The sequence below is a fragment of the Oryzias latipes genome, chromosome 16 (genome assembly GCF_053564925.1).
Source record: "Oryzias latipes strain Hd-rR chromosome 16, Olatipes_Hd-rR_3.1".
NCBI classification, from domain to species: domain Eukaryota; kingdom Metazoa; phylum Chordata; class Actinopteri; order Beloniformes; family Adrianichthyidae; genus Oryzias; species Oryzias latipes.
The window spans coordinates 2,427,948-2,572,126 of NC_136252.1; the positions used below are offsets into that span (position 1 = coordinate 2,427,948).

A 144,179-nucleotide genomic window follows, 5' to 3' on the forward strand; every position below is an offset into this window, starting at 1 on the left:
ACCAATTTTTTTAAGATAAAAAAATGTCCTTACCATCAGGTCTCAATCTTCTGGGAGTGTTTCTTTTACTCTAAATAAACTGTGCTATTTTTGCAGAAATTACAAGCAACTTTATCTGTTATGTCATGTTTTTACTGTAATTGCTTTTCGCTGTTGTAGCAGGCATGAACATCCTTCCTGTTCTTTTTGGCAGTGGGGGGAAACTGCAGTACCCTCTGACAAACCCATCTATGGATAGAAAATTCACAATGCAGCTCCTTTTTTAAATTAATTGATCTGATGTATAGAAAATGTTAGAGATATAGAAGTCATAGATGCTTGTCCTGAACTTCTTCAGGACTTCAGCCAGAAAAAAAGTGATCAACAAATGCCCAAATTTCAGTCTTTGATTAGACTTATGTGTTTGGGGTTTTTTCGTTGTTCTTTTCTTGGCTGTGGGAGGAAATTGCAAAACCATGAACAGGAAGAACATGCAAACGTCAACATGCAGCCCATTTTTTAGAGAAGTTTGACAAATTTGATGGTTTTTTTTAATAATCTGTGCATAATTTTTCCTGGTCTTCCAGGTCATCAGAAGGTGAAATGACAACATGTCCCAACATAGAAAGAAATTGAACTAAAAAAAGAGAATGAAAAAGAATGTGGAATCTGTGGGACACAAAAAGAACAATCTTTTATAAAAGAAACAAAAGGGGAAAAAAAAAAGGTCAGAAAGTGTTTATTTGCCAAATTTTTGCACAGTGCTTCACATCAAAGGTAAAACACAGCACACTATTCAAATTCCATAAGTTTATCTCAGATACATTCCACAACATTAAAATACTGTCTGACTTCTTGCTTCTTTTGTTATCAGACGCGGTTATGTTTTCAACATACCGGACATTTTTCAACGGAAGTCTTCGTCATCAGATCGTAGTGTGTGTTGTAGTTGATTGTCACTGAGGCAGAGTCACCTGTCAAACTTCGACTATGCCACCCTTATCCCTTGTGCTATCCTAGGCACTTTAACATTGGGAGTTGGGTCATTTAGACCCACTAGACAGTGCTCTGAACCTTTTTTCTTCAATTATTTGTGATCTTCACTGGTGTCCATGGATTACATGAAATCTTTCCACCTTTATCCACCTTTTTTTTTAAATGGTTTATTTCAAGCAATCAAATAAGAATACACAAAAAACAATACAATCATCAGTTATACATTCGTACAATAACTGATCAAACTTTGGATAATTAGAAATATTAATAAATATTGCTTGAAAGGGAGTGGAAGGAAGTGAACTTATATAATCCCACCCCGTTATACTGTAACCATTTTATTACATGATTTATCAATATCCGGTTCTTAGCTTTTATCAGACAGAATTAAGAATCTTGAAATATCAATAAAGCACATGACAAAAATGATTTGCTTAAATTATTTTGTAAAAAAAAAAAAACTTTTAGAAATCAACATGGCAATGAAGTATCCAAAATATATGCAGATCATGTTACTCATTGAGTAACAAGTCATTGATATGATAACAATCTAATACTATATCAGTATAATAGACATTACACTGTTTCAGGAATTTTCATAGCAAAATTTGATCAAGAATCAAAATTTAAAAATATGTGCAAAATTATGCTACATTAGGAAAAATCATGAATCAACTTTTTTTTTTTTGGAGCAAGTGAAGTAATATTAAAAGTCAATTTAACCATTTTCAATAATTGATTAATCATTTGTTTTATTACTTTTTTGTATTTTTTATTTATTTACCTTTGTCATGGTAGGGAGAACACGTCAATGGTCATCTTGACCCCATAGGATAGCACAAGGGTTAACACTAAAGGCCCGTACACACCGGGACGAATATTCGCCAGGCGTTATTCGCCAGCGTTTTTCGCCACGTTTATTTGTGTTCACACCCAGGTGATTTTCACTGACGATGAGCCGAGCGAACATGCAATTTCATTCCCTGACATTAGATGGCGCTTAATGTAAAACAGAAATACTCCTGTACACAAGGTGGCGCTGCGCAACTTTACGCTTCTTAACGTCGCTTTTCACTCAGAAGAAGAGAGCAAGTATTTACGCGCTTGTCAGAATAATACAAAGAAAACATGAATATTTCAAGCACCAGTAGCTCCAACTGGTTCTTGGTTCGGGGATATTTTAGAATGTCCGTCATTACTTCTTCGCGGCAGTGTAGAGACTACTTGGCGTCTATCTTCTTCGGTGGTATATGTGCTCAGAAAGGCAGTTTTGTGTTTGAGCACCCCCAAGTTGTGTTTTACTGTAACTTCAGAAACTCCAGACACGTGTGCAAAAGCGCCATTCTCATTGGTCATATAGTTTGACGCTGCGCGTCAAACCAAAAAAACGAACCCGAGGCGTTTTTTAAAAATGGACGCTTTGACGCGTGGCGTTTTTTCGCGTCGGTGTGCACACTCACATTGGTGCCCTTTGTTTAGTCACGAGGCGTTAAACATCGGCGAATATCGCGGGCGAAATTCGTCCCGGTGTGTTCTGGCCTTAAGGGAGCCATTTGGGGCAGTTTCTCACTGGCTAAAACCAATCAGTAGTAACAAAGAAAAGACCCAGTTGCTGGAACCCAGAAAGATCCCACACATAGGTATGGATTAAGTCACTGATTTATTGTCCAGGCTGAAAGTAATGTGTAGTAGTGTTCTCGTGGCTGATGGAGGAACGACACTCAGAGATGGATGAGCGCGAGTCCCGGAGGAAGAGGCGGTGGGAACAGAGGTCCAGTCGGTAAGTTGTGCCTACCCTTTTCTGCAGTGACGCTTGGACGAGTTTGGAGATCCGGCGGTATTAGACATGAGGGTTGATGGAGCGGCTGGTCTGGAATTTAAGGCGTAACCAGATGGTGATGAGTGAACCCAGGTCGGCACTCGTGGCGAATAATCCTGTAGACAAGGAGGTAGACGTGAGTACTTGAGACAATAAAGGTCAAGCCATAACTAGTCATAAACGAGCATGAAACCAGGAACTGCACAATAGAGGGGCAACAAACTGGCGATGGTTGCTGGAGAAGGCTCATCTTAAATAGCAGGAGGACTGATGAGGTGAGTACCGACAGCTGGGTCCAATCTTGGGAGAAAGAGCAGAGAAGGGAGGGGAAGGAGAGGACTACCTATGTACTTATGGCGTTTCATCTCTGCCATAAACTGAAAGGGTGTAAAGACAACTGAGCAGGTGTAGTCAGGAACTGAGTAAGGAACCTTACAACTGCGCAGGTGCAATTCTAACCGAGCGACCCCACATTTTACAACTGCATGCCTGCAATCCCAACTGAGCCGTGATCTCACGTGGTCAATTCTCCTTTGCGCCCTCATCAGGATTTGCGCTCAGTGTCAGGGGGCTTTTTTGTCACTTGGGGGGCGGTATTCAGGGGTGAAATTTGCATGTCTAATCCGGCGAGGCAGCGGGACGGGACTTTCATTTTTCAGAGCGGGCCAGCCACCCCCTGGTCTAAAGAAATGAAAGTCCCGCCCCACTGCCTCGCCAGATTAGACATGCAAATTTTGGCCAATCAGATCAACCAGAAAGGTTACTGCCCCCAAGTGACAAACACACCCCCTAACACTAAGCCCAAATCCTGTTGAGGGTGCAAAGAAGAATTGACCACGCGGGATCACGGCTCAGTTAGGATTGCAGGCATGCAGTTGTAAAATGTGGGGTCGCTCGGTAAGAATGTTGTAAGGTTCCTCACTCAGTTCCTGAATACGCCCGCTCAGTTGTCTTTACGCCCTTTCACTTTATGGCAGCCATGAAACGCCATATGTACCACTTAACTGTTGTATTCATGTTTATGAGTCCACTAAGACTTTCATTTATGAAATGTAGCTTTGAAATATTTACAACAAATGTATAGGTTTGTATCAGGCACTAATTGCAGAGAATACAACAGAGACGACACAGATATTTTTAAATTCATTTCAGAAATATAAAAACGCATTGATTAAAAAATAAAGAAAAATTAAGAAAAATGTAAGAGGAAAATAACAATGTACTTACTGAAAATCATAAATAGAGATTTTTGCAGATATTTATAAATTGCAGACTTGGGCCACATTTGATTCATTAAACATGATTGTTACCTAAGGTCAAGTAGAGTTTGATTTATTGCTTGAAATGGAGTAGGGAGAAGTTAACTGATTCTGAGTTATTGAATTTTTTTTTTACTTCTTCTACTTTTGACATCCTACACAAGTTCTTTTCAAAATAAAATCCACCCTGTAACAAATAAGATCCTCCTGCTGCAGCAAATGTACTTGAATTAAAAATGCAAAGAAAGCCAAGTCAAAACTGACATTTTCTATCATTTAGTCTTTTCGTACACTGTCATCATTTTTGTCCTTTTACTATTAATAATAAAATTTATAAAATTGGTATAGAATCCAAAAATTATGTATGTGCTTTAACCTTTTCTAATAATATTCAACCCTTACATTAGACTCAATCTGTCACCATTTTACTGTTTAGTTATCTGGCATGTAAAAATTCTAAAAACAAATGACATAAATAACTTAACTAACTAAAACAATTGAACTAAAACTACAATCTCATTTTTTATTCAAATTGTCAGCATTTTTCTTTAAAGCCAAAGATCCACAATGGAGGGATGAAAGAGCCAAATATGTCTGGTTGCACACCTGAGTAAGTAATAGTGATGCCACAATTCTCTGTTTAAAACTGGATGTATCTACATTTATACCCTATGTTGCACCATTGAACCAAATGGTGGGGAAGAGGGAAACGTTGCATCACTACAGCATACCAGTATGTTTACGCTGATTGTCAAAGATGTGCTGTACTAGATTGAAGGATTTATGAAATATTGTTTTATGACATGTCACCAGGCTTAGTATGAGCCAGTTGAAATGTTTTGGTTTTTTTTTGCTACTTGCTTGGTAGCTAATTAAAAAAGGGATTTTTCTAAATTAATTAGTTTTTTGTTGGTTTTGTAATACACAAATCATACATCGGACCGTGACCGAAAACTGAGGTTTGAACTGAATCGTGGGGAAAGTGAATCATTGCAACCCTCCCAAAAAATTATCATTATTTTATTTACTTGTTAATTTTTTGACAACATTTATTTATATTTTTAATATGTAAATTGTGTCCCTCTCTTCTGATTAACAAAGAGCTGTGAAAGCAGTGGCCGGTAGGTGGCAGCAGTGGTCCTTAACGCTGGTTGCACCACGCGCGCAAACTGCACAGGAAGAAGAAGATCAGCGACACCCGCCGGGCCTTCAACAACTAGCAGGCGACGGTCTCCTGCAGACTAAAACAGGATACTTACTGCATTCGAGAAAGTATCGGAGATTCCGGTAAGTCCTAAATAGACTCAGCAACTGGCTCATGTTTGGTACTCTATAATGTTTGCGTCGCAAAAGCGTAACACCGTTTCCCCTGCAGTAGCGAAGCTCCGGCTAACAACAGCTAGCTTAGCCACCGTGTATGAAATTATATCACAAAGAAAAACAGTTTCGTGCTAATTCTCTGTGAACAGTTTGATGTGTGTTTGCTGCTATGGTCGTCTCTTTCGGTCATTGTCCCATCACGTTTCCGTGCTCTTATTTCACAGCAAGATCATTCGAAAAGTATGTGTGGAACAAGTACATAGTGTATCTTTTTCGACTATCAAATCTGCAGGAAGTCTGTTTTCGCCCCCAGAAACCCTTTATTTTTTGATTGTTCAGAAGTGCATGCTTTGTGGGATCAGGAGGATGAAGGAGGAGAGGATAATTGATGAGCCTTTTCCATAGTCTGACTTTTAAAGTGTTTTGTAAATACATAATAATGCAACAAATGGTCATTGTGAAGACTTTCCGGTTATTATTTGGGTAAATGATCAGGTAAACATTGGAACTGGACAACTGCTGCCAAAACATGCCTCTTATCGCTCATCTTTCTTTTTATGCCTTATATTTGTATTTATTGCGTTGTAAACATATAATTACGAATGAAAATAATGATTGCCACTGTAAGTGTGGCAAATGCAAGTGTTTGTGGAAATGTTGATTTTTTTTTTTGTGTGGATTATATACGTTCATCCTTACAGTTGAAGTAATGAGGAACATTTAAGCTTTTATTATGAATAGAAATATTCGTGTCCGCTTTCATAATTATTATCAATGTCATTAATCATTTTGACCAGGACTGACTTAAAAAGAGATCACGATTAAATAAGTGTATAAGAATAAAACATTTAATTTCAGTGCCCTTTATTATGAAAACGTGACGGAGCCCCAGATTGTTACAATTAAGAAAATTATAGAAAATTTGTGAGTAATAAATAAACTTTGAAACACATATGATTGCGACTTTCTTAGACCTACATGATTATGGAGTCCCAAACTTTTCATAATTAATTAAATAATCATGACCTTGTGGAATCACACAATCAACAATAACTCTCTGATAAATATATAAAAGATCATGAAATTTTGAAAAACCTTCTGCTGAAAAAGCTCATTATGAAATAAACATAAAATGCTGTTTTAAAATATTGAACAGGTTTTTAAAGCAAAATGAAAAATATTTAATAATAAAATGGCTAATTTAAAATCTGTTTGCAGGTTTTTCTCAATTTCATGATCTTTTTATATATTTATGAGATATTTAATAATTGATTGTGTGATTGCACAAGGTAAAATTTATTTATTTAATTAAGAACAGTTTGGGACTCCATAAATGATGGGCTGTTAAGTGAAATGGGATCAACTTAAAGTGAATGAAAAGGATGGTAGGGGTAGGGGGGTTACACCTAAAAGTACACATTGTAAATTTGAAGGAATAAAATACATTTTAAGCTTAAAAGAAGTATGGAAAATATGAGAGGAAAATGGAGTGAAAGAGACTATCGACAAAAGAAATGTTGTTTGTTTGCTGCTTTTGTATTGTCAACTTATGTTTTTACAATTCAAAATTTTCATTTTTGGTGCTGAGCCCAACTTTAAACACCAGGGGCCTCATTTCTAAAGGTTGCGTACGCACAAAAGAAGGCGTACGCCACTCTCTACGCAATAGTTGAGATTTATAAAAAGCAAACTTGACGGGAAAATGTGCGGTCCTTCACGCAAGCTCTGACCCAGGCGTACGCACAAAAACGGGTGAAATGAGAAACGGCGACGCCGTCGGCAGATGGAAGAAACACGTGAAAGTGAAAATGACAATACTGCCTCTCTTAAATAACATGAAGACTTCACAAAGCAAGTCTCACAATTAACAGCTACACCAACACCCGTTTGATCGATCAGCAGTGAAACAAACAAAAAAGTCAAACGAAAATTACAACAGAAATTCAAATGAACAATTATTTGCAAAAAGAAAAGTGAAATATGTTCTGCAATATTGGCATGTTGTGCAATTCATCCTCATAAATAATATATTTAACAGAACGAAATAATGTAGAAAACTGATATTCCCGTCAGTGTGTCCGTCTGGCGGAGCAGATATAGGTGCAATCAGACGGACAGGTGGATAGATAGAGAGAGATGCATTAATTGTCCACTGGGGAAAGTTGTTTTCATAGTAAAACATTTCTTCATAAGGTACGGAATTATGGTATTCATGCATATGCCTTTAGTTTGTTTTATTTTTGATAAAACAATGTATGGCGTAGGTCTCAACCATTCAGAAAGCAACAAGAAATTACATTTGCGCTGAACAATTTCCCATTTCCACGTCGATTATTACCGACATCTGTAGCTTGTCAGATGCAATTAAATGGAGGGAAATAAAATGCCCCATCACAATGCGTAATGACGCACAATGGCTGATCTTGCGCTCTTAGAAGATGTGGCAAATGGAAGAATTCGGAGTGAACGCATCTTTAGACAGCAAGGAGACTTGCTGGCAAACGAGGACGAGTGGCTTATGAGCCGGTTCTGACTTCCTCTGCGGGCTTTTGGGGGGGTGTCACCCGGTGCATCTGGCGCGTCGGTGTCCCCCTGCGCCTCAGTCACCACTCCACTTAAAAGGGATTCCCCAATTATTGCCGCCAGTCTCTCATCAGGAGGGGTCAGCTCCGGTGTCTGCCACGGGTAAGTGTGTGTGTGTGTGTGTGTGTGTGTGTGTGGGGGGGGGGGGGGGGGGGGGTTCAGCGCTAGACTTTTTTTGCCTTGACTTTGATGTCCGACCTTTTCTTTTTTCGGCCACGGTCCGAGGTTGTGAGGCTGCAGCATTTTCGGCGTCTGCCGCCATCTGCCACTCACGTGCCTTTTTGGCATTGGAAATGCCCACACTGTGCCCTCCAAACAACATATTTCTCCTCTTTTCCACCTCGCCTACGATAAATTCTACTTCACATTGAGTGAAGTTACTATTTTTTCATTTCCTCTCGGTGTGTGCCATGATTTCGCAATCAATGAATATTCATTTGTGGGCGTTTCACGGACTATTTATGGGCAACTATGGGCGTGTCATGAGGCCGCAAAAGCTGCGCAGCATTTAGAATTGGTTGTGATTTATTAAGGGAAAGATGCGTAGGATGTGTGTGCGCACGGTTTTATAAATCTGAATATTTCTGTGCGTACGCACGTCCTATGTTTCATCCGTACGCCACTTCTGACGCAAATCCTACGCAAAGTTTTATAAATGAGGCCCCAGAACATGATTGACATCAGGGGATGGCGGTTACGATTACTTATACCATGGTCTGGGTCAATACTCGATTCTGATTGGCTGCTGGGTGTGCATTAAAAAGTGATATTCCACAGGATAACTGCACGGTGAAAAAAGAAGTTCCGGTCACCTAGCTTAGATGTTTTGTTTCGCTGCGCCGCCTTCTTTAAAACAACCTTTTGCTTCATTATCAGGACAAAAACAAGCGGTAAGAGGTGAACTTTCACTCTGAACTGATGCTTTATTCAACTCATCGGAAAGATCAGCATATATATATATATATATCGCTTTATATCACCGAATCTTGACTGCAGCGGTAGTGCGGCGTGACGCAGACTATTTGTTACGTAACAAATAGTCCGCTTTTTGTGAGAAAAGCGATGCAAATCAGGAAAAAAACAAGAATTAAGGACTAAAACCTGGTTAATATGTATTGCTTTTGTAAGTGACCATGGTATAAGCAGGTTAATGGCCTTTGAAGTGTGCATTATTATTTTTTAACGCACGGTTCAGGCTTCCACTGCGTTTCTCCATTTCACAACCTTTGATTATTTTAGATTTTATAAATGGATCTGTGTAAATTCAAAAAAACATGTTCTTTATGACAAAGTAAAAAAACAACAGTAAAAACACACAATCCCCCCCTTTTTTTCTTTTTTAGTGCAAGGGTAGCATTCTTTTATTTTTGCTTTATGTTTATGCCTCATTGTGCCTAGCAGCTTCTATGGATGAGACCATAGATATTTATATGAAATGGATGGAGCATCTCTGACGTCACCCATTGACTTCTACAGTCCCCTATGTTGGCTAAGGCTTGAATTGTCAGCTCACCGACGCAGCCATATTGGCCGGAGTTAACTCCAACTAACTCTGACGGTTCAAATATGGGGAAAGGGGCAGAACCGAATGAAGCCGTTTTTCCCCTTTTTGTCCACGGTTTATGCTGGTCCACACATCTCCATGCTAATGCTTACCAGCTTTGGCTAAAGTCTCCAGCTCCCCAACGCAGCGGTGGACTAATATTTGCATCAAGAATCTTCAAAGGTAAGTACTTGGTGTTTTACACTGAATACGTAAAGCTTTTAAATGGAGTTTTCACCAATAATTTCCACAATTGATTCGATTCACAATTGTTTAAAATTTAGTTTTTGATCCACTCAATTCATTTCAATTCAATTTTTATTTTACACGGCTTACACATTTAGACATATTTGTATAAAAATACAATAATTATCTATATATGTTTTAAAGATATTTATATTAATCTGGGAAAGTTCACGCGCTGTAAAATGTATTGGTGAAATAATAAACCAATAAGATTGTTAACACCATACAGTAGGGCCGCACAATATGAGGAAAACTTGCAATATGAGTGATCAATATTGCGAAAACGATATAATTTGCGGTATATAAACAAATAGCGAAATAACCAAAAACAGTTTAATAATTATACTCCAACGGACCCTCATCAACATAGGAGGGAAAATCTAACATAAAAGGGCTCCATCTGATTGGTCAACAACGTTAAAGGGTCTTTCCGATTGGTCAAATTATGAAGGAATTTATTTGATTCGTTAAATAAATCAAGCTGCCATAAGATTGTTTTAGCACATTTAAGATTACCATGAATTGCAAATGTTGCTGTCTTTTGAGATATGCATATTGCACAGCTTGATCTTGTGATAACGATAAATTTGCGGTATATTGTGCAGGCCTACCATACAGCGTTACACAATCTCTTAAAACGAGAAGCTCCAACAAAAATGTGCAGATCATTATGTTCTGCCTCTCCTGGAGGGTGTTTCAGTTTGGCCTCTAGGTGGAGCTCACGCTACAGCTCTGCTCTTTCTTTCAGAAAAGGGATACTGTGCTTTAGACCACAAATGGTCACTTAAAGAAAAATTATTTTCCTGTAAAGAGTTTTGACAATCCCTGCCTGTGATTATATAAAGATGTTCATTTAGTCAGAAATGTATATTTAGGTCGACCGAGCGTTAGCATTAGCATACCTAATGGAAATTCCATTATACGTTATCATCAAGCTAGCAGACCTTGGCTTTACTGCTGTGAAGCTTTAGGTCACTAGAAAAGGCAAGTCATTGAAGATCATTCTCTACATTTATGGATTGATTATTGATTTATCATGCTTGAATCAGTTCAGATCAATTCATCAATTTTATCAAGCCATCCTTACTTTTAAAGTACAGCTGTGCAAGGGACGTTTTGATAACAAATCCATATTTTCAGGTATTACGTGTTTAGCATGACCAACCTCTACCCTGAACAAGTTTGAATATGTCATTTCTGAGTTCTTAATATGTTGCATCAAATTATAATATCTTATTGTAACCCTTATATACACATTTTTTAACAACAGTAATCTACGAAAACGTCATTTTTTCTCTCTCATGTTAAATCAAACTGTTGGCATATGACCATACATAATGTTGTGATTACAATGTTAGACGTTTTTCTTTTTCCCCCTAAGTTGAGTTGAACATATTGTCATTAATCTCTTTAGACCCGAGCTCCTGTTTGAGCTGACCCTCCACACAAACAGTCACAGGGCCCAGTTAAGCAGAATGAACTACTGTGGTAATAGAACCCTAAATGTGATGTCCATGCATGTGGATGCCGGTCTGAAGAGCTTAAACATGACTGGTGCTGTTCTGCTGCTGACAAAGTAAAAACTGTGATGTTCTTTGAAGAACAAAAAAAAGACTCTGTCAATAAATATGTACATATGGATCTGGAGCAGAAGCAAGATAAAAGATTTTCCATTGTGTATTTTAAAATGTCTTTGCAAAAATACCACGTGTAAAAACATTTAAATAAAATCTACTTTCTTTTTCTTACATTTACAGTTTGGATTATTGGTGATGGTCAAGTCTGTCGGGCATCAGAAAGCTCAATAAAACCATCACAGGGACTTGGGCGTGACGGCCATCCACATCTGCTGGGTCCAACGGCGGTGCACAGGATGAAAGAGGATGTCCAGAGGCTGCATGATGCTGATCCCAGCACTGTGTTTACTCGACATGAATGTAAAACAATTCAATCACCCCTTTGCTTTGTGGCAGACAGCCATCATGTCAGGTGATTGTTTAAAAAAATCCCTATGCTTTCCATAAATCAGGGGATTAAATGTACTGAGTTGTTAGTGGTTAATGCTTTTGATATTTTGAATAATTGATCCGGTTTCAAAAATAAATACATGTTGTACAGACCTGACTTTGACCCATAGTTCCATTTGTTTTACTTGCATATTGAAACATCAGTGTGAATAAACAGAACAGTCACTCAAATGTTAAGCTTTCCTTTTTATGAATCACACACGTCACAAATCTTATGATTAAACATTTTTCTACCGTAAAAATGGAAATGTTGGATTGTTTTGGATTATAATCCCACTGTCCATGCCAAGACACAGGCCTAGAGAGGAACATGGAGACAAACACGTAAAATTAAAATCACAAGACAATAAAAATGTATAACTTTTAAAAAAAGGAAATGCTTAAAATAAAGGTTCATGTCGCAGTGGATTCTGGAAGTTTTATGCATGTCTTTGTTTTTACTTTAAAGGGCCTTTGCATTGTAAAATAAAATTTTTGCACTTTAAAGTTCAATTCAAGTCAGTTATATTCATATAGCCCAATATTACAACACAACTGTTTCAAAAGGCAGGGGAGGCAAATTTACTAGTAGCACATGTGCGACTGGATGTAATATTCAGTCGCACACTCTCAAATTTTGGTCGCAAAATGCGACCATTTGGTCGCAGTCTGGGGCCCTGTGGACCGGAAACCCCAATGTCAAATTAGAGAGCAAAGATCCTGTTGGACTTTCAGAGACAGATGGACAGGATGGTAATGGCGAACCATTGTAGTGGTGGATAAAGAACAGAGAAAAGCTATGTGGTGGATGTGGCAGTGCCAAGTGATGGGAACATCAGGTAGAAGGAACATGAGAAACTGGAGAAATACCAGGGACTCAGAAGAACTGGAGAAAGCATGGAAAGTGAAGGTGACAGTGGTGCCTGTGGTAATTGGAGCACTCGGGGCTGTAACCCCCAAGCTTGAGGAGTGGTACAGATACCTGGAAAGACCTCAGACCTCTCAGCCCAGAAAAGCGCAGTGCTAGTAACAGCTAAGATACTGCAGGACCCTCAAGCTCCCAGGCTTCTGGTAGAGGACCTGGGGCCTCATTTATAAAACTTTGCGTAGGATTTGCGTCAGAAGTGGCGTACGGATGAAACATAGGAAGTGTGTACGCACAGAAATATTCAGATTTATAAAACCGGGCCCGCGCACATCCTACAGAGTTTTCCTTTAATAAATCACAATCAATTCTAAATGTAGCACAGATTTTGCGGCTTCATAACACGCCCATAGTTGCCCATAAATAGTCTGTGAAACACCCACAAGTTAATATTCATTGATTGCGAATTCATGGCAAACACAGAGAGGAAATCAAAAAATTCTAACTTCAATCAATGTGAAGTAGAAGTTATCTTTGGCGAGGTGGAAAAGAGGAGAAAAATGTTGTTTGGAGGGCACAGTGTGGGCATTACTAATGCCAAAAAGGCACTTGAGTGGCAAACGGTGGCAGACGCCGTAAATGCTGTAGCCTCACAACTTCGGACCGTGGACGAAATAAAAAAGAAATGGTCGGACATCAAAGTCGAGGCAAAAAAACGTCTAGCGCTCCATCGCCAGATTGTGTCTACCACAGGTGGGGGAAAGGGGACACCGGAGCTGACCCCTCTTGATTAGAGACTGGCGGCAATTATTGGGGAATCCCTGTTAAGTGGAGTGGTGACTGAGGCGGAGGGGGACACCGACGCGCCAGATGCACCGGGTGAAACAGGCACGGCGTGGTTCCTCCGAGTGCTCCTCTGTAACGCCGGGCCCAAAAGCCCGCAGAGGTCCAACAGGACGGTTGGAGGAAGTCGGAACCGGCTCATAAGCCAATCGTCCTCATTTGCCAGCAAGTCTTCTTGCTGTCTAAAGATGCGTTCACTCCGAATTCTTCCATTTGCCACATCTTCTAAGAGCGCAAGATCAGCCATTCTGCGTCATTACGAATTGTGATGGGGCATTTTATTTCCATCTATTTAATTGCATCTGACAAGCTACAGATGTCGGTAATAATCGACGTGGAAATGGGAAATTGTTCAGCGTTTGCAAAACTGCAAAACTGAAGATTTCAGAGTGGCCTTTTCTTGTGGCCAGTCTAAGGCACACCGGTGCAATAATCATGCTGTCTAATCAGCATCTTGATATGGCACACCTGTGAGGTGGGATGGATTGTCTTGGCAAAGGAGAAGTGCTCACTATCACAGATTTAGACAGATTTGTGAACAATATTTCAGAGAACTGGTTTCACATTGAGTTCATACCATAAAAAATGGGAGCAATAACAAAAGTGTTGCGTTTATATTTTTGGTCAGTGTATATTAGGCCTGCACAATATACCACAAATTTATCGTAATCGCAATTTCCAGCTCTGCAATGTGCACATCGCAGAAGACGGAAAAAATCGCAATAAATAGTAAACCTTAAATGTGCTAAAACAATCATATGGCAGCTTGAAGTATTTAACGAATCAAATAAATGCCTTTATGCATTTGACCAATCGGATGTACGCCTTCAAGTTGTTGACCAATTGGATGGAGGCCTATTATGTTAGATGTTTGTCACCTATGTCGATGAGGGTCATTTGGAGTATAATTTTTAAACTGTTGCAATGAAATGGGAATTATCGCTGCAATGTTTTGAGTTGCTCCGGATGTTGCTGTACCAGGCACAATGAAACGGCCTTTGCTTTTTACAACTCTGCTACAGAACATGAGTAGAGTTACTGAACTGGAAAGATCCCTGTTCCCCTTCGAATGTCCACTGGCTCCGTGAAGAGCTTTACAATCTTAAACTTGAGAAGCTGTGGTTCTCACTTAAAGGCTCAATCAAATCATTTCAGGCTACCTGGAATCCCTTTCTACAGTCAAAACCGTGGTCTTGCCATCTGATTACAACTAAACTATTTTTCTACTAATTTTTCCTCCTAAATTCATAATTTTACTACAAATTGCGAGTTTATTATTATTATTTTTTTCCATTTTATTTTCATTTATTTTGCTTTGACCTGTCTGTTGCTCCCAAACCACCGCCTGGCCCTGCAGTTGTCCAAAGGAGACAAATAAATGAGAGCACTAGGGCACAGTTTGTAGAAATGATAAACCCTGAAAACGTCTCTGGTGCCAATGTTGATGAAATGCTGAATTTTGTTACTTCTAGCATCTTGAATGTTCTGGATGCCATTGCCCCTATGAAAGTTAAATTGAGAAAACATAGACAGAAAGCTCCCTGGAGGAATGATGATCTAGTCAGGGCACAGAAACAACAGTGCCGCAGAGCCGAGCGAAAGTGGCGCAAGTCAAAACTCGAGGTTCATTATGGAATATATAAGGCGGAGTTGTAAGTTTACAACCAGATCTTATGCAGAACAAGGGAAAGGTACTTCTCTGAAATAATTGGAAGTTGCAGCAGCAACTCTCGTATCCTGTTCACAACAGTTAACAGATTAACTAACCCTCCAACCCAGCTACCAATAGAACTGGTTTGTACACCCAAATGTAATGAGTTTGCTGTATTTTTCAATGACAAGGTTCAGGCCATTAAAAAAGCCATCAACTCCACAACACATATAACTATCCAACGGCCACCTACTCACTCTAAGCTGTCTCACTTTGTACCTGTCACTGACCAAATTGTCCAAGAGACCATCACCCGTCTGAGCTCGTCTACATGCTGCCTTGATGTCTTACCCACTAGATTTCTAAAGTCTGTCTTGAACAGTGTGTTGCCATCAATTACTCAAATAGTTAACATGTCTCTTCAATCTGGAATATTTCCAGAGGCCTTAAAAACTGCAGTCATTAAACCCCTCCTGAAAAAGAGCGGTCTTGATCCCACTGTACTGAATAATTACAGACCTATCTCTAATCTGCTATTTTTAGGAAAAGTCCTTGAAAAAGTTGTCTACCAACAGCTCACTGACTTTCTCTTATTAAACAATTCGTTTGATGTTTTCCAGTCAGGTTTTAGACCCCATCATAGCACAGAAACTGCTCTTATCAAGGTAACCAATGACATCTGCCTGAACACTGATGATGGAAAAGTCTCTGTCTTAATCCTGCTAGACCTGAGTGCTGCCTTTGATACTGTTGATCATGGGATCCTTTTGCACAGACTCCAAGACTGGGTTGGCATCTCTGGATCTGCCCTAAGTTGGCTCAAGTCTTATCTGGAAGACAGGAAATATTTTGTTGAAATTGGGAGTTGTGTCTCAGACTACATGGGCTTGAATTGTGGTGTGCCCCAGGGATCGATCCTGGGACCCCTTCTGTTCAACCTCTACATGCTGCCACTAGGGCAGTTAATACGCAGTAATAACATTTCTTATCACAACTATGCAGATGATACTCAGATCTATGTGTCACTGACAACAGGTGAATATGGGCCGGTGGATTCACTCAGCCACTGCCTCCAACAGATCAGTGCGTGGATGCAGAACAACTTTCTCCAGCTAAACTCAGACAAGACCGAAGTTATTGTTTTTGGCCCACAGAAACAAAGAGAAATTGTCAGCAGCTACCTTCATTCTCTGTCTCTTAAACCCTCAAATCAAGTCAGAAATCTAGGGGTAATCATGGTCTCTGACCTGAACTTTAACAGCCATATCAAGTCAGTAACATCAGCGGCATTTTACCACCTGAAAAACATTGCCAAAATCAAAAACATAATCTCAAAGCGAGACCTGGAGATACTTATTCATGCATTTGTCTCCAGTAGGTTAGACTACTGTAACGGCCTGCTCACCGGCCTCTCCAAACGAGCTGTAAAACAGCTTCAGTACATCCAGAATGCTGCTGCTCGAGTCCTGACGAAAACCAGGAAGTATGATCACATTAGTCCTGTGCTCAGGTCTCAGAACTGGCTCCCTGTACCTCAAAGAATAGACTTCAAAGCAGCTCTGCTTGTGTACAAGTCTCTCCATGGCCGAGCACCAAAGTACATCTCTGACATGTCAGTGCCATATGAACCATCTCGTACTCTGAGGACCTCAGGCGCCGGCCTCCTGTTGATACCCAGAGTCAGAACTAAACAAGGGGAATCAGCGTTTCAATATTCTGCAGCTAAAATCTGGAACAGCCTCCCTGAAGTCGTAAGACAGGCCTCTTCTGTGCTCATGTTCAAATCTAGACTTAAAACATTTCTGTTTAGCCGTGTATATGACTGAAAGGTCCTATCTGCACTTTTCTTTCCTTCCTTTCTTTTTAAATCTTTTTTTTCTTTTTTTTCTTTTTTCTTTCTGACGCTCCTCCCGCACCATGCCGCGTGCGGGAGGAGCTACCAGCTAATGTTTTTATCCTGATAGCCACATGTGGAGTGGTGTCTGTGATTATCTCACTTACAATGCATGGATGCACAATGCACACGGAGAATGTTAAAAGATCAGGTTTATTTAGTTTGAATAGTTTTAAATAATATCAATGTTTCCATGTTTGAGTTCATGAGATCATCCCAGAGAGAGTCTTTGCTTCAGCTCCTGCAGTCAAACTACGTCTTTAATTACGTGTAAATCAGAGCGCGCAGCAAGTGTGTGTGTGAGCGCAAGTAATAGTAAAAAAAGGTTTCCTCCAAAGTACAGTTCTTTTATTAACTCGCTGTGGAGGGTCAGAACGGGGACGTGAACCCCAAATCAAATCCCGGATATCCGCTGCGTTTTCTGACCTTGGTCAGAAATGTCATTGCAGGAAAGGTTCAACATTTTCCCCGAGAGGGAAAAATAAAGCCAGAGGACCTGATTTATAATCATTGTCTCAATGAAAATAGAAAAATATCATAAGGTTCAGGAGGCCCGAGCAGGCTTGTTCCGCTTTCCCCAGCCAGTCTGGCCGCCAGCTCGCCTCCCGTGACGTCAGACTGGATCTGTGAGCACAGACAGCAGAGCTGTTAGCTGCAGAGACGAGCTCTGAGTGAATGGCGTGAGAACGAGGAGTGTTTCAAGGGGGGCTTTGAGACGTGGACGACGGGAGATCCTCTGTGGTTTGGTCCACACAAACCCTCAAACTAAAAAAACAGAGTCGTCCATGTTTGCATCTTCTGCAGCAGACGGATAGTTTGTCTCTATTTGATCTCTAATGTCAGCAAAGCCGTGCAGATATCGCTGAAATGTGTAATCTCTCTGACCGGCACACCGCTGAGCGGGTATCGAGGAATATCAGTCGATTTCCATGGATAAGCCAATGAGCGTTTAGATCCTGCCCACTTTCACTGATTGACAGATAGACTCATTCTGCTGAAAAAGCTCTTCATGAAATAAATATGTCATTCTGAAAAACAGCAACATGAAATAAAACAAAGCTACTTTGGAAAATATTGATTTTGAAAAACTAGGTTCTGATAAAAGACATAGAATTATAATAATATTCAACATGATTAAAAATGAATATTTTAAAATGCTCTTTCAAAATAATGAACAGGTTTTTAAAGTAAAATGAATATATTGAATGATATTATGGCTAATTTAAAATCAGTGTGCAGGTTTTTCACAATTTCATGATCTTTTTATATATTTATGAGAGATTTCTTGGTTGATAGTGTATTTGCATGAGGTCCTATTTATTTATTTAATTAAATTTTTATTTATTTAATTATGAACAGTATAGGAATCCATAGTGGTGACATTCTTGGATTGTTTTCCTCATCCATAATTGTAAACACTTTGCACTGGAATGTCTGTTATTTGAAAATGTTCAATAAACAAAGCTGAAAAGAAATGTACAAAAAGAAATCACTTCGCCCCGCAGTTGTCATGAATTAAATATGCAGCCATCAATGACATAAAAAGTTGAAGCACCTGGCATTAAAGGGGTTTATTTACGACGGAGTTTTAGGGCCACGGTGAGGAAAAAAAATTCTGGCCAACATGACGAGATTAAAGTCGTCATGTCGACTTTAATCTCGTCATGACGAGAAAAAACTCGACACAAAGTTTCGAGAAAAAACTCGTCGTGTCGAGATAAAAGTCGAAATAAAGTTTCGAGATTAAAGTCGCAATGTTGCGCGCGAGCAGTGAAGCTGAGTCTTTCAGGAGTATTCAATGTTATGGCTGTTAGTGAGCTAGTGGCTTTGTATTTAAGAGTTTACGACAGAGTTTTATGGCCACCAGAAAAAAGTAATTTTATTAGGAGATAAAAACTCGTAAATTTACAGGAAAAAATTCATAGATTAAAAAGGAGAAAACCCCGAAGTTATCTGTTTATCGGAGCCTAGCTTGAAGATGAAAGATGTAGAGCCTTTTGTGAAGCTTTATTTTCGGATTATAGGTTTAAAACAAAGAGATGCTGAACCTTTTGGCGACTCAAAATCAGATTATTGTTAGTGGAGCCGTCTTTCCGGGTATTTGTAAAATAAGGAGCTCAGAGAAACGTTTGGGTGTAGTGGACCGCTGCAGCCTTTATTCTCCTTTTCATTCACAAACCCTGAAGTTCATCTGTCACATTACGTCATGAACCTGTCATCCGATCACCAATGCGGAAGTAAACAGTGTTACATACGCCCCCTCCTGCAGATGAAGCGACCCGTTTGATCATTAAAAAACAAAGATGAATGAAAATAGTCTATTATATTAGCATTACAACGTTGAAAAAGGCAAAAAGTGCTTCTCCTCCTCAGACGGAAGCATCACACAAACATAGAGATCTTGTCTTTGGTGGAGGAAGAAAGGATTCAAGTAAACAGCTGCAGGGACACCCGATGCCGGCTTCATCATCGGGCTGCAGAGTATGGAGGCAGAGATCCTGCAAACCAACCATCAATAAATAAAACTTTAATAACTTGTAAATCAAACAAATGAGCTTCCAGACATTTGGAACGTTATCAATAAACATTCAGCTCACCTGTTCAACTACGTTTAGTCGGTCTGATCTGCTGCTGCACGGCGTTCACCTGCTGCTCTGCATTCTCACTTCCACAATAATCTCGTAAATTTACGAGTTTTTTTCTCTCGCGCGCAACATTGCGACTTTAATCTCGAAACTTTATTTCGACTTTTATCTCGACAAGACGAGTTTTTTCTCGAAACTTTGTGTCGAGTTTTTTCTCGTCATGACGAGATTAAAGTCGACATGACGACTTTAATCTCGCCACGTTGGCCAGAATTTTTTTTCCTCACCGTGGCCCTAAAACTCCGTCGTATTTATTTGAGGGGGGAACATTACTATTTTAAGATGGGGGTCGATGCAAAAATGCTCTCTAAGCACCAGCCCCTCTGGTCAGTTGCGGTACTGCAACGTTTTGTTACTTCCTGGTTGGCGTCACCACCGTTTTGATGAGACCCACATTCAGGATCTTTGCTAAGTCTGCGTGATGAGCTGTATCTGTAATGTGGTAACAGGGTTTGTCTTGGGAAAAGCTGAATTTGTTCTGCATCATCGGTCCCACCCACAACACATCGGCAGATTTCCAATGAGCTTCTCAAAAACTATGTCCTAGAAGACAAAACTATTTTTTATGGGTTAAAAACGGTATAATTATAATTAAAAGACCATTGGGAACCCTTTTAAAGTCGACCAAAAGATGATCAGAGTGGGACTTAAAACTGAATTATCTTCTTGTTTTTTAACCCTTGTGCTATCCTAGGCACTTTAACGTTGGGAGTTGGGTCATCTAGACCCACTAGACAGTGCGCTGAACCTTTTTTCTTTAATGATTTGTGATCTTCACTGGTGTCCATGGATTACATGAAATCTTTCCACCTTTATCCACCTTTGTCATGGTAGGGAGAACACTTCAATGGAAGGGTGGGGTCATCTAAGATAGCACAAGGGTTAATAGGGACAGTGCAGGCATTCTTAAAATGGTGTTTTCTGTGTTTGAATGACTTGTTTTGTTTGATTACTCTTTTATTTTTGTGTATTTCTTCATCCAGGTTGTAGGATAGCATGGAGGAGCAACAAAACTGGCAGCAATCTGGACCAGTGATGAGTGAGCCGGCTGTCTTCCACATAAGGATCAATGTCGACTGTACCTGGATAGTTCAAGTCGCACTTCAAGGTTAAAGAGGGATGCCATAAGCCCACAGACACAATCAGTTCATCATGGAGAAGCAGAAAGCTGTGAATAATATTTCTGCAGCTCATTTCAGTGAGGAACAATGTAGCTTCATCTGCACTGAATGTGGGGGTGGCTTCAGTCAGTATGCCAGTGTGTTAGCCCACATGACCAGTCACGGGCCTTTGGATTCATTTTCCTTTGATGGTTCATCTGACGGATTAGAAATCCCTCGGGAGTACGTGCTTCAGGAAAATGGCACATTGACTGTTGTGAACGGACTTTCGCAGTCGCACTGTTTTAACTCTTTACAGTCGTCTGTGAAACCAGCTTCTTCTGGAGTGTTGCCGTCCCAGTTCTCAAACTCTGCTAAACCAGCGTCTCCAAGTTCCCGGCTGCAGCCCTCCCCTCACAAAGACCTTTTCAAAACAGACTTGAACCCTGACAAGTCTCTTCAGGTCCATCACCGCTGCGAAATTTGTAGCCGATCATTCACCAGCCTCCAGAGTCTGCATCGCCATCAGCAGTATCGAAACACAGAAAGAGGCTACAAGTGCACTTTGTGCTGCAAGATCTTTGAAGATAGACTCCGGCTGAAGAAACATCTTGAGGAACACAGCAAAGAGAGGTTTCACTGCTGTGGTCAGTGTGGTAAACGCTTCTTGAAGGTGGATGCCCTTAGTGCTCATAAAAAAGAGAAGCACTCTTCGCCCAAAGCGTCATTCAAAGCAGAGAACAAACTGGAGAAGAAGTTGGAGAAAACATATACTTGCAAGAAGTGTAAACTGAGTTTCTTCTGGATGTCAGATTTCCAGACCCACTCAGTCTACCTTTGCAGGGGAAAAGAACTGGATGCTGGTTTTGCATCCGAAGTCGAATTGGATTGTGTCGATGCTGATCAAACGGAACCTGTGAACTGCCACATCAATGGTGCAACCATCAACGTCAAGAGTGGGAGCGGTGAGATGGACACCGAGTCAGACTTCAGGCCCTACAGGTGCGGTTTATGCGGGGATCGTTTTGAAAAATTAACAGCTTTAAAGGAGCATCACATCACACATCAAACTCAGGAAGAAATAGATAAACTAAATCAAGAATCCCAAAGACCTTTTAGGCGAAAGATCCCACCCAAAGGCAGGCGTAGAACTAGTAACCCTAATGGAAAGCTGCACCCCTGTAAGCACTGTCACCGTGTCTTCAATCATTCCAGTAGTTTATCTCGCCACATGAGATATCACAAAGGTACCATGCACACTTGCGTATTTTGTGGTAGACACTTTCCACAGCGCTGCGATCTGAGAAGACATTTAGCCATGTACCACAAAGCTGATTTGGACAAGAAACCAAACTTGAAACACTTGCTTGCAGCTCCTCACAACGGGTCTTCTGTAGAATCTCTCGATAGCGACAAACACAAAGGCGTGGTCGATGATGTATCAGATGGCGAGCAGACTTCAAGTGAGCAGAATCCAAAGGAGAAGCAGTCGGGGAAAACAGGGAGAGTCAACTACAAGTGTCAGGAGTGTGGAAAGAAGTTCGGGCTTTTGTGCGTGTACCAACGCCACTTGCGCTATCACAAGAAGGAGCCCAATAAATGTCCTCAGTGTCCAGCGCAGTTTAGGAACTCTTCATCCCTTGAGCTTCATCTTCAGAATCACCCAAGCACCGAAGAGCCAGATGATGGACAGACGTCTGGAAATGTTCTGGCTGACCAGGAAAAGAATAACATTGACGATGTAGAAGATGATGGGAGTAAGCATAAACGGAAACAAATGGAGAATTCCTCCGAAGACCTTTATGAGTGCACAGAGTGCACACAGACTTTTTCCTGCTTGGACTCTTTTCTCCAGCACCAATCATCTCATTCCTCTGAAAACAATGCATGACTTACCAGACTGCTTTAACAGGATTGTTTTGTACTCAACAGTTTCAAAAAGCTGCAGCTATCAGATATCAGATCTAGCAAAGGTATTCCCTATATGAACCCACAGGTTGTGGCCTTCCTAAAGCGCGAGGTCTCACTAATTATTTCAAAATAAAATTGGAGGGGGGTAAAAAGTGTGGCTCTTCATTGTTATTTGCTATTGTTTGTTTCATTGGTGCATTTTTATGCATTTTTGTGTTTTATTTGCAAACGTGAACTCAGTACTTTTACTTGTAATCATTTTTAGGGTATAGTGTTGTTACAAAGCAGATGAGCTGCATCATTAAAACACGAAAAGGTTTTTTGAAAGCTTTTATTTTTTTGGAGGAAAGACTGACATGAGTTGTACTTTCCTTTCATGACAAAGAATTCTGAAACCTGCAAGATCAGAATGTGTTGACATTGTGAACGTGTTGTTTGTTGTGTTTAATATAAAGCGGATAGATTAAGGAATGCCAATAGAAAGCTGTTGAATTTTAAATGTGACATTGAATGGGCTGATTGGGAATTATGGTCCAGAATTACAGTTATTCAATTTGTGGTCCATCACCATGACACAACATCTACACAAAAGTCTAAACTTTCTTTTTGTAGTCATTAGCATGTCATGTATTTGAAGTAAGAAATGTCTGTTAATTAAACTTGATTACTTTTGTGAAAACGAGAAGCAAAGAATCACTTTGATTTAACATATTAGGAATTAAAAATGTCCCTATTCATGACACTACACCAACCAAGCTTTGATACAATTTATGGAAACGTAATCATTGCCGTTGACTTTCTTGTGGCTTAGACCCTTCGATTCCTGCTATTATGCTTTTAGCAGTGTGTGAAAGAGTCTTCTTGTTTTTGTACTGGTATAAAAGAATGCTCAAATAAAAATGACATTTCCTTTCCTAACCTCTCAGGGCTCAGGCGAATCAACTTTACCTTTATGGTAGTTTTTTTTCTATTTTTGCCATTAAAGAAGTGGGTTTGACCTCTGGGTTAGAATGACTACAGGTATGTTTTGATGAAGGGAGCAGTAGAACCAGGATATTTACTTTTCTGTCCTTGAATTCAATGGGTGAATGTTAACAGCAAAACCGTATTTTTCTGTTTTAAAATTACATTTCTGAGTTTCTTTGTTCAAATCATGAATCGGAAGCAGACGGAAAAAAAAATCCTGTTAGAATTGGAGCTTGTTCGTGAGGGAAAATACGATGGGTGAACCCAAACTCTCAGCAGTGAGGAGAGGAGTGATGTCAGTTTATTAGCATTTCAATGAGGGAAATATGCATTTAAACCCTATGGACGTTTTTTTGAGTCCTAATTCAAATAATTATGCAATTATGAATTGACAATTCAATTTGCAATTCAGGCTTGCAATGTAAAAATACATTTTGAAATTTAGAATTAAGATTTAGAATTCAATATGAATATTTGAAAACAAAATTAATTATTAAATAAAAAATCAATAGCATTTTAAATTGTCATGGATTCTGATGTCATGATTCAAATGAAAATGCATTTTGGAATTTACAATTTTATTTTTAAAAATGACATTTCAAAAGATGGTTGGCTTTAAATTGATTTCAAATTATCTTAAAATCTAATGTATTGTAAAGTAACAGGCTGTTTTTGTGTCAAAATTCAAATTAAAATCATCGGTAAAACAGCGCCCCCTGGTGTAATACATTTTCATTTGCATAGCATTGCGCTTTACGAAAATTCAAATCGAAATGCAAACTGTCAGACTCTAATCAGGTCGGGGCCTTCCACCTCCACTTCTTACTTCAGATCTGTTTATGGGTCAGAGTGTAAATCCTAAATCAGTGAATGGAAGAGTGTTCCTCCTCAGCTCCAAACACGTTAGTAGAAACCAAAGATTTTATTAAGTCTTTAATATTTTTAGTCGGTCAACCAAAGGAAGTGGAGGCAGGACTTAGCAAATTTGGGTGGTAGGCCCTGCCCTGATGAGAGTCTGACAGTTTGCATTTCACTTTGAATTTTGACATAATATGGAAGCGAATGTGTAGCATAATTAAAAATGAAAAAAAAAAAGTCAAAACCAGAAATGCTTTTTCATTTTCAAAATGAAGCTGTATTTTTTGACTCAAAATTAAAATGAAAAAGTAATCCGTCAAAAGTCTTTTTCATTTTTTTCAACACTGCTTATTCTGTCATTTAATTAAAATGATAAAGAAAATGGTATTTGACGTTTCATTTTCAAAAGGTTCTCTGGTAAATGTGTAGCATAATTCATTTAGAAATGTCTAATTTGACAATTATAATGGATTAACAGAAATGATTTTTCATTTTCACAATGAAGCTGCATCAAATGACTCAAAATTAAAATGAAAAATCAATACTTCAAAATGCTTTTTCATTTTCTACTTAAAAAACGATTATTCTGTGTCATAATTAAATGAAAATGCAAAGGGAGTATTGCATTTTCATTTCATAACATCAACCCTGCGAACATTGTCGCATTATTCAATTCGAATAAGCACTTCCAGAGAGGAGGCGGGTCGATGACGTCAGTGCTTTCTCTATGTGTCCGGCTGCTAAGAGACACAGACATGCTAGCAGCAGTGTAGCTTTGTGTTAGCGCCAGAGAAGAGGGCTTTGTGATGGTTGTGAACTTCTGATGAATTTACACAGCTTCTCAGGACGACGTAGCAGCATTTCTGCCTTCTGCGGTCCTCCTTCAGACGCACCGCGGTTCGTTGAACCCCCCAATAAGCTTTTTTTCTTCGGACCGGTAGCTGCCTTCACATAGCGGAGCACAAAGCCCCGCAACGCGAATCTCCCGATCGCCGAAGGCGGAAATGCTGCTACGATCTGAGAAACCATCATATGAATTTGTGTTTCCAGTGGTGTCCAGAACAAAATAAAGGATGATGTAATTCCCACATATTTACATCCAAGGTGGTCATTGCCCGTTCAGAGTTTTTAGTACCTACACGGCTAATGTATTTAGCACATATTAGCTTAATGCTAACCCGTCTTTTGGTCCTCCTTGCAGCGAAGAAAAGCACTGACCGCACGGATTTAAAAAAAAAAATGAGCGAGCAGGCCCTTAATAATGATCACAATAGTAAAGCACATTTAGAAGATAGTCTCCTGCAGCGTCGCGCCGAATGCGTGTTGGTACAACCAGCAAACATTTAGCATGGCGAAATCTGCTATCTGTTGATTGGGCTCCAGCTGTCATCGAACAGCAAAATCAGATTCGCTGCTACGTCGTCCTGAGAAGCTGTGTAAAATCATCAAAAGTTCACAACCATCACAAAGTCCTCTCCTCTGCCGCTGACACAAAGCTACACTGCTGCTAGCATGTCTGTGTCTGTTAGCAGCCGGACACATGGAGATAGCAGTGACATCATCGACCCGCCTCCCCTCTGGAAATGCTTATTCGAATTGAATAATGTGACACTATTAGCAGGGTGGATGTTAAAATGAAAATGCAATCCCTTCTTTGCATTTTTGTTTTAATTATGACACAGAATAAGCTGTTTTAAAGTAGAAATGAAAAACCAGTTTGAAGGATTGATTTTTCATTTTAATTTTGAGTCATTTGATGGAGCTTCATTTTGAAAATGAAAAGCATTTCTGGTTTTGACTTTTATTTTAAATTATGCTACAGAATCGCTTCCATAATATAAGAGGTGATGCTATGCAAATGAAAATGCATGACATCAGGGGCACTATTTTGCATTTCTATTGGAATTTGGACACAGAAGCAGCCTGGTATTTTACAATCCAATGGATTGTCTGGAGATGGTTTGGCCCCTCCTGAGCTTGATATGCTGCTTCTTCAGCCACTCCTTGGTTGCTGGCTCTTTGTTTTGGATCATTATCCTGTTGGAAGACCCATCCACGATCCGTTTGAAGCCTCTTGGTGGAGTACAGGAGCCTCTCAGAATTTGACGGTACATGGCTCCAGTGCAGAAAATCGCCTCCAAAGTATGTTTCCTCCTCCATGCTTGGCAGTGGAAGTGCTGCATATGACCCACAGAACACCACTCCTCCATGCGTACAGTGGGAACGGTGTTCTGTGGGTCCTATGCAAGCATTTCTCTTCTTCCAAACATGACAGGTTGAGTTAGTGTTGAAGAGCTGACCTGGTCAGCCTGAATCTGACTGACACAGTCACAGTGGAAGCGTGGGGGGTGTTGTTGATGCACATTACAAACGTGGTCCCTGGATGTCACGTCTACACATCTAGAGCCCGACCAATGATTAACATGAAAAGACTCTCAAAGCATCAGCTGCTGCTTTCAGAAAACAGAGAAAAGTGGAGAAAATAGGGCTCAAAGTAGAGAAGTGTGGTTAATATTCAAAGATGCATAACTACTGTTTTACTGTTCAGAAGGTAGGAGTGTAGGGAAGTTGAAATAATGTACACTGTAGCTAGCCTCTGTGTGTAACTTTGTAACTGCAGACAGCGAGTGTGCTGCCATGTTTACATAGCCTAGAATAGATTATGTATCTAATTACAACTGTATAACTATTTATGTCGTAGTTGCAGCTATTTTTAATACTATTCTCATTGTAATATACTCTATGATATGATGTACACTACATCTGTCACACATTATAAAGAAAATAAATAATGCAAAATAAAAAACGACAAGAAATTATAAAAAAAGTACTCAGGTACTTCAGTAAATGCGTTTGATCCTCCCCATCTTTTTTAGGCCACCAGATGGCAGCATGTTCTTCCAGAAGCAGAGAACCACAGGTCCTTGTTGCACCTCGAACTATTCTCTTTTGACTGGAGTTTACAAAAGTTAAAAAAGAGGTCATTCTTCATCATGTCATGTCTGACCCAATTTACTGTTGATGTCGATGTATTGTAAACAGCAATTAATTACATTGTATTTTAGATAAAGTTTTTATTTAAAAACAAGATAAAAGCACATGATAACACTTTAAATGATCAAGTATTATTTTCCTAATTTAAAGTTCACATTTCAGGCAGCAAAAAAACCTATTATGGTAAAAATAAAATATGTTGCACAACTGCAATAGGAAAACTTTACAAGATTGAAAAAGTTAACTCTGAGTACATGGTCTGCTAAAAACAATAAAACAATGATATGTTTAAAACTGTATTATACTAAGAAGACAAATCAACAAGAAAAAGGCAAAAATTAGTACCAACATCCAAGTAATGTTCAAATCGGATGGATTTTTTTTTGATGGGAATGAACTCTAAAGTTCATACAATTGAATAGCCTGTTTATATATTTTAACCCAACAAAGACTTTAATATTTTTTTAAGAAACAATCAAAGTCAATGAAGACACACTGCAGATCTCCTTTATTCTGACAGCTGAACCTTTAGATTTTAGGAGCCGTTGAGCTTCTGTGGGTTCATGAGAGCGGCCCATCTTCATTGTAGACAGTCTCCAACACTTTTGGGAGGGATTTATAGATTTTTTTCTTGAAATCTTGACCCATAAACACATAGAGCAGAGGGTTCAGGCAGCTGTTGAGAAAAGCCAGGCTTGTTGCAATTGGGTATCCAATGTTTATGATATGTCCTAATGTTTCATCAAGACTGTCTGTCATTTCATCCACTATGACAATGACCCCCAAGAGATGATAGGGAGTCCAGCACAGGAAGAAGGCGATGATGATGGCAGCAATTATCTTAAAGGCGTGTCTTGATTGGCTGGCCAGGGTGCGTTTTTTTTTCAGATGATAGATAATGACAGCATAACAGGTGACAATTATAATGAAGGGGATGCTGAATCCAAGGAGGAAGGGAGTTATTGTCATAACCTGTCTCCAAATTAAGTCAACCTTATCTAAACACATTATACCATCAGATTCAAGTTCCAAGGTGTCAAAGAATACCATAGTGGGAACGCCGAGAACCAGAGCCAGCATCCAAACACTCAGACTCACAAAGGAAGCTTTGCGTACATTTCTGTGGTTCTGAGCCCAAACAGGTCGCACCACAGACACACATCTGTCCACACTGATCACCATCAGGAGAAAGACGCTGGCAAACATGTTCAACATCAGTGATGTGTAGGTGATTTTACACATAAATGCACCAAAAGGCCAGTTGAAGTTTAAAGCCACGTAAATGATGTGAAAGGGAAGAAATATCAGCAGGAGGAAGTCAGCCACAGCAAGATTAAGAAACCAAACTGTGTTAACAGTTTTTTTCATCTTGAAGCCAGTCACCCAGATAACCAGAGCGTTCCCAATCACACCCAGGAAAGATACCAGGCTGCAAACGACCAGAGACATGATGTGGAGAGCCCGTTTCAGCTCGGCAAACTTATCAAAGCCGTCATATTCTGAGAAATCAATCGTATCAGTGGAAGGAAACAGTGTCACATTTATCTCCATGGCCGTCTTGAGACCTGCATTCAAAGAAAAGGAAGAAAAGAGTCTGTCAGAAACAACCATCGTACTTGTTTAAACATGTTCTGCAGTGGCCAGAGATGTGGATCCAAAAAGCATTGAACAGTTTTCAGAACTGGTACATATTGGCAAGAAAGGAAAAAAGTTCTATATTCTAGCATCCAACACATCCAAAAAAGTTTAACAAATACCTTGAATAAAACATCCAGACAAATATAAAAATGGTGGAATTGTTAAAAATGGTTGATCCTTCAGACTTTCCGCTTCTCTAACCCATGTGGAAGAGGTCATCAGATAAGAAACTCTCATATTCCCTTAAAGACTGTATCGTCTCAGGAAGTTCGCCCACCATTTTTTATCAACCCCATCATGTCTAACTCCTTTCTGGGCGCACAACTTGAAAAATGTGAATGTTTGGGCGCACAACTTGAAAAATGAAGACACTTACAATTTCAGTTAACTTTTCTCATCTTTTGCATGTACATTTTCCAATTAAATGTTATTAATTTTATTTTGAAGTACTTCCTGACTGCTCTGTGACTGTTACAAAAGTAGATATTTAGAAACGTTAAGGGCACATGAAGCAGCTGTCTCCATTTATGCCTGACCAATTAGTTTTTTAACTCAATTTTGTTAACCAATGCAGTCAGATTATTTTACAAATTCATTTAAAAAAAAGATATTTGCAAACAAATTTTTGGGAAAAATGCGGTTTTAGAAATCTTGCCAATATAATATAAAATATTTTGTATTTATTTTTTAAACTTGAACACAAATATTAAATATATTTTCTTGCAGCATTTAAAATTTTATTTATTTTGTTTGATAAAGAAACAGATTCAACTTACCTTTTTTTGAAAAACTCTTAGAGTGAGTTAAACTCTCCTGACTTCACCTCCAAAGACTTAAAGTTGCAGGGTTTTTTGGGCAAATGATCATCTAACTTATATGGGCGGATACGGAAAGTTCTTAAATTACCAAAAAAAGAAAAAAAATTTGACTTGGCTCCTCCTGTTAAATCTTGTTTTTAATCTGATAAGTTCTTTCCCCTGATGGGCCTGTTTGTTGCCGTCGCATGTATCTCCTTCAGAATTGATAAAATTATTGCATTGAAGCCATTTTCAGCAGAAAAACAACGACAAAACATTTGAAAACTGCAAATATAATTCAGCGGACAGGCAAGATTTTAACATTCATATCTTGTTTTTGATTTAGCATTCTTTTTGCAAAGAATTGCTACTTGTAAGAATTGATACTTGTAAAGCACTGTTCTACCTTCCTCAAAGGCCCGAAGCGCTTTAATACAGTGTTCGAGAGGTGCAAGACATGTTTACATTTAAGACACAACCAGCAACCGCCCTTTGCAACGGCAGCCGTGTCTCTTGGGTGCTGACTGACTTCCTGGGCCCGGCGGCCCTTTCTCCACGCAGGGAGAGGGATCCCTGAGTTCTCTGGCAAGACCATGAGCCGAGGATCACATCACATCTGAGCCTCGGGTTGTCCGTAACCCTGTGGTGTGGTTATAATACTCCTTCTGGACCCCCACCTCTTTGGGGCGTCTTCCTCCTGGGTAGGGGTCGCCGGCACCTGCCTCGCTCTCTCCTGGACCAACTATGGGCTGGGTGGTTGGCTGCCTGAAACGTTGGGTGGGTCTCCCTTGAGGGGCCCTGGCCCGTGCCTGGGGTCGGGGGATGTTCAGAACTCCTGGGTGGTGGTGGGCGGCTCGTCTGGGGCTGCAGGTGCTCTCCGGGGGCAGGGCCCTGCGTTGGGCCCTCTGGCGCGGGCCCAGCCAGGGTGCGCTCCTGGCCGGGCTGGGGCTTGCACTCTCTGTCCGGTCTAAAGGCATAATGACATAATGGATGCGTGTGTGAACAATAATTGCATTGTGTACATGTTGACATGTTTGTATCTGAACTTTTTTGGAGCCAACAGATATGTTTATAACATTTGAGTGTGTGTGTGGACAGGCCCCTTTTAGATTTGTATTATTTCTAAACCTGACGGTAATGATTAAAGACATCCAGCAACTTGTTGCTTCATACTGCTTCATGGTCTAACCCCCCCCCCCCCCCCCTTCTATAATCACTCCCCTCCCCTCTCTAACATCCCTCTTTCCTCTTCCCTCCTTTTTTTCCCATCCGGTCCAACAAAAAATTGTTAATAAAATAACAGGGTTATGTTTTTGTTGGGGCGACAGTGGCTCAGGTGGTTGAGCGGGTCGTCCAATGACCGAAGGGTTGGCGGCTCGATCCCCGCTCCCACCAGCCAAAATGTCGTTGTGTCCTTGGGCAAGACACTTCACCCTCCTTGCCTCCAGTGTGGTTCCACTGGTGTGTGCATGTGCGTGAATGATCCCGGTGATGGTCAAAGGGGCCGAAGGTGCGAAATGGCAGCCACGCCTCTGTCAGTCTGCCCCAGGGCAGCTGTGGCTACAACCGTAGCTTACCATCACCAAGTATGAATGAGGAGTGAATGAATAATGGACACAATGTAAGCGCTTTGGGTGTCTTGAAAAGCGCAGATAAATCCAATCCATTATTATTATTATTATTATTTTCCCTGCCAGCATCTTACATTTTCTAGCCATTGGTAGGACTTCTTGACATCAGCTACTTCAGTTATGGTAGTACATGCCATGCAGGTCCTTGTCCTCCCATGAGGATCTGTCCTCCAGCACTGCATCCTTTACTCTCTATTGCCTGAGACATTCACCGAGCTTACTATCTTTTGGGGCCTTGAGCTTGATATGTTCATGCTCAAGTCAGTGTTTATGTCAGGGGTCGGCAACCCATGGCTCCGGAGCCACATGTGGCTCTTTCATCCTTCTGTTGTGGCTCCCTGTGACTTTGGAAGTATTTTATAATAATTAAATTTTATTTTAGTTTGTTCAATTTTTATGGCATTTCAAAGGCGCTGCTGGCTCCGCATGAAGCGCGAGCCACGTAAAAAACAGCTTCGTAATGAACTCGTATTTATCGGGCGAGACCTGCAGAGCTGATAGCAGGAGGACACACGCGGGGCGGCTTCAATAAATCAATCTTCTGCCGGGAACATAGGCTACGTTCACACTGCAGGCTGAAATGACCCAATTCCGAATTTTTTGCCCCTAAGCGGCCCAATTCCGATCTTTTCATGACAGTCTGAGGCCGCCTTTACACTGCAGGTCTTGATTCTCATATCCGATTTTCTAACTATATCCGATTTGTTTGACGACCCGCTTACATCATCTTTTAAAAGTGACCCGTGTCTGATTTTTGCATTTCCTCTATACAATGCTGAAACTATCAAACGTGGACATTCTGAGGACTACGTAGCAGGATTTCCGCCTTCCGCGGACCTCCTTCTGTCTTTTGTGTGATTGCGGTTGTCATGGAGGCAAGGCGGCGACGGAAGGAGGCGTTGCCTTGGGCGCTCCTGAGGGGATGCATGGGGGAGTAAAAATGAGGGCTGGTCGGCCGTCTTATGTTCTCTCTCTGAGTTTTGAATGAGGAAGTGTTTGCAGACGTGCTGTACTAACAGTTTGATCCAAGTGTTGAACCTTTCCTGCGCGATGACTTCTCTTTTCCGACCGTAGTCAGAAACGCACGGGAGATTTCCTCGGGGTTCTCTTTTCCGTTCTGAACCCTCAGCCTCACCCAAAGACTCCAAAACTTTGGGGGGAGACATCTTATTTTTAATTTACGGTTCTCCGACAGTCCCTCGCTCCGCGCTCACAGGAGAGAGGGGGGCTCTCTCCTTACACACACACACACGCAAGCACGAGTGCGCGCGCTCACACACACACACACACTGTCCCCATCATACACGCCCCCCAAAGAAATAAACGGCTTCTAGCCTGCTGTTCCATAGCAACGGTGTCCCGCTTCATTAGTTTCCGTTTGTGTCCGGACCGGGACCGGACCAGACCGGACATAACAGCGGTTTCCGACTACAGTCTGAAGCCTGAGGCTGAAAGGTAACATGCTGACAGCAAAATCAGTGCACAAAAAGCACCTTAATAAGTCATGTGATCTCAGTTGGTGGTCTCCTGAGTTGCCGTCACTGACGTACGACTCGCATTTACAGGGGAATATCCGATTTGTCTGCTTACATGGCACACGCAAATGCACGTATCCAATTCGTTTCCGATTTATTTCCACATATGTGAGAGGCCTGTATCCGATCTGAGAAACACGGAATCCATGCGCTTTTGTCCTGCTTACACATTCACCGATCATATCCGATCTGTGCCACGTGAGAGGAAAAAATCGGAATTGGGTCACTTGAACAATGCAGTGTAAAGGTGGCCTGAATGACACAGATCCGATCTTTTCAGTTGCGACCCAGGCCCCGTGGGTTTGCCGTCCTGAATCCGAATTGTAGCCGTTCTTTTCAATTGCGACCGCCGTCTGACCGGCCAGGCGACTTGATTCCGAACCGTACGTCATCGACACGCAACAAACGTCATCATTTTGCGTTGAAGTAGGCGGGAACGAGAACGTAAACATCAACCATGGTGGACGATGCTGCTGAGATCAGTCAGTGGAAGGGAAGCGAGGTCACCGATTGGATTAATATTTGGGGTGACAGCTCTATTCAGGCCAAACTCCAGGGCTCTTATCGCAACTGGGCGGTTTTTGAAAAAGATTCCAGCTAAATGGCAGAGCGTGGTGTTGAACCTTTCCCGCGATAACTTTTTTTTCTTTCTCCCCTTTCCGACTGTGTTCAGAAGCGCGGGGGACCCGAGGCGATCCTCCTCCTCCTCCTCCCTGTTCTGATCCTTAGATTCTCCAGAACGGGTTAACGGGGGGAACCTTCTTTTATTACCGTCCTCCGTAACACACAACATGAATGCGCGCCCACACTGCCCCCCCAACCTATTCTCTATCGCGAATATAAGTTTTTTTTTTTTTAATTTTTCTGGCCCGCGATCTACACTCATGTCATTGAAGATCGACCGGTCGATCGCGATCGACGTAATGAGCACCTTTGAATAATATATACATGCATAATATATATAATGATGTCAAAACGGGTTGCCCTGGTTTATGTTCGTCTAAGTTGGACGATGGAATGTAAAAGGAAGGAGGGAGAGTGTCCAGTCATCCCCACACCAAGACCCCCGCCACAACGGCAGCGGCAGCCAGGAACGCCCCAACACCCGCATGGTAGCAGATAGAGAACAACTGGCTGCTGGGCAATCACATCTGTCACCCAGGCCAGGACCAGCAGGACCGCCAAAAGGGCCCCCAAAGCCAGAGAGCAGGGAGGCATTGGGGGAAAGAGAGTGCAAGCTCCGCCCCCGGAGAGCACCCGCAGCCCCAAGCCACTATCCAGGATGAAACATCCTGGATAGTGGCTTCTACGCTCACTAGTCCTCGGCCTCCTTCCTTGCGGCTAGCATACAGTCTCAGGGTGCTGGATTTGGGATGGAACCCTCCATGCATGGTGAGGAGCTTTCGTGTCTTAACATCCATGGTCTGTATCTCTTCCTTTGGCCATCTTGTCATTCCTGCAGGGTATCTGATAACTGGCAGTGTGTAGCTGTTTATTGCCTGGGTCTTGTTCTTGCCATTGAGTTGGCTTCTCAGGACTTGCCTTACTCGTCGGAGGTATTCAGCTGTGGCAGCTTTCCTTGTTGCCTGCTCCAGGTTGCCATTTGCCTGTGGATTTGCCATTTGCCAGGTTCTTGTAACTGTCCTCAATGTCTGCAGTTGTTCCTTCTGGGAGTGAGACTCTCCTGTGTAGACTGCACTGCCTCTCTTTGTCACCATTTGACTGCATTTTTCGAACCTGAAACACCTCCCGAAGCTGCTGTGTTAGCCAGTATATGAGTGGAAGGGTAACATACTTCCAGACCAAAGCGCAGCCACCCACTCTCGCACTTCTCCAGTCAGTAGGGAGCACACCAGCAAGAGTTAAGCATCTTCCGTGGGTTAGAGGCATAGTTTGTTTGCGCAGAAACATATCCACTGCATGAGGAAGCCCACACATTGCTTGGCGTCCCCGCTGAATTCGTCCGGAAGCGCCATTCTCGGTCCCGGTGCGTGAACGAGTGTTGCTCCGAGTGTGCCACATCCAGCGGACGCTGATGACTGAGCGACCAGAGGAGTTGCAACGGATGTGTCACTGACATGCGGTTTGATTTGCAGCCGTGACATATTGGCTTCAGTCGCACAGTTTAGATGTTGGAGCTGGCAACCGTGCTCCAGCAACAAAGAAGCAAACCCTTTCAGGTTTGTCGGCCTTGGAACTCCTGCTGCTGGATCCAAGTTTGGTGAAGTATTCTGTCACAAGAACAGGCAGATGGCTGGATCCAAATGCAGCAGGTTTATTAGCTCAGGTAAAAGTCCACAAAAGTTAATCAGTGTCAGGCAGGCAGGAGTCAATGACAGGCATGAGATCATAAGAGGAGAGACATGGTGGTCAAAATCCAGACAAGGGTCGGGGCAGATGGCAGGCAAACAGAGTCAGGGTCAAAGTCAGTAGACAGTAGAGCAGGTCCAGATATAACACTCAGTAATGAAGGCAGACTTCCGGGGTCGCATGAAGCTGTGACGCGGATCTGTTCAAGACCTGGTGGAAAATAAGATGATCTAATCCTGGAAAGCTAAACAAACAAGCAGCATATGTTTTTCTCCCCCTTTTCTTTTTTCTTTTTTGGGAATAAACACACCCTCCCAGTGTTAATTTTCCTCGGATTTACCGAAGATAAACTCCGACCGTCCTGGAGAGCAGCGAGAAGGACCTGGACAGCCTGACGCGCTACATGGACGAGCAGTACGAGCACTTCGTCATGGGAAAAACCTCTCAGTCAAGCAAGTCAGCCGCCCCCCAGCAAGCAAAGCCGTCCCGAAGAATCACCGGGAGCTTCTCCACCGAAGACGGAGTTTGAATCCAATGCGTGGGATATGCTTCTTAGCATTGATGCTATCCAGCTTCGACAGCTGTCTTTCCCTCCTGGAGGTTCTTCATCTGTAATTTCAAGAAATTAAGGACTCTCTAGAATTTTCCCAAAAGCAAGTGGAAACCCTGACTGCAAAGAACTCAGCGCTGAGAGAGTCGGTAAGTTCTCTTTTTTGATAGAATGAGCCGACTCTCTGAGGAAAATAAGAAGATCAAAGAGTCCATTCTGGATCTTCAATCAAGATCCATGAGAGATAACCTGGTGCTCATGGGAATACCAGAAACACCAAAAGAAGACGCAGAGGAAAAAATTAAAAACTTTATTCAAACCCATCTAAAGCTTCCAGAGGAAAAAGTTAAAACCATAAACTTTCACCGTGTGCATCGCATGGGAGCAGTGAGACCTGGGAACCGCAGCCCCAGACCCATCGTGGCCAAGTTTGTGCTCCACAAAGAGAAGGAAGAAGTGAGGCACCGTGGCAGGGAGCTCCGGGGGACCGACTTCAGGATGGATGATCAGTTCCCCAAAGAAATCTTGGAGCGTCGAAGGATCCTGTTCCCCATCAGGAAGAAATTTCTGAATGAAGGGGCCCCTGCTGTCATCTCTGTGGACCGGCTCTATGTGAATGGACAGCTCCACCGCGACCCAAACGTCACTCCCTGGCTATTCTAAATCAGATATATACCTACACTCTATACACTCTCTGCACAGGTTCATATGCTTATATGTGACACACTGGGCATAACTCACGGGGCATAAAGGTTTTCCACTTTAGGTAATATCACCACCAGTCTCCTCAGCAGCTTCAAACCTGTTTATGATAGGTTTGTTCTTTTTTTACCCTCCCTGTTTTCTCAATTACCCCCCCCCCTCTCCACTCCTTTCCCTTTTTTCTTTTTTCACATAATTTTCCCTTCCCCACACCTAAGCTGCCATATAACTCAGCCACACTACAATAGTACTGATCTGCAAAACACAGTTAGACACTCAACATGTCCAGCATTACATCACATGCACTGTACATTACACATAAAGCCTCATAGCAACATCAAGCACACCATTATGTGTACATATATACTCATTTTTGCCTCAATCAATAACAAACAGTTTCTAACATTCACCTTAACAGCAGCATGTCCACCCTAAGGTTAGTTACTTGGAATGTGCATGGAGCTGGAACTAGAGACTGAAAATATTGACCAAATTAAAAGATCTCAAAAGTGATTTTGCGTTTCTTCAAGAAACTCATATGTCTAATTCCTCAGTGAATATTCTCGCCACAGCAGATTTTCCAAAGATATATTCAGCTTGCTATAATTCTAGACAGAGAGGAGTAACAATTATGATAAATAGGGAAATTAAATTCACAGAAACTAGTACAGTCATAGATCCAGAAGGAAGATTTATAATAGTCACTCTTTCCACTCAAAATACGCAGCTATGTTTAGCTAATGTGTACGCCCCCAATGTAGATGACCCTAAATTCTTTCATTCCTTCTTCTCTGCGCTATCTGAGCATACAGACAAATCGCTGATCATTGCGGGTGACCTCAACATGTGTTTAGATCCAGAGATGGATAGGCTAAATAACACAGGAAATCTTAGAATCTGGCAATCCACAAACACTGTTAAACAGTACATGGAGGATTTTGGTCTTTGTGATATTTGGCGTTCATTCCACCCCATAAAGAGAGCCTATATTTTTTTTCCACAGTTCATCAATCATACTCCAGGCTAGATTATTTCTTGGTCAACAGCTCTTTGTTGAGTTTAGCTACTGAAGCACAGATCCACCCCATTACTATCAGCGACCACGCACCAGTTTCCCTGACTCTTAAAAACAAAACATCACCACCTTCATTAAGGAGCTGGAGGTTCAATACATCGTTGTTCAGAGACCCTAACTTTATCAACTTCTTTGCTAAAGAATGGTCCTCATATCTTCAAAATAATGACCACCCTGGTATTTCTTCATGCCTTTTATGGGAAGCCGGGAAAGCAGTCATGAGAGGCAAAATAATCGCCTTCTCCTCCCACAAAAAAGAAAAGAAAACTCTAAACTAGTGGATTTAGAGCAAAGAAATCAGACTGTTAGAGGAAACCTACAGCAACTCTCCGGATGAACAAACTCTACCACAAATAAGGAAAGTAAGAATCGAATTAAATGAAATAACTAATCAAAGAACACAGTTTTTCTTACAGAGACTACGCTTGGAGAGGTTTGATCACAGTAATAAATCTGGGAAATTTTTGGCAAATTAACTCAAAATAAACAAAGAGAAGACAACTATTTCATCAGTCATAGACCTAACAGGAAACGCAACACATGATCCAGCCGAAATAAATTCTGTTTTTAAAAACTTTTTTTTAGTGTGAGACTGTGTGTGTGAATGTGTGTGTGACTGGGTGAATGGGTCTGTGACTGTAAAGCGCTTTGTCCTTGTAGGAAGAAAGGCGCTATATAAGTATACGCCATTTACCATTTACCATCTCTCTACTCATCCCAAATTGATCCTTCAGACAATGACATCAACAGTTTTCTCAATAGCATAGATTTTCCTAGACCAACAGAGGAACAAATCAAAGCCCTGGAGTTCCCTTTTACTAAACAAGAGCTACATAAAGCATTGACCAACATGCCTCGTAAAAAAGCCCCAGGACCAGACGGCTTCCCAGCAGAATTTTATAAAGAGTTTTGGCAAATTTTGGCTCCCATTTTTCTCAGAATAACAATAGAGATTAAGGATAACAATTATCTACCTCCAAATATGAATTCTGCTAATATTATTCAATTCAATTCAATTCAATTTTATTTGTATAGCCCAAAATCACAACAACAGTCGTCTCGATGGGCTTCGAAGTAAAACATGAAATCAAAAGGATCACGAATACAAAGAGTTCAATAGAAAATACTAAAATGAACTAACAAACTGACTAAGCTATACTGGCATCCCTGCCCTTAGACCCCCCTTCGCGGTAAGGAAAAACTCCTAAAAAAACGAATTCCGGAAAAAACGAAGAAACCTCAGGGGTGCCCACATGAAGGAGGGATCCTCCCCCAGGACGGACAGGCGATTTACCAGAAATCTTAGAGAAGAATTAACTTATCTAAATCTACAACTACATATACAAAAGTCCAGCAGACGAGCTTCATCCAGCCGTGGTTGTGGGGACAGTCAAAGGCGCGAGTCGAGCCGGAGACAGGATCCACAGCCAGGTGTAGGAGCAGGAGCAGAGACGAGGTACTCGGTCAGGCACAGAGCAGAGACGAGCCAGAGATGAGCCAGAGGCAGGATCCACAGCCAGGTGTAGGAGCAGGAGCAAAGGCGAGGTAAACGGTCAGGAACTGGAGCACGGATGAGCCAACTGGAGTCTGGAAGCACTCCCACTCCCCAGGAGGGGAGAGGAAAAGAGGGACAATACATGAATCGCACTGCACCAAACAGAGGCATGGAGAACTAAATGATAAATTATGATCAAGAATAGAGGAGAGGAAGGGTAGAAGTAAAAACAGGAAAGAGGACAGAACCCCAGTGCACCATAGTTACCCCAGCTTCAACTTCTAGCAGCCTTTTAAAAGAAATAGTTATTATTAAGTTTAATTTAAACAAATTAACATTAAGTTAAATAATCTCTGAATACTAACTAGTCTGACAATAAGCCTGTCCAAAGAGGAATGTTTTCAGTCTAGCTTTGAATGTAGAAACTGAGTCGGCCTCTCTTACATGAGCTGGGAGTTTATTCCATAAGACAGGGGCTTGGTGACTAAACGCTCTACCTCCAACCGTACTTTTACTAATTCTAGGAACCACAAGCAGTCCTGCATTTTGCGAGCGAAGTGTTCTCATTGGATGGTAAGGGACTATGAGGTCCTTAATATAGGACGGGGCCATTCCATGTAAGGCCTTATAGGTTAACAGGAGGATCTTGAACTTGATTCTGGAATCAACTGGGAGCCAATGGAGCGAAACTAACACAGGAGTGATGTGACAACATTATCTTACTTCTGAAACCTGGAAAAGAAACATCCGTGCTCATCTTTCACTGGTCCCTCCCCACTATTTGAACTTCCACTTTAGACACACACACTGCATGTTAGCAGCACACACACAGCAAATGCACAACACACACAGAGGGACCCCGGAGTTGGGGGCTCTGTGGCTTGGCAGCAGTGGGGCCCGCCACACTGGAGACCTCCTGTTTTACCTGCAGCACACACACAGCACACCCACACCATCATACATGGGTGGGGTCGGGGGGGGGCAGTCTTCACCTGCCTGGTCCTTTCAGGGCGGCCGGGCTTGTGGGTATCCTGTTGGCTGTAGTGGTGGTCGGGCGTGCGACGCTGGGGGGTCGGTCAACTGCGTGGCGACGGGGGGTGGGGGGGCAACCAGAAGATTGTGAGTATGTGTGCGAGAGTGCATGGGTGGGACGGACCAGGGGGCTGGCTCACCAGAATCCTCTGGGGCTCTCCCTCTCCATCACAGAGTGGGGATTAGGGGGGTTTGGGAGGAAGGGTCAGATAATATGGCAGGTGAGGAGGGTTGTAGGTAGAGGGTAGGGTTATGTGGTGTGGGGGGGGTGGGGGGGGCAGCTTGCGGAGATATGGTGGTTAATAGATAATTGCACTTCTAAGTTAATATTTTTTTTTAAACGTTTACTGAAGCGCTGAATATATTTATGAGACTACTAATCTACTGTGATGTCTTGGGGAATGTTCTGGAAACAAGCAGTCATGACTTCACACACCACCAGGGGGAGTCGCGCTGTTCTTCCTCATTGCAATAAACACCTGCATGAGGGACACACGCATAAATCACTCTCGTGATTCTTTCTCCCCTGTTCTCAGGAGTATAACAGAGACGGGGCGCCGGTCGGGTGGTGGGCGGCTCAAGGGTTCTCGGGGCCCTGGCCTCGTCATTGGCCCTTGTCTCGGCATCTGGCCTGGGTGTCTCTCCTCCCCTCTCCTAGTCTGGCTGGGGAGGATCTGGTTCCCCTTATGAACACACGGTTCACGTCGGCAGCATGCATGTATCTCCACCCCCACGTGCACGTGCACACTGCCACACTGCTCCCTGTCTGCTTCACCCCCCCCTCTTAACCCACAGTGTATATTGATGGACAGATGTTTTCCACTCATCTTAGTGTCAGAATTTCACCTTTAATGTAATATTTGTCTTTCCAGCAGATCTGGTATAATTGTTACAGCTTAAAATAATAACTTATTCAAATCAGTGCTTGTATTCCCCACCTTCTCCACCTCTCTTCCCTTTACTGCCCCCCCCCCTCAATTCTTCCCCTCTCTCTCCCCCCACACACTAAATATAACAAATAAATAAATAAAAATAATACAACAAAAAGGGGTTTAAACACATCTACACTCTGGTTTCTGGAAGTTCTATAACCTCTTTTTGTAATAGTAAAACCTGTCCAACACAAAAGGCCTTCAGCTCTAATCTGTTTGCTCAGCTGTTGGACAAAACAAGTAAAAAAAAAAACAGTAATGAAGGGAGAATGGTACAAACAATGCTTTGTATTGCGCTCAGCTCAGTGTGGTGTTTAAGTCTGCTGTGGTTGATGAGTGAATGAGAGTCAGGTTTGGATCATCCAGGAAGTTTAGGTTAGAGCTCTGGAGACGGTTCCCACTGGTGACCAGAGGGGGAGACAGAGCTCTGACTTATGTAGTTTCTTCCCTCCAGGCACAAGATGTCTGTTAGACTGTGACGGGGTCACATTATGACTGTGAAAAAAAAGAAACATTAGTCCTACCTGTGTTTATGTATGAGGCAACTAACGTGTTTTTTTGTGAAAAAATATGTTATCCACTGTCATTTCTGGATGTGGTCTTTGTGTTATGTTCATGGGTTTATTTATTTATGTTATGGACGATTCACCTGACGCACGGCAGTCACGCCCCAAGGTTATTAAATGGGGTCGCAACAGGTGCGCAAGGAAGGAAAGAAGGAAGGTGAAAGACGCGCTGACAGCTGCCACCGTGCTCTTCTCCATGACCAAAGACTCCAAATAGTCAATGTTCCTTGGTGCTTCATGTTAACTTCCTTATGGACGTGGTGAGTGTACTGGAAATCTCTACAAAAAAAGATGCCCAGTATTTTTGTCTCCCTCTGCAGGACTTTACTTGGTCCATGTTCAATATTTCGATTATTAATAAAAATTAAAAAACAGATGTTACCTATCACTTTGAATAGAGTGATAATCGTTTAAAATAAAGCTCTTTTAAATTTGTACTTCTTAGTAATCCTCTAGCTGCCTCTGCTGAGATTTGATTACCCCAGGTCAGATTAACTTTAAAAATATTCAAGGGAATTTTACGGTTATGCTTTCTAAGGCCATAGTATCGACACTTCATCAAGTTCATCAAGTTTTAGAAAGTCTATTATAATTTTTCATGACTAGTGTCAGATTATGCTTCATATGTCTGCAACATCTGCAAATTTGAGACGTCATTGATGTGTAAAACATATGCAGAGTTCTGGGTTTGCATGCAGCTGGGGGGAGACACCGGTGCCGAGAAATGTTTTCTTACATCTTTGATCTTGAATGAACGAAATGGAAAAACCATTTGCACTTCCTGTAGTAATAAACTTTGTTGTCACTGTTGTAACAGATGACTCAGGTTCAGTTCAAAACTACCTGCACTAAAAAACGATGCTGATGCTCAAGCTTCTCTGCAAAGCTTCTGGACTCTCTACTTCTCTGCTACGGGAGATGTTAGGTTTTTCCTTATAGTTTTTCTTACATTAAACAGATTTTGTACCTATATCAATGTCAGCCAGATAGTTCTAAAACTTTATATTTACTCCCACCAAAAACTCATTAAAATTTGAACCGCCCTAGTACCTATTTAAAATTAATTTTGGGAATTGTGAACACCCCCCAAAAAATGATGACATCACGCAGGCAAAACCATAAAAACAAAAAAACAAGTGGAGCTGAAATCTAGTGACAAAATCAAAACAGAGGTGTCAGGAATATCCAAAGGGTATTTAAATCAAATCCAAATAAATCAAACTTTATTTATAAAAAGCGCCTCTCGTACTCGCTTAGCTCAAAGCGCTTTATAGTTAAAAACAAGAACAGAAATTCAAATAAAAACCCAACCCAACATTTCCCCTCCGTTAACACATACATCCCATGACCCAACACACGATGAGTACTTACAAAGGTTAACTTCTTAAAAAAATGTATTATGGGATGGCCACAGAACCTATGGCTTGGTGGCCATTTGGTGGGAAAATTTTGAAATTTGGTGATTTTTACATTTTTCCACAAAATGGGAAAAGAAAACTTTTGTTTTAGCAATCTTCATGAAATTATCCACACACAGCAGCAGGTTACGGTAAGTCTACAACCAGAACCGAGGTTTATTTGACTTTTGACAAATGGAACAGGATGCCATCTTTAACTTTCCAGAAACAAACACCTTTAGGACAAATTGAAACTCTTCCTTGGCATTTCAATCTATCATCACTCCTCATGTATCATTGGTTAAACCACTTGGGAAAAAAATGTTGGTTTCAAAGTTTATAGTTTTGAGTGGGGTCAGTTCAATGAGCTCGCAAAACAGGCTTTCCCTTGTTGCTGTCATATTTTTGAGCAGAAAATAGTGAAAATGTAACACATTGGCTCAAGCTGAACAAAGTGACATGACACACGAAAGGAACATATGAGGAATGTGAGCACGCCAAGATAACCCTATCATTTACTTTTGCCTATTCTAATATAAATCACAGAGAGATGATGGTCACCCAAGACGACCAAAAACTAAAATGGTTGCTATGAAGATACAAACAAGAGAAAAGCCACCGTTTTAAAAATGTCGTTGTTTTTGTATGAATTTGTTCCGTGCAGCTCTGACCAGGGTGGCAGGGGCAGAATGGAAGCAGGACGAGGGCGTGGCAGCTGTTCAGTCAGTGGGGGGGCATCGGCCAGGGTGGGAGTGTGTGCTTCCGGGCCTTAAAACGCTCTTTTGACAAATCTTCCATTTCTTTTTGTTGCAAAAAGAAGCAGAAACTAAATGTCTGTAATCACACACAAACAATGAATTTATTGAAAAAATTCTACGGATCTCTGGAAAATCAAGAACGTTCACATTAACTTTCTTTTGTGTCTGCATACAATTAGTTAGTTTTAGGCATAAAACAAACATTACAGTTGTTTCTTTAGTGCCTTTTTACTTGTAGGTATTTCTTTAGATCTCAGCTTTTTACTCTAAGTGGAATGAATCACATATTAAGGTCCTCCTTCTCTTGTTGAAGGACGTCTTTTGCTTCTCTGATCCCTTTCAGACTATAATATCTGCATGAATGTGAGTTTTCTTTCTGTCAGACACACGAACATGTTTCATGTTTCACCTTTTTGCTTGATTTTGAAACACAAAGACCCTCCTCCAAACAGTTCTTTTAATAAACTTAATAACATTTCAGTTTTAACAGGAAAACGCTCATGAAGCTTAGCAGAAATTGTGATAATACACATCCACACTTTTTTAGGGAACATTTCCTATTCTTCTTTTTGGCTGTAAGGCCTGGAAAAGATGAAAGCTTCACATTATTTCACAATCTGGCAGCCCCGCTCAACCACTTCCTGCTAATGTGTAACCCAAAATACTTTTGGCCAGACAGAGGCAACTTTGTCACAATCTGAGTGGTTATGCACAACCAGTCTTGTTTTCTGTCTGACATGATCCAGGCTGTTTATTCATACCCCTCAGGTCTGCCAAAGGACCCAGATGCTGTGGTTGCAAGCAGCGCCCAATATGATGAGGAAGTGGTTTGGGGTTCAGCTCCCCCCCCCCCCCCCCCCTGCTTGTGGTGCAGTAGTGCAAGAAAAAAAAGTCACTGAGCCATACGAATGAACAGGGGCGACACGGGTTTGGAGCTGAAAAAACAAAATTCCTGGCATCTTCACTGCCGTGAGTCAAAGTCTGAACTCCAGTCAGCACCACAATGGCACCAACAAACTTTCCAGGTTTCTCACAAAGTTCCTAGTCTGCGTCTTTCTGTTAACCGTAAGGTTTGGGTGTGGGACGTAAATACAACAGCATGAAAAGTCTCCTCAGAATTGAGCTGAAGATGTAAAGTTTAGAAAAGCTGCTAAACTACAGCGTTTGCACAAAACACAGAAAAGTACTGGTTATACTGCAGTAATGCTCAGTGCCACACTGTGTAATTAGTACTTCAGTGTCCCACAGATGCAGCAAAAGAATATGCTCATATAGCACTCATCTATAGGCTACAGCAGATAGGTTGGACAATGCTGCTCCACTCAATGACAATAAACACTGGAGCTTCAACGATGCATTTTTCATTATGCCATGACTCATTTCTCCTCAACTCCCCACTGGTGGTTTTACACACCCAGAGTGGTATTTGTGTGACACACACATAATTGTATGTTTGGTTGGTAAATCAGGAATTCTGGCAGGTTCAGGGTTCTGAAGGCTTCCCTCAAACTATAGCTTTGACATAACTATTAATATATTCTGCAGCTTCAAGAGAAGTGATCTGCCTTTAAGCTGCTCTGCACCGCTGCTCAGTTCAAACCCATGCAGAAGGTTTATTCCCACAAAGAGTTTTGATTAGTTACATGAAAAAAGGGATGAATCTGAAAGAGGGATGTCATTCAGTGCTACAAATTGACTTGAACGGTGGAGGGGAGGAAAAAATTCACTGGCTCCACTTTTTTTTAGACTTGTTGCGAAAGTTGTAATAAATTGCCTTTGGTTCAGGCATAGCGCTCAGGAAGGAAGTTTTTCAAATGCTAAAGTATTTAGGTACATATTCCAAAGAAAACAGAGGTAGAAACAGCAGGAGTTAGTCTACTGGCTTTCAGCAAGTCTCTCTGTGCAGACATGGGCTGCAAAAGTGTCCGTACTCTGTTAGGGTCCCACACTTTTCTCAGTTCTTTTACTTCCACCTCCTCACATTTGGGTCCGTTTTAGCACCCAGCTCTTGTGTCGGCACTAACATTTGATTTAATCCGATCAAACTTTTAGTCCTGACGTTCTTGAGTTTAAGCTTTAAAGCCATAACATCATCATTTCACGACCTAAAAATGAGCTAAAAGTGTCTCATTTTAGTCTGGACACCATGTGGTCAGATTTCTTGACAGCTTTACTCTGGAGACACACTTCCAGGGTCTGTAGATGACTGTCTTCTGTTTTACAGCTTTTCTGTGTCTTTGCCTACTCTACAACTTTAGTTTTACCTTTAAAGAAGAAAATGTCCTTTCAGACTGTAGCTTCAAATCTTTGCAGTGTCCAGCCTCTGTCATTGAATGTCACTGACTGCAGTTTCTGTGAAAAAAACAGCTGAAGACGAGCTGTTATTTCAAGATTTTAGCTTCATTTCTGCAAATGTTTTGTTGGGAAAAGTACAATAAGAAAAAAAACACTTATTAATTTATCAAATCTTGTTTACAATGATGTTATAAACCAATTGTGCACTTTGATGACATTCATTTTTCCTCTCTTAAGAGAAGAAACTCTAATTAAAGTTGATAAGAAGTCTGACGAGTGATTTTAGTTGTATTTTAACAACAAAATAGATTAAAAGATGCAAAATTTAAAATTAAAGTCACAAAAGGAATAGATTAAAACTGAAAAAGTAAAAAAAAAAAAAATGTAAGGAGTTCCTTTTTTTTCCTTCCTTGGAGTTGTCTGCAATCCTTGGCTTGTTGACAAGGGATTTTGTTCCAATGTGTCCTAATCTTAAACAAAAATACTTCTGAAAAAGTCATGTCCGTCTGTCCGTCCGTCCATCGATACATTTTCTATATCCTTTTCGGGGTCACGAGGTTGCTGGAGCCTGTCCCGGCTACTGTTGGTGAAGGTGGGGTACCCCCTGGACAGGTCGGCAGTCTGTTGCAGGGCACACAATCACTCCCACATCATCATCCTCAGCCTTAAGACATTTTTGAAGTAGTTTACAAAAAACACTCACGAGGCAGGGAAAAAAAGAAGACTGATGGATTTATTTAGGGACACTCACCTTCCTTGCAGGGTCATGAAATCTCCCTAAAAAGTTTTAGAAAGACTGACACTATTATCTCCAAGGTTTTTAAAGCTTTAAAGACATTTTTGTCTGCTTGTGGTGCATTAGGTGTTTCCTTCATCCTATCAGCTGGGTAAAAATCACAAAAGACGGCTCAAACTTTTTATAAAAAAAAGAATTATAAAAGAGATTAAAGTTCTTCTTTATTTTTAGAGTTTGACACAACAAAGGCACATCTGCATGCCCCCTAAAATCAAGAAGACCCAGCAGCACGTAAAGAAGGCCATAAAACGTCTTTGGTAGGTTATTTTCAGACTGTGCTGTGACTTGTATGAAGTGCAGAATGAAGCCAGGGGATGGTAAAAGCATGTGTGCTCAGATGTTGAGCGGAACAGCCAAAGTTGGGCAAATAAACTTAACCTCAAGCAACCCACAAGGAAAGGAACTTGTTATTGAGCAGGATGATTGGTGGAAAAGTCAAGGCTCTTCTTATTGGTAACCTGCTTTGCAAATATGACTTCATACATTCATCTGCTTGATTGCTGTTGTGAGTTTTCTTCCCTGTCTGCCGTGAAGCAGGCAGGAGTCTGCTCATCAGTTCTGCAGCAGTTCAGAACTTGATACGTGTCCGCTTATTCCCAAGCACCCTATAGTTTTCTGTGTTTTGCTCCTGAAAGTAACAGGTTTTTGTTTTGGAAGGAGGGGTTTGTGGGTGCGTGCGTTCGCGTCATGCGGGTGCGTGAATCTCTGGGGCGCAGTCTCATCTGACTCCACGTTCGCGCCGGACCGGGCTCTGCTGTCCCGCAGGTAAGACCTCCTATCCACGCACCGAGGACTGTTTTTAAGGAGATGTGTCAGAAGGAATGTCTCCAGTATTTTAGGTGAATGAGTTGGTTTGCAGCTCCTAAGAGCGCGCGCAGCATAGAGCCGTTCCAGTGTTAATTACTCTGCGTGCGCTGCGCAAGCCGTTTCCTTTGTTCCGCTGTAGCGTTAAGTAAGACTGAAGACTAACTCTTTTCTCATGAAAGCCTGTTTTATGCAAAGGCATGGCATTCATCCCTCAGATGAATGTGCCTTTGTCTTCTGAAAACTTTTATCATTCGTAGAAAACTTAAAAACAGTGAATGGAGTTAAACTGGGACCTAAATAAATGTTTTTAGTGTCTTTTCCCTACTTATTTTTTCTTTATTTTCAGGTTGTAAGATAATGATGGCTGCAATGACAGCTTCCCAAATGAATTTATCAGCTGGACATGAAGAAAATGGCTCTTTTTATGATGACAAGGATGAGTCGGACTACAGGGATGACTACAGTTTCCTGCAGGAGCATGCGGGTCTGAGACAGTCCCTCAACATGATGTCTCTCATAGTTTATAGCCTGGCATTCTTCCTGGGTGTGATTGGGAACGCTCTGGTTATCTGGGTGACCGGCTTCAAGATGAAGAAAACCGTTAACACGGTTTGGTTTCTTAACCTGGCCGTGGCTGACTTTCTCTTCACAGCATTCCTGCCGCTCAGCGTGACGTACACAGCCCTGGATTTTCATTGGCCTTTCGGGACGTTCATGTGCAAGCTGAACACCACCATCAGTTTTCTGAACATGTTTTCCAGCGTCTATATTCTGATGGTGATCAGTGTGGACAGATGTGTGTCTGTGGTGTGGCCCGTCTGGGCTCAGAACCACAGAAATGTGCGCAAAGCTTCCTGTGTGAGTCTGTGTGTTTGGCTGCTGGCTCTGGTTCTCAGCGCTCCGTGCTTCATCTTCAGAGACACGGGGCCGTCCTTCCACAGCGAAGACAGCATCTCCTGCTTCAATAACTTTGCTTTCTCCGAAGACTATGAGACACCAGCCGTGGTCCAGCTGCGCCTTTTTCGCCATCAGACCATGACCATCGTTCGCTTCCTCCTGGGATTCTTCGTCCCCTTCAGCGTCATCGTCTTCTGTTATGCTGTCATAATCCATCGGCTCAGAAGGAACCGCACCCTGGCCAGCCAGTCCAGCCGCACATTCAAGATCATCGCTGCCATCATCGTCACTTTCTTCCTGTGCTGGGCTCCCTTTCACATCATGGGTGTCATCGAGTTAGTAACTCACATGAGAGAAAATGTAAGTGAAACATTCGACAACATCGTCGCCATCGGACTCCCCATAGCAACAAGCTTGGCTTTTTTAAACAGTTGCCTGAATCCGATACTATATGTATTTATGGGCCAAGATTTCAAGGACAAAGTGCGCAAATCCATCCTGCATGTGTTAGAGTCTGCCTTTCAGGAGGACGTGTCCCGCTCCTACACAAACTCTATGGTCACGATGCGCAGCAAAGACAAGTCTGTCTCTGATGCTGAGGTATAAACCTTCCTTCTCTTTTTTAGATGTATTATCAGCTTCATCCTATCTACTCATGTCTAATAATTTACTTTTTGTTACACAACTAAAGGACAGTTCAGAACTACAGACGGCTCTGCATCTGAAAGACATGACATCCCAAGGGAACTTTAACAGGGACCAATTTAGAAAGTAAACATGATCAGTAAAGTCCCTCTCTGATCATCTTCTGATCTATTGTAAGCAGTGAGCTTGTGCATTGCCGCAGTAGCTGGAGTGGTTCTCCCATTGTGACGTAGACCAGTGAGAACCGCCCCTTCCAGGAAGAGTCTGCACTGCTAGCTCCGCCCCCAGGCTAACACTAACACCCACTTTCTCTACGGAGCTACTGGTGATCGGCAGAAGCGGCTCTATGTTGACGTCATGAAATGGGCGCCGCCCACACGGAGCAAAAGTCGGTGTCTTAGAGATCAAGTCGTCTTACTTCCGGGTAGGAAAAGAACTCAGGAAAATAACGAATATTTAATAAAAAATGTTTTTTTCTGTGCCATATATCATCATATACTGTACATGGATATTGTTTACTATAAAAGGCTTAAGAATAGCATGGCTTTAACCTTAACTTTCTTTATTTATGTCCTCCATCATCACAAAAATGTCACAAAAACATAAAACACAAAAACCAGATTTTCATCAGAGTGGGTTTTTAAACTTGGCAGTTATATTCAGTTTTTAGACAGATTTTCACTCCAAAACTCCCTCTGTACTCGTGTCTCTTAGCGTGCTTTATACTTGGTACCTAATCAGTGCATCAACTGCTGCATGTCTGATGCCTGTTTTGACAATAATGTAACTCACATTTGACTTTATCTCCAGGTCAGAAGAATAGAAGCTTTGTACAAATGAGAATTACTGTGTTTGTGTAAATGAATAAAAAATCAGCGCTTCATGTTTTTGGGGTGAAACTTAAGAAAGCAAAAAGACCATTGTTTCAAGAAAAACATTTTTGTTTTAAGTCTTGCTAGAAAATTCATTTTTTTAAATGCATGAGAAAACATGTCTTTTTTTCTTAAAATAAGAATTCTTGGCATGACCATTCTTTCCCCACTGGCAGATGTGTTGCTTATGTAATCCTTGTTCTATTCTAGGCACTTTAACATTGGGAGTTGGGTCATCTAGACCCACTAGACAGTGCGCTGAACCTTTTTTCTTCTTCAATGATTTGTGATCTTCACTGGTGTCCATGGATTACATGAAATCTTTCCACCTTTATCCACCTTTGTCATGGTAGGGAGAACACGTCAATGTAAGGGGTGGGGTCATCTAAGATAGCACAAGGGTTAAAGATAATCTGCCAATGGGGCAAGGATTTTTTAATCTTGTTTCTATGGGGCCTGTTTTTGCAGTGTAGCCTATATTTAACAGAAAGAAAACTGCAATATTAGATGAGAATTAGGATGGATATTGGTTCATCGTCCTCAGCCAATATGAGGATTGCACATATAGACATATTGGCCCTTTTGATTCATTTATACACCACTAAAAGCTTACAGGAAGTGCCAGCATTTACTTTAAGTTCCAGTAAAAAGCTTCTGGAGACGGGACGTGGCTGAACTAAGGACAGCAGCAAACAGCTTTCACAGAGAACAGGAGTCAGAGCCCATCGCCTTATGGGACACATACCCAGAGAACAACCACCTCCTATTGGAATAAAAGGAAAATCTGTTTGCAAGGTGAAGTTATCTTGTTATCATGTAATACACATATAAAATATATTGATGTACATATTTGCAGACATATATTTCAAAATACAGGATTCAAATTCAGGATAATCTCCAAATAAAATATGACATAATACAAATACAACATAAGTTTCTTTTTATTTTAGTATAATCAAGGATTTAAAATGTTAAAAAAAATTTTGTCTATAAAATTTAGAGCACCCAAAAAGTTGCAGTTCATCATGTTGGAAGGTGTACAGTAAAAGTCTCAGCGTCTCACAGATTTCATTTTTTCTTTTACTGTGATTTCCCGTTGTGAATCGAAGTTATCAATAAAAGTCTAGGAAAACAAATGGTAAATTATAATTTTTTTTCTAAAAACCCATTATTTCATCAGTAGTTATGTTTTAAGCATAACATTTGAGAACAGCCCTCTATTATTAAATGTGAGGTAGAGAGTTTGTGTCTCATTTTTGTTGACAAAACAATTTTCTAACTACAATGATGCTATTTTAGTCATTCTTATGCCCCGCAGCCTTTCCTTTCCATGTTATTATTAGTTAAATAAAAATCAAATAATAATGTTCTGGGAGGGATGTGGTGCACGCTGCTGAATAGACGAGTACTCGTCATCGCCTCCTCCCTAGGAAAAGTAGGAATTGACCTTTCTTTTTCTCTGCTGTGTACGCTGCCATGATAGTTTAGAATTGTCCACTGAAAACTTTTTTACACCTCGATGCCAAGTAGGTAGAAGGACGGTAGAAAAACTGGTGCACATAAAGCTAATGCTAGCGCCGCATTTGCTAGTCAAGAAGACGGCACTAAAACAGAGGGCAGGTGACGACTGAAAACGATTTGGAAGACTGCACTGCATCAAGAAACAATGGGAGAGTGGAACAAATGACCAAAAACATGACAGAAAAGCTAGACGACAAAATCGCGACCATACTCAAACCAGTTACGCATCTCTCTGAGATGTGACTCCATTAAAGAGAGCATGATCACTCTGGTCCTGACCTTGAGAATGAGTCTGCGCAGAGCGCACAGAAGATGGCGTCCGTGGAAAAACTCTCCAGAAGGCGCTGGAACGGCTGCACAACTGCGAGAACCAAAGCCACCACCAAAACATTTGAACCATTGGTCTTAAAGACGCTGCTGAGGGGAATGATGAATCCCTGACGTTAGCAGTTCAAGATTGAGAGAGCCCACTGTACCCGCCCTGTGAGCGGGCGAGACGGCAAAGGCGGCGGACAAACCGTTCTGATGAGGCTACACAACTATACCTACAAACAGAAGATTCTGTCTGTACGCTGCAAGACAAAGACGTAAACTGCCAATAGATGGTAGAGAAACATCCTTCAATTAAGACTTATCCGCTGACTTGGTCAAGAAAAGGCAGGAATCTGCAGGTGCCCGACGACAGCTGAGAGAAGTGGGCATCAAATATTTACCAGAACGGGTCGACCACATCCCTGTCCAAGACGAAAGAAATCAACGCCCACATAAGGGACTCTGTGAAGGTTCACAAGTAGTCAGAGGACAAAGGTGGGTTTTCTTGCAAAGATTTTTTTATATTTTTGTTGTAAAGAATGGTAAAAAGTACAAAACAGATGTTACTGGACCAAGCACCAGCCATGTATTTGATGACCCAGCATTCACTGCAGGGCCATTTGTCACATCAACAGGTCAGTGAAATAACTTCTTTGCTAAATTCTTTGTATTTAAATGAGAGTGATGATAAAGATGAGGAAGACAATTCTTTTGGTGAGCCTCAGGGCTGCAGAGTCGTTCAGGATTAAAAGAAGAGGCTCAAGACACTCCTTTTTAATTTGGCTTTTACATGACTTTGGTAATTGCTTAAGTCTTTCATTCTTCATCTATTTATTAATTTATCTATTTACTTTTTTTTAATTATATAAGGACTACTGTTATTTTTTAAATGTTTTTAATGTACCACCCTTTTTATTGTTGTTGTATTTATGATGCCATCATTTTACACATTTTATTTATTTATTTTTAATTACTAATATTAATATCCATCCATCTTCTTCCGTTTATTCCCTTTCGGGGTCACAGGGCTGCTGGAGCCTATCCCGGCGACTTGTGCGCGATGGCAGGGGGCACCCTGAACAGGTCGCCAGTCTGTCGCTGGGTAGAGTGTCCACAATCACACACCCACGCACTCACATTCCCACCTCGGGACAATTTAGATTCACCTATGAACCTATGAAGCACGTTTTTGGACGGTGGGAGGAAGCAGGAGACCCCAGAGAAAACCCACCCATGCACGGGGAGAACATGCAAACTCCACACAGAGAGGTCCCCTATGATGTTCTGGTTCAGGTCCCCCAGTTGGGACTTGAACCGGGGGCCTTTTTGCCATGCAGCCCCAATGGCGTGGGGCTTGCGCGGCAGCGGGCTGCTGTTTTTGGATCGCCGCACATCGTCGATCCCTCAGAGGAGGGGGATGGTGTGACGGTGTGGCACCATCAGACGATGAGGGGGGGCCACACCGTGTTTTATTGTTTGTGTATTTGTGTATTTTATGTTTTAAACTTACTACCTGTGGTGCTACCTGGACAATAATTGAGAGCAACGCCCAAGAGGCGTGGCTTAGCGTTCAGAAGGGAGCACCACAGGTAGTGAAAGGAGGAGTGACGGAGGTGACGCGTGCTGGTGGCGGCCCTGCGTGAAATACCATTGTGTTCTTGAAAAAAGACAGAACCTCCTCACCTTGGCTCCTCTGCATCTTTTCTCGGCGGGACCCCGCCACAGGGCCTGTTTGGATGAACGCAGAGCTGATATCTTGGAGATGGTAAATGTTTTAGATCAGTGAATGGGTCATTTCCTATGGCACACCTGACCATCTCCCATGGCACACTGGTTGAAAAACACTGCATTAGAGGGTGTGAGGTTGAAGCTGTAGTTGACACAGGTAGCACATTTACACGTATGCTGGTCTGGATTTTCTCTCAAAGTCCAGGGTCGTTCTCAATCTGGCCAAAAATACTCATGGTCTGGAAAAAGACCAAAGATAAATCTACCATTCCTTCATTCCTCCAGCTGAAGTTCCAAAAAAGTGGAGCAGAGCAGCAATACCGTCCTTCCTTTCTCCTGTTGATATTTACTATGCTCTTTGCCCTGGTGAGCTTCCTCCTGCAGGGGCTGATACGACCTATGACCCAGTTTCCTCCTATGACACAGATTCACCTGAACCCCTTCAACAACTTGTGAACGACTGGCCTACAGTCACCTGTGGTGTTCTGGGGAAGACCAATGTTGAGAAGCACACTATCTTGTTGCAAGAGGATCTTTCAATGAGATCCAGGGCCAATCAAGTGTCTCCTGTGGAAAAGAAGATCACTGAGGAGCATGAGGCCAAAATGTTTAAGGATGGTATCATAAAGCAGTGTTTTTAAAAGATGTAATAAAAGTTAAGTTTGAAGATTTAAAAAAAGTTTGAAGTGTGTTCGTTGTTTTCAAGACGTTTAACAACAGAACTCCTTTTACGCTGTCACTCTCACAACCCAATGCATCATGGGAGATGTAGTGCATAAAAACGGCCGGCGGAGATCGGTTTTCGGAGCTTCATGGTTTTGTTCACTTGTTCCACGGTCTGATACCTACGGTGGCCCTGAAGTGCAAAGCATTCAACAAATCACTCGATACAAAAACATTTTTAAGATCACAACAACAATTAAAAAAAAAAAAAAAAATTTAAAAAGCAGCATTACATTTTAGAAAACAAAACAAAATTTCAGAAACCAAAACTTGAAAAACAAAAATGACAAAAAAAAAAAAAAACATTTCAGAAAACAAAATTAATTTCCAGGAAAAAAAAGAAATAAAAAATGAAAACATTTCAGAAAAAACAAAAACCAGAAAAAAAATGAAATATTAAAAAATGAAAAACATTTCAGAAAAAAAAAATTCCAGAAAAAAAATGAAATATTAAAAAATGAAAAACATTTCAGAAAAAAAATGAAATATTAAAAAATGAAAAGCATTTCTGAACACAGAATGAATTTCCAGAAAACAAAACGAAATCTTCAAAAATGAAAAACATTTCCAAACCGGAAGAGGCAGGTACTATGGGACAACACTGATTGGATGATGATTTTTGTCAATCATTTGAACTGAAAAGTATTTTAAATGAAGCGATGACGGATTTTATCGTCCAAACAACAATGTACTATAATAATCCACGTATTTCCCATTTATATATCAAATAAAAAATGCAGCAAACTGTTAATGAACTTTAAAATTATTTTTTTAACATTTCGCCTGACACACGGTCACCCGGAAGTAGTTTGTGAGCACTTTTACTTTGAACGCTGTGCGCTAATGTCTACGGCTGCGAGGTTCACGCTGTCAATCATCTTTAGGTAAGTATCAATTCTGTGATCTTTTCTTTTGTCAGTCACATGTCTCTAAGGATGTTAATTTTAGGATGTTAAAGTGCTGCTTTGAAAAGATAATTTCTTTTTATCTTGCGCATGCGCAAAAAGAACCCCATGGAGACGAACCGTCTTCACATGATAGCCGTTCCCGTTTTCGGTGACAGCATGAGAGAAAAAGCTCCGAGCCAGCCTGATTCTAGGATTTATACAGTAATTATATGGCATCAGTGTTGCTAAAAATCGACTTTAAGACTGAAATCAGTAAACAAGTTCTTATGGGAAATAATATTTAAGTGCATTGTATATTTTTGAACCATGCATATATACACATATACTGACACTTAAAAATGAACTTTAAAAGTTTATAAAATACTTAATTGAATTAACATGTGATATTTCTGCAGGTGAAGTTTCTCAAAGCGAAGTTCCAGAAAGGTTTGTGCTGCAGAAGAACAGATGGCAGCTCTACATGGGAATACAAAAAGACTAAAGTCATTCAGATCATTGTGCAGTGTAAAGGCAAGTCACCATGATTTATGTGCAATGTAATCAATAAATATTATTTAACCTTAATATCTAATTTTTTTTTAAGTTGCAGGTCCTTTAAAAAAAAGTCTTTAACCTGCTGCATAAGCCTGATTAGTTGTAAATGATGCAGTGGGGAGTGAAAGACGAAGCATAATTCCTGGCTTTAGCGTTGGGCTGATGATCTGGAAATCACATCTATGAGGAATCGCATCAAACACTTGTACAACTCCAAACAACTTAATGTTCCTTTAAGCAAAACTCCAGTTTAAAATGTTCATATTAGACTTGCTTCATTTAGGAGTTTTTCCATGTTTACCATTTTAGGTTTTAAAGCTTTATTAACAAAGATGATGTTTGATTTTCAAAGCTGTTGTATAGAAATGTTTTTTTGTCAATGAAAAAACTGAATGCTGACGTGAGGATTGTAATAATGGATATGAAAATAAACAAATTTGTTTCATAGCAAATGCAGTATATTTATTGAAAACTTAACATGAATACGTTATTCAATAACAGAAACAAAGAAACAGTTGTGGATTTTCCTTTATGGGCTTCTTCATGCAGTCAATCAAATGTTGCGCTTACAATCAGCATTTACTCAGCGTACCTGTCAGTCACATTTATTAGAGGAAGAAATGCATCTGGGAAAAGTCTGTTTGTGCTTAACAACTATATCAAAAAGAGTCATGTCAGGGAAGTTTTGTCCACATTGCTGCTCAGCATCACATCCACAGAGGTATGCACAGGTAAGGGACCCCAGTTCCTGCTCGTACATGCTTGCAGCTTCCTCTGCACTGGACTCCAGCTCCATTGAAATCCCTGACAGAGATAAATTAATAAATTAAAAATCCCTGACAGAAAAACATCAGCTGCCGTTCATCTTTCATTCAGGAAAAAGTTGAGTTCATCAAAATGAGGAGAAAATGGGTTAAACCAGAAATTCATTACGGAGGGGTCAAAACACCAAACTCAGAATAAAATACATTATTTCAGTCTTATAAAAAATAGATTCTAAAACAATTTGGTATTCCTCCTCTGCCTGAAAGACTAAAACGTTTTTTTTTTAAAGATTTATTTTACACTACAGACTTTGCCATCGTTAGTTACACACCTGTACATGTCTGATGATGTGCACATCCAGTCATTTACTGTCATGTTTCTGTGCACTGACACACTCTAAAGTCACAGATCTTAATAGTGTGAATAAGAAGCATTCATAAATGTTATTCTGAGACACAAACTGCTGCAGTTTACCTGACAGCTTTGCTGATTTATGCTGCTGGTACACCTGTCTGAGAATCCTGCCCACGTGACCCCCCCTCTCCAGCTGATGAGGTAACCTGTCATTAACGTATGACTGAAGGATCTTGGATCTGTCTGTAAACACCCACCTAGAAATCACGTTTAACGCTACATTTATTAGATCAAACAAATGTGCCTCCATACCTTATCAGTGGATGGCGGGACTGCATTTCCTGATGTGCGCCGTCTTTAACACCCGTTTCTTCGCAGCTGCTGCTTTAGACAGAATCTTCTCACGACATTTTGAAACATTTGTAAACCTGGTTGGTGTTGATATTTCTGCGTGCGTTCTGTCATCACATCCGCTAAATATTCAAAGATTAACGTTTATGTTAACGTTTTACCGTCCCTTTCTTTGTTTACCTGCAGAACGGACGTCATCCGCACAAACTACTTCCGGGTGACCGTTCTGCTTCAGACGAAATATTCAAATAATAATTTAAACCTTCATTATCTGTTTGCTGCATTTTTGATTTAATATGTAAATGGTAAATACGTGGATTATTATAGTACATTGTTGTTTGGACGATAAAATCCGTCATCGCTTCATTTAAAATACTTTTCAGTTCAAATGATTGACAAACATCATCCAATCAGCGTTGTCCCATAGTACCTGCTTCTTCCGGTTTGGAAATGTTTTTCATTTTTGAAGATTTCATTTTTTTTTCTGAAATGTTTTTCATTTTTTAATATTTCATTTTTTTCTGAAATGTTTTTCTTTTTTTCTTTTTTTTAAATGTTTTTCATTTTTTAATATTTCATTTTTTTTCTGAAATGTTTTTCATTTTTTTTATTTCATTTTGTTTTCTGGAAATTATTTTTTTTTCTGAAATGTTTTCATTTTGCAAAATTTCTTTTTTTTTCTTCTGGAAATTAATTTTTTTTTCTGAAATCTTTTTTTCTTTTTTTTCTGTTTTCTTTTTTATGTTTTGGTTTCTGAAATTTTGTTTTGTTTTCTAAAATGTAATACGCTTTTTAAATTGTTGCTGTGATCTTAAAAATGTTTTTGTATCGAGTGATTTGTTGAATGGTTTGCACTTCAGGGCCACCGTAGATACCAGATTCTGTGGAAAGCTACACCGCTAAAGACGAGCTTTAGCTGGTATTTTTGTTAGAACTGAGCGACTTTACGAGCTAAATCGGGACAAGGAAGTGAAGACTTTAACCACTTCTGATTGGTCAGACTGATGACATGTGATTAAGCCTTCAAGAATGATTGGTGGAGACAGGTAAAGGGGCGGGACTTTTCCTAAATACAGCCGGAGCTGCAGCTGAATCGCGCTGCCGTCATTCTTATCAAAATGTCTTTAATAAAATAAAATAAACACAAAGAAAAAGTATTTTACGATCTTTTATATTCCTAACTCCTCAGTGTTTTATCAGGGCCTGTTTGGATGAACACAGAGCTGGAATCCTGGAGATGGGAAATGTTTTTAGATCAGTTAATGAGGGCAATTTCACACGGCACACTTGACCATCTCCCACGGCACACTAGTGTGCCGCGGCACACTGGTTGAAAAACACTGTCATAGAGCCATCACAGTCATCTCCTGTGGTCCTCATAGATAAACCGGATGGATTCTGGGTTATTTTAACCTTGGAAAAACAAAGAAAATAATTCATAAATTGGGTTAATATGTAACCACTATAACCAAAAAATTTAATATTGCTCTCAAAGAACCCAATGATATATCCCAACATGCATAACCCGAGAATTGGGTTAAAAAAATGGCCCAAGAGTTTTAAAAGTGACACTGCAGCAGGAAAACTGTTTGTTTGACTCATCATTATCAATTTATTCATTACTAGAGCACCTTCCACCACCATCCAAGAAGGCCCAACCACCATTCACAATGTCAAGGTAAAAAATAATACAATGACAATGGAATGATGAAACAAGATAAACAATGAAACAAGAATGAAATGAATAAATGAAGGAAAATAATCATTTCTAGTTCTTGATTTCATTTTTCTTTCTTTTTGTGGACTGTCACAGCACACGGATGGCTGTTGGTGGGTGAAACTTTAAAAATGCAAAGTTAGAACGTCTGCTCAGTTTTTGCAGCCTAAAGGCCCGTTCACACCGGGACGAATTTCGCCGGCGATTTTCGCCCACGTTTAACGCCTCGTGACTAAACAAAGGGCACCAGTGAGAGTGTGCACACCGACGCGAAAAAACGCCACGCGTCAAAGCGTCAAAAAAAAAAACGCCTCGGGTTTGTTTGTTTTTTTCGACGCGTCGCGTCGAAATCTATTCGACCAATGAAAATGGCGCTTTTGCACTCGTGTCTGGAGCTTCTGAAGTTACAGTAAAACACAACTTGGGGGCGCTCAAACACAAAACTGCCTTGCTGAGCACACATACCAGCGAAGAAGATAGACGCCAAGTAGCGTCTACACTGCCGCGAAGAAATAATGACGGACATTCTAAAATATCCCCGAACCAAGCACCAGTTGGAGCTACTGGTGCTTGAAATATTCATGTTTTCTTTTTATTATTCTGACTAGCGCGTAAATACTTGCTCTCTTCTTCTGAGTGAAAAGCGACTTTAAGAAGCGCAGCGCCACCTTGTGTACAGGAGTATTTCTGTTTAAATTAAGCGCCATCTAATGTCAGGGAAGGAAATTGCATGTTCGCTCGGCTCATCGTCAGCGAAAATCGCCTGGGTGTGAACACAAAAAACGTGGTGAAAAACGCTGCCGAATAACGCCTGGCGAATATTCGTCCCGGTGTGTACGGGCCTTCAGGGGCCACACTGGAAATATGCAAATTTCACAGTAAGAGCTGAAATCTTAAAAGTAAAAATGAAAAATACTGCTTTCAACTAAACACTTGTTATTGGTGGTTCAACCTTTACAAGGCCTACTTTAAAAAAAAGTTTTGAATATTTATAAGTTTATCTTTGTCTGCAAGACAAAATCTGGCCAAGACATGACCAGATACTTTCAAAAACAAGATTAAAATAAACCTTTCCCCTTGTAAGTTGACGGACCATTTTAAATCGAATTGTTGTTGTTATTTTGGCTGCATAATTATTAAGAACATGCATTTGAAAAATTTCAAATGCATTTTCACAAAAGCAATATGTATGTCCGTTGAGATTTTATTTTGAAAGGTCACGGCGGAAGTGAGGGTCTCTCACGTAAGAGTTGCTACCGGTGCTTAGCCACGTCATGTAAACTTAGCAGTGGATGGGTTGTGGTGTAAGACAGCAGCCTCGTCGTTTTTAAGTTAGTTATTAAAATTCCCCAGTGAGAAAGCTTTTTTCAGAACTTGAAGTCATCAGAAGTCTTATGGAAGGATGTCGGACATCGGGGACTGGTTCAGGAGCATCCCGTTCATCACCCGGTCTTGGTTTGCTGCTTCCATAGCTGTTCCTTTTATCGGGAAGCTAGGCTTGATCGATTTCAGAAACCTCTTACTCTTCCCAGAGCTGGTTTTCAGCAGATTCCATGTAAGTGTTTCGTCAAATGGATCCCTTTGCACGCGTTGTTGTATTACTTCGTTAATTTTGTGTTTCAAAGGGCGTTTTACTGTGTTTTGGATGTCAGTTAGTTAGCAGATGGCTAACAGGCGCAGGCCTCCATTAGAGCGCAGCCAATCAGAGGCCGCGACGTTGGAGGGGAGATCTTCCGGAAATAGTGCTCTGAATACGGAATGAACAAACGGCAAACATTTTTATAAATTATAAATGCAAATAAGTAGGTTTTGTTTTCTGTTCAAGTGACAATCAACAGTTTAGTGTCGCATTTGGTACCGTAAAAGTTATTTATTTGAATGCAATACTGACATACTCCACTAGAGAGAGACAAAATTTCAAAATAAAGGACTTTAACATCTCAGGTAAGTTCAAATAACTGTTTCTGTTGGCTTTAAGTTTTTTTTAAAGCAGTTTAAAACAAATTTATTCAGATGTTAAGAAAAGAGAAGATATCTAAATGTAATATTAGATACTGTTCACGGCAAAATAACCAAATCTGCTCTTTCAAATTTGTTTTTCAAATGTACAAAGTATGTAAGAATACATTTTTTGGTAGTTTTATTTTTGGCTAAAACAAAATTTACCGCCAATTCTTTTAATTAAGCTTTTCCTGTGTCTTTTAAACTAGCATTAACTTTCAAAATTGCTTAGAGGCTCTTTTGTTTAAGGCAAAAAAGATTCTCAGAAACACACAAACATGGGTAACGTTGCCAAAAGTATTCACCTACCCATCCAAACAGTTTAATTCATTGACTTTCATGTCTGTGTGAATGCTGAGACCTTTAGTGCCCAGAGGTCACCAACGTTTTTCAGCCCTACAGACCTCCAAACCTCATGTGGGCTTCAAGTTTTCATGGCCAAGCAGCTAAAAGCAGCACATCAGAGTACGATGCAGTGTTGTGAAGCCCCATCAGACTTTAGAGAAGTGGAGTCAGGGTTCTGGCTTCTCTAGGTGTAGTTCTAGGTTGTTCTTCAGGAGCTGTACTGTCCTGCTTGGTTAAAATGAAGTGAACTCACAAGTGCTGCAGCAAACCTATATACTTAAAATCCCTTCTGCTTTATGTTTCAGATCTGGAGACCGATCACAGCCACCTTTTATTTTCCAATAACCCCCAATACCGGCTTTCTTTACCTTGTTAACCTGTACTTCCTTTATCATTACTCCACTCGGCTGGAGACAGGTGAGCTTTCTGCTTTGCTGTTTTCCTTTTCCTACGTCCTCATCATTAATCATGTCCTTTTCCGTGGTAGGGGCCTTTGATGGCAGACCTGCAGACTACGTGTTCATGCTTCTCTTCAACTGGATCTGCATTGTTGTATCCTTTGACCACCATTCAAAGCTGAGTCATAAATTACAACCTACGGCTCCGTCCGCCCCTGCTTCACTCAGCGGCACCGCCTGCCTCTCCTTCGTCCTTCGTTCCTGGACCCGGCTCCTCTTCCTCTGTCAAGGTGGCCCTGTGCCAGCAGACCGGTGTCAGTCCACCCTGCAGAACAGAGGTCACATGCAGAAGCTCAGTGCTGCTCACAGCTCCTATATTTACTGATGTCTTGGGCTTTTATCAAACTTTCTGTTTGGTTCTGCTGGTCATTTTCTGAATTTGTGTTGAGCTTTTAGAGTCAGAGTGAGGCTTACAGCATGTTTTATCCAGATGAACTTGTTTTTCTTGACTGCTTCTGCAGATAACTGGGTTGCTCATGAACATGCAGGTGAGGATCCTCTGCAGCTGGCATGATGTTTCTGTCACGTCTGCATGGCGTGTTCAGAGGTTCTGACCGCGTTTCACGTCTTGTTTCAGCTGCTCATGATCCCGCTCATCATGTCGGTTCTGTACGTCTGGGCTCAGTTCAACAAAGACACCATTGTTTCCTTCTGGTTTGGAACGCGGTTTAAGGTGGGTGGGTCGAGAAGATGCTTTCATGATCACAGTGACAACAAACCGTGATGAAGGCGATAAACAACCATCACTGCTCTCTTTCAGGCCTATTATCTACCCTGGGTCATCCTGGCCTTCAACTTCATTATTGGAGGCTCGTGAGTAAAGATGTCCCTCTGAAGTGTAGAGTGCTGTGTTCCAGCAGGACCCCTCCAACCCCTCCCCCTTATGTGTCCCTGTCTGCAGTTTTATGAACGAACTGACGGGAAACCTGGTGGGCCACCTCTTCTTCTTCCTCATGTTCAAATACCCCATGGATCTAGGGGGACGCTCTTTTCTGTCGACGCCGGAGTTCTTGTAAGTTTTAAAGCGACAGAAGTTGGCGTTTTCTTACACACCAACGTGGTTCTGATGTCACACGCCGGCACAACCGCATCCAAACGTTTCCAAAGATGGATGATGATGTGCATTACAAATGAAAGAGTTTTGCTGAAGCTCAGTGGAGAAAGTGTGTGTTAGCCTTGCAGCCCAGACTCTTCCGGGGGGGGGGGGGCTGTTCCTCACTCTGGTACAAATGAATGGGAGGACCCGCTCGTTGTCCTGGGTGGGAGCGGCTGGTGCAGGTTTTTAGAGGTACATCTGACAGCGCTCTCTTTTTTTCCAGGTATCGGTTCTTCCCCAACAGGAGAGGAGGCGTGTCGGGCTTCGGAGCTCCCCCCAGCAGACGACCAGCTGCCCAGGACCCCGCTGGCGGAGGGGCGGGGGGCCGACACAACTGGGGGCAGGGCTTTCGTCTGGGGGAAGATTGAGGGAGTCCTGAACTGTCAGCAACAAACGGCTGGGCGGCCGATGTTTTGGACTAAACCGTTTCTCACCCCCTTGTTTTATTTCAAGAAAATCAAATGATCAACTTTAAATTGACTTTAAGTCAGGTTTAGGCTAAAAAAGACCAGGAAGTGCAGCAGGACTCTGTTCTCCGAGTGAAGATGCTGCAGCAGCGTGGAGCAGAATGTTTAACGCCACTCTGCTCCTGCCTGTCAGTCAGGAAGACGTGTTGTTTTTCTCTCTCTGACGCCATATTTGATTTCATTAGAATTTCTTCATGCACTGGGAGGCCGTCCTGCTTCAGAGCGCCATCTCTGGGTCGGTTTTCACGGATGTGAAATGATGACACGGCTGGCTTTTCTCCTGTTGTAAACAGATGGATGGATCCTCGCTCTTTATTGTAAATAAAACTTTTTTTGAAAGATGAGGACTTGTCCTTCTGAAAGTCTTCATTTCATTTAAGGGCATTTGCTATTCTCAAGCCTTTTAGAGGAAACAATATCCATGTATAATATCTGATAATATATCTCGTATGGCACACAAAAGAATGCATTATTTATTAAATATTAGTTATTTTTCTGAGCTGTTTTCCAAACGGAAGTAAGATGACTCGATCTCTTTTTCTCTGCGTGGGTACCGCCCATTTCCTGACGTCATCTTACAGCCGGCCTTGGCAGTGTCACGAAAACTAACATCCAAACTTCTGCAGAGATGGATGTGCATGTTGTTCACATAAATGAAAGTATTTCAGCCGGGCAGGGTTAGAGGAGGAATGTGTGAATGGATCAAATACTGATCTGGGGTTCTTTTCATGAGAAATCAACATTATAATACACGTAATCAGAGTAAATAACCTCTGGGTTGGGGACGGGACTGTTGGCGTGGAGTAAGCCTGCCCCTTTTTCCCATCATTCATCTGTTTTCATTCTCTCCCGCTAGCTTATCGCCCCTCACAGCCCCAACCTAACTGGGGTGAATGGGCTAAATGGCAGGAAATGTTGAAACTACAGAACAGACCAAAAGTTTGGACACTCATTCAAAAGCCTTCTCATTCAAAGAGTTTTCTTTATTTTCATGACTATGAAAATTGTAGATTCACACTGAAGGCATCAAAACTGTGGATTAACTCATCTGGAATTATATACATAACAAAAAAGTCTCAAACAACTGAAAATATGTCATATTGTAGGTTCTTCATAGTAGCCACCTTTTGCTTTGATGACTGCTTTGCTCACTCTTGGCATTCTCTGGATGACCTTCTAGAGGTAGTCACCTGAAATGGTCTTCCAACAGTCTTGAAGGAGTTCCCAGAATGCTTAGCACTTGTTGGCCCTTTTGCCTTCACTCTGCGGTCCAGCTCACCCCAAACCATCTGGATTGGGTTCAGGTCGGTGACTGTGGAGGCCAGGTCATCTGGCGCAGCCCCCCCATCACTCTCCTTCCAGGTCAAATAGCCCTTACACAGTCTGGAGGTGTGTTTGGGGTCATTGTCCTGTTGAACAATAAATGATGGTCCAACGCAAACCGGATGGAATAGCATGCTGCTGCAAGATGCTGTGGTAGCCATGCTGGTCCAGTATGCCTTCAATTTGGAATAAATCCCCAACAGGGTCACCAGCAGTGCACCCCCACACCATCACACCACCTCCTCCATGCTTCACGGTGGGAACCAGGCATGTAGAGTCCATCCGTTCACCTTTTCTGTGTCGCACTAAGACACGTTGGTTGGAACCAAAAATCAGACCAAAGCCCAGATTTCCACTGGTCTAATGTCCATTCCTTGTGTTCTTTAGCCCAAACAAGTCTCTTCTGCTTGTTGCCTTTCTTTAGCAGTGGTTTCCTAGCAGATATTCTAGCATGAAGGCCTGATTCACACAGTCTCCTTTGAACAGTTGTTGTAGAGATGTGTCTGCTGCTAGAACTCTGTGTGCCATTGACCTGCTCTCTAATCTGAGCTGCTGTTAAGCTGCCATTTCTGAGGCTGCTGACTCAGATGAACTTATCCTCCGCAGCAGAGGTGACTCTTGGTCTTCCTTTCCTGGGGGGTCCGCATGTGAACCAGTTTCTTTGTAGCACTTGATGGTTTTTGTGACTGCACTTGGGGACACTTTCAAAGTTTTCCCAATTTTTCAGACTGACTTACCTTCATTTCTCAAAGTAATGATGGCCACTCGTTTTTCTGGACTTAGCTGCTTTTTTTCTTGCCATAATCCAAATTCTAACAGTCTATTCAGTAGGACTATCAGCTGTGTATCCACCTGACTTCTGCACAACACAACTGATGGTCCCAACCCCATTTAAAAGGCAAGAAATCCCACTTATTAAACCTGACAGGGCTCACCTGTGAAGTGAAACACATTTCCGGTGACTACCTCTAGAAGGTCATCCAGAGAATGCCAAGAGTGTGGAAAGCAGTCATCAAAGCAAAAGGTGGCTACTTTGAAGAACCTACAATATGACACATTTTCAGTTGTTTGACACTTTTTTGTTATGTATATAATTCCACATGTTCATTCATAGTTTTGATGCCTTCAGTGTGAATCTACAATTTTCATGAAAATAAAGAAAACTCTTTGAATGAGAAGGTCTGTCCCAACGTTTTCCCTTGTACTGTATCTGTTTTTTTATGTCTGGATAAAAACTACAGCCAATCGTTTTGATCCAGACACCAGCTTATCCAGGAGGACATTCATGGCTCTAGCTGTCTGCAAGCAGTTGCATCAGATTGGAGTGGAGCTGGGAGCTTGTGACCCACCATTGTAGCTTTGATCACACCTACAAGCTTCTTCAGAATTGAAATGCTTTTCCAAACTGTTCCTAAATGGTCTCCATCAGAAAAACGCTACAAGAGCATGTGAACAACATCAGAAATATGATTTCCAGTGGAGTGCGTCTTTAAGGTTCTCAGCTGGGAAAAGTGTAAAAATTATTTGTATCTAAATGGAATACTTTGTCATTTCAAAGTGTATCTCTGAAATAAACAAAAATTAATAAATAAATAAATAAAGCAAATAAATTCTAAATTCCGTTTAACTGACTCCTTTAGTAGCAAATATGTCTCATTTCTTTCTGCCAGAAAGACCACAAAAAGTCTGGGAGTTCATTGTTTTTTTATTGACCTGCAGCAAGCCTGAAAAAAAAGCATCTGATATTCTGTGCAGCGTCCTGGATATCTGCTTAAACAGAATGAGAGCAGCGGCACGCAGCTTTACTCCGGCTCCAAACGGAAATGTCCGCTTCAACGCCACGCCCAAAAGGACCTGGCAGAGGAAACTAAAAACAAAGGCATCCCTTTCAATCCTTTTCTAAAAATGAGCTGACGGACATGCAGCTGGAGGACGTGGACATTCTGGTTTTCTGCTGTGATCGTCAGTCTGTGTGTCTGCACATTCAAGAGTCCACTCTGAATCCAGAGAGGTCAAAGTTCAGACACCTGTTTTTGACATGCTTCCGATGGTTTCTCCAACAGCCTTGTGGGAAATTCAGCCGAGAAAGATTAGAGGCGAGGCGGGGGAAGCTAAAGTACATGGCTCTGCCTCCTGCAGGAGCGTCAGGCATGAACAGGAAAGGCAGCGTGGTGTGATCCAACAGACCCTTCACCCTTTTCCCTTCAGAAAACATTCTGATCCTAGAGCAGCAAAAAAAAAAAAAAAAAAGCATACAGAGCATGTGCTCAGCGCCGTCAGGCGTGGCCCACAATGCACTTCTACCCCCTCCCGCCACACTTCAGTCCCTTCATTATGATGGCGTTTGATAGAGAGAGCAAAACGATCTCTAACAGAGAAAGATGCAAGTGCCTTCAGAGTCTCCTCACAACGAGTCAAAGGATTTTCAAAAAATAAAAAGATTTGAAGCAAATTTACTATAAAACATCTTGAAAGAAAAGGAAAAAAAACATTCCAGGTTCAGAGCAAACATTCAGAATAAAACTTAACAAAACTCGCTTTTCCAGAAACAAAATTGTACAAATCTTTTAGTTCCACAGACTAAATATGTACAGGGGCCTTTCTTTAAGAAAAAAAAGTACTAAGGTAAAAATAATACACAGTTCCACTTTGGCACTCCTCCTCCTCGAGTCACCACTTCACTGCTTCCTGGCATCACAGCTTCTGGACTTGGTCGCCTCACAGATGAAATCAACAGGTTTTGCACCTGAAAAGACAAGAAAGTCATTCTTTTCTGACAAATCTTCTCTGTTTCTTACCATTTTTTATTTGCCGTCTGGCATCGCCTGACTCGGATGAGGCTCAGTCCAGGTTTCCCTGCTAATGATGGCGTTCCCGTGCCATCGCTTTGGAGGAGCAGAGCTAATTGTTTCCCTAACGACGTCCGGAGCAGCTGGAGGCGGCAGCTGCAGCATCGCCACTTAGCTTTTTGGGAATCTGAGCAGCAATCTGAGCCTTTGAGAGGAGAACTGCTTCCTGACGGCAGCAGCTTCGGTTCCTAAAGCTACATTCACAAAGCAAAGCAGCCACTTGCAGCAAACCTGTGTAAATGCGAGTTTTGGGCATTTACTATAAAACATCAGTTAGGTTGGACTTTGACCAATCAGGGACGGGAATTAGGTAGTGACGTATGGATGGCGTCCCTTTTAATTCACAGAAGTGCCAACCGTTTGAAAATTGATCATGGAGGAGAAATGAATAATTGTGGTGTGCCCGGGGGGAATTCTCTGACACCAAGTCTTTCATTTATCGGAATAAAGCTGTGACAGAAAAAGCCTGGAGCGAGATTCACAGGATTTCCACCGTAAAAAGTAGAAAAAGAAGAAGAAGCTCCTCGCTGATCGATCAGTGTTAATGGGTAAACCTGCATTCTTGCCCAGTGTGCATGTAGCTTCTAACTTCATGTTCCCCTCGTCTTTGTTCAGGAAAGCGTGAAAACGCTTGAACACACCGTCAGCCCGTGACCTGCCCAGGTTGCTCCAAGGCCACAGCTTCTGTGACCGTTGCAGGTTTCTGTTGCTCCACTCCTCCGGCGGTCTCCTCTCCGACAGCCACAGTGACCTTCACCCACCTGGAAACCAAAAGACAAACCTTCAGCACTCTGAGCCTTGGTTTGTGATTTCTACTCAAATAAAAGCATTCTTTCCTCTCTCTCAACTCACTTGTCTTTGTTTTCAGGACTTGTGCCGGTGTGGTCTTGCCCGGCCCGGCTCAGGCCGGCCACTCCCTCAGCGAGTCTGTCAGTTAACCACTGAAGTTTGTCCTGCTGGAACAGCCTGGAGCTCTCCGTTTGTGCTTCCTTCCCGTCAGCTTCTTCCTCTACAGATGAGGCTGTGGGGACGACAGAAGGACATCAGATCTTCAGTGAACCAGAACCGTCTCCATCTTCTCTCCTGAACTCACCCTTCCCAACACCGCCTTCCACAGGCGCGCTCAGCTGCTTCTCAGAACTCTGGCCGTTTTGTTTTGCTGGCTGTGTCCCCGCCTGCTGGAAACCTTCCATCCAGTCCAGAATTTCGCCGTTCTTCAGGGCCGAGCGGTGCTCCTTGAACCAGCGGACGATGTCAGTGCGTCCCAGGCTGGTCTGAGCCTCCAGCTGGCTGTACTCCTCAGGAGTTGGCCACTGGGTCCGGCAGAACGTCTGTAGGAAAAGATGGAGTGAACCGCACATCTCTGCAATGTTACCATGAGGTGCTGCTGAGGTTCCATGATATATTCTGAACCAGGAAAAGTCTGTCAGAGTTAAACAGGAGCTGCTTTTCCACTCACTGTCAGCTGATCCTTTTGATCTACTGTAAGATCCTCCCCAGAGGTCTTTTCATTATGATGATGCCGTTTTCAGCCAAATGTGTCATTTTCTAGGACATAGTTTCTGCAGAGCAGCAGTTCATTAAAATACCTCTAAATTTCGGGCGAGACTGTTGGCGCGGAGCAACCCCACCCCCCCATCCCCTTCGCGTCCTACATAGTGATCCACTACGGCATAGTGAGCAATATCTGAGCGATCCAGCTGTAGAGTTTTGATCCAGATTCCAGCTCAGACCAGGAAAACCATGACGTAGGTGGATCTGGTCGTCTACAGGTGGAGCCATCAGAATGGAGCAGAGCCAGGAGTTTGTGGGCCGCCCAGCGTGTTCCAGATCAGAGCTCCCCAACCTTTTTTACGCTCATTAGACGTCATTGCACGTTTTCACGGACTACATCTCACATTCTATCTGGCGAACGTTTATTGCAGCAACGTTACGGTGAAAGAGGAACAGAGACATTACAAGACGAACCCTGAGCTTTTATTTTGACAGTCATGACATTGTACATGGCACAGGTGTCATCATCCTCTCCCCTTCCTACACTCACTGTGTTAAAATAATGTACTGTCTATTAAATGTAGCTTTCTTTTTTGGAAGTGGAAGGCTCCTCTTCTGTCTCCTGGCTGGGCCTTTTCCCCTTGGCAAAGAAACTTTCCAAAGACTTTTGGTTTTTATTCATTTTGCTAGCTCCTGGGTTTTATTTTAGCGGTAACTTATCACGTGACCGAGAAGAGCCAATTGGCCTGCGTCAAGAGACATAGACGGATGAGAATCTGGCAATTTTCAAAATAAAACATCTTTCAAATTCTGAAATAAATAAAAAGGAATTAATGTAAGTCATTTATTCTTTCTGTACCAAATGACCCACGGACCGCGCCGGGGGGTTGGGGACCACTGATCTAAATAACAAACATGATCTTTTTCAAACATCATTTTCGTCTGGTCCTGATTCACAACAATTCAAACAAAGAAATAGTCAGAAAGGCAATTTTAAGCCTAATTTTCAATATATTTGTGTCCTCCATCATCAGAAAATGCTACAGAACTTTCATCAGAGCGTGTCTTTAAAAGCATCAATGTGGAAAATGATTCAGAAGTTCTGTCTCATAATAGGGACTTTCCGTTCAACATTTGAGAAATATAAAGACTCGTTTTAAAATAATGCAAGTTTTTCACATTTTTATCATCCTATTCACATTTACTCAATGCTGCCTCTCTTCAGTAGCACAGCTCTGTACTGGAGGTGAGTTTTGGTCAAGAACAAAACTAGATTGAGGTTTTGGGAAAACACTTGCATAAGTACAGCTGTCCTTCAGACGGATGTTGGTACATTTCAAAAAGCTGGGCATCGTTTAGGAGGCTGCAGTACGTTGGTGCTAAAGACAGGAGGAAGAAAACCTTCGGTTTGACGGCTGAACGCCATCCTCAGCATGAAGGAAGTCAGGATTCCTCTCTACTTACCTCTCTGAGCAGAGCCAGCGAGTCTGTGGAGATGACTGTGGGGCTCAAAGAGGCTGCCGCCGGGGGGGGATGAGGAGACGAGCGGGACGACGTGAGCACAGGGGGCGACGTTGAAGAGGAGAGGGTGGGCGGCTGAGGGGAGGAAGCGGCGAGCGCAGGGGGGGAGGAGGAGGAGAGGGGGAACAGAGAGCAGTGCAGGGGCTTCCCGTTGTGCTCTCGGTGGGGGGTCCCGTTGAGCAGCGCTCCTCCCTGCCGCTCAGACCTGTCCTCCGTGTTCTTAGAGGCCATGGTGAGTAAAACCTTCTCCATGTTGTCCCTCAGCGCCCTGCGCTCCGAAAACCAGCAGTCCACCTCCGTCTTGGACAGCCTGGTCTCCTGAGCCAACTGGCCTGCAGCGGACGACAGTTTGGAAGATGGGATGAGCCGCGTTCGCTCTTTGTGGAGGCGTTCTACTTTTGAAAGAAGCGCCTCTCCTCAGGCTTCTGAAAGGGCTCATTAAAAACATTTCTGCTGTTTGCACCACCGTAAGCAGCGTGGAGCGTCTCCGGAGTAACAGAAACAAGAAAACACACACACACACACCCGAGTCCGACACTGACAAGAACACCAAAATCTGAGAATGAAGCCATCTGCTCATAAAATAATCCCTGCAGGGATAAATGAAGATCGCCTTGCTCTGTGCTCCAGCTTGTTTGTTTACAACAGAACTCAATATTGTTTCCGGTCGTTTAGACAGTCCTGCGCATCAAAAGGATTTATTCTGATCTAAAGTGTGGCATATGTAATCAGAAAAAGGGTTTTTGTACACTGTCCAATTCTAATCCGATCTTTGATCCGATCAAAGACATTGAGCACATAGAACCGCAGCTCCTGTGACTGTAATGGGGGGGGACCCTGAGGACTGAACTTCATACCCAGCTCTGCCTCTGACGGAGAGCAGCTCCTTTGGAAGCTCTCCTCCAGCGCCTTCAGCTGCTCAGACGTCTTCCCCTTCACCCTCTCCAGCAGGGGAAACTTATGAGGAACCGCTTTCTTGACTGGAACGTCTTTACCGAGCGGCGCTGCCTCCGCTTTCACCAGCACGGGTGGAGTGGGTATGTCTGCAGGGAATACACATTCATGACTGAAAGAGTCACATTTCTGTTCTTTTTGGTAACTTCTCAGAAGTTTTTCCTCCTACTTTTGAGATTGAGGAGCCTCTGTTCGCTGAACCACTTCTTTATCTCCCCTCTGGACAGGCCAGTGGTCTCGATCAGCCGGTAGATCTGTCACATCATAACGTCAAATACAAACATCTATGGTGATGAACAAACAAGCAGCAGCACTAACCTGTGCGGAAGCACGGATGTTGTGATGTGATTGCACTCTCATATCCTTACCTCATCTTCCTCGGGGAACGGGCACTGAGTGTAGCTGGACCTCAGCACCGACAGCTGCTCCGCTGTCTTGTTGGGGTCCACGGTGAAGCTCAGCACTTTGGAGGACGCCGGCCGGGAGGAGGCGGAGACGGTCTGAATGATGGAGGGCCTTTTGCTCTCTGTGGTGATGACGGGACAGGCCAGGGGCCGCTTGAGTGACTGTGCCACCTGCAGACAAAACGAGCCCAAACCAGCCTTCAGAGATCCTCTTAACCTCCAGGTGCCCAGAGTCTAGCTGGGTTTCTGTACCTGGGTAGCAACTGTGAGGGCCAGAGGAGCACAAGTGACGGTGGAACCGTTGGCGACGGGGGTCAGCACAAGGCTGCTTTGGCCCAGAAGCTGACAGGGGAGGGACTGAAGGACAGAAGCTGCAGTCTGCTGCAGGGGCTTGGAGGCGGTACTGTGCACAGGCTGGGCGGGGCTTGAGCGGGAGCTGATCTGGGAGGCGACCACGGTCAGTGTCTGAGGCCCGGTGGAGATGGTACCGTTGAACATTTTCTTTCTGGCCTCTTCCACCTGGGACAAGAGGAACCATAATACATGAGTGTTGGTTGCGTTAGTGCAAAGTAATTTGCTTTTCTTTGCACAAAAAGACAGGAAGCAGGCATCGTGACAGAGCTGGACCAGAGATTTCAGGTTATTCTGACATGAATGGGAACCAGCTGTGAGGATGAAGCATTTCAGTGTCTGAGTGAAATCTCTACTCATCACTGAACAGAAGTATTCTACTTAAACTGCAAATCTATGACAGAATCTGTGCATGCAGGCTCACAGCACCTCCTCAGGAGACCAGCTGATGCCCTGCTTGAGCCGCTGTGTGGTGAACCAAACTTTGATCTGCTCCTCCGGGTGCTTAGACGCTGCTGTGAGCCAGGACAGCTCCGCCTGGGTGGGGTACGGAAACTTGTTGAATGAGGAGATGAGCGTCAGGTTATCGTCGAGGGAGGGGTTGTACTTGGTTGTGTTGAGGGGCACTGCGATCTTCGGGACCTGAAATGGAAAACATTTGTCATACATTTTTTCACATTTTCAATTCAAAACATAAAACTTGTTAGCTGTGCCACTTTTTAGGGTCATTTTGAAGCTTTGATCTCTGATTCTAGACTGAAAAGGTGCCAAACCACCTGTGTGAATCAGTGAAAGCCGATTGGCTGTGGCTGAGCGGTGAACAACCATTTGGCAACACGTATATGCTAGATATGGCCGTGTGATCTTCTAATGTGTTTAAAGACAGTTTTACATGTTCATTTTTGAGTATGTGCAGTAAAAAAAAACATTTGTTTAAAGAAGACTTAATTGTCACCTGTCAATCAAAAAACAACAGCCCTGACATCAAATTGAACATTATGAGGCCAGACAAACATACAACAGAAACATTTGCTTGACGACAGAGTCTAGCCACAATCCAGACATATTTGCAGTTAGTGAAGGGTTTTGGAATAGCCAGCTTGTCCTCAACTATCCTCTAGATCTTTTAAAGCACTGACATAATTCAGGTCCATTTAGTCTCAATTGAAAACAAGCTTTAGTTCAGAAATCAAAGAGCTTCCTCTTGAATCCATTGTTTGTTTTGTTTGGAAAGGTCAGGGTTCGCTAATGTCACAACCGACCAAGACGTGAAGCAGACGACCATGACGATAAAGAAGACATCGAAGCCCCATTCCCGTTGTCCTTCAGTGCCCCCACACTGGCTAAAGCATAAAGCGTTTGTGCAGCCTCTGCATCCACCTGCATCCATCTGTTGGCATGCTGATGCATGTCAGCAGATGGATGCAGGTGGATGCAGAGGCTGTGTCCTTTCAGCAGCTCTTCTATGAGCTTGTTAAATGTCACCAGCTGTTCGGTTCAGGAACTGTAAAGTGTGTATCTAGAATAACAGTGCTGGTTGTCTTTCTACAGTTCATGTGTACTGACGGGATTCTGGGCTCAGGGGTCGTGTGATTCACCAGGAAAGGTAGACCCAACAAACAGGTTCAGGCCTAAAGCTGATCTGGTCTGGAGGTAATAATGGTTTATCCTAATGGTTATGGATGAACCACACTGCTGGACAGATACAAGCTGAAGGTTTTCTTTAACTAATTTTAGGACTTTATTCAATAAGCTTAGGTGAAATAAATGAACCCTCGGTCTGGTGTAGATTCATACTTTGTGCTGATTTGACTTGTTGAGTTCTGATTTGTTATTTTTGTCTTCAATAAATGTAAATATTTGTCACACTTGAGTTTGATCTCAAACGTGTGCTGATGATCCGTGAATCCCGATCTTACCTGGGTGTAGTTGAGAGGCTGCTGTAAAGAAGGCATGATGTGAGAAAGGCCGCCCGCTTTGAGCAGAGTGGACTCTGGGATGATGACGGTGCCGTTCACGTTGAGCGCTGTGATGGCTTTCTTGGCCAGATCTGGGGTGGCGTTCCCCAGCCGAGGTTCCGTCTGTTTGTCATCTGATGACGTGACCTTCGCATTGTTAGCTTTGACTGTGCTGGCTTTGCTCTGCGGCGCCATCACCAGTTTGTTGGCGGCGTTGTAAATGACGGTGTTGCTGCAGCCTTCTATCGTCTGTTCCAAGATCGTCTGATTGTTCTTCTTGATGCGTTTGAACTTGAAGTTGCTCTCCCCGGGATGGCGCCTCTCGTTGTGTTCCGTCAGGGTGTCAAACTTCTTCGTGTTGAAGTTGCAGACGGCACAGAGGTACAGTGGGTTGAGGATGACATTCGGATGGTTGGAGTCCACGTGTTCTTTGAAGGTGTTGAGATTCTGGGTGGAGAAGGTGCAGTATTTGCACTCGTAGCCGCCCTGCTGCTTGCGTGGAGGTTTGGGGGGTTCTGCTGTAGGTTTGTCTGAAGATTTGTTGGTCTCTGAGACCTTGGCGTTTAGGTCTACATCCATGGACGACTCTCCATCTGTACTGGGTGGTGCACTGATGAGCCCCTCCTCAGTGTGTTTCTCTGTTGTTGTCTAATAGAAGAAAAGGAGACAACTTATTTAAAAAAAGGAGGTGCCGAAACTTTCAGAAACTCTTTTTAGTTTTTTTTAAAACCCACAAACGTTCATTCTGATTTAATAATGTTCATGAAGTTAACCAATGCCATAACTAATGCCATGTTTGTGTGTCTTGCCTGAACATCCATGTGGTGGGACTCCTTCTCCTCATCATCCAGCTCCACCATGGTTTGCTCTGGTCGGACCATACAGGGGGTGGAGGCTTTTCGCCTACTAGACATGATGGTTGCAGATCCTGGCTGCGTCCTGGTGGACCGCTGGCCTTGGTTGAGACTCGTACGTGGCCAGGGATGTGGTAAATGAGGCTCAGAGTCCCAAGCAGCAGGACTACTGAGATTGAGTGGTACTTTCTGGAATTGGACTCAGGAGCACAAAGTCTAAAGAATTGGTAATGATTAGTGGCTTAAGCTGGGCTCACCGAGCGTCAGCTCCACCACCAGCAGACTTCCTGTAACTTCATGACGGGGCTTCGCCTGCAGGAAGAACAGAGGAGCCAGGATGAAAACCTACAGCTGTCAAGCATCTACTCTAGCAGGCGGGGGGTGACGCCAACCAGGAAGTAACAAAACGCTGCAGAACCGCAAAAAAACAGAGAGGCTGTGCTAGGAGTGAGCATTTTTGCATGGACTACCACGTTAAAATCATCCTTTTCACCCCTGAGAAAACCCTTTAATGCCTGGTGCTTCAACCTTTAATGTCATTGATGGCTGCATTTTGATTCATGACAAGTCTGGGGAAAGTGAATTTAATTTATTTTTTTACACCACCATCTACTTTAGCTTAATGAAAGTGTGTGGTTTTATGATTGACAGTTGATGATTGCAGTGGATTCTGGGAACAGAGCTGTTTAGCTAATTTCCTCCGTTTTAGCTTCAGGATCAACTCGTCCATGTTGGCTTGCTGGAGAATTTAGCTAAAGCGGTTAACGTTAGCATGGAGGGCACATGGACTTGTGTAAACTGTGGGCGTGGACAAAAACAAAAGAGGAAAAAAACGACTTCATCCGGTCCTAACTCTTTTCCCCGTACTTGGTATGGCTGGGTTAGGCGGACTTAACTCCAGCCAATATGGCGGTGCCGTGAGCTGACAATTTAGGCTTCAAGTAGGGCAGTGTCAAAGGATGACGCCAGAATTGATCTGTTCATTTACTGATATGTCTATGCTTTGAAGCTACGTGTACACCAAACTCAGCAATGCATGTTTCAGTCATCACTTCCACTGAAAAGTCTATGTAGACGCGAGTTTCAGGCTTCCACTTTTAAAACTTGTTCACGCATAGCTATGTACGTTTTTATGACCGTTTTTGGGCTCTAAGCCAGGTGGAAATTTGACCAATCAGGGACTTGGATCTGGTAGTGAGGTATGGGTGGGGTCCTTTTTAATTCACGGGAGTGCTAACCGTTTGAAAATTGATTAAGGAGGGGGGAATAATGATTGCGGCGTGTGCCCGGCCAGAGTTATATGAAACAGAGTCTTTTATATATCAGAAAAGAGCCAGGAAAGAAAAGCCGGAAGCAAGATTGGCGAGATTTAAACCGCATCAACACTTTGCATCAAACCTCTTCCAACTGTAAGGGGCGGACATGCGCTAGTAAACAATAGAAAAAAGAAGAAGAAGCCCCTCCCTGCTTGTCCAGTGTGAACACCACAGGCTGAACACGCGTTCAAGAATTTCTGATTCTAAAAAAATCAGAAATGTTAATATCAGTGCTGGAATTTTCAAGAAAGGTTGGAAAAACATGAAGTAATAAAGAAATACAGATTCTCCTTCTTTACATTAGAAAATCCAGCTGTACTACCTTAAGGTGACAGGAAAAGTATGTGGGAATCACTGTTTGGTCTGTTATGTCGACTATTAAAACATTTCAACTGAGAGTCAGAATGTAAAAAAAAACAAAATACACCAAATCGCATCATAGGATTTTTAAAAGGTAAAACATCAGGGCAGTTGGAGGCTGACTCCACTCTCAGGCCAGATTTAAAAAAAAAGGTTCAACAAAAAGGGGGTGGGGCTAGCGGAGGCTGACTGAGCAAGGGAGGTGTGGTCTTGTTGACCTGCACCAGACTGGGATGACTGAATCTGCAATAGGTAAGCAGGTCTTGTCCCTGGTGTCCTTTGACAGCTCTTTGGTCTTTGCAGTCTGACGGTTTAAGGAGTGTAGGCCGCTGTCTTTTATGATTAATATGGGTAACGAGTGGAGGATAAAGGAGAAGTAACGAGTCTGTGAGGACAACAATGCTTGTTTATAGGAGCTAAACATTTAGCTAAATACTGCTTCATTACACAAATAAATTCGTTAAAAAAATTATACAATATGATTTGACTAACCACAACCTCATAGAGATGTTTCTTTGGCTTTCCACTAACACCAGAGAGTCTTGGTGTCACACAACAGCACTCTGATGTAAAGATGTGTCATTGACTGTTATTGCTATAAACATTGTAGATAAAGTTCACTCATTTACTATTTCAGTTGCAAACACCAAGATTATTATCTGAACTCACAAACTTTATAAATAAAGTTTAAGAGGAAAATACCAGTTAGGGTATTAACCACATTTTTATCTAATATTTAGCCAATATTACAAACTGAATACATTTAAAAAAAAGGTCAGATTATCATTGAGGTTATATATTTGAAAATCTCTATTTATTTGTTGCATTAAATGTTTCTTTTTTTGTCTTTTGCTACACAGACGAGAAGAGAACTATAAAAAATACAGTAATCAAGTGTTGAATTAAATCAGACCTTAATTTTGAAAAGTTTTGTTTCATCCTTCAAACAGTCATTAGATAAAGTCACAATAAAGACTTTTAACTATACATGTCTGCTGGTTACAATTAGGATAAGAATGACCGACAGCAGTTTAGATTACCAATCAAAACTGCTACTAGACTTAAAAAAGTGGTACAAATGCCCATTAATTACTGGTTTGAATCTCTTCCAAGTGATCGGAACAGGTTATCATTTAGCAAGTAGAAAAATCCATAGAAACTCTCTTTAAGTGAGTTTCCACCCTTAAAATCACTCTGAAGAGGAAACTTAAGTAAATATTCTTTGAACATTGAATGAAGAAAAAAAACCCCACCCCTGACAGACATATCATTTCTTTTATTTTGAGTATTTTCAGCTCCTGCGTGTCATCTCGCCCTTCTGTTTGAAAAGTAAACGACACTCTGACCTTTGAAACCCAGATCTTGTCGTGTGCGGCTCGATTCACTGTCTCAAGATGTGTCAACTCCTTAAAACAGCGACTTAGGCGTCATTAGAAAGGCATCCTCATTTCCATGGCATCACTATAGCAACAGAGCCGGACGAAGTCAGTCCTGTTTTCAAGCCTGTGGCAGAGGCTGTACGTCCCCTGTTTGGCCTATAAAAACATTAAAAACTGAACACATTTTATAAAATGTAATCAGGATCTTTGCTTTAGGAAATCCTCTTCATCACAGAGCAGATTGTAGAAGAGATTATTCAGATTATTTAGAGGCAGGAAGGTTAAGTGCGTTCTAAAGGTTCTGTTCAACTAGTTAAAAAAGAATGAACACTGCACACATGGAGCCACCCCCACGCTCTAAACATGACTGTCCTCTGTCTGCTAACACAACCTGAGCTCTGTGGAATACAATGATGGGAAAAACCAGGAAACCGTAGACGTACATGGATCTATTGGTCTACAACAGAAAGGACTACAGAAGGACTCTAGTGGCCCGCCCATCTTAGTTTCTACCTCACAAAAACTCTCTTTTTCAAACAGTATTTTTTCATCTGCTCCTGATTCACAACAATGTGAATGAAGAAATACTCAGTGACGCTATTTTAAGCTTAATTTTCTTTATATATGTCCTCCATTTTTAGAAAAAATGTCACAAGAACATGTTAAAAACACCCAAAAGAGGATGTTCATCCATCAGAGTGGGTGTTTGGTCAGGTCAGCCTGCTCCATCCGTTTGTCTGAGCCAATCAGTCGCTAAGTTTCCAGTGGGATCTGGACCCCAGCCTAAAGGATCATTAAACTTGTATGAATCCTCCTCGGCTTCATCTTGCCTGGCCACACGCCTGTATCTGCTTTCCAGTTATCGATCTAGCTGGAGGATCACTGCACTGCAACAGTGGACCCCCCTTTTCTGAAAACTTTAGCATGAAGACACGGTGCAGAGGTTACGTTTATTAGCCTTGGCAGTAATAAGCTTAGGCTGCAGTCTGGCCCAATCAAGGGGAATATGGTTGTGATCGATAGCTGCATTCGACTGGGACGCGAAAGGACGGACGGATGACGGGACGTGTCAGAAATATGATGGGGTTCAGAAAGGAGGTTTCTTCAAACCGCAGTGAACAAGGCAGTGCAGATGAGTCAGAGATGTCAGCATGCAACCTCAAAACGAGGCGTCTTTGATAGGGCAGATGAAAGCTAGAGTTGTAACAAAAAAAGATGCACTTAGGCTAAACTTGTATCGCTGCATGACGACATGAACAATAGTGAGTGAATAAAACAAGGTGGGATGCAGTTATTTGTGAGCATCTTGTGCCAGAACTTCAAATAAGGCTAAAACATAAAAAAATAAGTGTGAACTCGAGTCCTTGTAGGAAAAAAAATGCTGCTGGAGTCGTACAGGAAGAAGAGAACAGTCGATCTCACCACGGCTCCAAAAATAAGCAGCACAGACCACGAGCTGCACCCACACCGAGCCTAAAGTGACGTCACTTTACAGTCTTACTACTCCAGAAATCTGCTCACTGAAGCAAGAAGTTTTTGTTGCTTTGCATTCTTTACTATCTTCCCTCCCTCGACTTTCCTAATCCATTAATCAGTCCCACCAGAGGTGAGAACAATGCGTCTGTCATACTGGTGTGGGTGAGCAGGAACACCGCCACAAATGCAGCTCCTGTCCCAGCAGGAGGAAGATGGAGGCAGAATTTTGGATTGACGCAGAATTAATTTAAATCTCATCACACGCAGCCCCTGTGGAGCAGAGCGTGGCTGCGGTGTGTTTGAGAGCCCGCTGAATTCTGCATAGCAACAGCACAGCGCTCCTTCTGCTGACCTGCTGGGAACACCACATGTGAATCAATGACGAACAGTCCTTCTGCTGCCAAAGTAGGGCCTACACTGGATTATGTTAGAGCTACAAATAATGGATACATGTTAGTAGCGGAATATCAGAAAGAATATGCACGAATTCTGTATATACAGTATTTCACAATCACAAAAAATTAAACTTGGTGTCTGAATTGGACAAAGAGAGATCACCTATGCCCACTATGCACTGATGTCCATTAGATACATCTACTGTAGATGTTTACAGGACTTCTCTGACAACTCTATATTGTGTTACTCTATTAAATGTCTACCAATAGTGTTCCAAATGACATATGCACGAGCGCGACAAGCCTGCAGCTCACCGCTCCCCCCAGGGGATGGGTCAAATGCGGAGAAAGAATTTCCCCATTGTGGGATCAATAAAGTAAAAATTATTTTTAATTATTAATTATTTTATGGAGGTCTGCTACACATCTACGTGTAGTCATCTAATCTTGGGATATTTTTGGATTTCTTCTATACTTTTATTGGTAAAAAAATTACAACTGCAATTTAACATCCATTCCTTCATCTTCAGAACCCACTGAATCCCTTTTGGGGTCACAGGTTTGCTGGTTCCAATCCAGCTATCATTGAATCAGGGGACCAGTTTGTTGCAGGGCCACACGAACACGCAGGAGTAATTTACAGACATCAGTTAACCTATGAAACATGTGGGAGGAAGCAGAAGAACATGCAAACCTCACATAGAACAGTTCCAGCTGGGATTTGAACCAGGTTCTTCTCACTGTACAACCCACTACACCACAGTGCAGCCCTTTTGTTCACAGGACACTAATGATCACAAAGTGCTACATTCCAAGAAATAGCAAAGAATTCTACTGACATTTATCTGGGCTAAAGATCTCAGAAACTTGCATCAAAACAACAATCCAACAAATGGATTTCTGTTTAGATTTTTAACCTGTCATATAACTGAACAAAAGGACGGTAAAAGGTTTGATCTATTGTCAGAATGCGCTTGAAGCACATTTTCTGATCTTCTGCTGCACAACAGAGTCTAGTTGCTGTTCAGAGGCAAAGTGTCATGGTCTGGTCAGTCTCCTCCCCCTCCATCTCAGTTCCACTCCCAACCACCTCCAGCTGTTGCCACTCAACCTCATCAGCCCTGCTGTTTAAAAGGAGACTCAACCCATCATTCAACGCCAGATCGTTGCCCTCTATGGTGACTACCCTGGTCTCACGTCTAGCTTTGCTCTGCTGTTACCCTGCCCTCGTTCTTGCCCTAACATTGTTCTCCTGCTACAGGAAAATCTCATCACGAGTGACATCAGGTGGACCCTCTACAACCAAAACCCTTGGAATACGGCAGACGTCTCGGTCATCGCTGATCCACTAACTCCTCCACCCTCGCCACACGCCACAGCCATCTCTGAACCATCGCCATCTCAAGCAGAAACTTCTTGGAGAGGAATCTAATTAAACTCTTCCTACCTGCTACTTGCCAGTCTTGTTTCTGGGTTTCAGCACCTGGGTCCGCCACGTTCCGGGAATCATGACACAAAGTTCTTAAAGTATAGAACTGTATAGATTAGGAAAAAGAAGTGGATTCAACAACAATGTTGTCATGTTTATATTTGATAATAAAAGGAGAAAAAGATTGACGGCACACCAAAATAACAATGACAGAAACATGTTTGACTTGGCTGTTCTAATTTATATCTAGAAAATGTAATTAGATTAGATGTCTACAGGAAGATGTGTAGGAGACCTCTATATGTAGAACACTATTGGTAGATATCTAACAGAATAACAAATAACAGTTGTCTGAGACGTCCAGATGTCTCAGACATTTACAATTGATGTCTATTAACAGACATAGATGTCTAATAACAGACATCTTGGGAAGAACCAACCCAAATGGCTTGTTTACATTGTGCAAGGCATGATGGGACAGCAACATGATTAGCTGTGAGAAAGTTGTCTGCTAGAGATCCAAACGCCAATGTGCAATAGATCTCTGTGGATTCATGTGTACGTCAATAGCTTTAAGCTTTGATTTAGCCATGATATGTAATGTGTCCGTGCCTAGTGGGTACATGTTTTACTATTTCTACTGACAGATTTATCAATGCTATTATTATTGCTGATATTTCTCCCAGACATGATTCAGCTTTAGATCTTTTATTCCTGGTTTTGTGTATTTCTTTCTTTAGTTCACACAACCCATCAAACAATTGTGCAGCAGAACCCCACATGACAGAAGTCTTTTTCAAGAAGATGAAGCTATCTTCTGACATCAACAATATCCTATAAACATCCAACTCCTTATAATTTAAGAAAAAATTAATGAATAATAAAAAAACTATTTACAAATATCTTTAAGTACAATTAAGCTGCTTAAATATGTGAAACTGTTCTATTTCTGTTGAAAACCACGAAACCTGTGTTGTTTTCTAGGACATAGTTCCTGCAGAGCGGCAGTAGTTCATTAGAAATTCACCTCTGAGTTCTGGGCATTGTCCCACTGTTTACACTCCTTCCCACTAGCCTACAGCCCCTCACAACACCAGCCTAACATTACAGGTGCAACAAAAATGCACCCAGCCCTACAGTTTTAACCCCGATGCTAGCTCGGACGAGGAAATCAAACATGGACTTATTTGTCTACAAATGGATGCATCAGAATGGAGCAAAGCCAACGTGTGGCCTGCCGACTGTAGTCTCTGTGAGGTCTAAAAGGGAGCTTGAAAGAGCACAACAATGTGTTTTTTTAGCTTTATCGTCCAGTATGGTTTTATATGTCAATATGTAGATAACACTCTTCATTTGTGTGGCTGTATCGGGTTAAACTTTTACCTAAAATGTAAGCAAATACTATTTACAAAAAGCAAAAGGTAAGGATGCATATGTAATTCAAAATAATATTCATAAAATTAGCAATGCAGAGCATTGTCAGACTGTCAGGAGTGTTACGGCTGTTTGCCGGATGTTTCAGCAGTTTTTTTTTATAAAAGTTGTAATAAACGTTAAGTTAGTTTTCAGTAATAATTTTTAACTAAATTATTTGACATTTTACCCTGGTAGTTGTTTTCCCTCCAGTTTATTAACATGCAATTTTATGTAACCTCACAAAAAAAACAAATATTTTCTTTCTAAATAAGTATTTTTATTTACTTATTTCAATGTTGGTGTAAAGGCAACTTTAATTTTTAAACAATTATGATTACAATATGTTTGATGAAATTTACACAAAAAAAGACAAACATTATATTTACGTTTTCTGTAGCTGAACAAAAAGTGAAAATTTAGAAGTGTTATGTGAAGTTTGAAGCTTTCTTTTGTCTTAATCAAAGATGAAGTCTTTGAAAACTTTAACAAAAATGCTTTATTTCTTTTTAGATAATTAAATGGTTTGAATCTAGTTTAATTGTGTCTGTTGGCCACTTCACCTCAATCCTGTTTCTTAAATGTTGTTATTACTTCTTCTTAAGTTTAACACATAAAATAATCCAGACGTTATTAAAGTGTTTCAATTAGAAAGATGACTTGGAACGATGGAACGATAGATGGTGATGGACTTCAGGAAGAAACCACCAGCTTCCCAGCCTCTCAACATCCTTGGCAGAGATGTGGCAGAGGTAGAGGAGTACAAGTACTTGGGAGTAACCATCGACAACAGACTGAGCTGGAAGAGCAACAGCACTGCTGTGTATAAGAAGGCCAGCAGCAGACTCCATTTCCTGAGGAGGCTAAGGTCCTTCAACGTGTGCAGCAAGATGCTTGAAATATTCTACCAGTCTGTTGTGGCCAGCACTCTGTTCTTCTCTGTGGTCTGCTGGGGGGGCAGCATATCGGCTAGGGACAGTAATAGACTGAACAAACTGATCCGAAGAGCTGGCTCTGTAATTGGTTGTAAAATGGACACATTTGAATCTGTGATGGAGAAGAGGACTTTAAATAAACTGGTATCCATCATGGATAATCCTGAGCATCCTCTCCATCCTGTACTGGACGGTCAGAGGAGCTCCTTCTCCAATAACTTGTCATCCATGTGCAATAGATAAACTCATTTATGGTCCGTCTATTTTCTCTCTCCTGATGTGGCATGCAATCTGATTGTTCTAATTCACTGATGTTTCTTTCCGATTGATTGTTCTGGTTCTCTGTCATCTATTGTGTGTAAGTTTGTATCTTGAGCCTAACGCCGACGCTGCAACAACTGAATTTCCCAAGCTGGGATCAATAAAGTATCTTTATCTTATCTTTATTAACAAACTCTGGGATGTTTGGCTGTTTAATGAAAACCCCAACTTGAAGGAGAACTAAACTGTTGACCTCTGATTTCATCAAGAAGATTTAAAAACAGTTTGATGTGTGCTCGTTGTGGTTTCAAGACGTTTAACAGGGAAGACTCATTGTACACTGAGATGCTGTCACTTTAACCTAAAGCATCATGGGAGATGCAGTGCGATAGCCGCAGATGGAAGAAAGACTCGCGTCTCTGAGCTTCATTGTTTTGTTCACTTGTTCCACGGTCTGACACAGGATTCTGTGGAAAGCTACACCGCTAAAGACGAGCTTTAGCTGCTATTTTTGTTGGAACTGAGAGACTTTATGAGCAGAACCAGAAGAAGGAATAGAAGACTTTAACCACTTCTGATTGGTCAGACTGATGACGTGTGATTAAGCCTCCAAGAATGATTGGTGGAGACAGTTAAAGGGGCGGGACTTTTCCGCAAACAGCTGAAGCTACGGCTAAATCGCGGTACCGTCATTCTTATCAAAGTGTCTTTAATAGAATCAAATAAACAGAAAGAAAAAAGTATTTTATGGTCTTTCATATTCCTAACTACTCAGTGTTTCATCAGGGCCTGTTTGGATGAACACAGAGCTGATATCCTGTAGATGGAAATGTTTTTAGATCAGTAAATGGGTAATATTCCACGGTACACTGGTTAAAAAACATCGGTGTATATCATTTCCGTATCAGAGGAGGACTTTGTTTTTGTGGATCTTTGTGTGTCTCTGATTACTTTCTGGTGTGGTTCTGGAAAGGGTGTGACTCCCATTGGACCCAAACTGATGGCGGCAGCCTTTAACCCTTGTGCTATCCTATGGGGTCCAGATGACCCAATCCTTACATGGATGTGTTCTCCCTACCATGACAGAGGTGGATAAAGGTGAAGAGGATTTCATGTAATGTACATGTACACCAGTGAAGATCACAAAAGGTTTGGCACTCTGTCTAGTGCAGGGGTCGGGAACCTTTTTGGCCAAGAGAGCCATAAATGCCACATATTTTGAAATGTAATTTCGAAAGAGCCATACAATAATGTAGTGTCCTTTTCCCACACTGAGGCACGGAGACTTAACCTCTCTTAAGGTTCTTTATTCTGGTTACTGCAGACCACAACAAACGCCGTACAATTAATTCAGCAACTCCTCAATCTCTCCCGCCGACACGAGAGCGCTTCTCCCAACTATATATTCCCCTGCTCCCGCTCCAGCCCCTCCCATTTTCCTTATTCGGCCCACAGCTGAACCCCATTGGTCCAAACTACCTAACAACAGGCTGAGCGACAGAACAGAGAGCCAATCAGATCTCTGCTTGATGCCTTCAATGAACCCCAGAACTTTTAACGCGGCCCGACAGCCAAGTTAAACTCAGTCCGCGACAATATGTTTAAAACTAAATATACAAATGAATGTGTGCATTTGATGTAAATTCAACATTTTTAAAGTACAATAAGTCTGTGGATTCTTTTAATAACATTGTTATTCTGTTGCTAATAAATGATGAGTATTTCTCGTGGTAGTTTTGCTGATGGTCTAGTCTGGTTGATACGTGGTGAGTTTCTGCTTCGTTCAGGCGTTGAGACTTTAAACGTCATCGTAGGTCTGAATGTTCTGTAGATGTGAGGCAGACTGATCACATGCAGACGCGGAGCCAAACACACACTCACACGCTGCAGTGAGTGACGGGCAGCGGGTTTTACGTTTTTACAATCCCTGCGCGATTCACCTGCTGCCTGTCCCCACAACACCTCAGCCCCACCCTCTGCTTTCTCCCTCACACACCCCGTCCCCGCATCTGCGCGCTCTTTCTCAGAGACGAGAGCGCGCAGTTTTAGGCACGGCAATTCACAGGTTTTCAGCTGGTACAAACTCTGTGAAATAATAGATAACAGTAAACTGATAGTTTTCTCTCTAAGCACCGCTACTACTGCGCGCCTCTGGCATCGCATTGCGCCCGAGAAGGACTGGTCTAATGAAAGAAAAAAAAAAGTATAATTAAAGATTTGTCTGCGAGCCACATGTGACCATCAAAAGAGCCATATATGGCTCGCGAGCCATAGGTTCCCGACCCCTGGTCTAGTGGGTCTAGATGACCCAACTCCTAATGTTCAAGTGCTTAGGATAGCACAAGGGTTACAAGCACCATGTGGACTTCCAGCTTGGGAGAAGAAGCTTTTCTCCAACCTGTCTCCACGGCAGCCGGTGGCTCTTCTCCACCTGTTTTATAGTTTGTGTTGTACTTTGTAGTTTTTGTGTTCACCTGTGAACACTTTATGTAGTCTTTTGTTTGTGGTGATGTTTAAGTGACGCTGTAGGGGTGAACTGCCATTTTCTTTCACATGTTTTCTCTTGTTTGTGTTAGTCTAGGGTGGTTAGAGTTTTCCCTTTTCATTTGCAGGTAAGATTTCAGATTTCAGTTAGGTGGGGTTATGTTTGTTATTTTGGCCTTGGTCCACCCTGAAGCCTTTTTGCTCCACATTTTAAGTTATTGTTGTTTGGTATTTATTCATTTGTAAATAAATGTGTTATTTTTTTATGGAGACAATCTTTAGATGTTTTGTTATTAATTTAAGATAACATAGAAAACCTTACTTTGATGTTATGCTCCTCTAGGCCCCCCCCAGACATTAAAAGGGTGACAACAAGGAATAAGGACTGATCCCATGGAGATCCACATTTACATCCTTTCTGAGCTGTTGTTCCACATAACTATTTCATAACCGGTTCAATCAACCGGAGTTCAGACAGCCTCACAGCTAAGTTCCATTTACAGTGGGACTCTGAATTAGTTTGTGAAGCACTTCTTCACAAATCAGAGCTCTAAGCATTCAAAGATTAGTTTTAGGATACAAATGTGATCAATTGCTAAAAAGATGAAACCTCCACAAACAGAAAACCCCTAAATGAATTTGACAGGACAAGCTAAGAGTTTGGTCCCAACAATGAGACATTAGGGGAATTCACAAACGCATCTGGTCTTCTGGTAAGCGTTTAGTTAGGCTTCATCTGAGAATTTCCTCTTTTAATTCATCATTATTGAGGTTGGAACATTGGAAAACCTTTTAAAAAAAAACCAAACCTCTTTATCTCAGTGGTTTGGACACTGAACACCAGATGAGTGAGAAACGAATACATCGCTGCACTGACCGACCGGCAAATGATAAAAATATCCGTGTCTGAGGCTGATGCTTGAGTTTCCATGGTAACGTGGCAACACAGGAGTGCCCTCCACCAAGCAGCAAAAATCACACAAAGGTCATGTAGTTTCATGAGAGCATTAATGACTAAACACATGTTTAACACTTTAACCTCTAATGGATGCAGTCACTCAAATTCTGTTCTAACGATAAAAACAAGCATCAGCGAGTCCAGAAGATTTGACCTCATCACAACCAGCTTAAAGTCAACATTTATAACAAACCACAACCAGTTTTAGCTTCATGTTTTTTAAACTTTACGTTTGATCCGCGTCTCTCTAAAATGGTAAATGGCGTCTACTCGTTTGGCGTTTTTCTACCTTCCTGGAAGGCCTTAGGCTCTTCAGTCCCATTTACACACTGGTGGGGGCTGCGCTGCCAAACACTGGCGCCAACCTTCCACCAGAGGCAGGGTGGGGTTCAGTGTCGTACCCAAAGATGCTTCAACACATGCTGGGAATCAAACCTGCAATCTTGCGATCAGAGGTCGACGGGCTGCCACTGCACCACGGCCGCCCCTAAAAGGTTCTGCAGGATCCACAGCTGTGGAACGTTTAGGCCCTGTTGACTAAAACTAGCCCCCCACTATAAACACACGTATCTTCACATTCTGAAAAAGCAATCCAGTTTCATCCCACTGTCATCCCTCCAGTAGACTTCTTCCTCCCAGTCTGCACTTTTTGACTCACTCAAAGCTAACTTGATACCGTTTGGGATAATAAAACTACACTGACTTCCTTGTTTTTGATGCATTGAGCACCAGAGGCAGCAGATAGTCCACTGACCTCAGTGTGCTGCAGTGTGACAGCTCCTATCAGGTAGGCCAAAGCAGTCGGAGTTCCTGCTGCCTCGGCCACATTACACTGCTCCCGTGCGGCTGGATTACCCACATGTCAATCCTTTTCTTCCCTGCAGTGGGCGTGGCCTGTATGAAAGCCTTCCTCATTGGTCTCAGGCAGGACGGGGGGAGTTTCTGAGCTTTTACTGGCTGACGTGGTGCAGAGCAGAAAGCCTGTTTGGGGTTCTTCGTCAGGCCTTTATTTCTCCAGTCATTCAAATCTGGAAGCTTCCCAACACACCGGCACCTTTGGATGAACAGAACAGCAGCTTCTAGTCAGCCAGTGGTATCTGCAGGGAACCCATTCTGACTCCAGGACTGGCTGAAGTTTACAGTCTTAAGGCAAATATCCACTGGCAAGATGTTAGGAGGAACTCTGGGATGAAACCACGAGCACTCATACCACCCTAGGGGGTGCTTGAGCACCTGCCCTTTTTTCCCAGTGCCCTCTGTTATTTTCTTTATTATTTTATTAACAATAATACATTTCTGTTAGAGATACAAGAAAAAGTGTGGCTATAAAATCCCCCGGATATTCTATCAAACCCATTTTCTAGTAATACAGAGTTCTGATCTGCCGCTTCTGTCGTTGCGGCTCCGCTTGGACTCAGCCGCCAGAAAGAGTTAGGGGCGGCCAGGGGCGGCGAGAGAAACTGCTGCCCCACTGAGATCTGGCGAGGGGCAGTAAGGAGACGATGTGAATCTGAGAGTTCTGGTCTAACTAGTCACCGTCCACTGATTTAACGAGCTTAAATATGGTTCATATTTAGAAAAATGCTCTCTGTTGGACAAGGAGTCCCTTTTTAGTTTTGCCAGACGTCTGAACATCAGTTCCACACAGAGCAGATAGCACAGACAGGAAGCTTCAAAATAAAACACTGGGGGATTTTCAAAATAAATGAAAAGTATCTATGGCGAGTTCATAGCTTCCTCGCAACAGATCTGACACTAAATTGTTTAACGTAACATTTTCTGATTAAAGATGCCTTCCTAAACTCACTTAGTTTCACAATTTTCTGAATTCAAATCTTTCTAATCACAACAAAAGTCTGTGTTTGGAGGATCAGCTGTGAATCCCAACATAGAAGCAGAGTCACACCAAAATGCAGAACCAAAATGCAGGAAAACTGGAAACAAAATAAATACATCTAAATCTGAACGAAGCAGAAGTTTGCCTTTGATCATTTTTAGCTTCTGGTTTCTGAAAAACCCTATTTTTCACATTAAAATGCTACAAGAGATTTAGTTTCAAAATAAAACATTCGTAGGTTGTTGTCGTTTTTGTGTGCAGATGACGAGGATTCGGTGAAGGAAACTTGTTGATTTGTAGAAGTTGTTTCTGATTTGTAAAAATTCAATAAAAGCAACTTTACAGTTTCTTTTTCTTTCATAGAATATTATTATAACACTAAGAACTCAACCAAGTCTCAGATCAACTTTCAAAGCAAAAAAATTATTCACATTTTGTTTTTACAGAAATCCTGATTCATTGAGTATTTCTTTTTAACAGGTGAACATTTTCTGTGCTAAAGTTTCTTAACAGATTCCTAATTTCCCATTAATCTCCCTTTTTACAAGTTTCCTCAGATCAGAAACATCTTCAGGTCGACAACTTTTTTTTGACTGAATCTTCATTCTGTCAAATGTTTGCTGCTGGTTTAAACTTAGACTTTGTGACGAAGATGAAGACGTCAAAGTGGATGCTAAAAACCGGACGCTAACTTTAACCACGTCCGACTAAGGCGTGATGAATAAATAAAGCCAAATAAAATGAGACAACCATCGTAAAACTGGTATTTTCTAAATATAATATAAACATAAATGTTTGCAATTTTCTTATCTCCCTGTGTGAAACATTTGAGACCTGATCGCCGCAGCTTCTGGTCCGTGAGAACAACTGACTCAATAAATCCGTGTTTGGAGGAAAACTCCTGGTTTTGTCTGGAAACAGCAGCTTTATGTTTCTGTGAAGTCGAAAACTCTTCTTCAGGTTCCTCACTGATTCTTTTCTCCCCGAAGAAACTTTCCAAATAGGTTTTATTGTTTTTAGCTTTGACTTACTAACGTTGCATTCTGAGCAGCTGTTTAAAGTCACATGACTGTTTAAGACAGACTGACGTGGTGAACAGAATCCGGTAGTTTTCCAAAATAAAACTTCTGTCAGTATCGAGAAAAAAAACAAAAACGGAAATTATCGAAGTGAACATATGCATTTGTTTTCTGCCTGCGGCCCGGGGTTGAAGACCACTGGTCTACGGGACAAAAAAATGTGTTTTTGCTGCCCTTTTCTGACTCTGAGCCCCCGTCCCTCTAAAATCCTGTGCATGTCCCTGATCAGGATTAATGCTTGAAGCTTTAAACGAGACAGTAAGCAAGTTTCCTTTGAAAAGATTCCTGCTCTTATTTTGGAACATTTCCAGGAATCAAACATCAGAAACACAATGTGCATCAGTTCTGATGCACATTGTGTTTTTGGTGTTTCTAACATGTTCCTGTAGCATTTTCCTCATGATGAAGGACATATGTAAAGAAAATTAAGCTCAAATTGGATTTCTGAGTCCTTCTTTACTTGAATTGTTGTAAATCAGGAGCAGACGAAAAAACTGCTGTACGAAAAAGCTATTTGTGAGGTAGAAAATATGCTGGGCGGGCCACACGCTCACAAAGGGCTGTAAACTAGCAGGAGAGCATGTAAACAGAGAACTCTCAGTAACCAGGAGGGGAAGGGGTGTTGATCTATGTCCTAAAAAACAGCACAGAGAAAAAAAAACTGGCATAATCCTAATTACAAGACCACTGGGATTGTTTGAAAATAGATCAAAAGATGATGAACTTTAAGGGTTTTAGTTCCTGGGGTGAAGAGCCAATGAAAGGTTTCCCCCCCCCCCCAATCATAGCTCCCACTCTGCATCTCCAGCCTGTTATTCTATCATGACAGCCTCAGCCCCGCCTACAGGTGATGAGCTCACCTCCATGGACAGTCATCTCACAACCCCTCAGAGGGGGTGGCAGGGGCAAAAGCGGAGAGCAAATGGGAACTGTTAACTCGGAGACCAAAGCTCTGCGGATGATGTCATGACAGTGTGCGTTCTCAACAAGCTCCGCCCTCCAACCCTGGATGACTCGCGTCAGGAGAAGAGCCATTACCCGGCACAGAACTGGAGCCGTGTTGGCAGACAGGAAATGTTTCTGATGAGCCAGAAAAACGTCAAACCAGAAACAGCTCAAAGGTGACTTCCATCTGACCATGAGGCTAAAGGCATGCATGGTAGTGAGCTGGGTGGAGATAAACTCCCTCCAACTGATTTAAACAGGAAAAGGTTTCAGTCCTAATATTACAGGAACAACAAGGGTTAGAAAAATACCAAGAATATAAGGCAAACTCAACAAAACCATGAAAATGAGAGCAGCAGCAGCAGCAGCAGCAACAGCAGCTGCAGCAGCTGCAGCAGCAGCAGCAGCAGCAGCAGCAGCAGCAGCAGCAGCAGCAGCAGCAGCTAGCCCTAACCCACTGGTCCTGCTAGAATCACTGACCCAGATAGCCAATCTGAGCTCAGTCTGCTTGGTGATGAGAGAAAACGGGGGTTTCTGTGACAGAAGAGAACATGAAGATACCAGACCCAATGCTTGACCGACAGAAATAACATCCAAATTACTGAAAGAGTCTGCCATTGATTTGGGAAATGATTTCTTCAGCACTAGAGTTTACAGTTTATTTGACTCAAGACATATTTTATTAGATATTTATTGGAAAATATTAAAAGTGATTTGAGTTAAAAAGCACAAAAAAGTCAGATGATTCTGGTCAAGAGACAGTGTCTATTGTAACGTAGCATTTTCCCACCAACCAGGATCTCAGAGGACAATCACATCTCCTGCCTGTGGAAGTCGCACTTTTCTCTGTTCAATTGCTGTCAAAAATTTAATATTCTCACTCATGTCATCTTTTTGTTTCCTGTAAAAATGTTCCGAGGAGTCTATTAATTATGTTAATGCCGTTTTCAGCCCACATCAAAAGACCTGTGTTGTTTTCTGGGACATAGTTTCTGCAGAGCGGCAGGAGTTGTTTTAAAATCTCCAGTAATACTGACAGGTTAATGGATCCATTCATCGTGACAGTCGATGCATCAGAATGGAGCTTAAATCCCGCCCGGCGTATTTTCTACGCCACAAATAAGATCTGGTATTTTTTCGTCCTCTCCCGATTCCCCAATATTTGAATAAAGAAATATTCAGAAACTCCGTTTTTAATCTTAATTTTCTTTATATGCATGTCCCTCATCACACGAAAATAATTCTAGAAGAACATGTTAAAAACACACAAGAACAATTCTTATTATATGCTTCATGTTGAGTTCAGCTTCTTCACAAATCTTTCATCAAATATCCATAGTTCAGTGAAATATGGAGACATTTTTAGTAAATATTGTTAGTATAAACAACGCGGTAAAGCAACAAAAGATAACGACCAATTTAATGAAAGATTATAGAAAAAGTGAGAAGCTGACAAAGCTAGAATTTGCAAAAACCTTTTCTACACTTCATGTAACCATGGATGAAGAAGAGGAGTGGTCATTCTAGCGACCCACTCAGTCAACTTTTAAAGACATTACGGCCAAAAAGCTATTAGACATCATCAAACAGAAGAAATATAAATATGTTTTGGTGACCCTAACAAGAAGAAAAGTACAAAAGCAATAACACAAAATCTAAACTGTACCAACAAACGCTGTTTGAAAAGGATCATGTTTGTGTGGTAGAAAAAATACGCTGGCAGGACACAGACTCTGCTCTGCTCCATTCTGATGACCCCCCTGCAGACGACGGGGTTTCCCCGCCCGAGCTGGTGTCTGCTCGCCACTTTTGTTTCACTGGTTAGGTTAGGAGGGAGATGTGAGGGGCTGTAATAGAGAGAAGAGGGGGCGGGGTTGCTCTGCACCAACTTACAGCTGCAGAAACTAAGTCCCAGATAGAAAACACTCAACTCGCCATAATCATCATTAAGGGACCACTGGGAACAATTTCAAAAGAGACTAAAAGATGAAGCTCTAATTTGCTGTTGATTATTGTTTTGGTGACCCTTAGGACGCGGTGGCGGATCTGCCTCCGTCCAACAGCTGGAGCGCAGGCGTCCTGAACGCCGCCGTCACAAACAGACTTCCCTGTGATGTAAAAAGACGTGGCAGCGTAAGTGCTGTTCTTTTGCTGCCATCTAAATACATCCATCACAAAGACCCCCCAGGAACAAACAGCTGATCGCTTCACAGCTGGGCCTTTGGACCGGGACATTCTGGGAGGGGGACGTGAGTCAATGGAGCAAAATGACAGAAAAAGGTTTTTTTGAGCCACTTCAGAGGAGCTGGATGTGCTGATTTCAGTCACATGTGGAAGCCGCTGTGCAGCTGCTGCCGTGTGACTTCAGCAGAGACTCTGCTCTGTAATCAACAGACGCTGCCAAAACGCTTTGATTCTTCAGCCACCAATCAAAGTGATCTGCCTGTCAGCCCAAATTACGCAACACTTCCTCTGACTTGGCAGATGAAAGGAGGGCGCCACGTGAAGAACAAACAGCAGCCAAATTTCCCTTCACATGTAAAGACCAAGAGTTGGGGCCTCGTGAGCCGAGCCAAGTTCCACCCAGAGGAATTGCTGGTGACGGGCTGACGGGGGGGTTAAGTGGCCTGTGATCAGAACCCGTCTGCCTCTCTGCAGGGAGGCTGAAGACGCTGATCAGAGGAAACAAACGCCCGATGGGAAAGAAATTCCTATCACTTAGTGACAACTTTCTTCTTTCTGCGTAGCTTTGAAAAATACTCACTTTAAAGCGGAGGTTCAACCCTTTGCAGTGTTTTTTTACATCAATGTGGAATAGATATTTACTACGAAAATGAATGAGGATTCATCAAAACCATATTCTGCTATTTTTGTGTGGATAAAACTGCAATTAAAGAATTTACAATTTTATTCATGCAAACTCCATGAATGTTCAGTCTTGGTTCTTAGTAATGGGACGTTTTTTAAGACAAACAATGAAAACAAACTTGTATTTATTCAAATTTCATCTCTAATTTATGAATGGAAGTCAGAGCCTCTTCACTTTTAGGAACTCTATTGGGACGCATACATGGAAAATGTTTTAATTACATAAAAACTTATTTGATCATTTTAACTGAACAGAGCTGAAACTGTAACTATTAAGTCACTAATTTTACTATAATGAAACAAAGCATTTTTCATTTTGTGTCTTCTTTATTTTAAAGACAAATCAATTCATAAATATGTTGAATAGATAACAACCTCAGAAAGAGTCATTTATTTTCAGTAATTATATTTTTTAGGCTCAGTCCTACGACTAACAGTTATATTTGGGGGCCAAAGTGGCCTTGATAGAAGAACTAAGAGTTCCTCCACTTTATGGGATGTTTCTGAAACGACATGATAGCATCGTCCTTTAGGCTTGAATGAGGTGTTTATCTGCACGCGTGATTTCTGCACCTGCGTGGTTAGCACCTTCACACGTAGGACAGGCTAGGCTGCTGCTTGTCTTCTTTGTACCTTTTTAATTCAAACATTTTACTTCTATGTTTTAACAAAGTTTATAGTTTTTAAAGGTAAACATGTGACTGTAAAGAATGTGGTTTCCACCTAACATTGTAAAAAAAATCCATGTTCTGGAAAAAAAATGTTTCTATGTTTAGAGAACCACTCTGATGAAAATTGTGTGTCGGTGTTTTGACGTGTTCTTGTGGTATTTTTTTGATTGATGATGACATAAAGAAAGAAAATTAAGCACAAAACTGCCCGAGTGTTTCTTTATTCAAGTCGTTGTGAATCAGGAGAAGATGAAAAGATTTGTGACGTAGAGAACGAGCTTCCTGCTCTGCTCCATTCTGATCATCCAGTACGACAAACAGATCCATGAAACTCTTTGTTTTCCTGGAATCTGGATCTAAACTGTACCTGTAGATCTGATATTGATCACCATCTTTGTTGCAACGGTGATGATAGCTTGAGGTTGGGTTTTCTTATAAGCTAGGGGGAGAGTGTAAACAGACAGCTCTCAGCAGGGGGGGGGGGGGTCTAATGAACTCCTGCCGCTCTGCAGAAACTATGCCCAAGAAAACAGGGTTTCTTTTGGCTAAAAATGTCATAATCATAATTCAAAGCCCACTGGAAAACAACAGAAGAAAAGATGATGAGAGTGGGACTTTAAAGACAAGCCTGTGACCAACCATCAAAAGGCCTTTAAAACGGCGTCACAGTTCTGCATCAGAGGCACACAGGTGACCTCTACCTGGATCCTGGTTTTCTACTTCCAACCTGCAGTCCTCACGTATGCAGAGGTTGGTTGCAGGTTTGAGTTCGTCTCCACTGTGACCCTCAGTGGAGTGAAAGAGAAGAAAGACCCCACGGACTACAGTGACTTGTGAGCTGCAGCTATGCAGGAACAAACAGTAGGACTCTACATCAGAGAGCAGGTCAGTGAGCAGCTGGAAGGACATCCGTGTGGCCGCTGGACTTATTGGCCGCCGGTGGGGCGCTGCTCTGCATCGAGGAGTCGGCGTGTCTGCAGCGGGAGCCGCGGTCTCGGAGGAGGCAGCGGCGGCATCACCAGGGGCAACGTTACGCCTTCAAAGCGGAGTCAAAGTCTACAAACACCGGCCGACTCCGAAAGTTCTCCCCGCCCCGCCAAAGGAAGCCGGCACCGGCGCCTTGACGGTCATTTCCGCCGGCCTGACCGCGCCGCGAGGGGCGGAGGGGCGCGCGGAGCAGCCCTCTCCCCAAATGTCCCCCCCTTCGCCATCTACGTAACAACATGTCGGCACAGACGGCCATGTTTTGCTGGTTATGTCGACACGGGGAGGAGGAGGGAAAGTAGACACGACGTTTCTCCTCGCGGTTCCCTCCCGCCTCGATCCCGGCAGACCGGGGAGAAACACGCGCTCAGCCGCCAAAACGTTCCGCTAACAACTTAACGGACGGCGTGTCGGTTCGCAGGTGTCCGCGGTCAAAGTTCACGCGGCGAGACAAGTTCAAACGTGTCTCCGGGGGCGCGCGGCCGCTCGCGAGCCGCGACGACAACTGCGTCCACTTTTAACTTTCGATAGGAGGAGCCGCGGTGGGAAAACAGGGGGAGGGAGTTGATCCGCTGCTTACCTGCCCGCTGCTGCTTCGGCTCAGGTGCTGCGGTTCAATCCCCCCGCGACCATTACACCAACGACCACGCCGAGGGGCTTCCAGCACTTTCGCGGCGGTCCGATAACCGAGGAGACGACGGTCGACGGGAAGAAAAAAATTGGCGATCACAAGGAGGATCTACGCCAAAAGCCACATGATCGCCGACGTCAGAGTACGTATTTGCATGCCGTACCGCGGCGCCGGTACCCGTCCTCTGCGGCTCCATGGTGGTGGTGGGGGGGGGAAGAAAGTTTTGGGAACGGGGGAAGACGGCGCGAGGAGTCCGTGTCCGGTCGACGAGGGGGTGCTGGTGTCTCCGCAAAGCTCCGAAAATGAATGAAAAGCCGCTCGTTCGTTGTTGTCAAGTTGTCCCTTGCTGACGACGCCTGCCCGCCCCTCCGCCCGCAGCTCATTGAATATTTAAGCATCCTTCGGGGGGGGGGGGGGGGGGGGGGGGGGTCTTGTTGCGCCTCCTGCAGTCCGGCTCCTCCACCCGCATCCCGGATGAGGAAAGGAGGCGGCGCAGCGCGCGATCAGCGAGAGGAACCTGCATACATGTGGAGCTGCGGGAGACCTGCAGCTAAAAGTGACGCTCAAACATGCGCACAACAGCGACCTCTGCTGGACGACTGGCAGAACTGCTGCTCTCAATCCCAGCGCATCTGCCTAACCCTTGTGCTATCTTGAGGGGTCCAGATGACCCACTCCCAACGTTAACGTCATCTGTACCCCGCAAGAAAACACAAGGGTTAAAGGTTTCTGCACATAATCTTTGAATGTCCACCTCTTCTGCTCAATACAGCTGTTTCAAAATAACAATGACACACTTTTTCATTGTGTTATTTTCTTTAGGTTAGTTTCCAAATAAAGTTGAGGAAGTGTTTCAGGTGTGATTAAAAAAAAGAAACGTTCCTTTTCAGATTTATAATCTTTTCTTTTGTCATTACAATAGTGACTCACAGCAGCTCGATACTGGGGGATACAAGTAAAAATGAAAAGAAAGGAGCATAAATGCCTATGAGTTGGCGTAAAAATATATGAATTAAAAAAGAGAATTTAAAAAAGTACAAATCCAGTTTTTATATGTGTTCAATAAAGTGACGGCTTGTAGAAGCTGCTAATGAAGGATAGACTTTGTCCTAGAGAATTTCTCAATACATTGACAATTATTGCTAGATTTTGAAGAAAAAGGGGAAAGCTAAAAATACACAGCATCATAGGTCTAGCAGTGCAGCATGGCGGTGGCAGTATCATGTTTCCGCATTTTTTGCAAGAATAACTGTTTGCCTTTACAACCATAAAGATTTAGAAAACTAAAAGCGCAATATAAAAACTTAAAAACAGTGGTGGAAGTATAACTGTTCATCAATGAAACAATGGAATTTGTTTTACATTATAAAGTTGATGGAGAAAGAAACCTTCCTGTTGAAATGAAATGAAAAACAGGAACACAGGCAAATTGAGCAAAAGAGTCAGCTCGCTTGTCCTGCATGGCAGTGTTTTTCAACCTTTTCTGAGCCACGGCACACTTTAACCTTGACCAAAATCCAGCGGAACACCAGCATCCAAGAAAAAAAAAGAAAAAAAAGGAGAAACTCATAGTCTGTATTGATCTACAGTCCATCCACAATCTCACATGCATTTTAGTGATAATTATTGTGTCAGAAAAAGCTGGAAGCTGCAGCTGTTTTTTCTAAAAGATGTAAAAAAAGTTAAGTTAGAAGATTTAAAACCTGTCTGATGTGTGTTTGTTGTTGTTTCAAGAAGTTTAACAAGAAAGACTCGTGTGCTGAGACGCTGTAACTTTAACCCAATGCATCATGGGAGATGTAGTGTGAAAACTGCCGCAAAATGCCAGACAGACTCGCGTCTCTGAGCTTCATTGTTTTGTTCACTTGTTCCACGGTCTGACACCGGATTCTGTGGAAAGCTACACCGCTAAAGACGAGCTTTAGCTGGTATTTTTGTTAGAACTGAGGGACTTTATGAGCAGAATCAGAACAAGGAAGTGAAGACTTGAACCGCTTCTGATTGGTCAGACTGATGACATGTGATTAAGCCTCCAAGAATGATTGGTGGAGACAGTTAAAGGGGCGGGACTTTTCCGCAAACAGCTGAAGCTACGGCTAAATCGCGGTACCGTCATTCTCATCAAAATGTCTTTAATAAAATCAAATAAACAGAAAGAAAAATGTGTTTTATGACATTTCATATTCCCGACTACTCAGTATTTTATCAGGGCCTGTTTGGATGAACACAGAGCTGATTTCCTGGAGATGGAAAATGGTTTTAGATCAGTTAATGAGGGCAATTTCCCACGGCACACTAGTGTGCCGCGGCACACTGGTTGAAAAACACTGCTGTATGGGGATTGGACTGAAAAAAAACCTTTCATTTGTTGGTCACTTCTAAAGACCAACAAAACCATTAGGTTAAATATAATGAAATGATCTGGATTATAACAATCCCTTAATTTGATGGTTTTTGTGTTTGGTCCTGAGAACCACAGTTGGGAATTGTTGCTTCAAAAACAAATGGAATTGTAAAAATGCAGCATTAACCATTGAACATAGTGACTAACAATCCACTCAGAGTTGAAACGCTGAAGAGCTGTTTCTCCAGAGATAACTGTCCAAAGGATTTACATTCCGTCATACAATTACTCTTCATAGCTCAAGAGGTGCAGTTATTCTTGTAATTCAATTAACTGTATTTAATCTGATTACAATATTAAAAATGTAACATGTAACAACATGTACCAACATGTAACAACAACATGTAACAACAACAAAACATGTAACAACACTTTTATTAATTTATTTTTCCCAATGTGAATTATTATCATTTATGAACATGTTATTAACCTCAATTTGTTACTTTTTGATGTCAGTGGTGTTGGGTTAGGTTACTTGTTTGTCTTGGTAAGAAGAAAACAGCTAAATGATCAAGAATTAAGTGTTAAACGATATTTAAATTCCAAACACAGCTGATTGACCTCAATAACCACTAGATGGCACCAAATGGTTAAGAACTGATGCTGACTTTGTTTGGATTAGAGGTATTGAAGTCTATAATTTTTAATACTTGGATTTAATACTATGTAGTGATGAATGAAAAGACTGCCCTCTTTTTTCTTTTCAAATAAATACATATATTTTCTCTGAATTTATTGCTGTTACAAATTATTTTACCATACACGTTTTCTGTCTTTTTGTAAACTAAAAAAAGTGGCAAAAAATAAAGAAAATCCAAAATCTACTTTATTTTTAAATCTTGAAAATAGGTCAAACAAAACTGTTCCAACCATTTTTAAAACTCTTAGCAAAGGTTGTCTATAAAGTGTACTAAATCTATACTTAGTCTAAACTTAAAGTAAGGCAGAATACTTGAAGTTTACGTTTATATGTTATGTAGATATTGCAAAATTAAAATGTTCCAATTCAGTCTGAAGAAGTATTCAGTTAGGATGTTTCCTACGCCTCACATACATGGCCTATAGGACATTTGCTATACTAATACTTAAGTATACTTAATAAAATAAACTACAAGTGTGCTACATTTTACTGAATAAACTATGGGGAGGTCAAGTAATTTTAAACATTTGATGTTTGGATAAACTTAACTGGCCACACAGAGAAACACACCTGATGGTAGTTAGAAAGTGTCAAAGTAGATTTAACCTTTGACACACCAAACATGAAGAAGACAAAAAGAACTGAGGACAGTTGGAGAATTTTAAAGCAAACTCATGAAAATATGTGAACAATCCAATGTTACTTTTTTCCAATATGTACCATAAAGGGCTGGATAGCTCAGTTGGCTGGTTGTAGGACTGTTGAACCTGGGTTTTCTTCCCTGGGCGTTTCAATGAGACAGATCCAGTGTGGGTCCTTGAGCAAGACCCTTCGTGCTGCTGCTTATCCGGGTCTCCTGTGCCTTGAAAATACAGGGTTGTTTCAGGACGGGCATCCAGCGTAAAAACTCTCTGCCAAACCAAACCTGTGCGAATGTCTGATGACCCCTAACAGGATAAGCTGAAAGGTGCATAGTGACACAGTGGCTAACGCTCCCGCTTCACAGCGAGAAGGCCCTGGCTAGAATCCCAGCTGGGTGGAGTCTGCATGTTCCCCCTCAGGATGCGTGGGGTTTCTCTGGGCACTCCATCTTCCTCCCACATACTTCGTAGGCTAATGAGTGACACTAAAGTGTCTTTGGGTATGTATGTGTGAGTGGGAGTGACTGTGTGCCCCTGTAACAGACTGTCCTGTCCAGGGTGTACCCTGCCTTTGCCCAACAGTAGCCGGGACAAACTCAGGCAACCCCGTGACCCCAAAAGGGATTTTGCAGGTTGAGAAAAGAAATGGATGGATAGAACAGAGAGATGGATGAAAACCATGTCAAAATCCATCTTCATTCAGCTTCCGCACACATTCAGGCTGTCCTGCAGACTCAGGGCCCAACAGTGTCTTCATCAGAATGGTAGGTGACAAACCCCTCTGCTGAAAGAAGAAGGTTCCTATCTGTGGTATCTGAAGCAGCTTGCAGATTAGTGGTTCAAGATATATGTTGAAAAGATGTGAAGATATTGTGTACGATAATAGGATTCTGAAAGGATGGTGCCTCTTTAATTTGGTTTTTCATGTTCTTTAGGTTAAAGTTGTTATCCATCCATCCATCCATCCATCCATCCATCCAACCATCCATCCATCCATCCAACCATCCATCCATCCATCCATCCATCCATCCATCCATCCATCCAACCATCCATCCATCCATCCAACCATCCATCCATCCATCCATCCATCCATCCATCCATCCATCCATCCAACCATCCATCCATCCATCCACCAATCCATCCATCCATCCATCCATCCATCCATCCATCCATCCATCCATCCATCCATCCATCCACCAATCCATCCATCCATCCATCCATCCATCCATCCATCCATCCATCCATCCATCCATCCATCCACCAATCCATCCATCCATCCATCCATCCATCCATCCATCCATCCATCCATCCATCCATCCATCCATCCATCCGTCCTTCCATCCATCCATCCATCCATCCAACCATCCATCCATCCATCCATCCATCCACCCATCCATCCATCCATCCATCCATCCATCCATCCATCCATCCATCCATCCATCCATCCATCCACCAATCCATCCATCCATCCATCCATCCAACCATCCATCCATCCATCCATCCATCCATCCATCCATCCATCCACCAATCCATCCATCCATCCATCCATCCATCCATCCATCCATCCATCCATCCATCCATCCATCCATCCATCCACCAATCCATCCATCCATCCATCCATCCATCCATCCATCCACCAATCCATCCATCCATCCATCCATCCATCCATCCATCCATCCAACCATCCATCCATCCATCCATCCATCCATCCATCCATCCATCCATCCATCCACCAATCCATCCGTCCATCCGTCCATCCGTCCTTCCATCCATCCATCCATCCATCCATCCATCCATCCATCCATCCATCCATCCATCCATCCATTTTCCAAACCTGGCTACAGTTGGACAAAGGTGGGGCACCGTGTCAGAAGTCAGAGCTGTGTCTCCCCCTCTGGTCACCAGCAGGAACCGTCTCCAGAGTTCTAGACGCATTTCATCTCCCAGCAACCCCAGCGTGCAGTTTCTGAGTGCTGCACACCTGACTCTCACTCACCAAATCAACCACAGCAGACTTTAACCTCTGCACTGAGCCTCATTCAGTGCAAAGTATTGTTTGTGCCACTCGGCCGGCATTGCCAAGCGTTATAGCTTGACCTGATCCTCTGCCTCTGCCTCTGCCCCTGCCCCTGCCCCTGCCTCTGCCTGCCATGAATCTCACCTGGATCCGGACTACTCCTGTTTCTCTTTTGATGCTCCTATGCTCATTAGAGACCCCTGCCTGCCTCACCCTGATTAAGCTTTGTGGACTTTTAGCTAAGCTAACACAAGTGCTGCAGTCAGATCCAGCCGTCTGCCCTTTTTTGTGACACACAGTCACAATTAGGCACAATTTAGAGTCGCAATAACCCTATGAAAGCATGTTTTTGGATTGTGGGATGAAGCAAGAGAAAACCCAAACATGCACAGGGAGGAAATGCAAACTGGGGCCTTTAATCTGGGAGGCAAGAGCACTAGCCACTACGGTACCATGCAGCCCAATTTTGTCATGTTTAAGTTTATTTATTAAATGTCCAAGTTTCCACCACCCAGCCTTGTCTACAGCATTTTGGGACCTTCACCACCTTTTCTTGACAGGATGCAACTGATCTGTTATTTCCTTAGCAAAAGTGTGCAACCAAGTAATGGTCACAGCACTTTTTCCCGTCTTTGCTTTTTCTCCCACATGTACAGTATTCCCCACATATTTGTGGGGGTTAGTGACCAGATACACCCGTGAATACAGAGAACCCCCAACCCCCCCATGCCCCACTCCCCGCGAGCAAAAAATGTCCGTCAGCGATCTGCATTTCTGATACTTTTGGGAACCATTTATTAAAGAACGTTGGAATATTGCTCAACATAAAGAGTTTTCTTTTATTTCAGAGCTATTGACTGTACCTTAGTGTACTTTGTAACACACAGTGTCATCTAAAACTAGGAGCCTGTGCTTTCTCCTTCATCACTGAAGTGCGACAGGGCTTCTTCTTCCAGAAAAGGCCATTTCATCCATCATTCTCTCATCCGGATGATAATTAATCTCCGTAATTATCTTCCTCAGCGTATCAGGATATTCACAGACCAGTTGTGAGTCAGCAGATGCCATTTCTCCATGCAGGGACACAAACGTCTGTTGGTAGCGATTCAGGAACCAGTAGAACCAGCTTCTGCTCCTGTGAAATATTCTTTAGCAGCCAGCAAGGAAGCCGACGGGCCGGCGTGCTCTCCATTTCCACCCCCTTCCTCAGAAATTCCCGCAGCACCTCCCTCAGACGGAGAAGTCTCATACAAGCGTCTTGAGTTGTGTACGTTTTTGCGATAAACCAAAGGAGTCAGGTGACTTTGAAATATTCGAATATGTGAAACCACAACTATTTAGATGTGAATAAGGACAGGGAAGACTGTATTCCAAACCGCATGAAGATGTCTACCAAAAACATCAATTTCCTGGGAGTTGATGGGCACATGAGATGTTCTTGCAACTTCCAGAACCAGTAATGTCTGAATGGAAGGTTCAGGTTTGAAGGCCTCACAGGGGTAAAGATTGATTTAGTCTTTGAACAAGCATGACAGACATTTTCTTTTTAATTGGACCTAAATTTTTCTCTTTTTTATTGCTCAACTTGACAGTATAATCCTCCTCTGTGATAGTTTACACTTTAAATGTCACAAGCTTTAAATTGCCCGCGCTATAAACAGCAGTAGTTTTTAATTTAAACTATATTTTTAGATTGAAAAATAAAATGTAAAATAAAATAAAACGTAAATATAGTTTTTCACAAAACATGTCCTGAATGACTCCACTTACATGTCTCCACAACTGTCTTGGATTTAATTTGATAGCTGATCAGTCTGTTAACTTTTAACCTTTAATGTTTACGATTTACCCTCAGGCTGTCTTTCTCCTCGTCAGGCATGAAGTTTCAATTTATATGCACCTAAAAAACTTAATAGCCCTTTTTTCTCTTTTTTTTACAAGAGTTGCATGGAAACAACCTAACAAAAGAGCCCACAGACGGAACCACGTCGGCAGTGATTTTACCACAATTATCGTAAACTGTAAAAGTTCACAAATGTGGCAACAACTGCTGAGGGAGACTGGGGTTGAAGGAATTTATCACGTACAGTAGCTGTTATTACACTTTAGAAAGTGATATACTGTGAGCATGTATCACAATATTTTTAGATCATCGAGACGTCGGCCTTTGCTGCAGCAGGTCTCAAAAGGGACGTGGTTTAAAAAAATAATAAAAACGCAAATCCTGGAGTTAACTGACAGCTCTTATTTGGTTAACTGAAGTGACTGTTAACTCAAAAGCACAACATGATTATTTCACTTCCAGGGTCGAACTGCAAAGCACTGACTGCAGCTCTGAAATGAGATGTCTTAGCTTTTTCCACTTGGTGTTCTGAAATGTTTGGTCGATTCTATAAGAAGAAAGGAGATGTTTACATAGTAAAAGACATCAAATTTGGTCACTTTGATGGTCAGAATATATCCTGTACATTGATAATTTGATTCTAGAGTTTTTTATTTAAAAAGAAAACATATTTTATTACATTATGTATGCATTTACAATCTTCTTCAGAAAGTGTACTTTTCGTTGTGTAATTGTTAATGCTCGTGGAAGTGGAACGTTGAGGAACCTCTTGTCATGGTGCCTCTGTCAGCTCCTCCCCCTCCCCTCTCTGCTCTGCTCCGGAGGACTCCCAGCTGTTGCCACTCACCTCATCATCCCTGCTGCCTTCTTAAGGAGATCCACAGCCAGTGTTCGTTGCCAGTTCGTTGCTCCACCATGGTGCTTGTCTGGTCGCTCATGTTTATGCCTAAGAGTAATTCTTGTTAAGTAATTGTGCCTTTACGCCTTTTTCCAGGACTTTATCACCACGAGTACTACCTGGGATTCACTCCGGAACGGTCCGTTCTGTCCACGCTCGCCTCGCCAGCAATTCATGCCTTCTCAGCCTTCACAGAAGCCCTCCAGCCACGCCACGTCTTCCTGCTACTCACCTGCAATCTCGAGCCGAAGATCCCGCCTTGGGAAAATCACCTGCAAGAAAAATAAACCAAACTACTTACCATAACACTCTCCTGTTTTCCTTCCGGGTTCCAGCATCTGGATCTGTTTCAAAGTCTCAAACCATGACACCTCTCACCTTCTCTGGTATGTTTTCACATGCAGAACTCTCAGGAGTAAACAAAGACTTCCCAACTGAGAGGAAAAACATCCAGTTTTAACACTTACCCAGTTGACTTAAAAAGTGGGGGTTATTGCCCAAACCAAGGCCAGAATAGGTTGGCCAAAGAAAACACAAATATGAAAACTGCTTGTCCCACTGCTCTGATTATTTTACACGAGAAAGTTTGTTCTTTCCCAATTGTGAAGAGACTTTTACTTTTTTTCAAAAAACAACAGTGCGCCTTATCATGAGCGGTTTATATAAGGATTAATTCTGGTTATGTTTATTGATGTCAAAGAGACTTAGTTGGGTGTTATTGTGAATCTGCTAACACGGCTAGCTGACTGATGAACTCACCCACTAGGCACGGACACTTTCCAGATCATGGCTAAATCAAAGCTTATAGATGTACATTATGCATCTGATACACATGAATCCACAGAGATCTATTGCACATTGTCGTTTGGATCTCTAGCAGACAACTTTCTCACAGCTAATCATGTTGCTGTCCCATCATGCCTTGCACAATGTAAACAAGCCATTTGGGTTGGTTCTTCCCAAGTCTATTAGTCTTAGATATCTAATAGACATCTATGTCTATTAGATAACTGATAGACATCAATTGTAGATGTCAATGAGACATCTGGACGTCTCAGACAACTGTTATTTGTTATTCTGTTAGATATCTACCAATAGTGTTCTACATATAGAGGTCTCCTACACATCTTCCTGTAGACATCTAATCTAATTACATTTTCTAGATATAAATTAGAACAGCCAAGTCAAACATGTTTCTGTCATTGTTATTTTGGTGTGCCGTCAATCTTTTTCTCCTTTTATTATCAAATATAAACATGACAACATTGTTGTTGAATCCACTTCTTTTTCCTAATCTATACAGTTCTATACTTTAAGAACTTTGCTTCTGAACAGCAACTAGACTCTGTTGTGCAGCAGAAGATCAGAAAATGTGCTTCAAGCGCATTCTGACAATAGATCAAACCTTTTACCGTCCTTTTGTTCAGTTATATGACAGGTTAAAAATCTAAACAGAAATCCATTTGTTGGATTGTTGTTTTGATGCAAGTTTCTGAGATCTTTAGCCCAGATAAATGTCAGTAGAATTCTTTGCTATTTCTTGGAATGTAGCACTTTGTGATCATTAGTGTCCTGTGAACAAAAGGGCTGCACTGTGGTGTAGTGGGTTGTACAGTGAGAAGAACCTGGTTCAAATCCCAGCTGGAACTGTTCTATGTGAGGTTTGCATGTTCTTCTGCTTCCTCCCACATGTTTCATAGGTTAACTGATGTCTGTAAATTACTCCTGCGTGTTCGTGTGGCCCTGCAACAAACTGGTCCCCTGATTCAATGATAGCTGGATTGGAACCAGCAAATCTGTGACCCCAAAAGGGATTCAGTGGGTTCTGAAGATGAAGGAATGGATGTTAAATTGCAGTTGTTACTTTTTTTACCAATAAAAGTATAGAAGAAATCCAAAAATATCCCAAGATTAGATGACTACACGTAGATGTGTAGCAGACCTCCACATGCAGATGTCTTTCAGAACATGATTGGTAGACATTTAATAGAGTAAAACAATAGAGTTCAATGAATTTACCTCAGGATTAATAAAATATAATTGAATGAAATGATCAAAGATGTCATGTAGACATCTACAGAACATTTTTGTGAGTATCTTTGACTCTTGTCTCGCTTACATATGAATTAATTTCAAAAACAGACTATTAACTAACAGTGTGCCTTATAGTGCAGAAAATAAGGTGGTTAAAAGACAGCAAAGACACAGAGGTGTTATGCAGCTCTCCTTTGATAATTTGATTATTTATTTTTAGGAAATAAATAATCAATTTCACAATTGATTTCACAATTTCACAAAGCTGTGTACTTAAGGGAATTCTACAGTTACAGTCAGTGTGTGAATGCTTCCTGTCTGCTGTGTCTTCCAGTTGTGTTTCCCTGTGAGCAGCCGTGACCCTTTAAGGCTGCAGACAGTTGGAAAGTGATCAAGAAGCTGCGCAGCCAGCAGGAGCTATAAATCCTGTTATCACTGTGGTCTCAAACTGACTTCTCTTCCCACTCTGAGTCATGACACAAATGTTTACGCAGACATGACGTGCAGAAGTATAATTACAAATTATCTTGCGGTAAGTTTTCCATCACAGCTTTTCTTCTCAGTGCAATCTGCATAAATGTCCTGGTTTCTTTCTTAATGTCTTTAGATACATTCACACTGTCCTCAAGCGGCCACTTCCATTGAGAAGCCTGTGTAAACCAGCATGAATGTGCGTTTCAGTCGTCTGCACTCAAACTCTCGCGTTTATGTTTCACTACACAAGTTTCTACAACTGTTTTTGGGCTCTACGTACAAAATGCGTGTACTGAACTTTGACCAATCAGGGTCTCGGATTTGGTAGTTATGTTTGGATGGTGTCCCTTTTAATTCACGGAAGTGCCAAGTACAGTACAAAAACAAAGCCTGGAGCAAGATTTCCGAGATTTGCACTGCTTCGACATTTTGCACCAAGCGTCTTCATACTATAGGTGGCATACATGCGCTAGTAAACAGTAGAAAAAAAGAAAAAGAACAAGAAGCCACTCCCTACTTGTGCAGTGTAAACACTGTGGGCTATATGCACAGTCAAGAACCTGAACTTATTTCTTTCTTTAACGCGCGTCCTATGCCCATTTGTCCATAACTCCAAAGTTCTGAATTCTTACAATGAAAGTCTGCTTGTACAGAAAAACAAACAGCAAGTGACCCAAACTCCACGTCTTTGTTCAGTTCTGGACTGCCCAACAGCTGGATTTATCAAGAGAATAAAAGGTTCTGGATTTTGAGGGTTTTGAAAAAGTCCACCCTATTCCATTATGTCGATTAAAGTATAAAGTCAGATCCTTCAAGTGGTTCCAAGGGTAAAACCAGGCCCCTAGGCTTCTTCTCTTGTTGTTTCTCTCATTACTTCAGCTTCTTTTGATTTCACATCTGCATCATTTCTTTGTTTTGCAGAAAAAAAACAGTATTCCCTCTAACTGAGGAGGACATTTCCCCAAAGCACTGTGAAAGAGGAAGCTTTTCAGCCCATTTTCTTTCCTGTGAAACACTTGTGGTAAAAGGTGCTCTCATGTCCCAAAACCTCTATTTGATATTCTTTGCCACAATCCCTTGCAATAAGAGGAGGTAGGAAACCGTTTCTGTTGTGCTTTACATATGTTAGTTAAATGTGGGGACCGCATGCACATCTGTAGGTGCCACCTTCATGGGTTACGAGTTTGTCACAGCCTGACAGCTACTGCTGTAGTCATCTCACGCACACATGGCTGCAATTACCCAAAAAGACTTTCTATCAGGAAATAGAGAGGTTCAAAGCAGAGGCAAAACGAGGGAAACCAGGTAAATAGGTCAAAAAAAGACGGGGAGAAAAGCTGAAGACACTGAAGTTGGAGATGGATCAATAAAATAAAACTGATTTACGGAGTAAAAAGAAGAAGAACAGGGGGTGTTTCGAAGAATAGAACAGGGATTTCTGCCAACTCTATTTAAAGTGACAGACTGTTAGTGTAAAGGCTGAAGTCCTGCTCAGTTTATTCAACTTTCTTACACATCCAGCTGTTGTCAAGTCTCTATCTTGATGCTGCTGAAATGAAAAGAGAAGAAAAGTAGGACAGAGCAAAAACTCAAAGCAAAGTTGGAAGTTTGTTGCAACATCCACTTCCATTTAATCTCCTCCGTAGGGTAGTGAACTGTTGCAGTTAAACGACAGGGGTCACTAGATGTTGACGTCAATCCAGATTTGACTGAAAGAAAAAAAAGAGATTACACTTGAAATAAGCTTTACTTCTTGGAACTCAGTTTTTAATGGGGATGTTATAAAAAAATTGCATATTTAGACCCCTTCCTTTCAGGTATTTGCTTTACTAAAACTTTAAGGAAAACAATAAAATCGTATCTCCTTTTGGAGATTGCACAATAGATCTATAATGCTTTCCATAGGTTTTATGAAAAAACCCAATGCATAAATGCAACACTGCATTCATTCTGGCTTTAGCAACCAGGTACAAGAGAAATTTGTCTCTTATTATTTTTTTCTCTTTAAAAAAAAAAGTCATGTAAAATAGTAAATTGCTTTAAGCAGTGTGAGTTTAAAGACCCACTCCAAACATCTTTTGATCTTTTATAAAAGCTTTTCCAGTGGTCTTTTAATTATGATTATGCTGTTTTTGCTGTCGTTTTCTAGGACATAGTTTCTGCAGAGCGGCAGTAGTTCATTCTAAATTTTATTCTAAGTTGTGGGTGGGATTGTTGGTGTGGAGTAAGCCCGCGCCCTTCCCATCATCCATCAGTTTACGCACTCTCCTGCTAGCTTACAACCCCCCACAACCCAATTCTAACATTAGCGGTGCAAAGCAATATTGCAGCTATCCAGCAGTATAGTTTTGAGTCAGATGCCAACTCAGGTGAAAAAAATGAAGACATGCATGGACCTAGTCATCTACATGTAGATATATCTGAATTGAGCAGAGTAGGGAGCTTGTGGCTATTCTAGTTTCTACGTCACTTTTAGAGGATTTTTCCAATGACATATTTTGTTAGCTCCTGATTCAAGATTTAAATAAAGAAATACTCACAAATGCAATTTTAAGATTAATTTTTTTTGGTCCTCCATCAAGAGAAATGTGCCACAATGACATGTTACAAAAGCCAAAAATGTGATTTTCTTCAGAGTGGGTCTTTAATGAAATTTGCTTTCTCAAGGAAGATATCACTCAAGAAAACCAGTTTTCTCCAAAAGAGCAATAACATAAAGATTAAAACTCAGGGCTAATTTTCTAAAAGGGAGAAGCTGTTGGATGAAGGAGGTGATGATGTCTCTGTCAGATGGACATCTGGTTGCTGCTGCACATATAATCCTATTCTATCCCAGGAAACCATGTGTCCTCCAGTCACCTTAAATGCGTGTAAACTGAAGCAAAGGGTAGCTGGTAACACCCACATGCCAGAAAATAATCTCACCTGATGATCAGGGATTAAACCGAGAGGCTCCAACAGGACACACATGGTTTTGGTTCATCCAGTTGGGGCTCAAACCAATTTAATTGAAAGTGAAATGGGAGGACATTGCTACAACCCAAATTAGGAAACACTCACTGATGAAGCCAGAATGTCAGAATTCAGGAAAGGAGGCAATTACTCAGGTTCTGAACCAGATGTTTTCATGTGTGAACATGCTGTCTGGTTGATAAGGAAATTTTAGAACCAGAACTGGATCAAATGATCAAATAGAATAAATAAAGTACAACAAATGCTGAAAAAAAGAAAGCAGCAACAAACTCCATAAATCAGTCAAACCTTTCTTTTGGGCACAAAAACGTGTCCTCAATAATGCTTCTCTATTGCCCTCATTTCATCTTTGTGAATGAGCCCCATTCACTTATTTTCTTGGTCTCTGATCTGAGTATAGAAACCAGAGTAACCGGCTGCACTGAGCCGGTTATTAATAGGGGACGTTTGGGTTGCATTTTTATGTGCATGAGCCTCTCTTGCATCATACCGTAGATCTTGTAGAGCAGTTGTGACAAGGCAGTAAACAGAGTTGTAGTAATTAGTAAACGTGTAGGCAAACAGTTTATGAATTTTATTGCAAAGTTTAGAGATAAAATAATCTAACATTCTCTCAAGGATTCATTTTTTTTTCCTGAACATTTTTCTACATTCTTTGAGTTTTTTATCTGGTCTGATTTCCAATGTTAACTTTTTTATTCTCTGCTCTCCACTAAAGCTAGAATTGCTTAATATCTCTAGGTGTGAATGCATTTTGAATTTTAGTATCTTAAAACCTGCACTGACATCAGAAATGAAGGGGCTAATCAAAGTGAAGCATCACCAAATTAAAATAGTTTTGTTTTGATCGTGCCTTGCTCATACTTTTCTAGGTTCATCTTATCTAAACTCAGAAATTCTGCTTTTCCTTCAGCCACCCTTCCTTTCCCTATTTGTTTCAATTTATCAGACAACATCCACTGAGGTAACTATTGGATAGGAACGGATGAGTAAGTCAGTAATTAACAAAACAATTCTAGTAGTTTATCTCTCTATTAGTTCTTTATTTGTCTTTTTATTCTGTCAGAACCCAAGGGTGAGCTTTCCTGCAGGACATGTAGCGTTCGACAAAAGTCAATTGACCTGAAGTGGCTCAATGACCCGGCCCACAGAGGGGGTCCTCTCGCAGGAGATTGACCCCCAGAAAACAAGTGAAGCTGGTCACAGATGTGGCCACGGCCGGACTCAGTCAACATGACTTGGACAAAACAAAGAAATTGGTTATGTTCCAACTTTATTACCCAGATCTACCAGTTTCAGTTAAATTTCTGACCCATTTTGAAATTGCTGAAAGAAAAACTTGATCAATTACTGACACGGATTAAAGTCTACTAAGGGTTTGAAGTCTTGCTTGTATTTTTGTCTTTATTTATTGCATTTCCAGTTCAAATTACTCAAATGTTTTAATGTTAATAAAAATGTTCAAATCAAACCCAACAAAATTTAGAATAAGTCACAGCAGCTAAAGACAGAAGAACAAATATTATAACTAAGTCCCATTTTTGCTGAAAAATGTATTTTATGCATTTTATCCTGAAAGGCAAATATATTAACTGCATAGATAACAAAAATAGACTCAAAATATACATGTGTAGCACCTCAAATGCTGAGTTGCAGACGATTGTACAATAATCAATTATTTGACTCAACAGATCCCTTGTCAATTTGAAACAAATATATAAACTTTTGTCGTCTGGGAGGTAATATCTCGAAAGATAAGCGTTTTATACAGGAAAAACGGAGAAAAGAACGGGGACAACTTGCTTGCGTTCTTTTCCAGCCGCCTCTGAGGTCCAGCTCACAAATCAACCAACTCACGTATTCCTCTGCCGAAGTTCTGCTGGACTTCACAACATACAGCGCCCTCTACAGGATAAAAATACCTTCCTCTCTAACAGGTTCTATTTAGGGGTGTAAGAAAAAATCGATTCGGCAAAATATCGCAATACTTCATTTGGCAATACTTGTATTGATTCAAAATGCTGCCAGGACGATATTTATTTAATTATTTCTGAGCGTCCTTTAGTGTCTGACTCTTGTTGTCCACTTCACCCTCCGACCACTAGTTGGCAGCAGAGCACATGGAGCCTCTTTGAGCTGCTCTACTCCACACAAGACAACAGGAAGACTGCAGCCAGAGGCAGCTTGTTCTGTTGTTATGAGACATGAACTACTTAGTTTTTCCTTGGAATGGATACCAAACAGAAACTCTGAGCCATGTTGCTGCCAGTAACATATAAAAACGAGGATTGCTGTGCTTTTTAGCGGCTCAGATAAATACGAGTGAAGCACGTCAGCGGCTAATAGGCTAATGCGCTTATCATCGGCTAAAATACTATCGGCAAAGCGGGCCAAAGTTCTGCAGAACCTCCGAGCAACAGATTCTAGTTCAGTGACCTGTTGGATCAGAGGGATGTGAACAAAGCTCTGAAAAAAGGTTGACATAGTCGGATCGTGGCGAGGAGCATTAGTTTACTTCCACGTGTGTGAGAAGCATGGCTACAAAGAGGCAGCAGAGCAGACTGTCGTGTAAACAAAGCACCTTTGCCACATAAAGCAACTTTCCTTCATTCTGTCCTGCTGCCTCATCATCACACTTTATTGTTTCTGGAAAGAATCAGTGTGCCCCCCCCCCCCCCCCCCTTTATTTTTGAAGCACCATTCAGGCTCCTGAACCGTTTAAAAGCATTGGAGAAGCTACATTAAGCAATGTTGAAAATAAACAGCATTTTATTTCCCCAATAAAAACTTATTGGTTAAAGCTCATTCATTGTTTGTTTTTTCTTATACTGAAAAATATTTTGTCATGGAAATCATCACTTCCCTTTCTATATTTTAAGTTACCAAAATAAAAGCACTATGAATTTGCTTTGGGAAACACAACTTATATATGAGATACAGTTGCAGTGCTTAACATCATGATCATTAAATAAAGTCATCTTTAAAAAAAGAAGAACGAAAATATGTTTTGGTAAAATATCGGGATATGCATCATATCGGCAGACTCTTGCTAATACACACCCCTAGTTCTATTAACCTGGGCTACACATGCTATACCACTGTAACCGTGTTTAGTTTCATGAAACAAAAGGGGAATCTTCTACATCAGTGCAACATATGAACAATTATTCAGATAATATTAGCATAAAAAACGTGTTTAACAAGTCAACATATCTCTTTTTATTACTTCAAATCACCAAATCTGTTGAATTCTTTATTCTCTAAATCGCTTTGAAACAATTGTGCCAAGACTGGCGTAAGACTGAGTGGCGCTTCTTCTTCTGCATCGCTGTCAGAAGCAAATAGTGAGACACACACCTACAGTGACCTCTAGCAGGTGTTGCTATCCAAAAAAACTTGTACTCAATAGAATCTGAAATTCCGTGGGTTTAGTGCTGAATGCTAACAGATAAATTCAAGCATTTAAAGTTTATTTTTGTTCTTTCTGAACCATTCAGAGGTGGACTTGCTGGTGTCTTTTGGATCATTTTGTTGCTGCACAACTAAAGCCCTTTTCAGCTTGAGGTCATAGCGAGGAAAAATAAAGACGTTGTCAGTAGTGGGTTAGTGTAATGAGGAGTTCTGTGGAGACGTTTCCTCCTCACTTTGTTGCTATTGGCTTTAATTAAACAAACGAAGTGGGTGAATTCAGCGGCCAAAGTCCAGAAAAGGGGATCTGAAAAGTGCGATCTCAGCGCAGAGATGCTGTCACCTTAACACAATGCATCATGGGAGATGTAGTGCACAAACTGACGCCGAAGCCAGACAGACTAGCGTCTCTGAACTTTATTATTTTGTTCACTTTTTCCACGGTCTGATACCAGATTCTGTGGACAGCTACACCGCTAAAGACGAGCTTTAGCTGGTATTTTTGTTAGAACTGAGCAACTTTATCAGCTAAATCGGAACAAGGAAGTGAAGATTTTAACCACTTCTGATTGTTCAGACTGATGATGTGTGATTAAACCTCCAAGAATGATTGGTGGAGACAGTTAAAGGGGCGGGACTTTTCAGAAAACAGAGCTGAAGCTGCAGCTAAATCGCTGTACCGTCATTTTTATCAAAATGTCTTTAAAAGAATCAAATAAACACAAAGAAAAAGTTTTTTTATGATCTTTCATATTCCTAAGATCTCAGTGTTTTATCAGGGCCTGATTGGATGAACACAGAGCTGATATCCTGGAGATGGAAATGTTTTTAGATCAGTGAAAATGGATAATTTCCCACGGCACACTGGTTGAAAAACACATATATAGTCCATGAAAACATGATAAATATAATAATTCCCGTTAAAGCGGAGGAGACAAACATTTCAGAAGCAGAGTAAGAGGAAGCGAAAGATGAAGCAACAGAGCTAGCCACACTGGTAAAATGAACTTTATTGATGCTGATCAAATGGCAAATGATGAATGCCAAATATGTCAGAAATTTCCCAGAAAACAGGAAAGGCGGTGAAAGCTAAATGTCTCCAGTGAAAAAGATTTAATCTGGGTATCCAGAAATCCCCATATCACAAGTAGGACTCTGGCAGAATGGCAGCCACCGGATCACTTGAATTGAAGAAAATTTGCCGGAACACAGTATTTCCTTCAATGTTCCTTATTAGGCTTTTGAAACTGAGACCACCCCTTTGTACTTGCACAGGCCGACGTGTGTGTGTGCGGTAACAGCGTGGAGACGTTTAGTGGCTTTCTGGTCTCCTTTCCCTGGCTCAATAAAAGCTGGGAGACCATTTGTTAACTGTCTGTGTGCTAACCTCCGTCCACACTAACCCCAAATAAAATCTGCTGACATCCTTCCCTGCTAGGAGGCTGAAGTGCCCGGATGTTTCCTTGCAAACCTACAGTCTGGAGCTTTTACACCAGTAGGTGACTTCTTTGATCTTAAGTGCTTCCTGAAGAATGAGTAAGCCTTATTCACAGGCAGATTTACGGCTGAAGAACTCTGAAACTGACAGAGCATTACAGTGAATAAGAAATGACGTCTATATGTGGTAAAAATATTCAGAACCTGAGTGTGTTACCACCAGGTGTTACCACTCTGATCAAACAAATCTAGCTTTATCTAATGTGCCGATCATTGACTCCATGTGAGAACTGGACTGAGTAAGCGTCACGCTACCAATAGAAAATGACTTGCTACCAGTTCCAATGAAATTAAATCTGTTCGATTCTTATTTTAACCTTACGGACATCTCCATGTTGGAACCAGAATTTGTCAGTTACCAAGTCAGTCTCAGTCAACATTTCTGTGGCAACCCTTCTCACCAATCAGGAGTGAAACTGTTGGAAGTCCACTCCCCTACCACTTGAAAGCGGGCTCAGGTTAATCTGTCAATAGAACACTTTGAATGTTTGATTTGAGACCACATACTTTTATTGAGGCATCGGATTGTCCAGTTCTCATATACAATCAACGGTGCTGATTCAGAAAATGGCTTCAGTGTTGCTGATATACTGTATGTTTATTATTTAGTAGCTTGTTGTTTGTATGTTGCAATTTCAGCACAAACATTTGTTAGCTTTTAATTTGCTGCCAGTTCCAAAACTTGGATAATGTGACAGTTTTACAAGACAAAAACCATATTGCAGTGAAACAAACGGGATCTGCTGCATGCAAAATAAACAATGTTTTTTTGTTTTCAGCAAACCACTAATACCCTCTGCACAACACTCATTGCTACAAAACATGAAGTTGACAACTGTGCCTTTAGTATGGAACAGACATCAGCATTTATTCTCCACCACTCGTGACTCATGTTCATGCAGCCTGACTATGAGTCCCACATGTTTCTGACCAATTAACGCTGGATTCTGCAACTCTTCATCTTCTTCAGTGGCACTGACCTAAAGGACCTTTCCCACAGCTGTTCTGCTTTAAATGAAGGATAAGAAAGGACTTCATCACAAAAAATGTTTCAATTTAAAAATATATTTAAATGATGTATGCCAACATGACATAATAAAGAAAGGAAATAAAAACTTAAAGAAAAGTCATTAACTAAATCCAAACCTTTTTGAGTATAAGTCCCATTTCTTTTGTAATAAATGCTATTGTTTTTCTTTTCATTTGTAACGGCCTTCCACTCTGCTGTTCTCATTTGCCACCCATCCAGAGGCTTCTGCCCCCCTCCCGCCACCCTATTTAAAATGTTCTAGCTCCCCCACTGTGTAAAGTGCTATATAAATAAAGTTCCATTTATTCATCCATGTTCATTTTAATTAAATAAACACTATTTATGAAATAAAAAATAATTAATTAACTCTGTGATCTCCAAAGAAAAAAAGTCAGGAAAATAATACTAATACATTTTAAAATTTTAATTAATAATTAGTCTGTCCTCTCCCATCATAGTCTGTTTGAGACTTTGGAGGCTGCAGCTCCTCACACATCTCACAGTTTATGCTAAACTTCATGAGCAGCTGTGCTGAGTCCTGCATGTCTGTTTCTCATCCAGTGACAACGAAAAAAAAAGTCAAATTCTTCTGTCTTCTGCTGAAGCAGGACATTGACTGCATTACCATTTCAGCATTACAGAGGTCCCTCGTTCTAACAATAACCCATGATCGATGAAATCGGAGCAGTAGGATTACAGATATGGCAGTAAAACTCCTCACTACACACTTAATGCACTTTTCTCAAACACATATGAACATTTTCACACTTTTCTCTCGTTTAAATTCTCGAAATGCAAACCTTCAGAGAAAAATAAGTCCAGGATTATAGAATGAGAACAAAGATCTGATCGGGATCAAAGATTTCTGTAGATCTGATGAGATGTGCGTTTCTGTACAGGAGACACGGCACGGAGCAGATTGATTGACAAGGTCTCCAGCCAATCAGGACACAGAACAGGGTGCACCGTTTGAAAAAACCCAGCAGGTTTCATGCCGGGTAGATTATCGTCGTGTAATACTAGACGCCTTTTTAACATAATTTCCTCGCCTTGTTCTGTAATGCCTGAGGTCATTCTCTCTCTTGACGCAGAAAAGGCCTTCGATCGGGTCGAGTGGAGTTTTCTATTTAACGTTTTATCCCGATTTGGACTGGGGGGGAGGGTTTTGTCGACTGGGTTAAACTACTTTACTCTTCCCCCAAAGCTTCAGTTCGCACTAACAATGCGTTTTCTCCTTCCTTTTCTTTACATCGTGGCACAAGGCAGGGCCGTCCTCTTTCTCCGTTGTTGTTTCTCCTGGCTATTGAACCATCGGCCATCTGGTTACGCTCGGAAGCAGCCTTTATTGGCATCAAGCGTCTAGGCACAGTTCATAAGGTCTCACTATATGCGGATGACCTTTTGCTTTACGTTTCGGACCCTATCACCTCCGTTCCCATCATTCTTAATATCCTACAAGAATATAGCAACATATCTGGCTACAAACTTGTTACGCCCCAAACTTGTTACGCTACTGAAGTTGACTGTAACAAAAAAAGTAAAGGATTGGCTACTGAAGTTGACTGTAACAAAAAACACCAAACGAATGTCTCCATAAAATAACCCAATTTATTTACAAATAAACAATCCAACAATAACTAAAAGTGAAGCTAAAAGTCTTCAGGGTGAACCCAGGCCAAAACAACAAACAAAACCCCAACTAACTGCAACATGTAATCTTACCTGCAACAAAAGAAAAGGGAAATCAAAGACAGAACACTAACCTCCCTAACCTAACAAAACCAGGAGAAAACATGTACTAAACAAAATGGCGGTTCACCCCTACAGCTTCACTTAAACAAAATCATAAACCAAAGGACTAAACAGAGTGGGCACAGACAAAACTACAAACTACAAAGAACTACAAAGTGCAACACAAACTAAAACAAGTGGAGAAGACATAAACAAAATGGAGAACAAAACAAAATGGAGAAGAGGGCCAAGCTGCAGTGGAGGCTTTTGCTGCAAGGCACCCTTCTCCCCGACTGGAGGTCCAAGTGGTGGCTTTTAAAGGCTGCCTCCACCAGCTTGTCCAAATGGAGGCCACACCCTTGCCAGCACACCTGAAAATAATCACAGACATACAAACAAAGATCCACAAACAACACAGAAGTCCCACTCTGATACAAAAATAACACACAAAACACAGAACAAACAAACAAAACAAAATCAAATACAGCCCCAGCTGTAACACCCCCCCTACCCAAGATAAAACTTCTTCAAAAAAAAGTTTTTACCCTAAGTGGAGCACACAAAAAAAAGGGTGGCTCTCACAGCACACCACACAAACTCAGATGGCCTCAGAAGACGAAGCACACAAACACAGGACACCACACAAAGCTAACAGGCCACACAAAACGCATTACAGAAACTCAGGACGCGTACAAGATGCACCACACAAACTTAAGGCACTACACAAGACACACCACAGAAACTCGGGACGCGTACCCCTCTGGGCACGCGACCGTCAAACTCGGGGTGCGCGCCCCACAAGACACGCACCCGTCAACTCGGGACGCGTACCCCTCTGGGCACGCGACCGTCAAACTCGGGGTGCGCGCCCCGCAAGACACGCACCCGTCAACTCGGGGTGCGCGCCCCGCAAGACACGCACCCGTCAACTCGGGGTGCGCGCCCCGCAAGACACGCACCCGTCAACTCGGGGTGCGCGCCCCGCAAGACACGCACCCGTCAACTCGGGGTGCGCGCCCCGCAAGACACGCACCCGTCAACTCGGGGTGCGCGCCCCGCAAGACACGCACCCGTCAACTCGGGGTGCGCGCCCCGCAAGACACGCACCCGTCAACTCGGGGTGCGCGCCCCACAAGACACGCACCCGTCAACTCGGGGTGCGCGCCCCGCAAGACACGCACCCGTCAACTCGGGGTGCGCGCCCCACAAGACACGCACCCGTCAACTCGGGGTGCGCGCCCCGCAAGACACGCACCCGTCAACTCGGGGTGCGCGCCCCGCAGGACACGCACCCGTCAACTCTAGTCACCAAAGACTAGTCACACAAAACAAACTCCAAATTAAACAAACAAAACAAATGTGTTTCAAACAAAATTCAACACAAGTTTGGTTAACAGTTTTTTTTTTTTCTTCAAAATGCTGGCAATGTGCTTGAAGCACTACTTCCAATGTTTTTGGCCAGGCCAAAGACGCCACAATGCACTCAAACCAAGAGAGATGTTTTTACTCACAGACATGATGAGCAGTTGGACATCCTGTGTGGCAACCCCAGTCTGGAGCAATAGAGTTGGGTCTGGCCCCCTCCTTAACCGGCTACGGCAGCAGGGAACCTCCGCACCTGCCTCCGCCCGAGCGGGGTTAGTAGCACTGGCAACATCTGCAGTTGCCTCCACTCCCACACCGTTGCCCACACCACCTCCAACCAATGCGTCCAGCCAAGGTCTGCCTGAGGGTTTGTAGCATTTCATGCTCAGACAACAACTGCTCTCACCAAAATGCTCTTGGCTTCCAAAGCTAAACAGGCCACTTCAAATGCCAATGTTATGGCTTAGAAACAAACAAAACTGGCCAACCAAGACTACGAAGTAAACCAAAAACTGTTAACCAAAATCTCCAAGCCAATCAAATCTGAACAAAACCCACATAGAACAAATCACAAATTATGTTAACTCAAATGGTTTCGAAGATCCCGGACGAGCCCCCAATTATGTTACGCCCCCTTGTGTGTCTAGGGGTGCTAGGGGGCCATAACATAAAAAAAGTAAAGGATTGGCTACTGAAGTTGACTGTAACAAAAAAAGTAAAGGATTGGCTACTGAAGTTGACTGTAACAAAAAACACCAAACGAATGTCTCCATAAAATAACCCAATTTATTTACAAATAAACAATCCAACAATAACTAAAAGTGAAGCTAAAAGTCTTCAGGGTGAACCCAGGCCAAAACAACAAACAAAACCCCAACTAACTGCAACATGTAATCTTACCTGCAACAAAAGAAAAGGGAAATCAAAGACAGAACGCTAACCTCCCTAACCTAACAAAACCAGGAGAAAACATGTACTAAACAAAATGGCGGTTCACCCCTACAGCTTCACTTAAACAAAATCATAAACCAAAGGACTAAACAGAGTGGGCACAGACAAAACTACAAACTACAAAGAACTACAAAGTGCAACACAAACTAAAACAAGTGGAGAAGACATAAACAAAATGGAGAACAAAACAAAATGGAGAAGAGGGCCAAGCTGCAGTGGAGGCTTTTGCTGCAAGGCACCCTTCTCCCCGACTGGAGGTCCAAGTGGTGGCTTTTAAAGGCTGCCTCCACCAGCTTGTCCAAATGGAGGCCACACCCTTGCCAGCACACCTGAAAATAATCACAGACATACAAACAAAGATCCACAAACAACACAGAAGTCCCACTCTGATACAAAAATAACACACAAAACACAGAACAAACAAACAAAACAAAATCAAATACAGCCCCAGCTGTAACAAACTTAATTATCAGAAAAGCGAACTTCTGCCTATCAATGACCTAGCCCGACTGATCACTCCCTCTACTTTTCCGTTTCGGTGACCTGGTGGGTTCAGATATCTGGACATCCAGGTCACCCCATTATTGTCTGGGCTCTATGGTACAAACTTTACCCCCCTGATTGACAGGACAGAGAGGGATTTTTTACGTTGGTCAGCTCTGCCGATCTCGCTTGCAGGTCGGGTTAGTCTGGTCAAAATGGCTGTTCTTCTCAGGTTTCTTTACCTATTCCAACATCTTCCAATTTTCCTAAGCAAATCCTTTTTTGACCAGCTAGACAGGACCATTTCATCATTTCTATGGTCAGGTAGGCCGGCTCGTATGCGAAAATCAGTCTTACAAGCCCCGAAGGATGAGGGAGGACTTGCCCTGCCAGTCCTAAGATTTTATTTTTGGGCAGCAAATATCCAGAAAGGGAAATCTTCAGAATTTTGTCTGCGGTCAATACTGTGTTCACAGCTTCCCCTTCCCAGTGTCCATACCTGCCCAGTGGTGTCCACTTCTTTGAAAATCTGGAGTCAATTCAGGAAACATTTCGGCCTTATAAATTCTACAGTCCTCACATCAGTCTACAAAAACTGCAGATTCGATCCGTCCAAAACAGATCTGTCATTCAAACTATGGCACAGGAATGGGATTAAATCAATCTCTGACTTATACACTAACAATGTATTTTCCTCATTTGAACAATTGTCAAAGAAATATGCCCTCCCGAATCAACATCTCTTCCGTTTCTTCCAGATCAGGGACTATGTTAAAAAACTGTTTCCTCATTTTCCAAATCGCCCACTAGAAACTCTTCTGGATGTTCTTCTCTCCAAAGACCCTTTTTTTAATGGATGCATTTCAAGCCTTTACAAGTCAATTTGGACAGCATCCTCAAAACCCTCCAATACTGTCAAAACTGCGTGGGAAGACAGTCTGAACCTTAACATGACGGAACAACAATGGAAGTCGGCATTGTCTCTTGTCCATTTGTCCTCTATTTGCGCCCGCCATAGATTGATTCAATGTAAGATTGTTTACAGGGTCCATTACACCAATGCCAGACTGGCCAAAATCTATCCTTCTATTAGTGATGCCTGCAGCAGATGCCATCTCTCTCCTGCCAATCATGCCCATATGTTTTGGTCATGCCCAGTGCTCGCAGCACTTTGGACAGATGTATTTGATACATTATCGAGGGCTTACAGATACACCGTCACACCAAATCCCATGTCGGCAATATTTGGTCTCCCCCCAACCTCAGACACGCCGAGTGCACCTAAGCGGGCCATTGCATTTACCACCCTATTAGCACGCAGGCTGGTCCTGCTGAACTGGAAGCTCCCCCGTCCCCCTTCGCATGTCCGCTGGGTCCGCGAGGTGCTTTACAATCTCAAACTTGAGAGGCTTAGGTACTCACTTCAAGGCTCACTCAGGGTGTTTCATGAGACCTGGAGCCCTTTCCTACAATATATGGACTCCTTGACATTTCCTCACAATCTGGAGGCTGACTGAGCCCCAGTGCAACAAAAAGCCACTGCTGTTACCCTGGTTCTCTCACTTATTACTACTTATTTAATTACCCTTTTTTATTTTTATTTATTTATTTTTCTCTCTTCTTTTTAACATATTTCTTATTTTTAAAAGCCCAAGTGGTTTGTGTTTTTTATTTATTTATTTATTTATTTATTTATTTATTTATTTATTTATTTATTTATTTATTTATTTATTTATTTATTTATTTATTCATTCATTCATTTATTTATTTATTTATTTATTTATTTATTTATTTATTTATTTATTTATTTATTTATTTATTTATTTATTTATTTATTTATTTATTTATTTATTCATTTATTTATTTATTTATTTATTTTATTTTTGTGTCTGACTTGGCCTCTTGTGGTTGTTGAAGGGGGTGGGTGGGTGGGTGGGACGGGTTGACATTCGAGTATTTATTTTTACACATTGCCTTTTTTACATTCCATTACACACTCTGTATGTCTGTTTAATACAAAAAATGTTCAATAAATAAAGTTATGAAAAAAAAAACCCAGCATAATTGCTCTAAAAGAATGAGCTAAACCACAAAAGATGAACTGCAACATAGAAAAGGAAGACTGTCTTCTGTTCTTTACAACAGGGATTTTAGAGGGGTTCAGATCGGGGCGCAGACCGCAGAACGGTGGATTAAAATTCACGTTCCATGCTGGCCTCGATCTCGTGGTCAGATTAAAAAAACAGAATCCTGCATCTCTGATATTGTTCAGGGGGCCGGACCAAACATGGAGGCCCGTAGTTTCCTGACATGGACCTTTTAAGGCACATGTGTCCAACTCAAGTCCCGGGGTCCAAATGTGGCCCTCCATGTCACTTTATGTGGCCCTCGAGAGACATAAAAGTTTTTAATTTCTTAAAATACAATTTTTTTAGTCGATTACATATTATTATTTATGTGTAGCTGCAGTTGTAATTCTTCAGTGTTTGCAGGACTTACGTGTGTATGCAGACAAATTGTTGTCATCAAACCATCAGTTGGATGTAAGGCTGTGTGCAGCCTTTTTTTGTAAATCGTTACACGTGTTATACATGTTCTTTGCAGCACAGTTTTCTGTTATTTTTCTTTATTAACTTGGACAGTTTGATCTTGGGTTTTAATAATAATAATTAAGATATAATGAATGTAAAGGATTTATTTTAGAGTAACAAGCAAACATCATTTCTATGCAACTGTAATTTTCACTTTAAAACGTCATAGTAAACAAATATATAGTTATTTATAATTAAGGAGTAGTTACATTTATTTTTTATTGCATTTAGTTACATGTATAAGTTAGGATTCAATAAAGTTCATTGTGTCTATAAATTACACTGAGTACTTAAATTATTTTTCTATCAGACACTGGTTTGTTTTTGTTAAACGTACCGACATGTTTCGGTGGAATACCTTCCGCCTTCGTCAAGGTCGTCATCAGGTGGTAGTCATGGACTGGGAAAAGGCCAAAGTCTTCCACACTGAAGACAACAGACACTGCAGATGGATCATGGAGGCGGTGGAGACACAAAAGCGAGCCCACACTTTCACGAACCGGGATGGGGGGGGCCTTCCTGCTCTCTCATACCTGGAGCAACATCCTCCAGCAAAAAGCGGACATCAAGGGTAATCATCCCAATCATCTGTTTGTAAAGACGTCACACACTACCACCTGATGACCACCCTGCGCGGCGAAGACGGAAGGTATTCCACCAAAACATGTCGGTACGTTTAACAAAAACAAACCAGTGTCTGATAGAAAAATAATTTAAGTACTCATTTATAAGTTATATCTGGCCCTTTGAGGACGGCCACTGTGCTGATGTGGCCCCCAGTGAACAACAGGGTTACTTTTTTTGGCTCCAGGTTGGGGACAGGTCTCTCACACTGAATTTGGTTTACAAGTCAAACAGCAGGGCAAAGTATCCAGCCTTCTTGGAGCTTTTAGGCGTACTTCAATGGGCTTCAACAAAGGACTTTATTGTTCTACTGGGAGACTTTAAAGCCATGTGACAGTGATACCTGGATGGACATGATTGGAAGGTATAGTCTCCCTGATCTGAACTCAAACTGTGGTGTCATAAGAAGAGGCAGACAGCTGGATCCAAATGCAGCAGGTTTATTAGCTCAGCTAAAAGTCCACAAAGCTAAATCAGGGTCAGGCAGGCAGGAGTCAATGGCATAAGCTGACCAAAGAAGAGACAGAGTGGTCAGGATCCAGGACGAGTGTGGCTCAGTGCAGAGCCTAAGTAGACTGTGGTTGATTGCGTGAATGAGAGTCAGATGTGTGACATCCAGGAAGTGCACGCTGGGGTTGCTGGGAGATGAAGTTCTGACTTCTGACAGGTGTTTTGTTACTAGATTTCTATGCCAGCCACCGTTTGTCCAGAACAACTACCATGTTCAAACACAAGCATGTCCATCAGTGCATGTGGAACCAAGAGACCGTTGGCAGGAGCTCAGCAGTAGACTTTGTAGTTGTGTCTCGTCTGACCTTCAGTCTCTAGAGAAGACAGAATTGTTTCCATCCATCTTTTTTGGCACTCAGCACATCCTGTCATCTTTGCCTAAGAACTTGGCTCTGCATATACACCTCTGCACCAATGTTTTTGTGTTGTTGTTCTTGGATAATTACATTAGCATTTTTGTATAGTGCAAGATGAAAACATCTTTAGCTTATTTTCAGTCCTGTGATACAAAAAAAAGCCAAATGTTTAAACTCTAAACAAATATTTGGGCGATTATCTCTCTCATGATGGCCTTCTGTAAACTTAACAAATTACATGATATATGTTTTGGTTCTTCTATTGTACAGCTATTTCAAATATAATTTGATTTATTTTGTGTATCTTTTAAATCACAACCATTTCACAACAACAAAGTAAAAGACACATTTTGAAATAATAAAAGGAAAATAAGCCAAGTTAGCATTAGGCAAATATAATCAAACCGAATTTGTATAGACATTTTAGGGTTTACATTTTTGAGTAACAACCAGCAGGGATCAACACATTTGCACATGCAGAGATTATAAATGCATTGAATGACAACATAAGCCTCTTCTCAAGCAGAAATGAAAGTCCAGCAGGGACAACCTCATGAGGAAACATACTGTAAGGCGCACTTCAAAGCCTTCATTTTTTTGTTTTCAAAAGAACAACAGTGCACTTTTAATCTGGAGTGTTTATGTATGAATTGATTCTGGTTGTATTTACTGGTTAATACAAAAGTTAGCACTGATGTGGACAGCTTGTTTGCAGAGAGTTCTGGGAATTTCTAGGTCACTGGAATTTGGAATTGTAGAATCGTACAGCTCTACAAAATGGCAAACTTACTATATAGCACAGTGAAGGGATTTTTACACAACCCTGGAGGGACTTAAAACACAGTTGATAAAGTCTAACAGACGGATTTATCTCTGACTCTTGTTTCACTTAATGCACCATATTGTTTGGTGTGCCTTTTCTATCACGTAATTTGGAGTTCATTGATGATGCACCTTGTATTCTGGTGCGCCTAAAGGCCTGTTCACACCGGGACGAATTTCGCCGGCGATTTTCGCCGACGTTTAACGCCTCGTGACTAAACAAAGGGCCCCAATGAGAGTGTGCACACCGACGCGAAAAAACGCCAGGCGTTAAAGCGTCAAAAAAAAAAAACGCCTCGGGTTCGTTTTTTTTTTTCGACGCGTCGCGTCGAAATCTACTCGACCAATGAGAACGGCGCTTTTGCTCACGTGTCTGGAGCTTCTGAAGTTACAGTAAAACACAACTTGGGGGCGCTCAAACAAAACTGCCTTGCTGAGCACACATACCAGCGAAGAAGATAGACGCCAAGTAGCGTCTACACAGCCGCGAAGCAATAATGACGGACATTCTAAAACATCCCCGAACCAAGCACCAGTTGGAGCTACTGATGCTTGAAATATTCATGTTTTCTTTGTTTGATTCTGACAAGCGTGTAAATACTTGCTCTCTTCTTCTGAGTGAAAAGCGACTTTAAGAAGCGTAAAGTTGCGCAGCGCCACCTTGTGTACAGGAGTATTTCGGTTTTACATTAAGCGCCATCTAATGTCAGGGAATGAAATTGCATGTTCACTCCACTCATCGTCAGCGAAAATCGCCTGGGTGTGAACACAAAAAACGTGGCGAAAAACGCTGGCGAATAACGCCTGGCGAATATTCGTCCCGGTGTGTACGGGCCTTAATAGTGGGGAAAATGTGATTATCTCCATGCAGACAAAGAAAAACACTGGAACATCTGCTAAAATGGAGAAATCTGTGAGTTAGTGACAGTGTTTTAACATCCATGGTAAGTTTGGAGAGCAGAGAGGAAAGATGGGGCTCTGCTGAACCACTCTCCCACAGCTTAACTTGAACCAGGTTTGTTTTTGTTCTGGTTGACGTTGAATTGCTTTGCTTTGTCCCTCTCTGTCGACGCCCCCAGCAGTGCCGCCCCGAGCATTGACATGTTGGTTTCTTTAAAAAATAAGGCTTTGTATCACTGTCCTCTTGCTCTCAGTCAGATGTTCATCTTAGGGTCTAAACAAACATTGTTCCTTCACAAAAAAGGATTTTGATGCACTTAACAACTGACTCGCAGTTGTTTTCCGTCTTGAATTTGAAGCTTTGCTGTGTTGAGTGAGGGTAAAGCATTGGGTGGTCTCATTGAAGGGGGGATTTGAAATGACTCAATAAGTCCTGAGGGTTCTCCGGACCAATCAGAGTGACTGCAAACACCAGCGACCAGATTAATAAATGAGCAGGACATGAATGTGAATAATAAAAGGCTGATCTCATGTTAAACTGTGAGGAAACAGAAATGAAAAGCTCTGCTCATGTAGGTTTTGGGGGAAAATGAATGAAACTCTTTTGTCTTTTCCATGTGAAAAGGGAAATCTAACATGTTGCATTCCTTTTAATGCTGATTAGACCCATGTAGGAATAAACAAACCCAGTCGCTGTGCTCCACGGCGGACTGACTAACCAACTGAAGGTTCTTTGTTCCATACGCCTTTAAACAGACAGGGAGACCCGTTTGGTGGTGGCCTGTTATGGAGAAAGGCAGTGGGAGGCTAGGTATATATACACACAAAGTACAAACTGAGAGGTTACAGAAGGTAATTGTGTCAGAGATGTTTGGTGTAGGGAGCTTAGAAGGGGGGCAGTGAACAGAAAGCAGAGGGGGCAGGGCAGGAGGGGGGTTAAGATGAAGAGGAAGCTGGAGCAGGAGGGGGCTCCATGCTAATTGGAGCCAAATGGCCTGTGGATGAGCTAAAGCGATTTGCTGTGTAGCCCTGACACTTACACAAACTTCACATGTCTTCATTCTTCCTGTCCTGCCTGTCAGCTCAAACAGCTTTGGTCTATTTCCTCTTTTTCAGCCTTTTGACAGTTTTCTGCAACAACAAAAGAGCTTTGACTCTTTAAAAGTCTTTGTTTCTCATGGAGGTAATGTGGTGATAATTAAATCAGACATTTATTTTAACCTTTCATGAACTCCTAATGACATCAGTTCTCTCTGTAGCAGCATTGTGCAGTGTGTGGAATGTCAATCAATGTTGGGAATTGGATCAATTAAAAAAGAAAAGAGTTATCAAACCAAACATACCTTCAGTCTGAAGAAATAAGAAGGAAACAGAGATAAACTTGTTCTAGAAGGAAACTCTTCCTGAGTCATGAAGTACATGAATGCTTCCCCCAAAAGGAAACCTATGCTTGTATTTTACATGATTTCTTGTAACTTTACTTAAGACCAAATAGTGTGGAAAATTGCTTTAAATGATGACCAACCCCTTGCAAATTTTCTTACTACTGGTACTTACTTCCATGATCTGAGCAACTAAAGTTAAATCAATATTTCTGTTTAATCACTTTAGATTTTGAAAAGAGGTTTGTTACATAACTTTTAAAAAATATTTAAAGTTGTAGAACAATACAATTAGACCTTGATGCTTATGTGAGCAAGTAAATGTCCTGCAAAGATTGGAAATCTTATTAAAAACCCTTTGAAAGTACTATTTCAATCTGTTAAATGCCTTTACCAAAGAGTATCAAAACCTTCTGAAATGCTCTTTGGATAATAAGCATGAAATACAAGTGACAATCTTAAAGTAACATGATCTTACTCTTCTATAAATGGTGGAACAATGAGAATTTTATGTTTCCACTTCTCTGTGATCTTGAAAAGAATGAGAACACAGGAAATGGATGGAACAGTGACAGCGTTTACTAAAAACCGGAAGTTGCAGAGTGTGACATATTCATTCATCCATAGGTACTTTCATTTTTTTCTTCTCAGAATGAATCTGAATGGGATCAGAGAGTTGGACAAAATGCTCCATCAAAAAACCCAAAACAAAAACACAAGGATCCCATTTCCAAACTATCCATAAATAATCACGGATACAGAGAATTTGCAATCCCTGGACCTGAATCTAAATTTGTTCTTTTCAGGTTTTTGACAAGGTAAGAGAGCTGGACGTGAAAACCTAATGGTGGAAATGCTTTGCACAACAGCTGGAATTTTAGCCACCTCCAACTAAATAAAAAATGGCTGACAATTGCATTTTCTGAAGCAAACTAAATTCTGATCAAGCTGACTTGCTTCAAACTTTGACATACATTTAAAATACATAAGAGCAAAGGGGAGGAGGACTTTAGAAACTCAGGTTTGATTAATGAAAAAGAGCATGAGATGTGAGGCATAAACTGTCTAACATCTTAAAGGTGAAGAAATTCCAATCAAATGTGACCAGGAGGCTTTGAAAACAGCTAACAACATGGTACTGAAATCTTTGACAGTTTGTTTTTCCACTTAAACTACAGTTGAAAGGAAATTTCCCGTGAGCTTCAGATGTCAACAGGGTTTTTAGCTGAGCCACTAACAATAGTTTAGACTGCAGAAAACGTAGACTATAAACTCTGTGAGGATCACATTTAGGATTGGGATTTTGAAACCCTGCGAAAAAAACCATTCATAGTCTGTCAAACATTGTTTTGCACAGAATATTTGATGAATCAATATACAAGTAAAAAACTTAGGACTGGCAAGAATGCGGCTAATTGTGATGATCCGATTAGGCAATGACCTGCCATGCCAGAGGCAGAGCCAATCAGGATGCTGAACACCACGAGCTTGTTAGTGAAATACCAAAGTCCAAACACTAATTAGCCTGTATGCTTTCAAACCTAGGAGGCTCTGCTTGATGGGAAGAACACAGAATCGGAGGAAGTTCACCATGCAGAGACAGACTCAGTAGTTGGTAACAGCCTTTCGCCTGAGAAGCACATTTAATCCACCTGCTTACGCTCAACCTAATGATCAAAATGAACCAGGGAGCCCAGCCACAGAATCAATGCTACATTAGCGTGAAAACCACACTGAGCCAAAACAAAGTGCCAACCTTGTGTATTAAAAAACATGTGTGTCTAGATGCTTTACCTGTCCAATACTGCAGCATTAAATTGAGGATGATCAACTGTAACCCACATGTTTGTGCCTAAAATGATTCACTATATGCAGATGATGGAGATGAAGAATGGCCTGCAAGCAGGTCTGCACACAACTAACCACAGAATGGGAGGAACATCTTCAAGATTCAACTACAGTTTTATTCATATATGATACATATCTCGATACGCGCCCCGCGATACGATACGTATCCCGATATTTTACCAAAACATATTTTCTTTCTTCTTTTTTTAAAGATGACTTTAAAAAATCTCTACCTGAATTTTAATGTCTTCCACTGTAATAAAGTGGTCAAATTCAGTTTATTTAATGATCATAATGTTGAGCACTGCAACTGTATCTCATATATAAGTTGCGTTTACCAAAGCAAATTCATAGTGCTTTTATTTTGGTAAGATAAAATGTAAAAAAGGGAATTGTCAACATTGTCTGATTTGCAAAAAAATATATTTTTCAGTGTGAGGAAAAACAAAGAATGAATGAGCCTTAACCAATAAGTTTCTATTAGGAAAATAAAGTTCTATTTATTTTCAACATTGCTTAATGTAGCTTCTCTAGTACTTTTAAACAGTTCAGGAGTCTGAATGGTGCTTCAAAAAGGGGGGGGGGGGGGGCAAACTGATTCTCTTTATAAACAATAAAGTGTGATGATGAGGCAGCATGACAGAATGAAGGAAAGTTGCTTTAATGTGACAAAGGTGCTTTGTTTACATATCAGTCTGCTCTCACACGTGGAAGTAAACTAACGCTTCTCGCCACGATGTCGGCCTTTTTTCAGAGCTTTGTTCACATCCCTCTGATCCATCAGGTCGCTAAACTAGAATCTGTTGCTGGGTGGTTCTGCAGAACTTTGGCCCTCTTTGCGGATAGCATTTTAGCCGATGCTAAGCACATTAGCCGCTGCCGTGCTTCATTATCTATCTTATTTATCTGAGCCGTGGTTTATCTGAAACCACAGCAATCCACGTTTTTATATGTTACTGGCAGCAACATGGCTCAGAGTTACTGTTTGGTATCCATTCCAAGTAAAAACTAAGTAGTTCATGTCTCATAACAACAGAACAAGCTGCCTCTGGCTGCAGTCTTCCTGTTGTCTTGTGTGGAGTAGAGCTGCTCAAAGAGGCTCCGTGTGCTCTGCTGCCAACTAGTGGTCGGAGGGTGAAGTGGACAACAAGAGTCAGACACTGACGGACGCTCAGAAATAATTACATAAATATCGTCCTGGCAGCATTTTGAATCGATACAAGTATTGCCAAATGAACTATCGCGATATTTTGCCGAATCGATTTTTTCTTATGATCAACGCCTTTCCAAACATGTTCATAAACTTGACGCTCCAGAAGCAGATCTCATTTACAATGCATGGAAGACAAAGATGATGTTGAAAGATCATATTAATTTAATTTGAAGAACTCTACAGGGCTGCTAGGGTGGTGCAGTGGTTAGTGCCCTTGCCTTTAGAAGGCCCTGAACTAGAACATCAATGGGGGACCTTTCTGTGTGGAGTTTGCATGTTCTCCTCATGCATGCGTGGGTTTTCTCCTGGGACTCTGGCTTCCTTCCACTGTCCAAAAACAGGCTTCATAGGTTCATTGGTTACTCTAAATTGTCCATAGGTGTTTAATGTGAGTGTGAATGGGTGTGTGATTGTGGCCCTTATACAGACTGGTGACCTGTCCAGGATGCCGGAGCCTATCCCTGCCTTCACCTGCAAGTGGCCGGGATAGGCTCCGGCAGCCCCGTGACCCAGAAAAGGAGCAAACGGATTAAAAGATGAATGAGCTCTACAAAAACATTGGTTAACACATCTTCACGTCTGGGTTCCTGAGATCATTCAGAGATTCTCCTAGTACGGTGAGGTTCACCAACTACTGCGGCTCAATGTCGGCCGGTTCCAACGTACTTCCATGTCTCTGTGACCCAGTTTGGCGATTTGCTCTACTGCAATAATTGGAGGAAGTTCAGGAGAAGAATGATCAGATTCTCCTCCATGTTTGTTTTGGACTTTACCCACTGATCAGGCTGAAGGACATTTCTTCTTTTGCGTTGCTGTCGGTAGCAAATACTGATTCACACATCCACATTGCTCACACCAAAAAACTAAATCCAGTAATTAGATGAAAAAGGCCAAAATCACCACCTTGCAAGAAAAAAAAAACGATTCAAGAGAATATCTTTAATATAGATCTAAACTGAAAAACAAGATGTTTGCCCTCTGATAGCTGGGAAAGGCTCCAGCAACCCCATGTGAGCATGTGTGGATAATGGATGACTGGAAAAGAAAATAAGTAGATTGTTTTACCTGAACTGCTCAGACGTAAAACCACAAACACACAATGGAGATTAAAATCACCTTTTTTTTTTTACTAAACTGCTTTTAATTATCTTCGTTTATGTTAAAACTGCATCAGGACTCAAACACATTTATTTTTGAAAAAAAAAACTAGTTATTATAGTTATTTTAAAAGAATTTGAAAATTTCATGAACACCTAAAAAGCCTTTATTTGTTCCATTGCGGTTGTGAATAATAAAGTGTGTTGTTAGGTCAGACTGTGTGGTCCATCTGGGTGTGTGGGTGTGTGCATGGACTCATTCAGCTGGTAAACTCTTGATAGTCTGCAGATACTGGTTCAGAAAGTAAATTGTTCACACGTTGAGTAGATTAGGTTACTTGATGATTTTAAGTAGACTCTGTTTCACCTTACAGGAACCTTATCCAAATTGTAAATGACCAATATCTTTTAAAGTAAATTTTATTATGATTATTTATGTTTTGAATTTTTTCACTGTTATGTATTATGATTTCAATGGATTTTACTGTTTTGTGAAGCACTTTGAATTACTTTGTGTACGAATTGAGCAATACAAATACACTTGCCTTGCCTATATCATGGTATTCTTAAGCCTTTCAGATTAAACTATATTCATTTGTAAACTATATCCATTTAAAAACCAAGCCTGCAGGGTACATGCGTTTTGAAAGTTGCAGCAACAACTAGAAAACAGAATCAAGAAAATAGCAGAGTCGCCATTCCGGATTCCTGACCTGCACCGACATAGGTCAGACTGTTCTAAGTGTTTTAACATGTTTAGCATCAGGAAAAAAAAGTATTATTATGTTAAAAAAATATTCAAAATAAGCCTATTATGCTTTATTATGTATAAATTATGTGACTCCTCGTGTATTTATTGTTCTATTGACTTTATTTAAGAGTTGAACTGAGTGACCCCTCCCCCTCATGTTCCAAACAGGAAGTACCTGCTGGCTCCAAGAAGCCAAAATACCGTAGACCCCTAATAAGAAATAAACAGCTGTTACTCAGTCCTTTTATTTGTCAAAGTAAACAATTCTGGCTGTGATATCTTTTTAATTATGTTCTTGATAATTCCATTCTATTCTATTTTTCTGTAGTGCTAGTTGTCAACTGACCAATCAGATGCCTCAATAAAAGTATGTTGACTCAAGTTGAATGTTCAAAATGTGTGACTGACAGATTTTCCTGAGCCCGCTTCCAAGTGGACTTGCAACAAGCTCACTCCTGATTGGTGAGAGTGGTTGCCATAGAAATGCTTACTGGAGTATTCAATGCAATCAAGTACACACCAGAAAACACAGTCAGTCAATTTACCTGCTCATTCTTTGTGGTTGAACACAGGCGTTGTGGATGTTTTATTTATTGGATGTGTCTGTTCACACGAGGAGGTGCTGGTGGGAGTGGTGTGTGGCAGGAAGTCTTCTATAGATCCAATACAGTTCTATAGATACGCTTAAGATTTGTAAACAGTTGTGTGGATGCCGCATGATGGTGTGTGTGTGTGTGTGTGTATGAGCATCAACGCATGTTATGTAAGTTACATATGACACACCCCCATGTCCTGTCCGAGTGGCTAAAACTCAATGAAGTTCACTTCTATTACAAAAGGGTTTATACTAAAGCACTCAGAGAGTAACACATAAGCACTGATTATAAAAGAAAAACATGTCCATCACAGGGAAGTCTTTCTTTTGTTGTCCTCAGAAATCCTCTGATGTCTGGAAAATGAACTCTTGTTTCAGCTGCAATCTGTCTTCATTTGCTGGGAAGGACCTAAAAAGATGCTTACTGAAGTTTCTCTACGTTGCCAACATCCGTTTTGCAAAAGAATGGCAACTGATTTGACTTTATTACATTTGAACTGGAAGCAGGTCATCTTCTATGGGTGACGTCACACACACTCAGTCCAGTTCTCCAACTGAGCCAATAGTATTTGAATACATCAGATTTTGACTTCATGAAAACAACACAAAATCAAACATAAAATTGTAAATTAATCTAATTATAATATTTGGTGAGTTTCATATTCACAAATCACGTTTTTTTTCATCACAACTTTTTTTCCAGTTATAATTAGTAAGAATGAGAATCTTATTTACATACCTTTTCTAATAGTATTAACAAAGAAGCCATACGTATTGATGAAAATTGTCTATCTTTGAACATCTTCAGTGTATTTTAATGTGTTATGCAATTTCTCTTTTGTAATATATATGCCATCCTTATTGTTATGCCTATTGTTCTTGTCCTGCATACTTGTTCTATATAACTTGAACAATTAAAAACAAAAACAAAGAAAACACAGCCAATGGTTTCTAGGTTCCCTCGCTGTATTGCAGTTGCGCAGTTTCTGGTTGTTTCCTGTAGAGAATGCGCTCAGGTACGCTCAAGTTAGCGTCTGGTTGTTAGCATCCACTTTGACATCTTCATCTTCATTACAAAGTTTAAGTTTAAACATTTAACAGATGATTCAATCAAATTAAAATGCCAACAGGCTGAAGGTTGGCACGATCTGAAGAAACTTGTCAAAGGGAGATTAAGGGTTTACTAGGTATGGGCAGCTGTTCAGAAATGTTCACACAGAAAATTTTCCTGTGTTAAAAATAAATAAACAATAAATCAAGATTTGTGTAAAAACAAAATATTAAAATTGTTTTTTAATAATAAATTTTAATATTTTGTTTATGAGCTGCGACTGACTTTTGAGGTGTGATGGATAAAAACAGCAAAAAAGAATGACACAACCGTTGTAAAACTGGTATTTTCTACATAAAATAATAAACCTGAATCCACCGTGTCTGCATCTTTATTATCTGGGTGTGTGAAACATTTGAGAATCATACACCGCGTACCGAGCAGACTGGCTTCTGGTCCGTGAGAACAACCGTCCCAATAAATCCGTATTTGGAGGATAACTCCTGGTTTTGTCTGGAAACAGCAGCTTTATGTTTCTGTGAAATCGAAGGCTCTTCTTCAGTTTCTTCACTGACTCTTTTCTCTCTAAAGAAACTTTCCAAATACCTTTTTTGTTTGTTTTTCATTAGTTTTCAGCTTTGGGTCACTAATTTAGCAGTCTGAGGCCGAGCAGCTTCTTAAAGTCACGTGATGCATCAAGACAGACGGATGTGGTGAACAGAATCTGGTAGTTTTCCAAAATAAAACTTCCATCAGTATCAGAAAATAAACAAAACAGAAATAATCAAAGTTTGTGTGTGCGTTATTTTTCTGTTTGCAGCCCGGTGGCCCACGGGACAGTACCGGTCTGTGAGCCACTTGGTACCGGGGGTGGGTGCCACTGCTGTAACACAATTAGACTTTTATTACGTTGAAATAGCCCAAAACAATGAGGTAATTTTTCCTCTTAGTGGAAAATAGTTGTTGCATTCTAAAGCAATGCCATACTTCATATATTTGAGAGAGTCCCAAACATGCTGCTTTTTAACGAGTCGATTTGGTGCTTTAAATACCTGCAGAGGCTGGTGAAGGGGCTTTGTGTGTTGAAGTCATGTGACACTGGATGAGATGGCACTGACCTCCAACATCTGGCTCTCTTGTTTTGTGTAAAGAGGAAATCCTTCATGTTTATTTATGCATGCACATGTGAATCGCTTTGCGGCTGCAGGGCCATAACGAACCAGACTCATTTTCTCCTTTTCTTGGGTTGACATAAAACTATGACTTCTGAAAATGTTAGGTCTAATAAATGAAGCTTAGCCAAACTTAAAAAACCCTAAACATCAAGGAAAATCCGCATGGTTATTGGAGTTCAGTCTTTCCAATGTGCTCACATGGGGAAAACTGCATGTGACACAACTTGGCTTCATGCATTTCTTGCAGCGACAAAACAGATGGACAAGCTCAGCTGGAAAGTCTTTTCATACAGCAGCAGTAATAAGCTGCTTGGCAGAATTCATGCAAACTCTGCTGTCCTGCACTCTGCTTTCCTTGATGCATGCATGTGTGCGGTGGCAGCACGCTGCACCATTAAATCGCCTGCTCTGCTGTATGCAGCTGTGAGACAGAGAAAGCCAGATGATGGGAGGGGTTATGAGAGGGATTACAGACAAAGTACTGAGACAGTGAGGTAACTTCTGGCTCCTCAGCTACATCAGGGCCATCAGCTTTATTACAGGCCTCAGTTTTGTTGTTTAGCAACAGAACCATGTTGGAATAACGGGTGAAAACAGCCTTTTCTTGAATTTTTCTGTTTTATATCTAAGAAAGATAAAGGGATAACTTGGGTAACATTTTTCGTTTAAGGAAATGTTTTGGAGCTGGAGCTGTTTCTAAAAGATGAAACTTCAAGTCATCTGTAGTGGTGTCATGGGATACATTTTTAATTAATCATGACCTGAAATTAATTATTCTAATTAATCAATTTTTAATCAAACTTACTAATTGCAGTGAAAAGCCTCATTTTGAGTTTTTCTTTCATCTACATTCCAGATATTGCGGCACAGTAAAAAATCAAACTAAAAAGTAGCTTTCAGACGTTTTTTGTTGTAACAAACTTCCAACCTTTTCCTTTACACCACCAAGAAGTATTGGTTTCAATCTCCAACAATTAAGAAAAAAAGCTAAAACAAAGGCATATTTACCATAAACTTCTCATCATACATATGCAGAAAAAACTTCTTCCAAAGTTTATCGTCTTCATATGCGATCAGCCCTGTCCGTTACGCACCTAGTTGGGCTAGTTGGGCTTTATCCCTCACTTAATTAATTGCGATTCACGCAATATTTTAACACCCCTAGTCATTTGAACACTGATAGGAACCAGGAAAACTCACACTAGAACTCTTTATAAACCTTTTACTTACCTGTGTATACATATTAGCTAACTTTTTCAACTAAACTTTGATCTTACTTGTAAGTATAAAAAGATAAATCCTTTATGTCCAGTCAAGCTGATCTGATAGCCAGCCAGCGATCTAGCTAGACAGATATTGAAGAAACATAACAATTATTTATCATTTTATACCTTAGCCACATGCGTCCATATGGGAGTTGACCCGTATACGAGTTCTACAGGTTTTTGGATTGTCCGGGTCTGTAGAGTCATGGCCAGGAGGGTCTGTATCTTAAAGGGAGCGCAGATGTGTCTTGCAGTATTTGTAAGGATAATGTATATGGATAATGCTGTCACACAGTGTTCATACACCACATTCTACTGTAGTCATTTTTGAGGTGCCTGTATTGGCCCCTTTCCAACCACGCAAAAATGCCACATGCACGGGGTGCGCAGATACGCAAGTGCCCATGGGAAGCCCGCACAAAGTACGCTCTGAACTAATTTCTTATTTCTAACAATCAGGCTGCAAGCAGAAGAGTACACAGCAGGCACACAAGGTGTGCACACTTGTCAATTGAACAGCACTGCTGGGGTCCCTGCAGTGCACAGGTTTTGGGGGTGAGGGGAATCTGTACGGCGTGCGTGCGCCTCATTTACTTCACCCTTACTTACTCTTACTCTTATGTGTTTTGCTACGAAAAAATGTGCACCAACATTTTCACTGGGGTCGATCTTAACCTTGACATTTCCTGGAGACCACCTGCGTGACCCGTGTAGGTTTGCCCGTTTCTCACCCACAGACAGCCCATTTCTAACCAGAAGGACAGTTTTGACTCAGCTTTGGCTGGGTTTGCTCATGCAGCCCTGTGACCCCGAACACAGATTCAGCGGGTTCTGATGGATAGATGGAACAGAAAAAAAAGACTTCTGCAGGTTCAGATATATTAACTTTCATTCTGTCTTTAGTAAGACTGCCATTCACATCAAACAGGAACTAATATTGTTAAAAATCCTTTCACAAAAAGAAGTTTTCTTCCACTTCCTTTCTGCCTTTGGGTGTTCTTCACTGATTCAGATTTCAGTTTTATTTTAAATTAATCTCACGGCTGTTCAAACATTTGCATGACTTGTTATGGCATCTGTCTATACATATATGTGGCATTGGCTCTTTGCTGTGGATTACTCTGACCATTTCCGTCAGCCAAGCTATTCCTCACTCCATGGAGCTGATGCATAAAGCGTCTCTTGTGTCATTTTCTTGCACCCACAATCTGTCAACTGCTAGTTAAATCAAAATTGCTTTCAAAGTCCCGGTCATGAGGAGTCTGCTTTTGGTTTGTATCAATGAAAGCAGTTTTCTTCCTGGATCTCAGCTGAAAAAGTGGTTTTCTGAGTGTAATTTTGAAATGTTTGTTTGATCCCAGAAATCCCTTGTTTTCATTTTGGTCTTCTCTGTTGTTCTTGAGTTTGATCAAAGGACACTCAATAAGTGGTTTCTTTTTAAAGATCCTGCTTAAAGTGAATTCTGCGCCAAACAGTAAACAACAATGCCGCAGGTTTACATGACCACATTGTGCAGTTTCACAAGCCTGTTTCTTTGTGCCACCAAATCAGCTGAATGTGCTTCAAAGCACCCTCCTGCCCTGCAGTTCACCTGCAGCGCCTCCTGACAAAGGACGCTATTCTGCAGAATAACCTCATTCTTTTGGACCATGCTGGATTTTCTCCTGATTTAAATCCAATTGAGAACTTTTACGGGTAGATGGTGAGTGAAGTTTCTAAAAATGGACATCTGTTCCAGACAGCGGATGGCCTTCATGAAGCCATCTTCACCACTTAGCACAATCTTCCCAACAGGCTTTTAGAAACACTTGCATCAAGCATGCCTAAACACATTTTTGAGGTGATCAACAAGAATGGGTTTGGTTGAGTTTTTGTCAGTTGTGTTATGGTTTTTGGTCAGGTTCCGTTTTGAATATCCCTCAGTCACACCAGTTTCAGGTTTGTCATGATTCACAGCTGTCTTCATTTCAGTTATTTACCTTCAGTCTGTTTAAGTGTCTGGTTTTCAGTTTTTCCTTGTCAGCTCATCTGCTCTGCTGTGTCACCTTTTTGTTTCTCTGCGGTTTTTTGTCATGTTTTGGTTGATTTGTTAAATGTTTTAGTGTCTGTCACCAAACCCAGTCTGCTGCATTCTGGCCCCACTACCACCAGTACCTGAAAGGTTTGAGCTACTCGTTACTGAGTTTTTTTTTGTGCTATGGTCCTAAACATATAATCAGCTGATTAAAAGCCCTTTTCAGTTAAACTGTTTTAATTCAATTGCCTGCTTTAAAATGTTTGGTCTCTTGTTGTCATGGTAGCCAGGGCTGCTTGTCCTGTTGGTTGCGTGTGTTGATGGCGGGGTGGCAGTGTGGTGTGACTGAAGGTTGAGTCCTTGAGTGGAACCAGACTGTGGCTATGATGTGTTGCACCCAGGTAGGCATTTACGATATTGACCCTGGAGACAAGGCGTTAGTCGTGAGTTCACAGAAAGCCTGAGGTAAAACTTCAAAAACTGTGAGAAAAGTATGAGGCCAAGTACCTCACTTAAGCTCTACTTAGAACATTGTGAAAATCCAGCTGTGCTAACTGCAAATTCATGCAATGTCTTAACGGTCCTAAGATTTTGATCACGAGTGTACTGTACATCCATGGTGAGGTGTCTGATGCTGAACGCTCACACCTTTCTGAGGTTTAGGACTAAAAACTCATTGTCTGCGAGTGAAGCATAGTTTAGCTTAGTGGGAAAACCTGACAAAAGTATCAGAGGCTGCTTGGCTGTTCTGCATGTCAATCAAGTTACATACTGTGAGGATGATGATTGGCTGGAGACAAAAGAATAAATATATGTTTTTGTTTGTTTTTGATAGTGTCATGATCTGAACACGTGACGAACCCAGATGCTGTAACCCGGAAGGAAGAGACAGGTAAGTTGAAGGTGAGTAATGAGTTTTATTTTGTAGGGGCCAGCGGATCTTGCGTAGAGGTAGTCTTGGCGGCTTGACGGAGCGGAGGCTCGGACGAAAATCAGGTTTTCAGTTTTCGTGGGGAGGACTCGGTGGAGTCGGGAAGCTGGACCCCGATTCAGGATGAAAGAGGAGCGTATGATCAGCGGCGTGGCAGGATTTACTTGACAGTAGCGAGGCTGGAGTTCTCTGCTGTGGCGTGGCTGGAATTCTTGTTCTCGAGTTGGTAGAGGACTCTGGTGACTCTCATGGAACGAATGACCTGAGGCACAGCAAAACAAGGTGAGCATATAAAAGCAAGGCAAGGGGGCCAGACGTAGAGGCTAACGAAGCAAAGCACCATCAGTGTTAACAAACTGGCAAAGAATGCTGGAGCTGGGTGTCCTTAAGTAGCAGGTGATGAGATGAGATGAGATGAGTGGTCACAGCTGTGAGTCTGGAGCAGAGCTGGGAGGGGGAGGAGTCTGACTGGCCACCATGACAGATAGCCTGCAATGAACCCACACATCCTTCACGATTGACTGATTGATTGCGATGGATGTCTTGTGCACCCCTTCAATAAAGTTTCCATTTTCCCCATTTGAACATGTAGTCAGAATACTCTGCTCCGCATAGCCCCCGTTATCTGTCTTTGGATGGAATCTAAAGCACTCTGCAGTAAATGTCCTTTCTGAATGTAAATTTCTGTGTGTATTTTACTGAAGAGAAAAACAAGTTATTTAAAGAACTGTATTTAAGATACTGCAATGTTTTAAATACCACTAAGAGGTGATCTAAAATGTTCTACAGTTTGGAAGCAATAGGTTAGTAGTCATTTTGATTTCAGGTTACAATTATGTTTTTGAATATGTGGGTTGGAAGAGCTGAGCTGAGCTTTTTTCACACATATCTAGAAATGCAACCTCTGGCCAGATGTTCTCTGCTGTGGTTTTTTCAGCAGGACCCACTGCTCCTGCAGATAAACCAGCATTCATTTAGGATGATCACTTCAGAGAACTGGGAGGGACGTTTAATCACTTGGTACTTGATGTGAAACGTGTTAGTGACTCATAAATACTTTGGTCTTGCAACACATTTCGAAGTTGCCTGTCGCTCCTTTGAGATGCAAAGAAATGACAGCCTGACTAACATGTGTGTAACAGTCTGACTTACTGAGGATGTCTGCATCTGTTCCAGTGATAACATAGTCATGGGGAGGCACTTTTATGTCTTAAGTTTAAAAGAAGCTGTATGAAAACACAAAACAACAAAAAGAGTTAATGGTTGCTGAGTAACATCCCTGTTTCATGACTTTCAAAAACTTTGAAGCTCCTCTTCAAATGTAAAAGTTGAGATTTTCCCCCTAAAGTTCAGCTGTTTAGTGTGACAGTGTGTCTTAATCCCTTCAGCTGCAGTTTGACGTCTTCAGCAGCGTGGAGGTTCTCTGCTTTCACCATGATGGACACCTGGAGCCTTTTGCTCTTATGTTTTCCAGCTGCTGCATCAATAGGAGTTTTCCTCAAACCTTTGTTGATGGGACCAGTTCAACGCTGGGGTCCATAAGCAGTCCTTACAGCGGCTCCATACGTACATGTTGTATAAAATTTCTCAGGGTACGCAGCTTCAGGCGTTTTCTTCTGCACATCCCATCAACAACATATGAAACCAGAGGGCAGCAGTCACCTGTCATTGTTGATCTCTTTCTAAGGAGGGAATTTAACCCTCACATTTATGCTAATATCTAAAATGATGGGGAGTTTATTGCTTCAGCAGATGCTGAGAAACATACAAAACATTTCCACGAGTGTGCTACGTGTAGCTTTGAACTATTGATGGAGAGTATTGTCAGAACAGAACACCAACCACTGACAATAATCCAAACTACAATGCAGACCTGAGTGTCTTTATCTCTGCTGTCTTTACAAGAAGTCATAGGGAACCATGTTTTCCAGCCTGTTTTGTCTCAGCTGTTTGTGTCCTGTTTCCACTAATTCCATTTGAAGTATAACATTAGTCATTCCAAATGTGGTTTTGTTGAACAATGCAGCAGATTTGTATTTTATTGCTAGATTCTCTGAAAAAAAGCTTACATGTTGATTTTTTAATCTTAAATTTGTTAAGTACTGAACGGACAGATCATTAGATATTTAGTTCTTCCATATCAGGAAGAATCTACCCAGAAAAGAACTAATAATTTCCTCAGGAAGTGTCATCAGTCGTCCTGCAGGTCTGGATTTAGTCTCAGGAGAACTTGTTATGGCGTGATAAGACTCCAGTCAGATAACTCTCTGTGAAGCATCTTCAGATGTTTGGGTTTCTGCTGTTACTAATGCAAGAAGGAATTATATCTAGACAATTTACAAATATTTTGATGATTATTACAACATGCAGTCACTGTGAGCTCATCTCAGCTTTTCTAGTCATCCTCATTATGTGATGATAAACCTTGAATGATCAGTGAGAGATTTGTCTTTAACCCTTTGATGCGCAACATATCCACACCCCCTCTAATGCGCAACATGGGTCTAAAATGACCCGCATTCATTTTCTATGTAAGTTTATGTTGGCTGAGTTTTTATTTTGTTGTATCTTTTAAAATATATATTTTTTGCTGTTGAATATTCCAAGTTTTCTTTAGATATCTTGTTTCTTATTAACCCAGAATTAGATTTTCATTTTTCCTTTCATACTCTATGAATAAGAATGGTTTTTACAACAAATTTACATACACGACCCAGTCATTCAAGTGTGATTTTAATCAAATTACCTAATACTATAACAATAACATTTGTTTTGAAGTAATATTTTTGTGATGAGTTGGGCCAAACATTTATGTCTTTAATTTGAAACATGGTAATATTTATTTTGTAACAGATACCTCTGATAACATAACACGTCTAACAATCTAAACTGTATCAGTATTTTAACAACTTTAAACTGGTATGGGACATCCGGTTACACAAATTGCGACCTTCGTTTTTACATGCTCACAAATTATAATGATATATTTGTGCTCTGCACACAGATCTGGTGCAGTGAGAACACCAGCTCTTGAATTTTCTGTCTGAGGAAACTGGGCAGATCCCACAGCTCTTCCTCTTCTTTTGGCAATCCTGTCTGATGTTCTCTTCAGGCTGGATGGTGGCTTTGTTTGTTTTTTAAACCCACATTTTCCCAATGCCTGAAAATAATCAAAATAATAATAACGGATTGGATTTATCTGCACTTTTTCAGACGCTCAAAGTTCTTCACTGACATGAATAGTTTCTAACCATTTTAACCATTGTGTCCACACCTCATTCTGATTTGTTATAGTACTGGATCACTTCTGGTTTCTTCTTCTGACTGTTGTCATCCACTGCTTTGTTATCATGCATGGTGCTCAAGAGGCACAAAAAACAAGATATTTTGAATATATATGGAGGAATAAATGATTAAGTATTATTTAGTTCAAAGTTTTGTTGTGTAAACACTGAGCAACATGAAAAATAACATAGAAAATGAATATGGGTCATTTTGGACCCATGTTGCACATTAGAGGGGTAGTGATACCCCATTTTTCACCAAAAAGTAAGAAATGAAAATACAAGGTAATCATGTGTGATGGTCTAAAACAAATTAATTGAGGAATACCTTGACTGCTGGATGATAAAATTAATTTATTGCAAAGATATCAAAAATAAAAACTCAGCCGGGTCACTTTAGACCCATGTTGCGCATCAAAGGGTTAAAGTTGCTTTTTAGGGGTGGCTGTGGTGCAGCGGTAGGGCGGTCGACCCATGATCGTAAGGTTGCAGGTTCGATTCCCGCCTTGCACGCCCATGAGTCAAAGTGTCCTTGGGCAAGACACTGAACCCCACCTTACCTCTGGTGGTAGGCGGGTGCCTGTGTTTGACAGCAGAGTAGCCACCAGTGTGTGAATGAGTGTGTGACTGGGTGAATGGGTCTGTGACTGTAAAAGCGCTTTGTCCTTGTAGGTAGAAAAGCGCTATATGAGTATTTACCATTTTAAATGCACAGCAGCAGATTTTTGTAGAGGATAATTAATTTTCAGGTGCTTTTTAAAGGA

General features: G+C 41.6%; 4 protein-coding genes, 3 long non-coding RNA genes and 1 other non-coding gene across 14 annotated transcripts; 5 read left to right on the plus strand and 3 right to left on the minus strand.

Annotated features, from left to right (window-relative positions):
- Positions 1–5,035: 5,035 nt before the first annotated feature.
- si:dkeyp-84f3.5 (uncharacterized) lies at positions 5,036–23,578 on the plus strand. Its single transcript, XR_013648187.1, has 2 exons — positions 5,036–5,340; positions 20,633–23,578. It is a non-coding gene; the product is annotated as an uncharacterized si:dkeyp-84f3.5 (transcript).
- LOC144984472 (uncharacterized) lies at positions 8,087–18,479 on the plus strand. The gene is made up of 2 exons (XR_013648188.1): positions 8,087–9,682; positions 11,503–18,479. It is a non-coding gene; the product is annotated as an uncharacterized LOC144984472 (long non-coding RNA).
- Positions 23,579–27,583: 4,005 nt separating the features above from the next.
- LOC101160719 (chemerin-like receptor 1) lies at positions 27,584–31,103 on the minus strand. The gene is made up of 2 exons (XM_023964626.2): positions 30,591–31,103; positions 27,584–29,043 (listed from the first exon to the last, which is right to left on the minus strand). Exons 1-2 carry the CDS (start codon positions 30,943–30,945, stop codon positions 28,040–28,042), a joined length of 1,359 nt encoding a protein of 452 aa, XP_023820394.1. The 5' UTR covers positions 30,946–31,103; the 3' UTR covers positions 27,584–28,039.
- A 10,879-nt stretch (positions 31,104–41,982) lies between these two features.
- LOC101175382 (chemerin-like receptor 1) lies at positions 41,983–56,386 on the plus strand. 5 transcript variants are annotated; one of them, XM_078932881.1, is made up of 5 exons: positions 41,983–42,001; positions 47,645–47,752; positions 48,141–49,291; positions 49,383–55,376; positions 55,796–56,386. In XM_078932881.1, exons 3-4 carry the CDS (start codon positions 48,152–48,154, stop codon positions 49,464–49,466), a joined length of 1,224 nt encoding a protein of 407 aa, XP_078789007.1. In that variant the 5' UTR covers positions 41,983–42,001; positions 47,645–47,752; positions 48,141–48,151; the 3' UTR covers positions 49,467–55,376; positions 55,796–56,386. The 5 variants fall into 5 exon arrangements, with proteins under 5 accessions (XP_078789007.1, XP_078789006.1, XP_078789005.1 ...); XM_078932880.1 differs by lacking the exon at positions 41,983–42,001 and adding an exon at positions 46,041–47,244; XM_078932879.1 differs by lacking the exon at positions 41,983–42,001 and having other exon boundaries at positions 47,265–47,752; positions 55,796–55,910; positions 55,990–56,386.
- On the minus strand, positions 56,371–57,931 carry LOC144984473 (uncharacterized). Of its 2 annotated transcripts, none has more exons than XR_013648189.1 (2): positions 57,366–57,931; positions 56,371–56,738 (listed from the first exon to the last, which is right to left on the minus strand). It is a non-coding gene; the product is annotated as an uncharacterized LOC144984473 (long non-coding RNA). The 2 variants fall into 2 exon arrangements; XR_013648190.1 differs by having other exon boundaries at positions 57,174–57,931.
- A 2,404-nt stretch (positions 57,932–60,335) lies between these two features.
- Positions 60,336–63,832, plus strand: derl1 (derlin 1). Its single transcript, XM_004086644.3, has 8 exons — positions 60,336–60,676; positions 61,773–61,884; positions 61,955–62,019; positions 62,387–62,413; positions 62,503–62,598; positions 62,686–62,738; positions 62,827–62,937; positions 63,245–63,832. Exons 1-8 carry the CDS (start codon positions 60,524–60,526, stop codon positions 63,387–63,389), a joined length of 762 nt encoding a protein of 253 aa, XP_004086692.1. The 5' UTR covers positions 60,336–60,523; the 3' UTR covers positions 63,390–63,832.
- Positions 63,833–66,498: 2,666 nt separating this feature from the next.
- zhx2a (zinc fingers and homeoboxes 2a) lies at positions 66,499–96,925 on the minus strand. 2 transcript variants are annotated; one of them, XM_020701844.3, is made up of 13 exons: positions 96,781–96,925; positions 75,152–75,508; positions 74,304–74,990; positions 72,814–73,026; positions 72,286–72,552; positions 71,998–72,204; positions 71,799–71,883; positions 71,533–71,718; positions 70,619–71,007; positions 68,754–68,991; positions 68,513–68,681; positions 68,302–68,421; positions 66,499–67,557 (listed from the first exon to the last, which is right to left on the minus strand). In XM_020701844.3, exons 2-12 carry the CDS (start codon positions 75,254–75,256, stop codon positions 68,304–68,306), a joined length of 2,664 nt encoding a protein of 887 aa, XP_020557503.1. In that variant the 5' UTR covers positions 75,257–75,508; positions 96,781–96,925; the 3' UTR covers positions 66,499–67,557; positions 68,302–68,303. The 2 variants fall into 2 exon arrangements, with proteins under 2 accessions (XP_020557503.1, XP_011471621.1); XM_011473319.4 differs by lacking the exon at positions 96,781–96,925 and adding an exon at positions 96,567–96,707.
- On the plus strand, positions 96,621–107,626 carry LOC110014805 (uncharacterized). Its single transcript, XR_002289800.2, has 2 exons — positions 96,621–96,759; positions 105,157–107,626. It is a non-coding gene; the product is annotated as an uncharacterized LOC110014805 (long non-coding RNA).
- The last annotated feature ends 36,553 nt before the right edge of the window (positions 107,627–144,179 follow it).

Excerpts from the sequence above, each read along its gene's own strand:
- LOC101160719 (XM_023964626.2), bottom strand. The coding sequence starts at position 30,945 with ATGTCAACATGTACACAATGCAATTATTGTTCACACACGCATCCATTA. Across the intron at positions 29,044-30,590 it reads GAGGAAGACGCCCCAAAGAG|GTCTCAAGACGGCCATGGAG; the intron begins GTGGGGGTCCAG and ends CTTTGAATGCAG.
- LOC101175382 (XM_078932881.1), top strand. The coding sequence starts at position 48,152 with ATGATGGCTGCAATGACAGCTTCCCAAATGAATTTATCAGCTGGACAT. Across the intron at positions 49,292-49,382 it reads AGTCTGTCTCTGATGCTGAG|GACAGTTCAGAACTACAGAC; the intron begins GTATAAACCTTC and ends ACACAACTAAAG.
- derl1 (XM_004086644.3), top strand. The coding sequence starts at position 60,524 with ATGTCGGACATCGGGGACTGGTTCAGGAGCATCCCGTTCATCACCCGG. Across the intron at positions 62,599-62,685 it reads GGTTTGGAACGCGGTTTAAG|GCCTATTATCTACCCTGGGT; the intron begins GTGGGTGGGTCG and ends GCTCTCTTTCAG. Across the intron at positions 62,739-62,826 it reads AACTTCATTATTGGAGGCTC|TTTTATGAACGAACTGACGG; the intron begins GTGAGTAAAGAT and ends CCCTGTCTGCAG.
- zhx2a (XM_020701844.3), bottom strand. The coding sequence starts at position 75,256 with ATGTCTAGTAGGCGAAAAGCCTCCACCCCCTGTATGGTCCGACCAGAG. Across the intron at positions 74,991-75,151 it reads CCCACCACATGGATGTTCAG|ACAACAACAGAGAAACACAC; the intron begins GCAAGACACACA and ends TTCTTCTATTAG. Across the intron at positions 68,422-68,512 it reads AGTCCTGAAAACAAAGACAA|GTGGGTGAAGGTCACTGTGG; the intron begins GTGAGTTGAGAG and ends TTTGGTTTCCAG.